Raw genomic sequence first — 144,179 nt, forward strand, 5'->3', positions numbered from 1 at the left:
ATAACCTACCCTACCACCTTGTAGCCCTTTGAGAGGGTTTTGGATTCACAACTTAGAAAAAAATGAAGGTAAGAATAATAATCACACATGTTAGGGTGCCAAATGATAAGCCATACAACATACATGAAGTTCACTATAAGTTCCTTTGGAGCAGCAGGGCCAAAAATGGACTGGTAATGGTTTTTAGGGGGCAATTAGGTCACTTTTCCAACGGAGGTACTCCAAATTCTCTCTCCCAAACCTAACCAATGGGTTCAACATTTGTCATTAAATTCAGAAACAAGGATTCAATGGGTTACTAGTTCCAAAACCTCTCAAATTTGGCCCAGCACTCCAATCTCAAAACCATAATTTCTAGGTTTGTCACATAGAGATGATAGACCTAGGGCTTTCCATATATCATTCCAAACACCTCCATTTACTTTGAAACCAATTTTTTCTTCAATATGACTCCTAACACTAACATTCCACCAGGAATTAGATTTTTCCAATGGTGGAATGTGAAATTACATGCATTTTGGTGACCAAACCCTACACGGTGAGGGTTTCTAGGCAATTTTTACAAAAACGCTTGTATCTCCCTCAAATCTTAATGGAATTGAACGAAATCAGTGCCAAATGAAAGGTGATTTACCCCTCTTTCAAATTGATCCAGTATTGAGCCTTAAATTTTCCATACCAATTAGAAATAAATGTTGCAACGGGTTTGCTATTGTAAAAATCTAGAAATTACAGTCATTAAAATGACCATAACTCCCTCAAATCTCAACCAAATTTGATGCCACGAGAACCAAAATTTAGTTAATTAACTTATCTATCACATAAAATGGTTTTCCAATCAAAACACAATAAATTTCATACTCAAAATTGAAGAGAATCAGACTGCAATACCCATAAATGCATAAAAACTCCAACTCTCATTAGCAAAATTTTCCAAAATTTGACCAACTAGCCTTGTTGAAAAGTTGCATCAAAGTTGAAAAGTTGACATGAACTCTAGCAACTTTTACAATTTTTTGTTCTTCTATCCAAATTGACTCCAAAATTCACACCTACCCCTAAAACATGTCAAAATAGAACATATGACATCAATTACAGTCATTTTGGACACATTGGAGTGGCTTGACCAAAGTCAACCCAATCAAGACCTTATAGGACTATATGAATCAAATGGAATCAAAGGCCTTACAATTTGATTTGAAATGATTACAAACGGATTGAAAGGACCTTATTAAAAGTTGACACAACACGAAAACAAGAAATCATGACAAAAATCCTTTATAAGGCATCAATGTGACCAAGGTGTTGTTGCACCATAAGGGATCTCAATGGTCTAATTATGGTACATTCTTTGATCACTTTTCTTTGAAAGTACTGGGATGGTGTGGATTCCAAAACACAAGGATTCCTAGAGATATTATAAAGGTGCTAAGGATTAGAGATGTAAAACCAAAGAATTTACAGTTTCTAGAGGGTGCATTCACCCATAATTTTGGTGATTTCTTCTTGTATTCAGATTGTATATTCATCGGGGTGTATGGATTCTCTCAAGCTACCCACAAATTACCACTTTTTGTTTCCCCAAAATTGGCATTCATTGAATTCATGTGGTAATTGATGTGGATGGAGAGGCAATGGGTGAGGGTAGAGAAAAAGGGAACTCATATGCCTAGATGCATCATGTATGGAGATTTTGCCATTGGATGTGATGCTATCGAGAAGGTCCAAGATTTTTTGAGGGAGACATATCGCCTCCAAAGTGGAAACGCTCAGGAATATGATCCAGAAGGATGCATTAATGATTTGAGGACATGCAAAATGAAACAAAAAGAAATTTATCATGAGTATGATGAGCATGAAGATTTAATCAGAAACTGCCTCCCCAAAGATGTTATACAAAGAAGGAAACAATGGGACATCCTCAGTAGGATGGAAAGAGAAAGAAGAGAGAGGGACCCTGAATTCAAGGTATTTTACTCCAATATACAGAATGATTTTGCAAGAATGTTATGCAAATTGAGGAGTTTTGGAAAAATTGTTACTCAAGCACAAGAAGAGAAACCATATGGCCAGACACTAGAGAAGAGGCCAAGATATGAGCCTCCAAAGGTTGCACCAAGTGACAAGAAGGGTAAGTATATTCTAAAAGGAGAGTCCTCAAAATAAACCCCTCCTCAGCAAGAACAACATGTTGGCCTTACCCCTTCAGAGCAAGAAAGGAAAATAGAAAAGGGGAAGGCAGTTTTGTGTAATTTCATTGAAATTGGTGATGATGAGGAGGACAATGCAGGAGTCCCTCAACCTTCCCCTCCCTAAGAAATATTTAATGATTATGATTTTGTAGTGGAGCCCATGGATGCTGAGAGGACAATTATCCCTAGCTTAATTCCTGAGGAAGAAGTCAGTGATGAGAGAGTTCTTGTTGTGGCTCAATTTTTGTCTAATGATGAATTCATCAAGACCCTTGAGCTCAAGGGTTTTTGGCTACAAACTAAATTGAAAAACATGTCAGGGGAAGAAATGGCCAATTTTGACAAGGAGAATGTAGATTGCACTCCCGAGGAGGCCATGCAAATGACTAAATCAAGCGGCATGATGTTGATCTCGAGGTGGGATATGAAGAATTTTTTTATACTTGACCAGGTTATGAGGAAACAAGATCCCGTCTATACCCAAGAGTTTGGCACACATGGCATGGGATTCGACCTGAGCATAAAGGCATTTGCACAATGGGTGAAGGCCCACAATACAAAGATGCCCATGATATTATATGGGGTGGAATAAAAGGTGGGTGATGTCATTGTAAGAACACTCAACAACACATCAACATTAGAGGTTCCCACTATTGCATTGCATGCCTTATTTTTTGCTAAGGTTGCTACTGAAGAAGAAGAGAGGAGGCATGAGATACTCAAAAAGTAGCATGCAACCCTTTTTTCCAGTTTTAATCTATTATACATTGAAAATGCCAAATTGAAAAGACAGATAGCAAAAAGGGATGCAACCTCAATAGTGATAATAGAGTAACAACCACAAAGGCAGCAAGCACTGGTTGGGCTAGGTGAGTTGGAAGGGATTCCATCCTCTTTGATCTATGATTTTGAAATTCTAACATTTAGAAACAAAGCATTGGCCACCATTATCAAGAATAGGGACACAATGCTAGTCCAAATAAGAGAAGAAGGAGAGGATAAGTGCCTAGGAATCAAAAAGGGCACAATTTTGCATGTGACCAATAAGATATTGAATAAATTAGATGAGGTTCATGCCTCATATTCTCATGTTTCTCAACTCCACAAATAATTGAAGGACCTAATTGAATTATTTCATTCATTTAAGGGCCATGTAGCATCCTAGGGCCACCACTTTGAAGGAAGTATTTTTAGCAATGACAAACATGCCCTCTACTCCCCAGGTTGTTGGATAAACTTGGAAAAATTACAATGTAATGATCAAAGATATTCCCTATTTTGAGACCCGAGAATCAACATTAAAGGAAAGAATGGCTTCTTTCAAGGGCCTACAAAAGTGGGATATTCTCAAAATTTTGAATGATGGCAATCAAATCAAAGGTTTAGAAGAATGGAAAAATGATTTTGGAGAAGCAATAGAATTAGTATTGGACCAACTAGTGTGGGGGAGGGGGGGGAGGCACACCCAAAAGGATATATATTATTTGATTGTAGACAAAATTTTGGATATTGATTCTTTATACCAGAAGTTTGTGGCTGAGGTGACATATGTACTAGACAACAAGACTATGGAAGCAGTGAAAAATTGCAGGAATTAAAAGCTTTCAGATGGCCCACCATCAAGTAGATAGACAACTGGCACAAGCAGTATTGCACACTTAAGGAAGAGCGGCCAGAAGATGAGTAGCCCTCATTGTCAAAATTTTGTTTGCCACATTCTTTTTGCAGGTTTTCTTGCAAGTGAACACACTTTTGCTTCATATTTAGCATTTACCAATCAAGGATTGAACCACCTTTAGCGCTAGATTTTTAATTTTGGACAAGGATGGGAGCTACAAAAAGAAGACACATCAGCCCCACTCCCTCCAGGCCTGCAGTAGCAATCCCAAGAAGTCTTTATCTCAGCGGCCCTCTCTCCTCTTTCAAAATTGATTACGCCTTGTACTTGAAAAATATGCCTTTTGTTGTACTTGAAAAATATGTCTTTAGGCATATTCTATTGTAATCAATCAAATTTTGGCATGTCTCATCAGCCTGAAGCTTGTTTTTCTCCCTTGTGCTATAAAAGGGAAATCAAGGCCGATAGGAAAGGGTCCTAAAAAATTTGAGAAGTGGATTATATTAGGTGCTAGTTTGGAAGATAATAGAATAGTCTTACTCTGCAGATATAATAGTAATTGCTAATACATTGTATCCAACCTCTTTTGAAAATCAATGAAATAAATCAGTTTCATGTTGTTTCCCATCTTGTATGTATGTGTTGCATGAATTTTTGTGTTAAAAACACATTGATTTGTCTTCTAATGGAGAATGTGTATTCTTGATAATAGGTCTCTCTTTACTCAAAGAGATAAATTATGTTTCAAGATTATTGCAACATGTATGCATTTGAATAAGAAATGACTTGTGCTAATTTCAACTTGCATAGCATCTAAAGCATGAAATGTTAAGTGATGAGTTGTCATGAAGTGATGTATTAAGGCTTTTGTGATTTATTTGTAGTTAGACTCTGCTCTCAATAGGATAAGCATCGATCTTCCTTTCTCAATTATTTCAGGGTCATTCATTATCAAATATCATTTCCTTTATGTTTGTAGGAGTAGGTGTAGAATTAGTTTTGTTCTCAATAACTTGCAAGGTAAATGGGATTATACAGTAGTCAAGACAAATACAAAACACCCATCATTATGCATCTAAGAACCATCCACTTTAAATAGGTTTGTTGTTTAGTTTGTCATGAGTTTCTCATTTTCAGACTTGCAATAGGATTACCCTCTTGAGTCTAGTGGAGCTCAAAGAGCCAAAGGCTTGTATATCCTTGTTGATTACGTTTTATTGTCTTCAGTCTGTTGATAGTGTTGAATACATGTTCTAGGTTACCAATCTCATAGTATGGTATTGTGTATCTCCTTAGAATTGAAGGTAGCGAGAAAAAATGCTAACACTTATATCCTGCTCTAATATAGTGAATCTCTTTGTCAATTCCTCTTGTATCTTTCCCTAAGGTATTTTTCCTAAAAAGCAAGTCATTTATGGGAGCATTGTGCTTCCTTAGGCAGTGAGCCTTAAAACAAATTTGTAATCTTGTTCATATATTGTGAGATAGGTTTCACCGTGGTTTTTCCCTTCTTAGGTTTTCCATGCAATTCTGGTGGTCTCTTGTGCATTGGTGTTCATTGTTTTATATTTCATTGTTTTGGATTAAGGAAAAAACAAGTTTTGAAGGGACTCCAAACCCTCTACAAAAGAAGATATGTTTAGACTTAATAAAACATTAAGCCCAAACCGACCATAATAACAAAACAGCCCCATAGAAGACCAATACAAAGTAATACCGATGGGGCAGAGACAAAGCGAACCAAGGAAAGAGACGGGACCAAGTCCACAAAATGGGTTTTACCAATAGGCTCCCACAACTTGAAAGAAAAGCTGCCAAAAAACCAACAAGCAGCCAAAGATAAGAGAGAAACTAGAGAAATTCCAGCCAAAAACCCACCAAAAAGAAAAATCAGGATTTGGTTTTATATTTCATTGTTGTTGATTAGATTAAGGACGTTTAATTTGAATTGTGCTAAAAGATTACATTTTTGTTCAAGACTGATTCACTCCCCCCTCTCAGTCTTTGGGTGTGTTCAACAGAATATCATAAGATACCCTCTAGTCAAAATATGAAAAATGATACAAAATATTTTTTTCAATTGTGCTTCCCCAATCATTTTTCTAAATTGATCTTCAATTGAATCTCCACATGCAATAAGTTTCACCTTTCTTTTCATGTGTGCATCAAATTCTAATAAATTCTTAACATGAAAACATTCTTCCTTTATTTTTCATCTTATTCTTGATATTTCTTTTCCACCATGATTTATTTGTCAACATTTAGCTACAACTACTTGTCCCTACCATATTTTCAACTACATAGTTTACACCTATATTTTATGGGAGCTTCATGTGTTTACATTTTCCACCAATTTAATGAATGGATGCTTTGACACCCAATCAATTTGGGAAATTCCTTATCATATCCCAATTATGTATCATTTTTTATTTTTTTTTTCTTTTCCCTTTTGTATAGGATCTACATTTTCCTTATCTAATGTTCAATTTGACTTATTAATATTACCATTTTGGCTACCCCAAGACTCCTATAAGTGTGGAACATCATCTAGGGCATGGTCATCTGAATCATTCCGCACTTCCTCTAAGATATTAACTTTTTCATTGATAAATGAAAAAATTATTAATGTAGTTTGATCTTGGTTTGATGGATGACAAGCATTGAAAAAGTACAACATTGTGTTTTTTCATTTTGATGAGCTCCCTTTACCACTTTAAGAAAACTTGATTCTGCACATCTTTTATGAATCAAAAGCTAGAAAAAAAATTCCTATTTAAGCTCATGATTCACTATCAAAGAGTCAACACTAATAGATTTTTATATCATTTGTATTATGTAACAATGAAAGCTAAATAGTAAATAAACAAAATCAACAAGAAGGTTTCATAGAATATATATCCCTAAGGCCTAAATCTTAGATGTCTCGCTATTCAATATCATTTCTAACAATGAAACTAAATTGGAAGAGAAATAAATATAACAAATCTTATATTATAGAACAATAAAGATATTATCTCTTGTCTTTCATTAACTTACTTACTAATGTGTATAGTTATAACTTGTCTATGCTAAGAATCAAGAGTAGAATTATGTGTAAAAGATCTATTAAAAGTTTCAATTGCATTGAATTCATATTTGGTATTGTAGACACCTAAAATTGTCCTCTTTAATTAAATAAATATTTTATTTATTTAATTATTTTATCCTAAGTCTTCTATTAATTAATTAAATCTTTATTTAATTAATTAATTCATTTAGCCTCTTCTAGCCCTTTTCTCATTTAAATAAATATTTTATTTATTTGAATTATCTTTCTTCCTAAATTAAATAAATACTTTTATTTATTTAATTGACCTCACTTCCTATATTAATTAAATAAATCTTTATTTATATATTTAATTCATTAGCTTTTTTCTTCTATGACACATTTCACTTATCTCTTAATCCTCCTCTACCTACCCCCTTCATTATTTTATTATTTCTTCTAACTACACTTTTTATCTTAGCCAGCCATTTACATTTTCTCCTATTAATCTTATCCCTCCATTTTCTAAAGCATCTTCTATATAAGAGGATACTTTCATCATTCTCAATCCTAATCAATGCATCTAATCATTTTATGCAATCATGTTTTCTTGCAATCAAACAACTTCAACCACAATTTGTTTTTTGTTGAGCTCTTGTGCACCTATAAAATCTAAGAGCAAATATATCAAACAAGCTCAATAGAGATAAGAGACAATGGAGATTGAAACCCCACTTGGCATGTGAATGGTAATATTGTTCATTTATTGATTTGCATATTCTTATGTGTCTTAATTGGTGTATGGTGAATGTTTGGTTGTAGAACTAAGGTTTTATTGTGGTTGGATCTTTGTGGTTTTACAATAGCTTATCATCATCATTTTTCGCTGTATACAGTGATTGTTCTAGTTCAACTGTAAAATAGTGGATTTCCAAATTTTGCTAATCCTCACGTGATTGTAAAACAATGGAGAAAATTTTTGGCAAATCATGCATGATTATAAAAAAGTCCATACAAATGCTTGGAAAATCAAACCTTGATCAAAATATATGTTGTGATTATTAAGGCAATTATGGCACCACAATTAGCATGTAGTTATATTGGTATGGTGAAATTGGTCCTCATACACATCCAACTTTTAATGCTATTAATGGCCATTTAACATACATTTGATTAATAAATCATAAAATAATGGTCAATTGGTCCCCTTCACATTTGTAAATATGTTCAAAATTTAAATTGGTAGAAATGAACCATCTAACAATTAACAAAAAAACCTATTTGGCCTCTTTTACAAGTAGCTACCTTACAAACCTTGTCATTGTCATCCTTGATTTCTTATTTCTAGTTTCTAGATTCTAGTTTCTTATTTGATATTTTCATTGTTCTTCTTTTACCAAGGTGTCATTATTTATCCACTATTAATCACTTTTGTATTTTTCTACCTTAGTTCTTTTGTGCAACAAATCTTCATAGATCCCTCCCTAAAAAATAGAATCATTGAAATTTTGTGATTTTTTAATAAAATTCATTGGCACTTACAACATGGTTGGTATACTTGATCTTAAGCTTATTCTTACAATGTAACTTTTTCATTGTCTATCTTTTGTGTGTTTCTATTTTCTCTGTGTCTTGTAAATTTATTTATTTTCACGTAGAAACTGCTCTTTTATACTTTGCAAGGATGGGTATGCATGCATTATTGTTAGATCAAAGATTGGCTCCTTTATATTTTACGTTATTATTGCACTCTTATTTTAATAGTCTTATTCCTCTAAAATGTCACAAGCTTGCTAAAATGCAGGCAAAATGCAATATAAAAAATCGCACTCTACAATTCCTTCATTTTGCCCTTTTCATATTTATACCTTTTTTATAGGATTTTGACCTTATTTATCATTTTCCTAACCCTTTCCAGATTTCATTATATGTCATCACTATCCCTTTTCTAATATTTTTCATTAAATTTAATCTCTCTTTCCTTTTATATATTCATCCTTAGCATTGTCTGCTTACTCATGACCCCCTTACCACTTCTTTTTTTATCTCAAATTCACCTTATTACCAACCAAAGCAAATCAATAAATGCATTCCTATCACTTAGACTATGTGAAAATCCATTCATTTGATTTCTTGTATTCCATGACTACGATTGATTTGAAATCACCACCTTTAGATGGCCACCTCTACCCTTAAATGGCCCTTAAAAATTGAACCTCTCTATAACCAAAAGGGCTAGTTATCAACTATAGGTGTGTGCTCTATTGCCTAGTCCTTATAGTTAATCATTGTTAATTTTTAATGGTAATTAGTCCTAATCATTGTGCCTTGAATCTAAATTCCCTCCAAAAATCTATAAAACAATATTTATACTCATCTATTTTTATATAGTAACAATAAATCTTTAAATTAGGATCTATTATAGAGATAGTTTTCCTAGAGTGAAGCTATGTTAATGCTTACTATATTGCAACAATGAGTTAGCTACCATCATAAAGTCTATAGTAGTTTTTTAGAATCCCACACAATGAATCTTTTTGAGGTCTCCTCCATGTATTTTTTAACATGTAGGACAAGTAAAAAATAATTCATCAAGAATATTCAATGCACCAAGAGGGGAAATTGTTGTAAATTACAAGATGAACCTGTGTACAAATTTTGGGACCACTCTAAGACATAGGACCAAGCCATAGCTCTAGGTGTTAGGGCAAGACTAGGTTATCCACTTGCGCATATGCATTTTCAATTACCCTATTCTTGGCCCCAAATTACTCCATGTCTTTTACATTATAATGGTTTCAACAATTCATTTCTAGTGTGTCTAAGCCATTTTGCTATTTGTATTCTACTCTATTTTCTATATGCTAGTTTTTCTATATACTTTTATTATTTTGCATACCTTTCTAGTAATATCACTAATAAGTTTCCATATAGAGAATTGATTAATAGGTTGTTTCCATGTTCCTTTAAATTTTAGAGGCTTTAGAATACACAAACAAACTACAACCCAAAACCAAGCAAGCCAATTTTTGTAACCTCAACTGCACATTAGTATTGACCTTCAAATTTGTTCAAATTTGGTTTAAGTGCCCCTTGAATAACTCTAATTTCATTTCTAATTGTTGCAACTCTCTATAGATGCATGCGAATCATTAACTTTCTCATATCTCTTTATTATCTTAGTGTATGCATGTGTTTCCAAATTGATTGCTAATTCCCATAGTGTTTCTTATTGTTTTGTGAGATCTCAATACCATTATTGTTAATTTTAGTTAGGTTGATAGTATTAGTGAAACACTAATTTACACAATCAAAAAATAAAAAGAACCATTTAAACGACCTTGAGGTTCATTTTTAGGTTTTTAAAAGAAAGATCAAGCGCAAATCATCGCACTATATTAGTTTGATTATCCTAGAACCTAAAAAGGATGGTACATAGTGACTGCAATAACTATCATGCTCTAAATAAAATCTCAATGAAGAGTTGGAATCCACTCCAACACATTCATAACTTCTTTGACCAACCTACTGGGCACACCATTTCACCAATTATCGATCTTAATTTAGGCTAATCAAGTTCTAGAATTTGTATAACTCGTCTAGAAGATAGTGTTCAAAATGTAGTGAGATTTCAATGAGTGGGTAGTTATGCCTTTTGGTTAACTAATGCTCCTATAACATTTATTTTCCTGATGAATGATATCCCACAAACTTTTAAAAACTCCATCACCTATATGAATAGAATCTATGTATTTAACAAGACTTGAGAGTAACATATATTGCATGTATCTCAAGAATTGTGAACTTAGTGCCAACACAAGTTGCAAACCAACCTAAAAAAATTCACTTTGGCATTACATAATTCTAATACCTTGGTTATCACTAAGTATTCTAACATTTGCATTGATTTGGAAAAGATTAAAGTAATTGGAGAGATTAATTCTACACAACCTTCCAAAATTGTGTGGCTTTATTGGATTCAACAATATTTCTTAAAGTTTTGCCCTTGGGTTCTCATGTCACATGGACCTCAACTAGATCATGTGCACCAAAGCAACATTTCTTTAGACTCCTACACAACTGCTCACCTTCGATGAACTTTAAAATCGCCTTTCACTTGTGCAAGTTTTGGTTCTTCTAAACATCATGATCAACCGAGGTATAAATTGATGCATCAAACTATGTGTTAGGCATTATACTACTATAGCAAGGTTGCCCCATTGCCATCGCTACTACAATTCTTACACATTAAAAAGTTGGAAAATGCATGGCATATGAAGTGGATGACCTACCTACAACAATTTCACTTAATCATCAAGCATAACAAGACATAACAATGAAGTAGCTATCCATGGAGAATCTAGTGGGGGGGGGGGGAGGCAAGGATTTTGCTCGCCTCTCTTTTTTTGTTGTGACGGCTAGGGCTTCAGGACATGTTACCTTGAGACGTGGGGGCAGGGAGTTTGTCGCTGTGTCTTGTGTTGTCTCTATAAATCTGAATAAAGAGACTAAGTTGGAGATAGACCACAATGAGAAGGTTTTTTCTATGCACGGTGTTATCTGCAGGTTTAGGGGGTTCTGGCCTAGTCTCCCTCAGTTGCATGACTGGATCTCCCATCACTGGGAGCCGCTCATTTCAGGTACTGTTCACATCTACCCTTTGGCTAGAGGTTTTTTTGTTGCAAAATTTGAGCATGTTGAGGATAGAAAGATTATTTTGTGTGATAGTTATTTATGTTGGAAGGACAACTTTCCTTTAATGATTAAGCCCTGACACTCTGATTTCAACCCTTTTTTTCTGAAACGTTTAATAAAATTTCGGTGTGGGTTCGGCTCCCTTATCTTCCCCTACATTTGTGGGTTGATTCTCTTTTTGAGGTAATTGGCAATGCTCTTGGGAATTTCTTGTTGGTGGATGATGAATCTAATGACCACCTTCATCCTACCTTTGCTCGAATTTTGGTTGAGCTTAATGTTTCTAATGGACTGCCAGTTGAGATTGTTATCAATTCTTCCAAGGGCAATTGGGTTCAAACCTTGGACTATGAAGGGATTCCCTTCAGGTGTCGAAGATGTTTCAAAACGGGTCATGCGGCTGAGCATTGTGGACTTGAAAAGTAGATGGTTTCAGCCTCCTGATGGAAAGGTGCTTTAAATCAGCATTAGATGGTTGTGAAGAAAATTGATTTTCACGAGGTTCCTAATGCGGAGGGTCCGATTACTGTTGTCTCCTCTCCTGTAGTCTTGGATTCCTGCGAAGGAGCTAGTGAGGCTAGTCAGTCGTCCCCACTTCTTCCTGTTGATTCCTCAGATGGTGCTCCCCTGCCTAGTGGTGTTGGAGTTGCTATTTCTGGTTCTATTCATGTTGTTGTTTTCCTGGTGGGACCTTCTGTGCTCCTGAGAAGGTGGATGCTATTGGTTCTTTTTCTCAGAGTTTCGTTGTTTCAGGTTTGGGTTCGTCTGATTCGGCTGATGCGACTGCCAAGGTTGAGGAGGGTTGGATTATTATTAAGGGAAAGAAATCTAAAACATCCACTCCCTCTTTTGACATGACTCTTCGATCTCACAAGGGTACCACAAGGTAAATCTTAAGGGACTCTCTGTGGATGTTCGAATTGTCACCCGATTGGGTTTTTGTTCTTTGGCTGCTATTTGTAATGTTCTATCTTTTGCAGCCTGTCTCTTCTTGGTTTTTTGTTTTGATTCTAAACCTTTTAGAATTTTCTTTGTAAAGGGTTTCGAGGCCCCTTCAAAACCTGTTTTTGCCTTAATCCAAAACAATGAAGTAGCTATATGTCTTAGTCAACCTTTGCACTCACCACCATGTTGGAATCATGTAGACACATTTTTGTAAATGTGACCATTGCGCACAATAAACAAAGATTTCATGAAGCCATTCAAATCACTTGCACACAAATTCCCTACAAAAAGCTTTTACAAGTCCCATGTGATTCACTATAAGCTTAGATATCTTCACATTGCCTTAGGCATGCCTTGGCACCATCTAATCTAGGAAGTACATTTTTTCATAATGGTAGGACATTTTGGAATCACCAATAACCTTCTAGCACTACAATATATCTACTTTCCTCACTAGGCATAGACACTAAGTGCCACATCAAATATCACATACCCTATTGCAATCTTAAGCCTCAAAACAAGACCTTGTAACTTTGTACTCCTTTATCAATACCTCAACACCCTCGGCGGTCAATCAACATCAATCTCCTCAATAGTCTTCTAACCACCAAATACCAGAATGCTTATGGGTTTGTAGTGGTTGACAAGTTCTCAACAATGGGTATCATGGTCGCTTGTAAGAAACCCGTCATTATGGTAAACACAATGTGAATCTACTTTAACTGTGTTTGGCTTCATTATAGGCTTCCAACATCCATTGTCTTTGACCATGACCCAAAATTTGTCAACAACTTTTGGCATACTCAAAATCAAGTTTAATCAACAACCTTTCACCTGTAAACTAACAAGTAGACAAATTGGTCAACCACACATTGATTCACCTCATAGACATTCTAAAGTGAACATCGGATGACAATCTCATACATCCAACATGCTTAAAACATAACTCTAGAAGGCATGTCTTGTGTTTCAACCAATCACACTCCTTGGCATCTCCTACCATGCACCTTCAACCACTAAAAGATTTGCAAGATAAGTGAATTAAGTGTAATGATTCATCCAACACATCCATGAAATTCATCAACAAATCTAGCAATTTTTTGTGTCAACAATAGAAAATGCAGAGGGCCATAAAACCCATACAAATCTTAACCATACATAAAAAAAAAACGTGTTTGTGGTCCTCATTACAAGATCAAACCACTACACTATCATCCTTAAAACACTAATTGATTCTTAACTTAATTGATGACAACTACTTAATTCTTAACTTTCCAAGGTATTTCGATTTACATCCCAATTTTTAACATGAAACTACTCAAACCATCTTTTTCTCAAATATCATTTCATAGACCTACATCCTACCCATGTTAATCTAGCTATGAAGAATGCTATCACTAATACCCTAATACCCTAATGACTCATACTCGCATAGGTACTCATTGGCTATCTTGGCTTCAATTCCAAGCCTAGTTTCCTTAAGCTTAAGTCTAGTGCAAAGTGGGTGCCACCCAATCCCTGTGTAATTTCATGCATCATTAATACTTTATAACTCCATACACAAGTAAAATTCTTACGCACCTTTGCTTGGTATTGGCCCCCTATGTTTTACAATCTTACATATGGATGCTTGTTCATACACTCCGCCTTGATTAATTCAAGACCATGTGTATATAACAAGTAGCCTCACCTACACCATTTATAAGCCAACCTATCGACACCATACACATTTGAATTATGGCAATCTTCTATTCACATAGATGGTACACCATACACACGACACCTATCAGCTACCTATCAGCATACCGTTATGGACCTAGCTGATGGCCACTTGTATGAATTTAGTTGTTCTATAACAAAATTAAATGAGATCCAACCTGGCCAGCTACTCTACTACACACGGTACTATATAATGTATATTTTCTATCTAGAATAATTTGTCTTTTGGTATTTTTAAATGTGGATTTGTTTTTTTTATCTAAAGTTTAATTTTTGTATTCCACAATTTATGTTACTTGAAAAGTTTGTCCTTCGATTTGCTTGGGTATCCAATTAGTTTGGGGTTGACCACCCAGTATTAATGTGATTGCATTATATGGAGTGCTAGAGTGATAACCCTTAGCTTGCTACAAATACTCTTGAATTCCTGTCAAGGAGTTTATATACAAATCTAGAGAGGTTGAGTCATCTAGTGGTATCATTTGTATAGATAAGAGTTGAGCCATAAATCCGTGAACCTTTTTTATTAACTTCTCCACGCGATATGAGATAGATGTCACATTTTGTTTATATATTATTTCCTGTGAGAATAGAATTACATCCCTTGTTAATGTACAAATTCACTAAAAGCCCAAGATTATACGGGCAGTTTCAGCAATTTCACTTTGGCAAGGATCAATGAAAAGAACCGTTGGGTATTAAGTAGGGTACCAAGGTTTCAAATAACAAGATTACCTTCCTCGGAAACCACATCCCCTTCTAAATAACTAATCTGTATCTTCCTTCAACTCAAAATAGCTAAGAAGAAACCCTGTGCAAAAGGGGAGATTTCATCACTTTGAAACCAAAAATTAACAAGAGCATGTCCTTAGAACACAAAACCACATGCCTGACCTAGAGCCAAATTGAAACCTGGCGACTCATTTGCACCCAAGAGCTTGTTCTGTCCATTGGCAGAAGCGAGCAGAAAATCTTTCTTCCCCAAAAACATACTAACAAGGATGTACAAGGGCATATTTGTCAATAATAAGATGCCCTAGGAGCCAAGATGCTATTCATGCCATCAAAGGAAAGGAGTAAATATAAGACATGAACCTAAATGTTGTTTCTTTTGAAACAATATCAGCACTAAGCTCTGATGCAAACTACCTAAAACCCAGTGAAACATGGAGACACGTTCCTCCCCCCACCCCACCCCACCCCACCCAACCCACCCACCCAAACCCCTGCGTTCCCATGACGGAAAAGGGGACGTCTCCGGGACGGGAGACAGGGACACGAACGCAGAGATGCTGTACAATGAGCTGGCAACAAAATGCACCTGTGCAAATATAACCGTTGTTTTCACATCTACGTCGAGTCCAAACAAAACAATAAAAGCACCAAATAAATGTCGAACGGGTGATGAAAACATATAAGTTGAATTAGCTGCCAAGATCAAACCAAGCTTATGTCAATTATGCTGCTTTGGAAGCTAATGTCATAGTGACTATTGCGATTGGTTTTAAAACACGTACCAGAAATGAAAACAAAATAAACACCACAGCGCCTTGTATTGAAATATTGAAGAAATTGCTCGACACATGTTTAGCCAACAATTTGCAATAACAAGAATACAGAAGTGACCACCATGATTTCTGCTTTTTCACCTTGTACATATTTAGACACATTTGCAGCATTGTGGTTTTTGCTTCCAGGAGAGACGGACAACGCACATCCATGATTGATGATCACATGAATCCACTGCAGTTTATCACATTCATGAACACTTTCTTGAAATCACTCCCGATATGTCAGATCCAAAGAAGATGGCTAGCCCATAGAAAATATAAATAGCTCATCTCTACCATCTCATCAGCGGCATCTTCTCGATGTAGCTGCACCCTCCAGTGGACAAAATCGAATTTGAACGATTTCCCCAAATGCATAACAAAGAAAAATTGCATGATATGCTACACGTCAAAATGTTCCAACGCTTGCTAGATCAAACAACCACCATCTTCTGGTCTTATATTGTCACTGGTTTGAAAATGGCAAGCGGTTGTTCCAAAAATATATGTCAAAGCATCCTTTCTACACAAAAAATTTAGGTTTCAAACCACTTGAGCAGGGACAGTCGATGTCAAAAGTGTCCCTTTGAATCCTTCCTCCAATTGCTCATTTTCCATTTCCTGCTCTGATAGCTCCTCTGCACATGAAACAATGTAGTGGAAAGAATTAAGTCATAATGCATTCCATGGATGTAAGACTAAATTGTCTCTTTATTTCTATATATGCGTAAAGAAACATGTGAATTCTACAAACAAGTATGGTCATATCAATACAGCTATAGTTGAATAGTCGTTGAGGCCCAGGTGTATTGCTCAGTGTAACCACTTATTAAACCCAAATAAGATATGCAGAATGCAATGCTAAAATATCTTTAAGTGCATTTGCTTGGACAAAGTAATGACAAGTAAATGATCATCATTACCATCTCTACCAAATATGTTATACAAGCTGCAGTGCTAAAAAATCTGTCAACATATTTGCTTGGGCCAAGTAATGATGAGAAAAAATTACCAGCAATATCTCGATTTTCATAAACTTCAGTATCCCTAACCCACAGGCTATCTCCGGGGAAAACATTGAAGTCGGCTAAAGTAGCCAATTCATCGACCAGCTCCGTTGTGCCTTTATGAAGTTTCTGATTTTCCTTTACCACCTGACAACAAAAAATAAATCTGTCAAACTGCACAATTAAAAGTTCAGACACGATAATTCCACTGATACTAGCTGCAAAATAACTTCCATAATTAAGATAAATAATCCATAGATGTTATTTGCTACTTACATGTTTCTTGCCTGAAAAATAAGATAGAAGAGAATTGGTTAAAACCTTGGGGCGGGATAGGAATCATAAAAGAATGAAACTAAAAACCACATGGAGGAAAAATAAAAATAGCATAGAATGCCCAGAACTTTGCTTAGGTGCAAGTGAAAGCTTTAAGCACACATTAAAATGAACCAATAAAGCCTACAAACAGAATTATTTGCTGCTATTTTGGTTAACAAGGTCAAAATTGCTCTAGAATAATTTTCTGTGGAGCTACCCTATCCTTTACACTCAAAACAGCGCCCTATTCTTCTGGAATAAAGAAATCTTGTGTGAAGGACGGAAAATGACAGTTTATCATGCAATTTGACTGTGTAAATCCAATACGGATGTTCACCCTAAACTCACAAAGCAATGTAAGAATATAGAGTCAATTATCTGAGGGTGGCAGCTATTTACCATCCCATTAAATGGTTGAACTATTCGCTCAAAACATTCCTCACCAAATACTTAAAAAAATTGTTACCGAATCAGGTTCACGGGTATGTTGGTATTGCAAAATGAATAGAAGTTTAGGTTTTCTTGGATACATCCATACAAAAACTATATACAAACCATAAATATAGACAAATTCTAGCCTAAAAATGGGAATAAAGTTCAGCTAGCCACATTACATGCATATAATAAACAAGACAACCATTAAAATACTACTCCAATGTTAATTTGTCAGAATCGAATTTCATGATAGATATTCATTATTCAATATGAAAATAAAAAATAATAAATCAGCAATCACTGTCATATTGCTCTTCATAAACACCTATTATGCAAAAAAAAATCAAATATAAATTAAGATACTATTCAAATGACAGGTTTGAAACCGCTGTAACAAATTAAATAAATTACACTAAATACGTTTTAAAACCGCCATTGAGTTATTTAAACAAATTATAGTGAACACCTTTTAAAAGCTTCATTGGCTATGTAATTATATAAATTATAGTATAAACCTTTTAAATACCTATAACAAATTATATGCTTCATATGGTTTCTGAATGCAATCTTGGAATGGAAGCTGTTTTGAGTGGGTTAATTGATGTTTTCCAAGAAACACCGAGTGTGGAATTAAACTCCCAGAAAGCAAAGAATACAGGTGAACATTAAAGACCCTGGAGGCTGAACTGACTTTATGCCAACAACTACCATCTGGATGGCCTTCTGCACATAGTTCACCCCATGTGCTGAGTTCAGGAAAGAAGCCTAGCAAAAGCAGCGGCACAAACTTGGCTGCACAACATAATGAAAAGGATGTCTACTTTTCCAACACAACCATCACAACATAGACGGACGTGGCTAATCTGGCTCCAAAATGACTGACTAACCTTCGCGTTATACACACAGCTGAAAAACGCAGCTAGTTCTGTCGAGCATGACCGAGATCTTTAATTTTACTTACCCTTGTGTTACACAGAAATCGTGGCGTTTTTGGAGCCAGATTAGCTACAGCCCAACATAGGCTACCATTAAAGAATAAATAAAATTAAAAATCCTATCCAATTAGCCACGAGTCCATTCTAGTATCATATTTGCAGCCCAGACTTACCCAGGGAATGTCCATGAACGCAGACAGTCAAATCCAGAGTCCAAACACGTTCCCTGCCTGCACGCACAAGGAACCAAATTCTGTACCCATATTGAGACCAGATCAGACCTGGACCCAGGGCTTCAAGTCGGTGAACCAGCAACTTAGCCAAGAACTGGAGTCTTTAAAAGCATTAACAGACCTATTACTGTTCACCTCCAAAAACATTGGGGAATCTTCTTAAACACAAAAATAGAGAAATTTTCAAAAGTATACTCAACAAATAAAAAATAAATTACAAGACAATACTGAGAGAAACATATAAAGGATAAATCATAATGGCAATTTCCTCAGACCTTATTGTCTGAGACAATTGTACGGAAAAGACTCCAAAGGATCAGATGCCATTGATTCTAACTATGCTCATCTAATACACAGTGAGTATCCCATTTCTTTTGAAACAGAGGAGAACGCTTATTAAACTATAGCATAGAAATCTTATTTGTTTGTGAAAAAAATTCCACATCACACACTGCTAGTCAAAAATCAAATGAATTTCCCTTCCGTAGAACTAAAACTGTAACTAATACTAGTTTGCACTTGCAGTACAATGGTATCAGTCTTGTACAAATATTAAATATTTTATCATCCCAAACAGAGTTTGCATAATCAGACTCAGCAGAACAAAAAAATTCAACTCGGCACCTTTAAAAATATTTAATTTTCTTGAAAAAGCATAAATTTTATTCAAAAAACAGTTACAAAAACAAATCAAATGAATCTCTACAGTTTGCATACTCAGACCTGGCAGACCAAAAAGTTTCAACTCAGCACCTTTAAAGCTTTTTTTTCTGAAAAAATATAAATTTGACGCAAAATACAGTTACAAAATGAGTCAGTAAAACATTGGCAACTATTTTCTATTAGATTTGAATACAAATAGCATACAATATCTCATCGTCATTCAACCACAACAGCTTACTGATAACTATCATATATTTATGATGATTGTCATTCAAAATCATCATCATAAATTGCATATCCAATAATCACAATTTCCCTTTCCTCATTGTAGTGAAAAATTGGGAAGAGGGTCTACTCCTTACGATCAATTGTGGCTCCTCCTTTAGCCTAGAAGGCTGCTGCTTCATCCTAGTACTAGATAGTAGTCACTCATCTACCTCATCTTCAATATTATCATCCAAATTAATCTTTCATACTTCTGCTGCACCTACAATCTCCATAGCTTGCCTCTCAAAATCAGCAATCTCGTCTTCCATAAACATTCAGTTGTCCTCATCCTGCAGTCCAAGGTCTGCAGGGATCAATTGCAAACAAATCTATAGGTTCTTATGCAGATGTGTCATCCACCTTCCTTGTGTGAAGCCAAAGATAGTATTGTGAATGGCCTCAAACAAACTCCACTTTGATCGAGCAAAGCTCCAAATTCTATGGGGAATTGCTACTCCAATTTGATTGAGCAAAGCTCCAAATTCTATGGGGAATTGCTAAGGGCATGTGGCCTTTAATAGAGGAAAAAAATTATTTTTCAAGTCTAACCCACATTTTCATGTCCAACACATGTCCCAACAAGTCTACTATCAGAATCAACAAATGCAAACAGCAAGTTAAAATCATATTCTTTGAGACTAATTTACTATGGGTGGCAGGCTACTGTGTGAGTTAATTGGCAGCATTTTTTTTCTAGTGAGTACTCAGCAAGTATGTTATCAATGATCCCAAAGAGCAAAACATTCTCTTATATTTATATCTTTTTTTTTCTAGTGAGTACTCAGCAAGTATGTCAACAATGATCCCAAACAGCAAAACCTTCTCACACAATTTTTCAATTACTTAAATATTATCTTTTTAGGGTGGGAACAACGTCAATCTCTACATTGGCCCAGATGCTAGTTCACCTTCTATTCTTTACTCCAATACAATTAAGAGGCTTGTTCTCCTTCAGGTCTCCTTCCCCAATATTAACATCTAGCTTTACTTTCACAAAATTACTTTGTACCATATAGCTTCCCATATACTGATTCAGGTCACCCCTTGTTATTTTCTGGGTTCATTTCTAGCATTAATTTTAAAAAAATTTGTTAAGTGTTAGCTTTCTATTTTAGTATTGCAACTACTAGTATTACTGTTAGTCAAAACCCACACAGCCAAAGTGTGAAACTAATCATCAGTGACACTGCTGCTACCGAAATTAGCAGAAATCTACATTTTCCAAGATAGACGATAAACTAAATCTACTGCAAATAGAACAGAAAATGAATATGGTAATCTTTCTCTCTTTCAAAATCTAGATTTAATCGCATCATACAAATCATTTTCTTTGCATATCATGTTTATACTCTTTCATACTTTGTGATGCTAGTGGTTGAATGGTGAAACTTTGTGTCACCTGCATGATGCTTAATCTGTGAAAACCTTAGGTTTCTATGAAGTTTCTGTTATGCTTCCTGGGGACACCTCCCCTGCCCTTTTCGGTGTGTTCCCATTCAGTGACGTTTGAAGAGCATGGGGACACCTTAAAAATGTCCTCCCACCATCCACTGTCAAGAAATTTACCTTGAAAACAGCTCAGAAACAGTGGCAATAAGTCCAGAACGTTTAAAAATATTCTCTTAATCTCTTAAAACCAGTTTGAGTTCTGATATTCCTTATGTTTCCACAGAATAATCTTCTTTTGTTCTTCAAAAATTGTATGTTGCATTCTAACAAACAAACAAAACAAGACAAATTAAAGCAATTAATTAAAAAAATTGTCTCTTATATTAGCCTCCTATACTCTAAAAGCAACTTCATTTCATTTTCAAGCCAAAGGAGGAGGACAAAAGAGAGTTTTGAGCCAAAATTAGATTGCATTTAAGGAAACCAGCAAGGAGATTGAGCAAAAATGGATGATTGAATCACATTTAGGCAGGTTTGTAGATACTTTTGGAGCATCTTAAGGATTCTACAAAGGATTGGAAAGAGCCCACAATCGATTTCAAGATTTTAGAGGTAAGTTTGTATTTTAAAGGTTCTTTTTTTAACAAAAATTCCATTTATCTATTACATTTATTTTTATCTTTTTTATTTTGTTTTTTTAGTAGACCAAAGAACAAACTCTAGGTGTGTTAAATTTTTTTGCTGAACAAACCCTAGGTATTTTTATTTTTAAAAAAATAGTTTTCTAACTACAAACACTAGATTTTTTATATTAGTTTAAAGATAAATCATAAATGTTAATTTTTTTCTATTTATATGTAATTGCAGGACTCTTTAGAATTATAAATTGTCTTTATTACAATTCACAGTGTTCTAAATCCCAATTAGAAGGGACCCTTATTGGAAACATGGTATGCCTAGGCAAAAGAAAGTAGAGGTAACTTGTTTCCATTGCAAAACAAATACCTGTTTGAGGCATTAACAGATTAAAATGACGAGATGCTAATCCATGCCCAAAAGTGCTTGGTAAGGTTATGAGTGAAGTGCAAGTTCAATTCGAAACCTTTGAGCAGCAAAATAACTAAAAAAGAGGCAAAGAGAGGAGATGGTAGTCATTGATGGAATTGGAGAATCTTTTGTTTCCAATCCTACATTTCTTCCATCTTCGAGTGTTGGTGGTGCTAGTGGCAGTGGTAGTGGCAATACCAGTCTTATCACTAGGCCTAGAGTTCGTACATCTAGGATAGATTCATATGTTTTGCCACACACAACTCTAGTTTCTCACTCATCAATTACAAGCATGAGTTGGAACAAAGATAAACATGACGCAACTAAAAGTGCAATTGGAGACTTCGGTTCCATTGCACAATTCCATTCTATGAAGCTAGGCAATTCGTTTTTTTAATTTAAATATATAAGTTGATTATTTATCTCATGAGTTTTTATATTTGAAAGTATGAAGAATTCAAATTTAAACTCTTCGTATTACAATACGTATTTTATTTAAATTATTTGTGTTAGGTGAGGTCTCCTTAATGGAAAAACATGGTTGATTCCATTACTGTTTGTGAGGCAAGGTTCAAAGCCCCTAATGATGAGGAGATCAAGGGCCCCATTTTGTCACAAAAGGTGGCTGATGTGAAAGCCACAATAGAGGAGCAGTGAGAGATATGGAGGAGGAAGGGCTACACCATCATGACCAATAACTAGACAAATGGGAGAAATATAACATTGCTAAATTTTCTTGTTCTTTCCTCAAGTGAGTGTACATCCTGAAATGCATTGATTTAGTAATTAAGATTTTTAATTTATGCTTTATTGAATTATAAATTTTGTTTATTTCTCAAGTGGCATTAAATCTTCTGATGAAGAGACCAAAAATGTTGAATTCCTTTGAGAATTAACGATATAAGATTTCCACAAACCATAACTTGTTAGATGCTGCTTCCAGATTAGATTGTGTGCAACTTTTTTATGATCACACTTTGTAATCCATCATCAAGACGATAGAGAGCTAAGATATCCAAAATATGAGATGGATGAGACGAATCAACATTTCCTTTGAGAAGCTTTTAAAGGAGTCTTGAATGAGATGGATAAGGAGAATGTGGAGCAAGTAGATTGCAGATAATGCAGCAAATTATGTCGTTGCATGTAGCCTACTCATGGATTGACATCCATCATTATTTCAGATTCCTTGTACTGCTCATTGCCTTGACCTCATACTAAAAGATCTTGGCAAGATTCCATGGATCAAAACATGTGTGGAGATAGCAAAGAATATTTGTAAATTCATGTACAACCACACGTGGATCCTCAGCCTAATGAGGTAATTCACAGGCAAGGAGTTGGCTCCTCCTAGAATAACAAGCCCCTACATGCAACTATTTATTTCATCAATCTAGCATTCCAATTCCCCCTTGATTTCAAGGTGAATGAGAAGGTTTTGAGTGGGCCTTAAACCGGATGATGCCTGATTCTAGTGTTGTACCACGTATATTTGCCAAGATTGAGATCTTTAGACTTGCACAAGGAGATCTCTTTGCACAAAACAAATGCAAGGCAACTCTGTTGACATTGCAGCCAGGTAAAAATTTATTAAGAGTATTGAAACTTAAAGTTGGACAATGAGATTGACGCTTTTCTTTTTCTCATCTCAAATGCATAGTGGTAAAGATTTGGTACTAAGGCACCAAATCTTGAGAGGGTTACAATTCAATCATTGAGCCAAACATGCAACGCTTCAAGTTGAGAGTGCAATTGGAATATTATTGAGCACATACACTCTAAGAAACACAATAGATTATCAATGTAGAGATTAAATGATCTAATTTATGTTCATTATAACCTTCACCTTCACCTCAGACAGATTTTGGGTTGTGACTTATCACCAATCACACTAGAGGAGATTGATCCACAATCAGATTGGATCATAGAGGAGTAGGATCCCATCTTTCGTGATGAGGACCTTGATTGGATTGACCGAGTGGATATGAGGTAGAAACACTAACCATGGTAGAGGAGGATAAAGCACAAGAAAACACCTTGGATGTTGGTGTGGGTGTCACTGAGACACAAGCAAATATCAGGGTTGCATCATCATCCAGAACCTATCTTAGATGCCCACGCAAGAGGGCCAAGTGATGTAGGCTCCTCTAAGCCATAGACTTCTAGCTTTTGTTTTGATATTCATTTGGAACTTTTGATGCCATGGATTTCATTTTCCATGAGTTTTGTATACATTTGACAATATTTATATATCTAAATGTGTTATTTCCTTCAACTAAAATTTGTGTATAATATTTATACTTATGTGAATGATGAACACAATCAAAGAAGATTATATTTGATGAGGTTATTATGTCTTTTAAGGATTATTTATTGAAGGGTGCATGAAACAAGTTTGAAATATTTAAAAATCTCTAAATTACTTGGGTTTTTCAATTTGCCAAGTTTGGGCACCAAGTCCAAGTCTAGGTCAAAAATCAACTTGCCAAATCCAAGGCAGGTCTGCAGCAAGTAACACTAATTAGAACCACACATATAGAGGGTTTGTTTACCTTTCCCGACCCATTATAACTTTTGTCTAGCCAATGAATCTCCTTTCTGTCTATAGGTAGGTAGATAGTCTCATTTCTAATGTTCACCAAGTCATCATGATTTTCTTTTCCCTTTCAAAGTATGTGTTTTTTTTATCATTTCATTTAAGTTACATGTTAGTTGGTAGGCATTAGTGTATTGCCTGCAAGAAAGACATTGGTTGCAAGTTTTTCCAAAAAAATGGCATTCTCCTATGGTCCAAGTTTGTGCCATAGTCCCTAGAAAGTGTCAAATGTTCATATCCCTATGAAACTCCATTTCAAAAATCAAGTTCAAGTCAATTGTTTTCTTCCCAATCATTTTAAAAATATTATCTTGTCTTTGGTCCTATCAACTAATAATTTCATAGGGAAAAATGTGATCACGACAAGAGTATAAACTAATGAAAATGGCAAAGGACAAGACAGATCAAGCCAGCAAATTGACTCAAACGGTCACCTAGGTTAAAAGAGGGCAAGGTGATTTGAAAATTTTGGCATGCTTCTTCAAAGTGACTAAGACTCTATATAGAGGGTAAGATTAAGCGTCAAACTTGGGGTGCACTTTTAAGATGGCAATGACAATGTAACACCACACTCAAACAAATGGTTAAGAGTGCAAGAAAGGACACCCAGAAGTGAAAGAGAAAATCAGTCAATCTTGGGGTCATTTCAACATGGCATTTTTAAAACATAGTTTATCTCTATCATGTCAGATCATTCTCCTATTGAGACTTCTATTATGGTTGATCAGAATAATCAAATCAGTGAAGGTTCTAGAAAGCACACGTTTAAACTCAATATCTTCCTCCTTAAAGATCAAGCTTCTCTTCATGGAATCAGAAAAGAAACTGTTCTTGTAAAGAATGGTTATAAGGGAAGTTTGCCATCAAAAGATGGGATCACTTGGTCTCTTTGTGGAGAAATATCTTTAAGATGGTAGGAAATAAAAGGTTTTAGACAAAGAGAATTGAGAACACTCTTGAAGAGAAGATTTTATCTCTGGAAGTAGAGCTGCAACAGAACAAAATGATCAAAGAGCTCTTGTTAAGATGGTTAGGACTAAGAATCTTCTCAGGAGACTGCAGAACTACAAAAGTCAAAGGGCCAAAATTAGATCAAAAAGTGAATTGAATTAAGGAAGGAGATAGAGGTTCCAAGTATTTTTTAATCTTATCAAAACTAAATAGAATTGAGAAAGACTTGGCCCTATAGAAGTTGACAGTATTATTTTCAATAATAGAGCCTTCATGAAGGAGGACTTTCATTCTTTTTATCAAAACCTTTTTGCTATGGAGGATGATAATCACAACAAAAAAGCAAGGAAACTCTGTAATAGGGTCATTCCCAAGTTGGTCAAGAAGAATGATGCTTTGGATCTCAATAGAGATAATCACGAAGGATGAGGTCATTAATACCATTAATTCCTTTTGTGATGGAAAATCTCCGAGCAATAATGGTCTTTGTAATGTCCCCTTCCTAATTTGCTCTAGAATTTCTCCTAAAACAACAATTGCAACAAATTAGGGTCAGGGTTAGGGTTACATCTTTAGATCAGATGTATTTAATAGCATTTGGAGGGCTTAGGGCAGTGTCAAACTCACAGCTTTTAGATCAGTTTGGTGGAACCTTGAATGAAATAATAAACCCTTGGCTCTTACCCAGGGGCATTTTGCCAAATATTGGGGACTCAAAAGGGACTCCAAACTTCCAAGATTGAAAAAAAAATTGAAAACCCCTGCAACCCAAAAAGAACCATTTCTCTTTTGAAAAGAGCTCTATATGTGAACTTCCCCATTTCTCTATTATTGAACGCTGAAAGTTTGATGAACTTCAGGTCAAATGGTGGTACTATCTTTGATGAAATCTCTGCTAAAAAGATATATGCAATGCTTACTGATATGAGAGAAATAGACGTTTGTTTGAACAAGGGTTGGAATCTAGATTGGTCTAATTCTAAATGGGCATGTGCATTGAGACATAACTAATTTTCCATTGTTGAACCAAAGAAATCTTGTTTTAGATGGCTTCTTATTTCGAAGAAGATTGCTGTGACTGTTGAGTTAGTTTCTCTAGGTATCCCTTTTAAAATGTATTCCTTCGGTAATCAAATTGAGACTTTTGAACATTTTTTTTTAATTGTCAGTTTTCTTTTTTGCATTAATTATCTTTTATTGGTGACAAGCTAGGATGGGACATTAAAGATGGTTTTACTTGGTTTGGGATTTCTTGTGCTTGCTTATGTAATTTTATGGTTTATCCGGAAGAAGAGAAACGAGGAGATTTTCCAAGGAAAAAGGACATACCTTACTGACTTTAAATGTGAACTCACCCTTATGAGCATTCTTTTGCAGGTCAACATGATTCCGGAAATTCCCAAGGAAAGATTCTTTATCTTGCTTGAGGTAGGCCTTACTATTGTTCACAAAGAAGGAAACTAGAAGGATGACTAGTTTGGTGGACAGTCATTTTGGTTTATACTGGTTAGTGGTATTACTGTTTTAGTCAAGCTTGGGTGCAGATACTGTGAATCTGAAGTTGAATGTATATTTTCTATAGTTTTAATATAAATATAAAAGAAATCTTTACAAATCAAAAAAAAAATTAATATCTAAGTTTAGTATTCAAATATATATATATAAAAGAATACCCATATGAAGAAATAGAGAAATCAAGTGGCATGGCTACAATGGTAGCAAAGGGGTTGTAAAAGAGTAAGTGGTTAACCAAAAAACCTTTGCATCTTGACAGTCATTTACAGACCAAACCTTCAACATCTTGAAGGTGTTTTAAAAGGAAGGCCAAAACTTTTAACCTCACAATACAAAGCAATGAAGAGTGGTACTCAAAACTAAAAGCTGAGGCATTATTTATTTCTCACATCAATAGATAAAATGGCATTATAAGGAATAACTGACAAATCTATTCATTAAAAACAATATTGTCCAAATAAGTAGTAGTAGTCTCGGACACATCAGGCTAAGAATTCAACAGTATTTATTTTTTGCTCGTTTTCAAATTCAATATATAATGTTTTTTTTCACTCTTGTAACGATCATGAATTTTCTTTGCAAAAGGCGCAATGATCTATTTCTAGGAGCAGTATTAATATCAGCCTGCTTATGCACAAAAAACTTAACAATCCTATTTTTTAATTGTAAATTCAAATTGTGTTTCTCATATTACCATGCATTGCCCTATATAAAACATTATAATGTAGAACTACTGTTTACATATGTTCAGGTAGAAATGATGGTCATATCAAATTTCAACTTCCTTGGTCGGTGACCATGTAAATAGGCTGCAAACTTCTAGAGAAAATGCACAAGTTTCCATGCACATTCTGCACTAGTGTACATTGTTATCCTCATTCTGTATGTCACTCTCTCCTGAATACCTTGCTTCAGAATTTGGTTTGTCAACACCAAATTTTGCAGAGAAGTTTCCATCAACCAGGCCTTGCATTTGACAATCATTTCAGCCAGTGGTCTGTGAATAACCTCAACTGAGCCTTAAAGTTGATACAACATTGACTAAAACTTGACTTAAGATTTAACTAATAGAAGTGCAGCTGCATTTATGCAACAGCCAACCAGATCATGTTCCATTAATTCCAGAATTACAATAATTTACTTTGCAGTACCAATGACCAACCTTGATAATTTATGAACAAGAATATAATTATGTTAAGTCTTACTGTGACTCTGTAATACTAGGATTTATACATAAATGTTTCCTAAAAAAATTCGTTTAATTCCATATTATAAAAACCATCTTTATGTGCTGTAAATTTTGCCAAAGACATATTTTCAATGCATGACTTTCAACATTCATGGCTTATATTTTGATTTTACAGTGTTACAAGAAGAAAAACAGTGAAATATTACTTACTCCAAGGGATTCCCAGACCATCATCTTCAATTGATACACAGTTGTGCATCCAGAAACTTTCAAGTTTATTGAGCTACCATTTGTCGATGTCTTCCGAGACCTCCTCGAAGTGCGACGTTCAACATCAGGTAAAGATCCAGAGTTAGTTAGAATGGACCTAGGAGGTTCTTTACCTCGAAAAAGATGTATGCGAATCTCCTCATTTCTATATTCCAATTTACGCATAAATTCACAGCTTTCTCTGTCCTCTATGCACTCTTTACAGATCTGGTCAAACACCAAAGTAATCACAATCAAGGTGATACACATCCAAATCAGACTGTCCTTCAACAGCTCCCAAAATGCCATGAAACCGTGTCCAAGTTCTGTAGTCTATAAAAAAAATTAAAATAAACTAATTACCTTAATTAAATGCAAGAAAAACTCACCTCTGGTTGTGTTCTTAAAGTATGTATTTTACTCATCTTACACTCCTGATCATCAACATTTAATTCATCCTCTGTTATTGGTACTTCCTTGCAGCTTCCAGAAATACCATTTGCTTCAGAAGTTTGAAATTCAACTAGAAAACTAATGCCTTTACTTGCAGGTACATCCCATTCTTGACAGAAAACCTCCCAGTCCTTTTCTGTAATAATTGTCAAAGCATCTGCCTGTACATAAACAACTTAACTTAAGGAGCTTTCGTTACAAACTGAAATTGATCCACAACATTTGTAATAGAACACTGGAAATGTTCAATCACAAATTAAGAGGCTTTTTAGTTAATAACTACAATAATGAAAATCATCAACTACACATGATTCATGCTTATTTGACATTTTGGATGAAGAATGTATATAAACGCATAAGGCATTGCACAAAATAAGCATCCATTGTGCTGCACAAGAAAAAGTACAAAATTTGTGTTTCACTTCTCCCTTCAAATTTCCTAGTGTTTAGCACCAGTTTCCAGAGAACTCATTATTAATTTAGTGAAATATAAGTTCTCCAGATCATTGAAGTTTAGTATGTAGGTAAGATTTAATAAATGTTTGTTATTTTTAAAAAATAATTTCAAATGTAAACTTTTTTTGCAAGGCATTCTAATAATATTATCTATTTAACTTAAATGCATGTTTGCATTATTACGAAGTAATTGGTAAAATATTTGCTTAATATTAACAGAGATCAATAGATCTATATACAAGAAGAAAGACGATGTTTCCTTGGGAAACGATCATGAAGAATAGAAACAATCTATTCTAGCTAACAGCTAACTAAGTATTTACAGAATATTACAGTAGATAACCATTAACAATAATATTATCTATTTAACTTAAATGCATGTTTGCATCACACTAATGTATAGCAATTGAACATCCAAAATCCAAATAATTGTTGGTTCACAGATGCATCATGGAACCATCTGTCAAGGCATAGGTGCTTCAAGGAAATAACAACCCTCTTTCCTTGAATATACAACCCTTTCTTATAATTGTTGACACTCAACATTAGACTACAGATCTAAATCAAATTGTGTAGAGTGTGGCACATTACATTTAACTTCACACTAAGAAAGATAAATTCACTTGAAAATAGAGATACAATTTACCACACTACAACATTAACCATCACAAACATGAGGTAACTCATCTATCCACAATCCATGGAATAAAATACTGTTAAAAGTGGGATGATACTCCCCTCCCCCCTCAAAAAAAAAGGTTATTTTGGGCATAGCTTACAAACCCGTTGAAAACTCAGCAAATTTCTGAGTACAAACATGACGACACAAGTAAACCACAGGTAAAAAGCGCTATTTACACTATTGCGAGGCTATAAAACCCTGTATTCAGCCCTTCATTACACACAACAGCAGCAAACACAAATTTAAAAGCATGTTGGGAAAAAAAATTAGGCTCTTTTATAAGGATTTTCTAATTTGCAACAGTTTAATTCCAATTTTTTTCTTTTTTTCTAAGCATTTAAATTTGTAAATGATTTCTATTTTTTGCATAAATGATTAAATTGAATTGATTCAATTTGTCTAAATTTGTGGATTGATTAAAATTTAAATGATTTATGCTATTTGAATCAAATTTTTCTATTTTTTTTAATACAAGGTTTATGTTTCAAGGTCAAGAGATGATATTATCATATTTTTATCGAATTCATTAATTCAATCACCATTTAGTTATGACAATTAAATTTTAAAAAGCATTTGAATTTTACATGATTTTAAAAAGAATTCAAGTTCAACTTTAAATTGCTATATTCTTTTAATCACTATTTTTGTTCTTATTGATATGGTAAACAATACATATTACATAATCACAATGGCATCTGGCTCACACTCAACAAGAGGAATTCAGCAAGGTCAAGAGCACAGTACGGATGCCCAAGGCATGACCATGCTTAATTGGGTACCCTGTGGGTATATTTCTACTTCTGGCAATTAAAAAAAACTTTACTGCAGATTTATTGTTCTTTCTTTGTTTTGTATTTTGTATTTACTTCCTATTGATCCTGTCAACTTTCCAGTGGAGTGTTCTAGAGGTTTCGTCGTACAAAGTTGGCTTGAAAAATTGACATTTGTAGCCCCTTGAGCAGTCTTTTAACTGTCCCTCATTTCAGTCAACATCTTGTGTCAAGCCTAAGAGGCAACTTGATGTAATGTCCCCTTCTAAATTTTCCTTATTTTCTTTAAGCATAATGAACCCCAACTCATAATAATAGTTACATAATTAATTATATGTATACATTTAACCTAGAATTTGTAGCTTTAATGATTATTATATAATTCAGATTTAAAGCTTGTAATGATACCAAAAAGTATAGAACTTATATTTTTATCACTGTTGTAGTTCTCCTACAAATCTGTACTGATCTCAACTTATACTTTTATCCCTGTTGTAATTCTTCTACAAATCTGTACTGATCTCTCTCGTTTAAATGTTTTTCAAATATTTCTAAAGTTTGCCTAAGTTGGGGTTTTTTGTCCACTAACTTAGTTATAAAAATTAAGGGGTTTTTGTCCTTTAATTTCAGGCCTAGAGGGGTTTCATCCTCAGTTGAAGTTTGTTTCATATTCCACAAGGTAAATAATAAAATAACGTCCTCACAAATTGATTCTTCCTCTCCTTACTTAAGACTCCCTTAAATAGATTATTTATGCAAGAATCACCACTCATTGAATCTTTCTTGATTAAAACTTATTTCATTTGATTATATCAATCAACATTGTCACCTTGTGACCCTGCCAAACTCCCTAAACTCTCAAAGCATGGTCCTTGGGAGCTCCGAAAAAATTAGCAGGAGTGCCTACCAAAATCTCCTCTTCTTTGCTTTTGTACTCCATGTCATAAGTCATAACCTTAGGTTCAATTCCTTTGGTCTCTAATCACACCTTATGATGAATCTCTGCATAGTGTATTTGTGCCTTCCCCAAGTATTTATAGCCTGAACCCCATGGCTCTCTACAAGAAGAGCACAACTTTTTCCGAAACTTATTCTTAGTTTCTTCACCCTTATTTAGTTTCAGAGGCAATGTTATTGGTTGAGGGGTATCTTTTTGGAAGGGTTTTTCATGTTTTCTCTGTTGGTGCACTCTTGGGGTGGAATTTGTTCTTGGTCGTTGAGTCTTCCAATTCCAAGGCCCTTCCAATAGCATCCTATAGAGATGATACCTCAAAAAGCTAAACCAAACCCTGAAGTGACTCCAAAAGCCCTTCAATAGAACATAAACATGAGTCTCCTCTCCATAATATCTAGCACCATGACTGAAATATTTTTAAAGTTTGCTACATAATCTTCTACTGTACCCCATTGCCTTAAACATGTCAACTCCCCAAAAGTGCATCTCCATGTCTTTCCTATTAAATATGTCTAAGCCTTTGGGTGAGCATATGTCATAATTTGATGATGCCCTTGTGTAATTAGCCCATGATTCTACCACTCATATGTTGTAGCATCCAAGTGAAGAATGGAAAACTTGACAACTTCAGATTCTGTCATGGGGCTTAAAAAGATAGGTATCTAAGTTTTGGACCCATACTCATGTAGTAACCTTCCCTGAAGCATGAAAAGTGAGGAGAGTCAACTTACTTAACCTTTGTTGTAGATATTTGTTGGGTTGTCTTTTATCTCCTCCTGAAATATTCTTTGATCTTGCATTATGAAATTGTATAAATGGTATCTGTCTCATCATATTTGGATCAAGTCTTGAATATGCGTCTATGCACTCATCAAAGTCATTTTCTGCCATGTTTGTCTCTTCCTCTTCTTCTGGCTGCTCAACTCTATGTAAGAATATGGGTTCTGTGATTTTGGGTGGTGATCCAAGTGAATTTCTATTGTTATGTTCTAACCCTGAATGCTTTGAATAACTACCTTCTCTGTCATTAGTTTGTGCTGGCCTAAGGAAACTAGTTATATTATTTATATTTTGAAGCATTTGAAAGAGCAATTGTGTTATTTGTTCTTGTCTTCCCATATAAGTCTTCCAACCATTCTCTTGTTCTTCCTCTCAATCCGCCATCTTATTCTTTCCTCTACCTCTAATTTGGTTGCTAGCCTCTTGTAATGTTGCCTCTAATCTTTTCTTTTCTCTCTCTAAGGCCCTCTAATCTCTTTTGCTCTATTGCATCAACTGAAATTTAGACCCATACATTGGCGGGACTGCTGCTTGTTGATTTTGTAACTAGGTTAGGAAAACAAATGGATTCAGATGTTGCCTTAGGGCTGGGCCCAAATGCATTAAGCTCACCAAACGTAGGGACACACCCCTTCATGTAATGTGTGGCCCTAAATAGGTGCGCTCCCCTTGCAATATAACTTAATCATTATTAGGACGCCAAAATAGGGCAAGACATAAGGTAACGTGTAAGCCCTATAATTGTAATTAAGTCTCTGCACAAAACTTAAGGTAAAGCTGACTTGAATTGGTCTCCATGCCACATATAAATAGAGATTCATTTGTATGAATTTATCACTCAGTTTTCATTATCATCAATGTGAAGTTAGCTCTGCAAGATCTGCCCACTCATTCTGGAGGTTAGCGAATCTTCATTGAAGGCAAGCGAACCACCTCTGAAGGTCAGCGAACCACCTTGGAAGGTCAATGCATCACCATTAAAGGTCAGCGAATATCTTAGAAGGTCTGCAACTATTGGTGAAGGGATTGCAAATCTGGTTCAGACTGGAGCATCATCATATACCTGCCGAGTTCTGATTCAGACAACAAGTTCACCATTCCTTATCAGCTAAGTCTTTATATTTATGCCCTAAGGCAGGATAATACTGTAATTGTTACTGGATTTACATAAATCAAATCAGGGACACTTAATGCTGGGTTTTTCCTCCAAGAGGGAGGTTTTCCCAGGGTAGACTTGTGTTGTGTACACTTCTAGTTGTGTGTGTTGTTTTCTGTTACTGTGTATTATCATTTTTCTGTTCATTCTTGCAAATCTGATCACTAAATTCAACACTGCTCTGATACCAATTGTAAAGTCCCCTTCTAAATTTTCTCTGTTTTCTTTATGCAGAATGAACTCTAACTCACAATAATAGTTGCATAATTTATTATACGTATAAATTTAACCTAGAATTGTAGCTTTAACAATTATCATATAATTCAGATTTAAAGCTTGTAATGTATCTCGAAAAATATAGGCTTATCCTTTTACCTCTGCTGTAATTCTCCTCCAATCTGCAGTGATCTCTCTCTTTTAAATGTCTTTCATATATTTCTGAAGTTTGCCTAAGTTGGGGATTTTCGTCCACTAACTTGGCTATAAAAATTAAGAGATTTTTGTCCTTTAATTTCAAGCCTAGAGGGGTTTCATCCTCAGGTTGGTTGAACCTTGGTTTATTTTCTACAAGGAAAATAATAAAATAATATGTCTTCAAAAATTGATTCTTCTTCAAGTTACTTGAACTCCCTTAAATAGAATATTTATCCAATGGCCAGCAACCTTGAATATCTCTTGATTAAACTTAATTTCATTTGATAATATTATTCAGACCAAGTGGCTGCCTTTTAACTTTTCTCTTGTAGTGTTAAAAAAGTGTTGTGATTACTTTTTGTTCTTTTATCTTATTTATATTCTAACTATATTAGCAAACAACTTTAATATCCTTTGTCTGGTAATTACTGGACAGCTGCATCCCTTTTTACTGTCTTAATTTATTAATAATTTTGAACGTTTTAATCTGAGTTTAATTTCTGAAATGAGGATATTTGTAATATCCCCTTCCGAGGAGTGTTTCAAAGCAACTAATTAGCCTATTTAATTCTCATAGGCTTAAGTCAGTTGACGGGAATGATTTAATTTAATTATTTAATGCTATCTGACAAAGTACATTTTATGGGTAACATTATTTAATTACTTTAATAAAGTATTATAAAGAAACTTAACTGAAATACTTTTAAGGAGATTAATGCTCACTTTTTTTCCTAGATTTAAATGAAATATTAGAAGAGCGAGAATTCAAAAAGTTTTTCTAGAGGCTTCCTGGGGTTTATTATAAAAGAAAATTTTTGGAACTCATTTGGTATGCTTGGATAATTTTTCTTCTGATTAGATTTTGAGAGCTTCTTGAGGAGCCAACCCTAAGACGGAAACCCTAAGGGTTATTGGATTCAGCAGTGAGACTAATCTACCCTAGCCAGTTGTTGGTGTAAATGATGTTCAATTCTCAATTCAATATGCAAGATACATTCTAGTTATAAATTTTCTTGATCTATGAATTGTCTATTTATATGATAAATCTGATTATATTCTTTTGTATGGCAGGTGAGAGGAGCATTTTATATTTTCTATATCCTATCTCACGAATGCCACTTAATATAAGTATATAACAAATGGGGCACGGTCAAGTAATGCCTTGATCGGTCATGACCGATCAAGACATTACTTGATCGTGCCTCTCTGTTTATACTAAACAAATGCATGTTCAACGTAAATGCCAATCGGTGTGGGAGGAGTATTACAACCGATGTCTATCAGTGTTCGCTTAATGCTAACAGCCGATAGTTATCGCTGTGTTAGCCTTAACAACCGATAACTATCAGTGCAGACTAACACCCAATAACTATCGGTGACCTTTGTTATATTGCCACCCGATATCATATGCATCCCGATATATTATATGCAACCCGATATATATTAATTGGTGTTTTTCATTAATCATTTAGTTATCATTATTTATGTTAATCGATATACATCTAAATACAAGATTTATTAGATCGATGAACATAAACAAAATACATAGTATGATTATCAATAGGTTGTTTATATGCACAGGTAAAATGGCTATCAAAGAGGAATTAATTGCTTGAAGGTTTTATCATAGTTATCGATATGATAAGTGATTGAATGAGAGACTTCATTTATCTCTCATTCAATCATTTATCTTACCGAAGCTATCATGCATTAACACTCCCTCTTAGCTAGGTAAGATGAATGTAGACAATATATTCAAGCATCAAAATTCAGTTGATAGTAATCATTTTAGACATTCATGGGAAATCATACCACCTAATCATTTGGTACGAAGTATCACCTAAACACGTGATACTGAAGTCCATCACATCAATCTTGTGATTGACAGGATATCACTTAAGCATGTGATATCACTATTGCCTAAACACGCAGTATTTAAGGATAATCATGCGAGAGAGATTTAAATTCTCATCTTAGAAAATCATATCACCTAATCACATGATATGAAGTATCACCTAATCACGTGATACAAATGTCCATCACATCAATCTTGTGATGATAGGATATCACCTAAGCATGTGATATCAGTATTGCCTAAACATGCAATACTTAAGGATAATCATATGAGAAAGATTTAAATTCTCATCTTATCCAAGTTGTGGTATGTGCACAAAACACTTTATAGAAATGTTTTACCACAACACAATCATGGTACATCCATGACACACCAGAGATCCAACATGATAACTGGTTTGGACATTATAAGATCATCACCTTACAATGTCTACATACAAAAGTTCATTATCTTAGAGAGATCGTCACCTCTTAGATATGAACCCAGGGGATAAAATCCAAAATGTCCTTTCATGACAAAGAAGTTTACACATTAAACATCTTATTGATATGCAAATACAAATTACAAAGCATATTACCCTTCTATCATACCTAAACCTTTTCTGAAGTGATCAACCTTTACTCTGGAAAGAGGTTTGGTCAGAATATCTGCAGTTTGATCTCCAAGGGAAAACCCTCCTACTCGAGGGAGAAAAACCCAGCATAAAATGTCTTCTTTATATATCAAGTATGTCTAGCAATAATGCAAGATACGGGCCCAATACATGTTGCTTCACTCCTTGAGGCAAATTTCACAAGAACAAATTTGATTGGCCTTCTTCACAGGATCGATCTGCTCTAGCTAATATATAAACTTCTCTTCACATGAATTGAATGGATTAGAAAGTGCGTTTGCATCTTCTATATATTTGAGGGAGGCACCCTTTTGCAAGGGGTTGGTCCTCAATGACACCATATGTATCTTCACAAGGGTGGCCACTTCAATATCAACACTCCCTCTTAGCTAGGGAGGAATCCTTGTTAATAATATAGTCATGAAATGACATCCACCATGGCTACTCCTAGAGGGTGGAACAAGGGCCTCCACCTCAAACTTTTCCCTCACGGAGAAGAGTGTATTAACAAGGGCTTGCTCCTCAAACTTGTATCTCATAGAGAAGAGTGTATTAACAAGGGCTTGCTCCTCAAACTTCTATCTCACAGAGAAGAGTGTATTAAGCATATCTTCATGATGGTGTGGCTCCCTCTGAACCTGATATCAACCTTCCAACCTCCTTGTCTAACGTTGCTTCTGATGAAATGTTAGACTCCCTCTGGATCTGATATCAACCATCTGACCTCCTTGCTTCTGATGGAATGTTAGACTCCCTCTTAATCTAATATCAACCATCTAACCTCCTCTTCGAAGAACCAGATCACAAGAACAAACTGTATGGGTTCTTCTTCTTCGATAAATACTTACCGCCATCAACTCAGTCCTATGATTGCAAGCATCGAGTTCTTTCTCCCTTGAATGAAATCTCTTATGCTTCTTGGTCTGTCCTTTCTTTATCTCGAAAGATCACCTGCAAAACATGACTTATAGAACTCTGGCATGTACTTAGCAAATTCACCACCAATAGCATGAGCAAGGGCCCCTATGGTCAACATTGCTTCCTCATGGACTGTTGCACTTCTGCAGGCAAATACTTGTTTATAGAATGGAAATGCAGAATCTTTGAATCTCCACTAAAGTCCCCTCCATATTCTTCCTGAATTCTTCATCACAAATAGTACTTCAAAACTCTATAGCCTAAAGAGCAACAAGCTCTTCATCACTTTTAACTGCTTTTGTTGTGATTCTAAAGATGTCCTACATGTAAGGGGCAAGTTTCTCATAGTATGTTGAAGAAATTGAAACAAGATATTCAAATGCAACTTGTCATGTGAGGACACTTACTGACAATGTTGATTCACAAATAATACGCATAATGTAATTGCATGAATTGATAACTACATATGAAATTCATGACCATTAATCAAACATGGATTACTTATCTCTTTGTTTATTAGTCTTCCTCGCAATCCAACAATTGTTCATTCCTGATGCTTTGCACTTGAAGATTTAGATCTCATTTGATGGTTGCTCTTTGATACACATACTTTTAGTTGTTGTGTTCATCTGACATAACCAGGATCTGTGAGATGTTGAGCCCATATGCCACGCACAGGACACTCAGCAGTATCACTGTGGCATTGATCTTCCTCAATAATCTTCCCAGCCATGCATTCAAGTGAAGACCCTTCTCTGCAAATATGTGCATGCGTATGGAAAGAGAGCATCGAATTGGTTTTGTCTATAGTAAGACCATTGCTTCTCATGTCGCTCTCTGACTGGCAAATATATGAGTATAGTTTCCAATGTTGTGGCGCTAGTGCCAAACGACATTAAGGGTAAACCTTAATGCCTAGTTCAATAGATGGAACTACCAGTTCATTTGCTCTAGTTTCATAAAGACATTTCTGACTGCATCTTGTCTACATGTAATTGCATCGTCCAGAGGTGTCTGTTTCCGATCATCTTGAACGTCTACTTCAGCTCTCTTCTCAAAAGCAAATGAAACGTTTTTGCGTGACCCTGCCGAGAAAACAAGATAAAGAGAAGTTTCTCCATCTTCATATTTGTTTGGAGTATTTATCAACTGTTTTCCTCCATTGCATTCCTCCAGCAAAAATCCTACAACTTTTATTATAGCATTATCTTCAATACGCCTTATAACATCTAGAGTTGTCAATGCATTATCTATTAAATAGAATGATCCAACCTGAGCTCCGCAATCTAATAAACTCATTACTGCCAATATAACATGTCCTGCCTTCTTTTCCAACCGACTAGGAGCATGACCACTTGCTACAACGACAAGGAGCTTGTTTAGAAGATCAAATTTATGATCTGGTTGTTGCTCTTCCACCTTGCATTACTTTGCAGTGTCTGCTTGGAACATGGAAGATCATCTCTCCCACATTTTGACGCTACATACTCTATTATCTTTGTAGCGCAACTGTATCCGTAACTATGTTCACGGGGCGTGCGTACTATGTCATCGCCTCTGCAAAATCAGCTTGCGATAACATCCATCAATTTATGTTTCATTACTCTATGAATGTGATAGACCTCTTCATGCGGCATGTTCGAACCCATCCTCGTACAAAAAGGAATTTGACAAGATAATCTTGTCTCATGGTAGGAATACCCGACAATTGATCATACAGTCATTGTTGTCTGATGATAACAAGGCACTGCGAACAAGTGTTCATCCAGAGTGCACTGGTTACTCCTGTGATCTTATGGACAGTTAGAGACACATATCCGCCATCAAACTTTGACTTGCAACCTTCCTTATTGCCTTGTTCGATTCACATAGAATTGCTCCCTGGTGATTCCACAAAGAACTTGGCTCTTTAATGTGCAAACTGCAGTTGATTCCCTGAGTAAAGTCGATCTCCCTTAATATCCAGATTGCATTAGAATAGGCAATCGGGATATCCAAATCACCATGCTCAAAGAAGTTCCGACCTAGACGAGGAGTTGTCTAATTGCTTCAACAAATCTGATAGGATCTTTAAATCTGATGGCGCTACCCATTAGAAGAATTTTGATGTTTGAATATATGCTTGTTTGAATTTTCCACAAAATTGAACAGCCTCAGGTTCGATTTAACTATAACTCTAATACCATGTAAATGATGTTCAATTCTCAATTCAATATGCAAGATACATTCTAGTTATAAATTTTCTTGATATATGTATTGTCTATTTATATGATAAATCTGATTATATTCTTTTGTATGGCAGGTGAGAGGAGCATTTTATATTTTCTATGTCCTATCTCATGAATGCCACTTAATATAAGTATATAACAAATGGGGCACGGTCAAGCAATGCCTTGATCGGTCATGACCGATCAAGACATTACTTGATCGTGCCTCTTTGTTTATACTAAACAAATGCATGTTCAATGTAAATGCCAATCGGTGTGGGAGGAGTATTACAACCGATGTCTATCAGTGTTCGCTTAATGCTAACAGCCGATAGTTATCGTTGTGTTAGCCTTAACAACCGATAACTATCGGTGCAGACTAACACCCGATAACTATCGGTGACCTTTGTTATATTGCCACCCGATATATATTAATCGGTGTTTTTCATTAATCATTTAGTTATCATTATTTATGTTAATCGATATACATCTAAATACAAGATTTATTAGATTGATGAACATAAACAAAATACATAGTATGATTATCAATAGGTTGTTTATATGCACATGTAAAATGGCTATCAAAGAGGAATTAATTGCTTGAAGGTTTTATCATAGTTATCGATGTGATAAGTGATTGAATGAGAGACTTTATTTATCTCTCATTCAATCATTTATCTTACCGAAGCTATCATGCATTAACAGTTGGAAACTTAATGAATCAAATGCTTGAAATATATAAAATTTGTAAAGTCTCTTGGACAGAAAAATTCAAAGTTTCTTGCTTGAAGGTTTGCATACATTGATGATTTATATCTATTACATTTTGGACGCCATGACTGGAACAGAGTGAGGCATAGATTTGTATTGACTGGAGTTCTTGCTAGGCGTGAGGGTTATTGGTTGAACTCAGCGATTCACCTCCTTCCTGCTGGGCGGAACCTTCTTGCTTCCAACATGAGGGTTTAAACACCCATTCAGTATATGGATGGTTAGTAGGGACAGCAACAGTTTGATTCTAGAAGGAGAACAGACTGCTGGACATCAAGAATGTCATTCCCAAGCAAGTTACACCTGCTATATTCATAACAATATGCACCGAGCGAATAGAAGCAAGGCTGCGATGTTGAGGTTATATCACTGGTTACGTGTGGAGTTGCTGTGGAAGACTAGGCAATTGGAAGTAACTCCTACAGGTGTGCCATTTTATTCATATCAGACATCATCCCTGTGATGATATTATTGCTTGAAAGGTCAAATAGGTTTCATGCTGGGTGTGAGGATGTGAAGGAAGTGTAGACTGAATTCTGAGTAGGAAATGTGTCATATGTACTGCCTGTGCGTGGAGAAAAAGGTGTAAACAATCCCATAAGAACTGCTACAGACTTGAAGCTGAATGCTGAATGTAATATGCTAAGTCATATTCACACAAAAAGGTCAGCAATATTTCCACCTATTTCTATATTTCCATCGAAATCTCTCTAGATTACACAGTTGGCTATTATATCTTCTATCCGTATTTCTATAATTATTTTATATGCGCTGTACAATGTCCATTAAAATCTGAAACCATTCAAACGAAAACATACAAACCTGCAAATAAGTATTACACCGCTCTCAGAAAAATGCAAACAGACTAACACAAGGTTAATGATATTGGGCAGTAAACAGTGAAAACTTTGGCCAAAATTTATTGGGCTTTTACAATAATACACTCGGTTAATGAAAAGTCTGGCGAACCAGCTGAGCAAGCAGAGAAAATTAATAATTCTCTAGGTAGAGGTCTCATCAGGAAGATTGATGAGATTAAATCAAAACCTAGTTACAAGGAAGCGTCAAGTGTCAATATTGACAGCGGTGCAATATGGATGGCTGAGATCATGTCTTAAATTGGATGCCTAGGATCGGTTAGAATGAAGGGCAAGCTAGGATTGGTGCAAGTTGAAGGATGTGTTAAATCAAGTTGATGGAGCACTAGGATTGCATTCACCTGCATGGGAAGATGAGATGCAAGAAAGTGGATGCTTAAGGCAAGTACAAGTGGATGTGAGAGATTGAGTTATGTGATGGATGGTGATGATTTCCTTAATTTGATAGAATGGTCAAGTTGTAAAAGGTTCCTTTTCAAACTCCTCTGGTAAAGTGGAAATGTATTTTTTATTTTATTTTTTGATGAGATGAAAGAGGAAATGTGCATAAGCTTAATTAATAAGATAAGCATTTATAGTATTAATTAGTGATGGAGGAAACTTAATCTAGATTAATTGACTAATATGATTTAACTATTAAAGGAAGGATGATGTTATGCCCCTAACCCTATAGTGTGTATTGTGTTTAACTAGTCAGCTTGTGGCTACCTTAACTCTTCAATTGGCTACCTTAACTCTTCAATAAGCTACATAATCATTATTATAATCATATATATGTATTTAGGTTGTCCTCGGAATTATATTTAAGTATCTAAGTCGAACTAGGTGTATCCAAGGCATAAATATGGTATATATAGGACGTATAGGTTAGTTATTACCATCATGTTGAGAATTGAAATTCTTATTGAACACTGTTGGAGGTAACCCACTCAAAGTGGATCGGGAGGTTGCCCCCTCGAAGTGGCATATTATTATCAAATATTTGCAGCATATTTCATATTAGATTCCTCATTTATGCAAGTTGTTTCATAACAACTAGTACCACAGCATGATCTTGGCACCGTGAAGACAAGTCATTTTCTTCAATTTTGGAGATCATTTTTTAAATCAGATATCTTTCAAATTTGGGCAAAAAAAATTCTGATTTTTAGAGGGCTTTTTAATTTAGGCACCCTGCTCTCTATTTAATAAATTCCTTTAAAAAAGTACAAGATTTTGAAAATAACACTCAAGAATTTACTCAACAAAACCCCAATATTTTGGCAATATTGTCTAATTTGTTAATTTTTGTTTTTTAAATTTTTCTATGTATGCCTCTGCTCTGCAAATTTTTCTTAATTCTGCTTGTTCTTTCTGCGGATTTTCTATTTTATTTTTTAGGGTTTTCAGATTTTTGCAAACTTACGAGGATTTCATTCCAATTTGAGGGCACATCAATCAAATTGACAACAGCCACCTTTGAAATTTCCACCCAAACATTCCAAATCCTCATAGGGTTTTAAAATTTTAACTATTTTTCATTTATTTTTTTACATGGTTCAAGTACTTGTTGAGTGAGTACTCACCAGGTTTGTTTTGAAACAAGTTTCTTCTATTTAAACTCACTGCTTGCTGAGACTGAGTATTCAAGGAGATTTTAGCCACTTGCAGGACACACAGCAAAAAGTTTGGCGCAGTTTGTATGCGTAAAAAACACATTTTTTGACCCTGAAAATACATAGTTTTTGTCTTTTTAATCCCTACATGCCCACAGCTGAAGCTCACACCAGCATTTGAGCATTCTTAAGTAAGTTTGTAGCAGATTCAAAGGGCAAACTGGAAGAATAGATTGTCTCCCAGATTTTCACTAGAATGGGCAAGAGGAAAATGTGAGTTCTTGTAATTTGTAACTTGCATGGATATGCAATTTATGGCAATGATTTTCAATCATAAATTCATATTATTAATGAACTTGCTGTTGTATTTGTGTGATGATGTGATTTTGTATTGTATTTGTGTGATGATGTGATTTTGTATAATTTCACACTCAATTTGGGCTCATTTTGGCGGTTTTCCCTCATGCCCTTGATTCATTTCTGATAGTGCTCATTCTATGGCCAAATCAGGAAGCCCATCACAATCTTGAGCTCACTGACCTTGATCCTTCTAGTCTAGCGCCATAGTCTAGTCAAAATGGGTCCAAATTTGAATCCTTAATGATTGGGAAATTGTGGAGCAAGAAAGTGCTCCCGATGCCGGCCTTCTTCGAAATTTCAATACAAAACGTGTTAAGTTGTGTATAAATACAACTCCCACCCCCTCTTTTGAACATCTTTCTACAAGCATTCAATTCGTATCACTCCAATTGAGCAAAGCAATCAAGCATCTTCAAGGCATTAGAGGAGAGATCTGAAGTCAAGCATTCATGGACTCAAATTGGTTATCATGATCAAGCTTATGTGTTCCTCCAAGAAAGAACGCATGCATAAACTCCTATCAAGCAACATCAACCTTTCATGAGGTTTCAAGGCAAGACGATTCACAGCAAAGGTATCATTTGTCAATTCAGCATTTTCTTAAAGTTTTCAGCCTCTGCCCTACTAGGGGCAAGCTCTCTTTTCTAATCATCATAGCTGTTGTGGAGGTTAATTCCTACCCAATGTTTGACTTAGGCAAGCCCTTATACAGCACAATACTTTCCCCTCTTTTATGTGTGCAGGTTACAGAGCCGACAGCTAAGAGTTGCAAAGTTGCAGAGTGCAAACTGAGACATACAGTTGCAAATTTTGAACAAGTGAAAAACCCTGATCTACACCAATTTGCACATGACTGACACTTTTTGGCTAAATTTCAAAGGAAATGATCTGCAGGGCATCTTGAACCAGAATCCGAAGTTTTAGCTAACAGGTTCCTTTCTGTACCACACTTCCAAATCTGTGCTTCTGAGTTAGCTTTTCGATATGTATCTTTATGTTAAATCTTGTCAATTTTCCAGCATTTCACCTAGCTCTTGCATCATTTCATATACAATCATATCAATCAAAAAGAGAACAATCAACCACAATGCTCAGCTCTCCTAAGGAACTGAAGTTGGGCCTAATTGATTGTTCTCCAATGAATGTATGGATTGGAAATGATTCCTAGTTTGCATGTTTAGACATTTTATAGTCTCATTTGATATATTTTGCATAAAATTTGTGTTTGAAAAGAAATTTTAGATAGTTTTTCAAGTTGTTGAGTGTTGTCGAGTGGAATTAAGAATTTATGTATTCATTTTATTAGTAAACAATTATAAATAAATATTTTATATCTCATAACCCTAACCCTAGTTTTTTAATTTCTCTAAAATTAATTCTAAACCTTGAATGTTTTTTAAGGGTTTAAGGTTACTATTGGAGTTGAGGAAAAATTAACTCTGCAGCTCCCAAAGATCACCTACATACAAACCTGTCACAGAAGGAGAGAAGCAAAAAAGCTATGGAAGCCAGAATTCAAAGATCAAGAAAAAAGGAGTCATATTGATTGTGCAACAAGAATGCAATTCAATAATTACAGTTGTTATAAAAATACAAAGAGAGAATCCTTATAAAAGGATACTCGAAACCCTAAAAGAGAAAAACCTAAAGAATTGAAAGATTCCTAAGTTTAGCTTAAGCATAGAGTATAATAGACTAATAATTAAATAAATAATTATTAGCTAATAAAAGATTACTCTAACACCCCCCCTTATGATGAACTTAGGGAGTAGCTAAAAAACAACTAAGGACTAAAAAAGCATATAAAAAATGCATGAAAACAACAATGGGTCTCGACAACTAAGTCTGATGAGGTACCCAAGTACAATAAAATCTTTGTAAAGTGGAGGAAAAATGAGAAAACCTTGTGGGAACAAAACTCCTCTCCAAGAAGAGATGAAAGCTCAAGTGAAGGACTAAGAAGCCTTCAAACAAGAGTGTTCCAGAAGATAGGAACAAAAAGAAGAGAATGAAGAACACCACTGAAGCATGAAATAGCTACAAACACTGTCGAAGAGTATAGGAACAAAAAGAAGAGAATGAAGAACACCAATGAAGCATGAAATAGCTGCAAACATTGTCGAAGAGTAACTGCTGATCTAAAGAACCTCCACTGAAATAGAACATGACCAGGTAGAGAAGATTGTAATCTGCATGAGTGCCTTCAAATGACACTACTCGAATCAGATGGCAAACAAAGGCAAACAACTGAACTCGAAGATACAGATGGCATGAAACACCAAAGCCTGAAGAGCTGATCAATCAAACCAAGGAAGCATTAGAACCAATAGGACAAAAACCTCCCCATAATGCTAAAAAGAGAGAGGGACGGGTACACTGAAAAGAACGGCCAACAAGAACTACATGACAAAAAACCAAGAACATTGAAGGTGCAGAGAAAGTACATAGTGTCGTGGAAGGAACACTCACTTGACACACATCATGAGGCTAATGTCGTGGAAGGAACACTCACGTGACAAAAGAAGATGGCAAGCAAAGGCAAACATCAACCCCCTGTGGCACTTTATAAGTAATGCATGTACAGTAAGGCACAAGATGTGCAAGATCTCAAGTATACAATGCATGATGGCACTTTATCTCAATGTGTTTGCATAAATAAAATGCTACAATGATCAGAAGAGATAGAAAATTGGAAATAGAAAGAACAGCCAAAAACGAGACATCCTACTTAAAGAAAGAGATCCCAGGACCTAAAACATCCAAGATATTCATCAGAGTGCTGAAAAGCAAAAAACTGAATAAAATATACCTGGAGCAAAATCTGGAAAGAAAACTCATATGAATGGAAAAAAAAAACAGAACAAGCTTTCCAACGATATAAAGTTTTCGAAAAACGGAGTTCGGATGCTCAAGTTATGTCTCCCGGAGTGCAAAAAGGAACCTCTGGCTTTGACAACAAAAAACGCCATCAAAAAAGAAATCAAACCTTCAGATTTGGATAGAGCTCGGAAAGAGCTTTCCAAAGATATAAGGTTTTTGTAAAAGCACCTCCGTATGACCAAGTTACGGCCAAAAGAAGAAAAAAAAACCCTCTTTTAGGGCATAAAGAGGGTAATAAAAAAATTTTAAAAAAAATTGACGAAAATTTTCTGACGCTTTTGCAGGGACAGCCATACAGTTTTGTGCTTCGAAAAACGTGCCAGTAAAAAATCATGCCCTAGATGCCCTTGTCACCAAAAATGGGCAAATTCTATATCAAAATTCATGGAATCAGCCAAAAAATCAGCTACCCCCAGAAATGTAAAAAAACAATTGCACAAACCCTCAAAACCACAGATCTGAAGAACAAGGCTAAAAAACTCTCATGAAGAGAACAGGGGCATGCGAATCCAGAGCTCTGATACCATATTGGAGTTGAGGAAAAATCAACCCTGCAGCTCCCAAAGATCACCTGCATGCAAAACTATCACAAAAGGAGAGAAGCAAAAAAGCTAAGGAGGCCAGAATTCAAAGATCAAGAAAAGAGGAGTCATATTGATTGTGCAACAAGAATGGAATTCAATAATTACAGTTGTTATAAAAATACAAAGAGAGAATCCTTATAAAAGGATACTCAAAACCCTAAAGGAGAAAAACCTAAAGAATTATAAAATTCCTAAGTTTAGCTTAAGCGTAGAGTATAATAGACTAATAATTAAATAAATAATTATTAGCTAATAAAAGATAACTCTAACAGTTACAATTAGGATTTTTACAAAACTATGGTAAAAGACTACTTTTCCCTAATGCTAATTCTTGTATTTAGGGTTAAGTGTTAGGGTTGGGTTTTCCTTGAATGCTTTGGTATGCCCTGATCCTAACCTTAAACGCTTAGGGTTGGGTTTTCCTTGAATGCTTTGGTATGCCCTGATCCTAACCTTAAACGCTTAATTTTTCCCTAATACCAATCCTATTTCAGGTTCATCGGTTTGATTCACAAATTTGAAATTTGGACAAAAATAATTGGTTGTTTAGTTCATTTTGGGTTCATCCATACAACATATAAAAATCATAAATATATACATATTTGCAGTTGCAGCCTAAACACAAGAATTAAGTTCAAAACGCCAAATTGCACCATATAATAAACAAACTGTCCAAAAATTAAAAATATCGCTTGACTAGTGTCATGGTAGATATTCAGTATTTACTATTAAAATAATAATATAAAAAATGATAATCATTAAATAAAGTTTTAACATAATTAAAAAGCTTTTTTGGTCCCATGTCTCCCATCATATTTGGGAAATATTATTAAAGAGATTTTCATTTTCATTTCATTTATTAATTATTTATTTATGCCCAATCTTTAAAATCAACAGCTAATGCACCACAATAGATTTTTTTGTGATAGCTATAGTTCCAAGGTCAGCATTGAAGGCTCTACCAACAACCACATATCATAGCCTCCTAGAACCCAACCAGGAATTCATAACAGCAGAGAAGCTTGAAAGCAGCATAGCACCTGCTGAAGAACATCAAACAGGCCCACAGTCCTGCAGCATAAGAACATTCTGTATTGCACACCTTCGACTGGCAACTTGACAAGAAAGCAGTGACATTTCACCATGGAAGAGCTATAGCTGCTAGTGAAAGGAAACAATCCCTTCACTGATCCAATAAAGCACAACTTCCAAAGTATTCATGACAGCCATTATTCAATACTCAAATGCCTCTAATACAGCCTAAAAAGATGCACAGAAGTTCAAATGACAATTTTTTTTACAATAGTCATCTTTTTTCTGAGCAGGTTTGCTCAGGGTACCATCAAAATTGCTTTGGTTCGTCATGGGTTCACCAAAGTTTTTCTGAGACAAACCCACAGTCCTCTCTGAATCCCCTGGCATGCCAAATATGACTCCAGACTGTGTACCGCAATCAGCTAATACTGAGTATGAATCAGTAACATAGATTTTTTCAGGGTTTTTCAGGGATAGGATTTAATTGATGCTTTACTTGGTAATACACCCTAACAAACATTAAAGTGAAGAGCACATATGTAAGCTAGATTTATTTATTTTTTATTATTCTATAGTGCAAAGACACAAATGAGATACTGATCTACTTACATTTGGGTTCCGTTGTGTGTATTCACCTCGCTTTATAACAAGTTCTGGAGGCCTATAAAGCAATTGAAAATGCTGCACATATTACAGAATGATTAGATCAGTTGCTTGAGATAAACATTTTTATAAAACATGAAGAATTGTGTCATTATTTGAGTAAATGTAGAACTAAGTGCTGATGCAATCATGAAGTACAGTAAGCGTAGGTTATAAGAATAATATAGACATGAAAGTTCATTTAAGCATTGAGTCGTGAATAAATCCATAACTATGCCAATAAGAGGTGCAAACTGCAAACAATTATATTTCAGTCGATTAAAATTAAGCATTAGATGAGCATGACATAAATAATAATTAATTGCATCATTTATGCATCATCTTCAGTGAACTTTAAGAATTTATTCAAGTACCACATTAGCTACTTTTGTAAATGCTATGAATGGCAAATAATTTACTAGTATCAAGAAATAATTTATTAAATTCAACCATAACTGCAATGTTCAATACCCAACATATTTTGTCACGAACACATAATATGCACAAAGTTATGTTTGAGAGAAGTGCACCTTTTATCACCCATTTTATCATATTCACATTTTATCACAATCCTCATTCCTAACTTGCAATAGACTTAAAACTATAGACCTATGGGTAGACAAGAATATCTGCATTTATAAGGTGGCATAAAAAGTTAATAGCAAAACTAGCTTGTGCGATTCCAATGATTGGTGGATCGTAATTAATGTTTTTTAAATATCTACTCTCTGAATAGTGCATCAGAATCTGCACCTGTTGTACTTTTTAAGCTGCTACTATTGTCTATAATAATCACCATACACAAACTTCTGGAGTAGCACTGTAATGCCCTACATTCTCAATGAATTTTCCAATATGTCTTTTGTCAAGATGGTTGAAAGATGACAATTGTTTTTATTTTGTATATTTTAACTTATATAAAACATTTGACCTATTAATATTTATATTTTTAGGGAGAATGGAAGGATTTTCTCCCTCACTCTGCCATTTCTACCTAAACACAATGGATATCCACCACCAAAAGTTTTACAATGGTGTGCTTTAAGCTTAAACTTTTAAACCCTCCTTGCACAATAAATTTTAGAAACTTTTGCAACGCATTAGTTGTTCATTTTCATAAACTCTACATTTCTCATTTCCTGCTCTTATTTCTTTCCAGAGAAAATTTTAGTTTCTTTTGCAACGCATTAGTTGTTCAATTTCAATAACTCTCTTTTCTTATTTCCCATTCGATGTTCTTGAAGCATTGATTTCACTGCCATCATGTATTTTTCTATGTGAAGAACAAGCATGTCTTTACCCTGCATTGATTACCACTATGGAGTTTTTTTCTGAGATAGCTCTCACCCTCATCACTCTATTAAATGGCCCAAGGAAAAGAACCCCCACTTGCAAAGATATTACATTGCCCTTCAATGTCACGGTACATGCCTATACAATAATCTACAGATTGCTTGAGCATTATTCACAACTATTAGAAAATAGCATGTGTCTAAATGCTTTAGTAAATGCTCCACATTTGGTAAAGCTTGCCATTACAAAGTAGGCAATTTCATGGGGATGGAGACAACATTCCTCAGACTGACTGGTATGTAAAAATCAACAATTAATCAAAACATTCTATTTGCATTTCCTGTCCCCCATCTGGCCTATTCCTTCTAACTTTATTCTTCTCGCTGACATGACTACAAAATTGCATAATACAATACAGTGGGTATAACAGCTTCCTTCATGTATACTGCTGTTTAAATTTTTGAATTTTCATATTGATATGACATAAGTTCATGCACTTCAAAAGTTCAAACTTATACTTACTGGCAAAAAAAATAAGGAAGAAAAAAATTACCAAAAAATCAGATATCTCATTAATTATATCCATAATACAAGAATGCAACCCTAGATAATGTGCAAAGGGGCCGCATCCATATCTACAAACTGCTATTAGCAGAGGTTAACTCCTCGTTCATAACGCATCATGGTCTAATCTTGTATACATACTTTGTACCTAAAAGTCATTTAAGGGAATGCAAGTTAAAATGAAAGCCTCTTAATGAATGACATGATACCAAATCTCTAAATTTGAGAGAGCTTGTCTTAAAAATGCCAGAGAGTCAAAGGCATCGATTGAAATACCATAAATGGACCAAAGAGAGGCTCAAATCAGCATATCATATCAGATCCAATGCAGAAGAAGAATATGACTTTAACATGACAAAGATAAAGGTAGTCAGATTTCAGTGGGGCATCTAGCACAGGGCACAAGAGAACTGATTGTCCAAAAGAGAACTGATTGTCCAAATCATATTTCTCGCCATGGTTCCCAAGTTTATGGCATACACTAATATCAAAGTTCTCTAAATGTTTATTAAGACTCGAGGTACTCTAAAAGCTTTTTAAGACTCAAGAAACCTGAAAATTCCTAGTAAGACACACCAAGAAATTGCAACATAGCGCATTTATACAGCACTGTCAAAATTATCCAATCAAATTAACTAAAATTAGAAACCTAGCTATAATCAGATTAGATAGTTATTATATAGTTTTGCCTTTCATAGGCAATTAGACTTAGTTTTGCAGAGTCTTGCCTATAGTTGCTCACTTGCTTGTATTTTATAAACATGAATCCCTCAATGGCATTATTGTGAGTCGTCAACTAGAAGCTTTGAATGGCTGCAAATCAGGATTGTGTTCAAATGTTGTTTTATTCTTTGAGAACATTAATACTTTATTATTTTCAATACCTTCCTGCATAGAACAGAATCAAGGCACTGCTCCAAACTTCCTGGTTCTTCTACTGTAGAAGCATTCTTGCCACTTGCTGTCAAGTAGGCCTTCCATTTTGCAATCCAGAATGAAGGCACCAAATAATAACTATGTCCAGGTAAAACAGCAACGCTTTTACCCATACATAGTTGTTCATGTCTTTGCCGCTGTTCCATCTTGGTTACCCTATCAGATTAGACAAAGAATAACTTAACTAAATCAAACATTGATCTGATTATACCCACAATTTTACCCTCCCAGATAAAAATGCGAAGACATATAGAGTTACCTCAGATGGTCTTGTATGGTTGCAGCCTTAGATAGATCCAACTCACAAATAGCACAGGATTCTGAATTTGAATGGAAGGGCATATGGCCTTCAGGATTATCAGAGTCAACTTCTCGAGCATTTTGCAAGAAATAAAACCAGATTTTCTCAGGCACCAATTGTCGTTTAGCACCAGGTGCCTGTTCTGGTAACAGATTCCCGTGACAACATCTAAGTGATGCCGTTGGTCCAGCATCACCATCACATGGTGCATCGACAATTTTCCGCCGCAGCCATTGCATCAACCTAAGGCCATAATAAATAAAAAAGGGAATTTTGCAATAATGTCAAAACTGCATATGAAAAATTGATGATGTAATTTCAATTTATCATCCAAGAATCATGCTAAATGATGGTTGCTGGGTGAATATGGAACACAAAGAAATAAAACTGGATAAGCACAAAGCAACACAAATTTTGAATTCATAATTTAAGGGAAAAAAAATTCAGAACAAATATAAAATCAAGTCTTCAAGAACCTTAAAAAAAAGCATCAAACAATTAAAAATAATTATTACCATGTTCTGGAGACATAATACAGATTTTCATCAGCGTAATGCCCTGATAGGGCAGCTTCAACTGCCTCTTTCATAGCTGTTCTGTTATCTCGGTAACTATTAGCCGAAGCTTCCACTTTGGCTTCCTCTTTGATGCAATCAGTACAGTAGTCATTGTCTGACAATACTGGACCTCCACCATACTACATATGTGCAAACGAAAATTCACCACTTGTAAATATTTGGATAAGTTCAATAATAAACAGTTTAGTTTCTTAGAAGAACAAAAGACACTTAAAATTGTGTTTGATAATACTGATATAAGACAACTAAAATTTCAAAGCAGAGTACACCGACAAAAAAAAATTAATTGATAAAGCACATGTACTTCGAGATAGAATTCAAAAGTATGTAAAAAAAAGTATATCAAATTGTGCTATATGACTTTTTCTATCTTCCAGAGAAAACTAAATGCTTTTGGGGTACATATGACAGGCAGACTATTTAATGCCAACACATTGAGACAGCCAATATTTATAAAAAGAAGACAAACATTTGGTTAAAAATTCATGTGAACCACAAAACGCAAACCAAAACCCACCACATTCAAAATCAGAAGTAGAATCCTTTATAAATATTCATAAAACCGAAATCCCAGCATATCATCAAATCCATTACCATGGCTAACATAATCAAAGATAGACCAAGGCTAGAATACCAATAAAAACTTCCATGATCAAGACCAAAGTAAAAAGAAAAATCCAAATTCATAATGAAATTAAAACATGTTTTCTTGGTTTTATAGTCATAACTCATACATGTTAAAAACCTTAACTTTTTGGACAGTGGATCAACACTAATCAATTTCTCTAACCTTAGTTAACTATAAATAGACATTTTCAAAATGTCTTATGTATAAATGCTCCACATGCTTTGATATATTTTCTTAGAAAGAGTTTTGTGGCTTTTTCTCAAACAAATTCAGTTGAACATATTGATTTTTCCCCATTTTTAGAACCCCAAAATCCATTTTTTAATGAGCATGGAAACCATGCTGCAGACCAAATGCACTGAACTTTTGAGAGTTACTTAGATATTCATCAACCAATTCTGAAAGCATATATTAAGATTATAATAAACTCGAAATCGATGATTGATTTGTTGAACATAAACCAATTTCCAAAACAATGTTTGAGAACAAAACCTGAAATGCCCATGCCAGAGGAAATGTAAACCATAAGCATTCTGCTGTTGATCCAACTCTCAAACAGACAGATTGAAAAATTAGCCTGAAATGTCTAAAATTGAAGATAATATCAAACTAAGTTACATGCTGAGTTGTATCCTATCTCAATGCAATTACATGCAACTAAAAGGTCCTCAATCCCTAACCTACAGAACTTGTCCCCTTACTTCCTGAGAACCTCCCTAAAATGGAAACTCAAACAGACTGCTCCCATGTCCCCATTTTACAAACTCATTCATTATAAAAGAACGTGTCTCCCCTACAAATATGCATGAGATGCTATGGTACAAATTTATGATGAGAGAATTAGAAATATCAAAAATAGCAGGCAGGAGTGTATGAACACACCCTTCCACGTGGCACCCCATATACTATTTGGATAAGCCTAGAAAAGAAAATTGTATCGACAATGATGAGGTAAATCAAAGCTTGCGTTTTTGTTAACAAGATATATATTGAGTACAGTATACACCATGACACTTCAAAGCAATTTCTGCAGTTTTCAAAAAATTATGGTCATCTCAACAAATATAATGCAGCTACAAACAGAGAAAAATTGATACAAAACAACCCAACTACGAGTTCATCTATATAACTCAAAGGAACTGGACTACATGTTGAAGTTGAGGCTGCCACACATGTTGATAAGGAAGGCACAGATACTTAGAATAATTAATTGAGGTGGCCCATGCATGTTTATATCATCTAGAGGAACCCAAAAGTGATAAGAATATTGACGTGTTTATATTTTAATTTGTCTATTGCCAGACAAAACAAAATGGAACAGCAAATACAGGGTGGGGGCCCTGGCTTGATTGGCTAAAGATTCCTATTGCAGGCATGAGGTCATGAGATCCAATCCCCCCATCCGCATAGCAGCAGCAATCCGCAGGTCTATTTTGTTTTGAAGATCTTACAATATGAGAAGGAATATGCAGATTCTTTTGAAGCTTTGAAAATGCACATGTTCTGACCAGTATTTAATACAAGTTAAATATTGACTTTATGTAAAATTCTTGGGAACAGAAACATATTAAAATTGATAAGATTTTGTATGCATATAATGACCCCATCTGAAAGTTCAAAGAATTACCGTATTATGATTGTACACAATGATTCAATCATGGAGTCATTATACATCTTGGTCTCTTAATTATAAGCTAGACATTATTTAGAGTGTTGGAATTAACCAGCCCGGAACGGTCCTTGGGCATTTCCCAGATTCAGCATAAAAAGCAACATTCACCACAGCCCAATGCTTGCAAAACCAATGAATGCAATTGATTCCTTGATAATAAATTAATAACATCAAGAAATGTAGATGAAAGAATGACAGTGTATTCTTCTCCTTTGAGGTTGGGGGATGAAAATGAACAACGGGTTGAACAAAACTACAACAAAAACAATAATACCATTCAAGACATGTATTACTGAGTCATACAAAACCAAAATTCAGAAAGATGCATGATTCCCAACCAATATACAAGACAGAAAATGTTCCAAAAATTCATAGTTGTCGAATAGGGCACAAAGAAATAGACATGAACAACTGCAAAAACTCTGCAATGTTTTACTTTCTGACCAGCAGTGAAGAATACGAATGTACTACAGTATATTGAATGTCTAGGCACCATACCTTAGATAGCAGTCTAGCCCAAGCATTTGTCGATATTCTTTTCATGGAATACAACCTTGCAGGAGGCACTTTCCCATGCTGACATTGAAGATTTGAATTGTCGAGAGAGCTGCAAAGATTTTGTTCTTCAGAAAAATGCACTTGCTAAATCAAATTGGACTATCAAAAGCCTTCTAAAATATGTTTTCCATTATAAAGTAAATTTCAAATGCAGTCGAACAAATAGAACAAAGCAATCCAATAATAATGTACCGAGCATTGCATTCTAAATTCTATACTGATATTCAAACACTTAAATGAATTTAGAATTCGATCACAAATTAACCTTACAAATATACCGATGCAATGGCACAAGCTAGTAGAAAATATACCCAAGAAATACCAAAAAATGGGACTCCAAACAGGCCATCATGGAATACAAGGGGCTGAATACTAACATAAATATAAATAAAATTGAGCTGATTATAATAAAATGCCCTTTCTGGACCAGATTTCTGCAGCCAAAATAAGTTAAAAACACACTAATGGCAGAATCTAAACCTTAACTACGTTCTAAATTTAGCTTAGGGTTGTCAAGCACAATTAGATAAAAAATACATGTAGGAAATCGGGTTCTTGCTAATATTTTATGTTACCAAAGGTAACTCGAGAAAATTTAAAGCTTAAAGAGTTAAAACAAGTCAAATAACTCAGAAAGTGGTGCGAATGATCAGTGTCTCCAAAAAACCAACAGTTAACATTGGAAAGAATCAATACACAATGAACGAGCAAAAACAGGAAAATCTCCAAACTTCAGCAACAAAACAGATGAAAATCAGTACGAAAGGCAAGACAGTCACTTGACCCTTTTTCATATTATTTGGCAGAAAAAATTAATTTGATACTGTATGAACTATTCTCAAGGCTTCAAATGCAGAATACGAACTCTGCACAAGAATATACATGAGCAATTATAAATCACTCTGAAGGCCCAAATGAATACATGAGCTACACAAAAAAACCTACAAAAGAAAATGCTGCATGATGGCAAATATGGGAATGAACAAAAATCTTAGCTCACTAGTCTTACAATCACATACAATCATTTGTCTGGGCCATACAATAAAAAATGGGAAAGAACTTACATATGTGTAAGGTTATCAGCCCACTGCCGAAGCCAATCTGTTGAGATCCAGTAATATGGTTCATCAAGTGAATATACAGGTGCCTCAGAAAGAATCAATCTTACTTCACTTTTACGCTCTGTAACTTTACATAATAACTCATCTTTCTTCAACCTGTACTCTTCACAAATAGTGTCATACTGTTTGTTCAATACCTCTACCTCTTGACAGAGATGTTTTGGCAGTGAAGGAAAATTGATAGATGAAATTTCACTTCCATCAATAACCATTGGTTCAGCCTCTGAAGCTGATGACTTGTATATTTCTACATCCTCTGTCAACCTTCTCTGACTATACATAAGCATATATGCATCCGAAGAAGAAAATGTGATTGGATTATTAGTTTCAGTGGCATCCGATAATACCTGTTGATCTGCCAGAGACTCTTCTACAGCACCATTCACAATAGATGATTTGGAATCAGGATCCATCCCAGGAGAACCAACCTTGGAGCGTGTAGTGGACGAACCTTCACCAAAGGGGTGAAACCCCAACTTTGAGACTTGTTCATCATCAAACTCCCACCATATTCTGTTTTGTTCATCTTTAATGTGAGCTACATAATGACCACTGTTTACTGTTGCCCCCTTGTGTATCAATATAGCTGACAAATCATATATAAGAGGCTTCAGATTTTGATCATCACTCAATCTTGGCCCCATATTCAATGTTCCTGGAAAACAGAATTTTGAAGTCACCTTTTTCTTTGATGTAGTCTGCACCAAGAGCGTCTCATAAGAAGCAGACTTTCAGTATTTGATGAGAAAATTATCAACTAGTTTAGATTGTTGTCAGACAACCATATATTCAGTTCTGCTACAAATATGTACCTATAGTAGTACTTCTCAAATGCAGAAAATAATAGAATCAGTTACCATTAATACAATTAGTTATGAGCACTACCTTTGCAAGGAAAACACATCGTTTAAGCTGAAAATTAAGGACTGGTGGAAGGGTCCGTAATTTAATACAGCGTGTTGCATCTGTTCTAACTTTACAGGATTCACAGAAGTATTGATTTTCACCTTGTAAATTCTCAATGCTTAAATAATCATCTAAACTCTCATCCAAAGTATTTAAACCTTTAACATTCAGTTCTAACTCATAGAAATCCTCAAGTTTACCAGAAGCCTCAGAATCTTTCCCACACATGGAGCATCTGCAAGGCATAAATACAATTACGTACCAGAAAATGATTAAAAAACAATGCAAAACTATAGATTAAAATAAATGTCAGCTGAACAATGAAAATCAATTTTGAGACAAATTATAAGCATAAATTGCTTCAACCAACGCTCAAACTCCAGTGACAACAAGACAGAAATCAATGGTGTGTATTCAAAATTTCAAATCTCTGTTTAAACAATATCTTTTACAAAAATTTGGTCAAAATAAGCAAAAATAGAAGTAGAAAGGGAATAACTCAAAATTTCATCATACAAAAAATATATCAGTTGTAATTGCCTCACAAGGGAATTATTTGTCTTCTAAATTTCTAATACACTTATCATCCTTTAAGCAATAAAACAGCCACAAAAGCATACACATGCCACTTAAGAAAAGCGTTAATCTTAAAGAAAATGCAACAAATTATCATGCCCATTTCACTTGCAAATACCTTGAAAATCAACAAACAAATCAACATTACTATTCAAAGGCATATACCACTTTCTTTCTATGCCCAAAGAATCAACTATTTTTAGATAACAGGAGAGTTGTCAGATCTTCCCCACCTCTGTTGCAAGTCCTCGTAGCCATGTCCATTCTCTCAAGGGCAGTATTTTTCTTGTATTGGAACTTTTTTTTAATTAAAATTGTCCAAATTTACAATGGTGCAAAGAAAAGGCCCGTCCTTCAGCTCTATGCATCTCTATGCATTTGAAGCAGAACGACCCCACAGCTAGGTTAAAAATAATTAAATGCGTCAATTACAATTTTGTAGATCCTAGACTTCTTTGATAAGCACAAGTTTAGTTTACTTACAAAGTTAAAAAATATCTCCTTTGCAAATTTATGGTGGGAAAATTACGGTGCAAAAACAAAATCTGCAGAGCCTAGCAATCCATATTTTGTGCCAGCCCTTTAGCATATTTGAGGTCATTTACATGACGAAACACAGTAAGTTGACCTACTAGTGCCTAAGTGACATTAAAATATTTTTCTTTCCATCAAAAAGGTACAGAGGAAGGAGACTCGTGATGCAATTGGTTTGGATGGAATCAGCCCATATTCTAACTAAACTGCCTAGGATGTGGAACCCATATTTACCAAGGCACTCTCTCTCTTAGGCAGACTCGAATGGCACTACGATCTCGTCTATGCCACTGGTTCCTGCCTCCACCCTTACAAACAACTCCCAACCCTACAGCCCTGCTAATTTTGCTTGCAATAGTCTCTACAAGTATAGAAACTTGCACAATTGCTACACTAAATTCCCCAATTTGCTCTCCTTCACGATCCATTCAACTTATAATGTGTTTATAAAGTGTTACAAATCCAAAATAAGCTAATAAATTTGAAGAAATGCACCAGAAAAAAAAATTTCAAAAACATTTTTTATGGAGAGGCACTTTCATTTTCACTGCCTGCTGGAACCAATGATTTCACCATTGCAAGTGAAAAACTCAAATCTGGAAATTCCCTCTTCTACCAACACTTGCATTTTGATGTCCCATACCATCTAATACACTTTCCAGCATCCAAGAACCAGTCCCCTATTCCAAATGTCCTCAAATATGCCATGAAGTACAAAAACCAGATCTTTTACGACTCACAAACCAATCATGACAGATCATCCCACCAACCTTAAAAATTGTTGCTCCAATCTGGAAACTAACTGTGACATGCAAAATGTTTTCTCAAGCATCATGGAGGAACCTGAGACCTTGACAACAAGAAAGATTACATCATTCAACTCCAACTTAAAAGATTTCATATAAAAATATGAACAGATGTACTATCGTGCAAACCAAGGATATTATATAATTCTAGTCACATTTAGCTGTTGATAAACCCAATGTTGAAAGTGAAAGATGAAGCACCTTTTGGCCAGCTTTCTTGTTCAGTTCACTTAGTAAGCTGTCGCACCTAACAACTCAGAAAGTAGATAGTGAAAATGAAAGATGAAGCACCTTTTAGACAGCTTTTCTTGTTCAACTCACTTTGTAGGTTGTTTGGACCTGATATGTCAATAACTTAATGTCAATAGTCATGTTCAATTCATTCCCTAGGTTATCATCTAAGTTGCCAGATTCTCCCAGAATTTCTCAGGGTCCTGGTTCAGTTCTGCAAAAATTCTGGTCCTTTACAAATTCACTGAAAACTCTTCCAGGGTCTTGAATTTGCCCTGAGGGTTCATTGAGAAGGACCCAGGGAGAATTTTGAGGAATTTGCAGCAAATTTCAAATTCAATGGAAGAATATGGGCTGAATTTGGGTGCTAAACACGTTTTTTCTATTTTTTTTAAGTTTTTTTATTGCCTATTTTGATGATATGTTTGATGACTTTTGATGATATTTGATCAGTGATGGCTGATTGTTAATGTTGACATTATTATTTTTGAACTGAAACATTGATACGGTGATGTATTTTGGCATTTTTCTATGTTATTTGCCATTTGGACTAAAACATTAATACATATGGTGGTGTATTTTGTCATGTTACTTTGCTTTTAGTCTATTAGCATAGTTGACACTTGACAGTGGTGTATTGTGAATTTATTTGCTGCTGCATATATGTATATATGTATATATTTTTTATTTTTATATGTTTTTGTATGAATGAACCCAAAGCGAACCCAAACCCACCTGCAAAAAAATTTGAACAAATTTGCGAACCGGAATCTCGAACCAGAATCCAAATCCAAACTGGAACCAGCAACTTAGAGTCTTAGATTATATTCATATGAAAACATGGATAAAGCAGCTATATGTACATTATAGAACCTTAAAATACCATATTTGTGTTCAGAATTCATTGTCAATACTCAATATGCATTCATAATACGAAATTCATCATCAATACTCAATATGCATTCATAATTGAAAATTCATTGTCAATATGCCAGCACTTATTTGATTTGCTGAAAATCCGATCGCTTTGCTTAAACAATTATCGCCAGAACTAATTGTTTTTATCCCCTGTATGGCATATCCTTCCCTTTTAAATATATGAATATCATATGGTAAGAGATGAAATATTTATATCATTCCGTTTTAAAGTTTTAAATATATCATATAGTCAAACATGAAATATGGCCCAATATGAAACATAAATAATAAATATTTATCGTTGCATTTAATAATTTATCGGAGTCTTGATCTTCAGATTTATTAAATTTTAATATAAGCAATGATATTATGAATTATTACATAGTGAAGACTTATATTAATAATTTAATATCGTTGCCTTTTAAAAAAAATAATAATTGGAATGATTTAGGGCAAATAATTTGGGGCCCACATTAGGAAAAAAAAAATTTAAAATGACATTTTTTTAATGTTTTTAACTAGCCCCAGCCGTGGGGGACATTCGGCCATCCCCGAGACGGATTGGGGACGTCTCAGCCATCCCCCTCCATCCCTGAGACGTACAGACTACAGACGTCCCCCACGACTGGGGCAAACATCCCCCCCTTTCCAGGACGTTCCCAACAAATTCACACATTTTGGGGACGAGGGGGGGCAAACATCTCCTAGCTGCCCCCAAGTCCCCGAAACGTACCCGAGACCAGGACAGAGGTTTTCAGGCCCGGGACGCGTCCCCAGGTTACATAGTAGAAAACTAACATGGGGTTTTTCTCTTCTACAATAGCATCCCCATATCTAATAACTGTGAAAACTGGAGTAATGATGGCTACAATGTATTTTGAATCAGCCCAAAAAGTATCACCTTCACCACCACCTTCACCCACCTCCCTTGACTTAGAATCAAGCCATTGATTCCACTTTGTTCTCATGAGCATTAGTTGCAATGCCTCTTGCAACTTAAGCATCCTCTCCAAGAGAATAAAGTATTATCTAAATTACTGATTTGGGTAAAGGTACAGGTACAAATTTGTAGGTACAAAAAAAATTTCACTTGGGTACAAGTACAGGTACGTCTGTACACACACACACACACACACACACATATATATTTACATATGTATACATATGTTCAAACATCAAAATTAATAAATAAACTGCATCGATGTATAACTATTAGGAGTGATACTCATGAATCCATGATTGCCAAAAAATATCAAGAAATAGAATATTTTGATACCTCATTCATAATTTACAAAAATGAAAATACTCAAGTCCAAAGATGTCATTACACAATGAAAATTCAAATAATCGATTTTTATATTCATGTTTTTCTTCTTCAGAACCATCAAGGTCAATGTCAACATTTGGTTCAATTTCATTTGAACCACAATCAATTGGATTGCCAGAACCACTAGCTGGGTCAAGTGCAGAAGCTGGTTCAATTTCATTTTCAAACATTTGACAAAATGCCAAATCATTAGCAACACAAGAAAAGTGATTTCACAAAATATAAGCAAACAGCTGCTACACATGCATAATGAATCTCAATAGTGTTGATATAGAGTTTAATAAACCCGTGTTCATAAGTATAGCTCACAAATACAACTAAAATGATAATTAATTGCTTGCTTAGTAGCATCTTCTGATAAAAAATGCTGTCACAAAGTTATGAGAGTGAAACTGAGGTTTTAATTTATGAAACTATGCTTGGGTACGGCCCTTGGTACTTCCAAGCTGCCTAGGTTCTCTGTGGGTCCTTGAACCCAGGCACCCAGGAAGAACCCAAACTGTACCCAGGCTAAAACAGAAGAACTTGATAACTTAGAGTATTATGCATATCTAGTCTCCACAAGTTTCAAAAACTCCTTAAAGAAGGTCCTAAAGAGAGCATGTGATGAATGGAGGTTGTAGATAAACATCTTCACATATCTAGCATCATTGACCACATTTTTTATCCATGTATATTTATACAAGAGATTGGATTGCACAATTACTAGTGTGGCTAAAACAAAGGGAAGAGATGAAATGAGCAAGATTTTCCAAATCAAGAAGACCACGGAGTATGCACTTATTCATACTAGCTCACAATCTAATTTTATTTCAAATAAAGTTGTTAGAAGGTTTGGTTTAAAAAGTTACAATTGTCCTCAATCCTATCCATTGTATTGGAAGGAAAAGGATGTAGAAAGTTAAGTAACCAAAAGATGTGGAATAAGCTTTAGCGTTAATCCAAAATATGTTTGATGAGAGGGAAGTAGGGGTGATTCAACTTAATGAATTTAATGTTTTGTTTGAAAGCTCTTGCTTGGATCTTAAGGATGTTATATTCATAAGGAAGGAAAACAAATACAAGCGGATAAAGGAGGGGATCAGCTATATCATCAAAGAACGGTCCAAGTATAAGTCCAATTATAACAGTAACCTTTGTTCTACAATTCCAACAAGTACATAAACTTCAGAGAATACATCTCATTGTAGGAATGTTATTGATCCTCTTATACAAGATGAGAAAACATCTTCCACCTCATGCACTAATATTAGGGCATCTAACCCCACCCCTGCTACTATGCACCATGAATCTACTTAGTTTCAGAATCAAGGGCATTCTAGCCCCCTTGGTCCTTCTAGAGGAACCCAAAGCTACTCGGTTGACCACCTCCTTTTAACATTAAGAAATTAGGGGAAAAAGGCGAACTTTGGCAATTGTTGATTCACATAAAAAGAGGAACAAATCAAGAGATGGTTGTTGACCTTGTATATCAATAGTAGAGCACACAAAACTGCCCTCTTACTCTAGGCATCAAAGATCATCTTTGTTTCAAAATCTAGCATAAATGGTTGATAAACCAAGTTGGATGGGAAGGAGCACAATATCAAATCTTCTATCTATCACTAGACATTCATTAGCCTTGCATATCAAGAGAAATTCTAAGGTGGCCACACTTCTCCCTGGTAGGAGTGCCCAACCTAGCCCCATCATCCATAAACATTTTGTTGTAGAGATTTCATATCTTGCATTAGGCCCATTGTAATGATTGATGATGACAATAGAGGTTCTTCCTCCATAAGGCTTGCCAAAAACCTACATCCTGAAAAGAAAATTAGCAAGTTATATCTATTTGAGTTATTTAATAGTAGAAATAAATCGCAAAGAGTGGTTACATTCTCATAGCTAATGATAGTGATGATATAAGCTAAGCTTGTGGAATGGACTCTTCTTTGTTGAATTATATAGTTCAAATTTTACAACCTTATTATATTAATATTGAGAGAAACCAACTATGTTTTAAACAATACTACCTTCTTAAAATATATAGTTCAACTTCTACAACCTTATTGTATTATTGATTGGAAGACCATGAAGACCATACCAAGCATAGTTGGCAAACTCAACAAGACTACTTGCCAAGCTTTTCGTCTAGCAAGTAGCTCACCAAAAAACTAGCAAAGTTTTCCTAACAAGTTTTTGGCAAGTTCTTTTGAAAAACCTAATGAGTCTATGCCATTGACTATGTGAGTCCCTATCCAAACAAAAATTGGAGCTTCAAATATAATAATAATCAAATACAAGATTAATAATAAGAAGACACATACTATTTGATCACTCCTTGCCACTTGTAAATATTGAATTCGAGAGTTTGGAACCCACAATTCTCTTATCCAAAGTTGAGTCTCCTATTGTGCAATCACCTTCAAGCAGGTAGTCATGATATTGGTGCCTTAAAGGGGCGTCAAACCTCCTTCCAACTACCTGAAAACGAATCAATGTAGATTATTGGAGTCGTGGATGATACATAGGTTGTGTGAAAGTGATCTTCCTAAGTTTGTTGTTGTCGTAGATGTGCAGCTATACTCCTTCCCTTGCTTGAATATGATGTTGGTGCTAATTCATTAAAGCCATAAAGAATAGCAAATCAATATATGCGACACGAGCTGAAGGGTTGTCTTGTAGGGGCTACGCTCTACCAAATTGAGGTCCCCTTAGATTGGAGCCGAAAGAGATGGCAGTGCAATCATTTAATGCAAAGAAAGCAAAACTTCTTCAATGATCCTCCACAACTCCCAACCACACATATATATACAAGGCAGTGGTCGATTAAAAGATAACCACCATAGGTCAACTTGAGAGCTAACTTATTACAAAATTTAATTAATTATTCATTAAACCAACTTCATCCTAGGTCGGCCCAAAACAATTTAATAAAATATCCAATAATTTCATTTTTTAATATTTTGTTTACTTATTTATTTAATTAAAAAAAGCAAATAGATGACCTGGCCGACTTGGATGTAGCCTAGTTATCATAATCCACCGTCTCAGATGTTGCTTGTCCTAAAGCAACTTTGGACTTGAATCCACACCTCCCCATATAATAAATTCGTCCTCAATATAATGAATTTGTCCTTTGCCCAAACACCTACAACCTAGTTGCCATGATTCTCTACATGTGAAGCATAACCTTTTTCTTCATAGCTCATTTTTAGACATCTCCATTTGATTTGTCTTAGGCGACAACATGCTCTTCTGAAAAGATTTCTTTGATAGCATAGGAATGTGTGCTCGGAATTCACGCTGACATTAGTCACTGAATCTTCAAAGCTCAAAGCCCTTTTGGTGGTTTCTTGCAAAGAACTTGGATCAAATGCTCTTATTAACCCTCTAAGGGGTTCTACTAGGCCTTCCACAAAGAAAACTATGAGCCTTTTCTCTAATACATTGGAAATAATTACCACAAACCTCTTGAATTCTGCTACATAGTCTTCCACCTTTCCTTCCTACTTCAGATGTGCTAGTTCTCTAAAATGAGTCTCAAGATCCTTCCTATTCAACCTTTCTATCAATCTTTGGCTGAAGTTTTCCAAGATGGTGACAAAATCATGCCCTTGAGTTATCATACCATGGTAACACCATTCGTGAGCTACTCCCTCAAGATGCAAGGTGGCAAATTTGATGGATTCTTCTTCAAGCATTGGGTTCAATGAAAAATATGTATCTAATTTATGCAAACAAGTCCTTGCCGATGAGCTTCCAACTCCATCAAAGGTCAGGATGATGATCTTTCCTAATTGGTGTTGAATATCCTTCCTTCCCTTATACCCTTTCCTCCCATGCCCTGTTGATTTCTTCATTTCATAATAGTCCCTGAAAGTAAGATCTGCGTGTATGACAGGGCATAGGGCATAGGGCATAGGGCATAGTATGCATCATGAAATCTTGCCATATCTTCCTCTGGATCAGGTTCTTCTCCAATACCAACAGTTGCTTCTTTGTCAATAAATTTAGCCCTGAAGGTCATTGTATTAATTAAAGTTTTCCCACCATTAGCTGAAGCTTTTTCACCAACTGAAGCTTTCCCTCCACCAAAACTGTTGCCTTCATCATCATTTTAAACAGGCCTATCAGCACTTCGTTGCTGACCCGTTCCTCTAAAAAGTTGAAACATTTCCCTCATGGTATCCCTCACACTGGTATGATTCCCTCTGATCCCCGTAATGAACTCTTGGGGATTTGCCTCTTCCCTATCACCCATTGCCTTCTTTTCCCTTTGCGTGTACCTCTGATCCCTCTCACTAATCAATCCAGAAGCTGGAAGAAAAGTGGCTCTAATACCAATAAAATGCTCTCAGGTTTGCAGTCTTTAACTAATAAATGACAACTCCAGACAAATATAGATGTGAACATAAAACATAAACATTAGCGATAAAACCAAGGAAACTTATTACTGACATCAAAAGACTTAACACATATATGTTCTCAGACTGAAAGTGGAGCTTCAGATATAATAATTCTACCTACTCAATACATGTACACAGAGCATAGAATTCAGATTACATCATATCTATGTGCTTGCAAGCAGATTTCTGAGAAAACAATAATCAGATACACACAGATTAATAGATAAGCAAATCCATACCACTTGATCTCTCCTTGCCACTTGTCCAATATTAAATTCAAGAGTCTGGAACCCACAATTCTTTTATCCAAAATCGAGTATCCTATTGTGTGAGGCTTCATAGATAGTTATGATGCTAGCACCTTAAAGGGCAACAAACCTTCCAACTACCTGAACAGAGAAGCAGTGTAGATTATGGGAATCGTCAATGATACTTGGGCTGTGTGAAAGTGATCTTCCTGAGGTGGTTGTCGTAGGTGTGCATCTATGCTCCTTCCCTTGCTTGTGTAGGATGCTAGTGTTGATTCCTCAAAGCCATGAAGAACAGACAGATCAATATATGCAATATGAGCTAAAGGGATTGTCTTGTAGGGGCTACGTCCTACTAGACTGAAATCTCCTTAGATTGGCAGCCAAGGAGATGGCAAAGAGCAAACACAGGAGGCAGTTAAACCATGTCAGAAACCCGAGCGCTGTGCTGCACAGCACAAGGAGACCAAGGATTCACACCTTGCAACATATACATACATAAATATATACATATATAAGTGCGATTGTCGTTGCACCAAAAAATCGACCTATTAATGCCCAATACAACCACTAGACTTATAGAATCCACGGGAGGCAGTTAAGCCATGTCAGAAACCCGAGCGTTGCGCTGCACAGCACAAGGAGACCAAGGATTCACACCTTGCAAAATATACATATATAAATATGTATACATGTGTATATATATGTGTATATACATACGTACATATGTATACACATATATATACATATTGTATATAATACATACATACATATATACATACATACATATATATATATATATGGTAGGCCCCCTATAAATTGTAGTGCGCTTGGTAAACTTTTTAATGTTACTAGTAATGTTGGCATGGCATGTCCTCTTGTACCATGTGGGCTGGAGGGAGATCGAACCTAGTGATCTTGTGCTTTCCTTTATATATATATATATATATATATAAACTTTTTAATGTGACTAGTAATGTTGGCACGACATGTCCTCTTGTACCACGTGGGCTGGAGGGAGATTGAACCTGGTGATCTTGTGCTTTCCTATATATTACATACATACATATATATAAAAGCAAATAGATGACTTAGCCAACCTCTTGGTCATGAGCTCCAATCTCCCCCCAACCCACGTGGTACAGGAGGACGTGTCGCACCAGCATCACCGATCACATTAAAAAGTTTACCAAGCGCACTACAATTTATAGGGGGCAACCCAATTCTTGCTATCTAATAATATATGACTAGCCAACCTGGGTCTAGCCAAGGTCATTACACCGAGACATATCAATCTCGAGACATCGAATACTACATTTGTAACATAGGTTAGATAGGGACCTCAAGTATGACATCTCTCGTTATCTTTTAGGTTTGAGATATCTATGCTTGTACATATTAGATTACTTGCACAAAAGCACATACCATCACCACCCAAAATGAATGTTTAACATGTCAATGGCTATGAAATTTATCTTTAAGGATTTTTGTTATCCACTCACTCCATCACAAATCCCCCAACCAGCCATTGCAGTTAACAAGTAATAAATTGCCCTCTTTTGTAATACAAAGCTCAAACGCACAAGACAACAGGCACATGAAGATTAAGCAACACCCAAAAGTTCCTCTCATCATCTGAGAAAACATCGCATACCATAAAAGAAAAATAATCTATAAAAGATCCTAAGATATGCAGTTGAAAGTACAACAAACCTAAATTTACTAAAAGGTCCAAATTGTAAAGCACCCAAAGCCTCACAGTTGCATTCAGCCCAATCATTTCTCTAAACAACCCAGCCTTCCAAAAGACCCACCCAAACACAGGAAATGCGATGGAGGAATTGATATCAGATACTAGAAATTCATAGGGGATCCCATCTATGCATTTAAGAATCTGAATTTAACAAGGCATAACTCAAACCTGAATTTCAGCTCTTTCTCAAAAGCAAGAATCAACAAGCATGATATACCTTCATTTACAATTCTTCCTTGAAACTAACAACCAGCAGCCATGGTATATCTTCATTTACAATTCTTTCTTAAAAGTAACAACCAGCAGCCACACTATATCTACCATATATTGATAATTGCCAGAAGTCGCAGAATAATCCTAAATAAAAAACATTTTAAATACATAATGAAGGTGTATTACAGAATTGGTATATCTTCATCACAATTCTTTCTTAAGAGTAAGAATCAGTAGGCTATGATATATCTCCCTTGTATTGATAATTGTAGGAAGTAAAAAGAAGAATCCTAAATAAACAACTTTTTTAAATATATGAAGTGTATTCCATCTATTAGGTACACCACAACAATTTGCTAAGACAACTTACCGAGTTACATGTGAGAGACTTCCACGAAACAAATCCTGCACCACAGTCTTTGCTTGAGGATTTTTTGAGTGACTGAGAAATTGTTCCAATAAAGAGAGAAGTAATGTCAGAAATTCGTGGCTATCCTGTTGGACACCATTATCTAGTTCCAATGTTCTTGTAAATGCAGCTGAGTCTACTGCAACCTTTTTGCCTGAGTGCAGCTGTGAAAACAGTCGTGAAAGTTGACATAAAACTGGCTGTTTTTGTAAAAGTTCTGGTTCGGCAGAAAAGAAACCGCTTCTAAATGCTGTATTCATGTAAAGGCATTGAAGTATGCTATTAGCATAACATGTTGCACCCAGGTTTGTCAGACCTGAAGGAGAATCCAAACTTGAACGTAGTGATTCATGTGGATCTGCACCAAGTGCTGTTATGGTGTCTGCCACTTTTTGCCATAGCCCCTGTTTTCGGACTCCATTGGGCGGTGGGATCAATCCACAGAAGCAATTTGGTGAATCTTTCGAGTTGACTCTGCAACCTTGGCAAATAGGTTTTCCTACATGATATAACTGGATTATATCATCTCTAGTTATCTGACCAGTCGAATTAATTTTCCTGCACAACCAACTCCACTAAGATCAACATTCAATGATAATTTGAATGTTGCAAATAATGATCATTGCTCAACTTCTGTAAGATGGAACTCAAAAGCTCATAGAATGTAATCAACATGACAAGAAAAATCAATTACACTAAATATGAAATTTAAAAGTTCAAATTTCAAAGATAATATGTATAATACCCAACTAGATTTTTTGCAATATGTTTGACATCTACTATAAAATACCTCTATGGTATCAATGCAGCAACTTGAAAACATAATAAGGGCACACATCAAAGTTTATGCAGTAACAGCTAGAAGTTAATCAAAGAGATCAGAAAAAAGATGGCACACCTTAATATTTGGCAGCGAGTATCTTCAACATTTCCTTGCCGTTGCCTTTTGCTCTTGCCTCGTGTATTCGTCCAACTCATTTTATACCTGCCAATGTTTGTACGGTAACAAACTTCAGATTCCCTTCAATTTAAAATCATCTAAAGTTCTAAACAATTCTTGCCAACTATGTTTGAAAGAATCAATAAATAAATGACAAATATTTCTCTACTCTACAAGTAGAGTCTGTCCTTGTTAGTTCAAATTCAGATATTGACAGCTCCTGAGGCAGGATCAAAACTGTATTAATATGCAAAACAGAAAGAAGTTTTGAAGCCAGGAAAAAAAGTTTAATACTACCTCAGTTGTGCTTCACTAAATCTCAAACGAGCACTTTAATGTTACTTAAAAATCTCAGGACACCATTACTGCAACTACCTTAACATAAAACTGAAATACAATTCATTTTCCTTACAGTTCCACTCTCTAGCATTCAAAATGAGGAATCAAAATCTACTTTATAAAAACAATACTACTCTCTTCACTTAAAATGCTAAGTTTGGGGACATCGAAAAACAATCCTAAACTAGAACACAAGGAGCCTTCCTCAACTCAGGCAAAAATTCAAAGAAATCTATTGCACTTAATGCAACAAAATTGCTAGGATAAATACAAGTTATTGAATCTGGTTGTAGCAATTATCAATGAAATTTAATTTATAGCCACAAATAGATTCCATGTTTGAATTCAATGATGATAAAGGAAATATTTCAACGTGAAGTCAATAGATGTCCCAAGTACTACATTCCAAGAGCTGACAATAAGATGACAAACAAAATATTGAAAACTGAAACAAGACCAAGACTAAAGGATCAATATACATGAGACAGGTAGCATGAAAAATCTATTATACTGTAATCATTGCAGAGATGAAGCTAATGATTAAATTAGGTACTCCTTTGAAGCTAGTATCAACTAGTAAAAAACGAGACCATATGAGACACCTAGTGCATCATCATATGAATCCTCAGCCTAGCATTGGCCTATCCGTGGTCAAATCAATAACCATTTCTTATATTGCTCAAAGATTTCAAATTAACATCATTCTACATGAAGAGCATAGTTGAATTTCTCAATTAAATCTGCTACCCAAACTAAAGTAAGAATGGAGGACCCTAGAGAATGATTTTATGAATGTCAAAATGGGGCTGACTTGGTGAGAAAATAATATCTTCCATCCCTCATAACTCGTTTGTCAAATGTTGGGAAGAAAACAAATGAAAAATGGTTCAAACTTCAAACCTTAATTACACATCCTCCTTAATAAAGAGAACTTGTAAAAAATTTGGATGACTAATGAAAAGACTCCATTGCTTCTAAAATAGCAAGAATAATCCTAACTTTGGCTGCAGAAATGAGAAAGAAGACAATAAAGGTGCTCTGTCATCCTCTATCTCTCCCTGCAAGGGCAACGAGAATTTCACAGTAACAAAATGATTCTATGAACATAAGAAGGCAATGATGTAGATTAGCATACGCTGAGAACGTCATCACGGAAAACATTGTAAAGCTTGGCTTTTTGACTAAGGTCTCCTCTGATAATCCAGAAGAAAAAGGTGTTCATTAGAGACCAGCGATATTCTAGGCACTTCAGAAAAAACCCATAATACTAGATCTCTATCCAAGCACTTGACGATATAGACAGAGATGTATTTGAATATACTGAAAACTCAATAAAAAAAGCATTAAAAATGGTACTGCAAAACATAGTGTAGCACTTGGTAACAATCCACGATACCACTTCGATCACTGAATGAATGAATGAAAGAGAGATTTTGATAACGTCGACGAGACCCAAGCAGCCCATGGTACCCAGGAACAGCATAAAAAATCCTTAACAATAGGGCACCATATCCCTAAACAGTTGAAACTTCCTTTCTGGATCCATTCTTCGCGGTGGATGTTGATCAACAAATTTGCTGTTTTTCCCAGCCTTGCATCTTCAAATAATGTGCTTAGATTGTTAGTTTTCAAGATGTCTTCATAGCTTATGCGGATATAAGCTGACCATTCCATGACGACATGTCATTCTGTCTCTACCACTCACTTATCACAAAAAATTTCAAGCCTCTAGCGAAATTAAATTAAATTCTTCAGTTATCAAAATAAATTTCGACTAAATATCTGAAAATACACATCCTGCGGCCACTAGAGCACCTATTGCAATTTAGCAAAGCAATAAAATTCAATTCAATCAGAAATGTAACGTCCAACCTCACCTGTCACACCTGAACTTTACTTCGAACAAATATCTGAAATTAAATGGTGAACCGATATTTTAATCAGTGTACGTTTACAATCGGGGCATAATCTGAATAAGTACGGATTACAACATTAATCAATAAATCGTGAACCCATATTTGCAGCATTATACGTCTATAATACCGGGCATAATCTGAATTACCACAAATTACCCTAACTTTTCATACATTATTTGAAGCAACCCTATTAAACAAAATTCAGACTTAGGGATATAACAACAGGGCGGGAATTTTTTTCACTTTTTGAGGTTTTGACGAGCAAAAACGGAGCGTTCCAGCCAAAGATAGATTAAAAAAATCGAAAAATACACAAAAATATCTGATAAAAATTATCTGCGAAACTTAAATTTCAAGACATAAGCAGGCATGGGATTTGGTGACAATTTAAGAGTGAAAATTAAGGAATTGAGCGTACCTCGAGATGTTGAATTAAGAAAAGAAATCAATTGTTCCTTCGTTTATTCTTCTGCCACGACTTCTTCCTCTTCTTTGCAATGAATTCTCAATTGTTCCTTTGGCTAAACATTTGGCTATTTTCCCTCTGGGTTTTACTATTTCCGTGCGTTCAAATTGCAGGCCTTTGGCTTTGTCCACCAAATTAAGTTAAACCAGCTGTATATTTGTATATATTGGACGAGTTTTGCTTCTAAGACTACTACTTAAATTAGGCTGTTTTGTTTAGGGTCGACTTTCTATATCAGCCGCATTAGAGAAAGTTCGAATTTTTTCCTCAAGCGTTTTGGAACGATGTTTTGCGTCCGCATGAAAAGGGAAGAGGGACATCCCGCGCGCGACGAAATTAATTAATTTGTGAAAGTTTGGAAAGACGAGCACGGGAAATGGCGCGTGGACACGTGCCCCGTGAAAATACATTCCCTCCACTTATGTGCACGCGCCCCGTGAAAATACATTCCCTCCACTTATGTGCATTGGCTTCGTATTAGTACTTTTTGGTGTTGTATTATCCTATCCATTAATCATTTATCATTAAATTTTTATTACGTCTAAAAATATGATTATTTCTCTTTTTAAATTAAAGGATTGTAATTCAATTTATTTGAGTGAATTAATGAGAGTGATGATATGTTACTCAATTAAACCATCTATTAAGATTTCAATAAAGGTGCAACAAATAAGGGATGAGGTAGGGATTGTGCCTTACACAACTTTGACTAAGTAGATATCCTAAAGTCCTTGGCTTTTAGTCAAATAAGTATTGGCTTGGACTCATACCCCCTAATATCAATATGTTGCAACAAATTGAGATGAGGATGATTAGCCCTCAAACAAACAAACAAAAATGCAAACACTCTGGTTTTTTAATTTTGTTTTGGACCTACTTATTAGAGTTCAAGTATACCAGAGCAATAAATAATATTTAAATATGATACATAATAAAAGAGACAATAAATAACAATTCATAATAACTCACAGATTTAATGTGGTTCACCCAATGTTGGCTACATCCACAGATAAACAATTGTTCACTTTCTTCTATTATCCAATGAAGAAACAAATTACAATCTCAAGACTGTGTACATTTCACAACCACATATTTATCAAGCCTTTTTGGCAATTTACATACCAAAATAACAATTAAGTCCTTCATTAAATAATGCACATTTTTTTGCTTCAGAGCGCTACCCTCAATTCCCCAAACCCCTATTGTGGGCTCTGCCTTCTTGCCCCCACCAAGGGGATAGGACCCTGTGGGCTTCATAGGAGCAAGGATAACTTTAAGAGCGCCCCCCCCCCCCCCACAAGTAAAGGTGTAAAATCCGGGCGAATCTTTCAATATTTTGGAGGAAAATATTTTTTTTTAAATGCAATTTTTTTTTAAATAGGGGAAAAATATTAAATTCCATTGGCGAATTTTTCATTCTTTTTGGAAAAAAAAATATTAATTTTATTTGCGAATATTTTTCTTTTGCATGGTTTTTTTTTGAAAAATTAAGGCGAATATTTCATTATTTTGGGGGAAAAATAATAATTACATTGGCAATTTTGTTCATATTGCTTGAAAAATGTGGAAAAATTAAGGCGAATCATTCATTATTTTGGGGGGGAAATAATAATTAAGGCTAATCTTCCATTACTAATTGGAGAAAAAAAATATATAGCAAACACATCACATCTTAGTTGTAAGTGTCCTGCATATCCGTATGAAATCTTTTAGAAAGCCGCTTTTTGGCATGTATGAAATCTTGATCGAGATTCTCTACTATCCTTTTGCATAGAAAACTCAAAAGACTGTGTGTGTCAAAGGAAGAAAAATACGGAGGATAGCACATATTTAATATTTAATGAGAAGTTACCAATATTAATCTATGTTGAGGTTTGTGAGTCATGTACATGTGTCAGTATTATTGGAATGAAAGATTTATTGTGGAATGGGAGAAAAGTACATCTCACGCATATTAATATAGTATATGGAATAATCCAAAGTATAGACCTGACAGTCAATTGCTGCCACTTCGCAAATTGAGAAATATGGTCATTATTTGCATGTTGCATTTCAAAATGTAGAAGATAGAAGTTATATCATTCACATGTTGCATTTTAGAATGTAAAAGATAGACATTTTGTAGAGATAATTTTTTAGGAAGTGTTGTTGTTTTGCTTGTAGAGGTTTTAAAATGAAGTGCATAGAAGGTGCAGTTGAATTATGGCATAAGGAGATATGGCTTAAGGTTTGCAGATGCCATGAAGTAAAGAAAATTAATGACTTACCTTGTAGCCAGAGGGTTATTAAAATAGCCAAAGATAACCAAAGGGTTATTAAAAGGCTCGAGTGCAACTATAGGCTTCGGCTACAGTTGCAAATAATTTTGATCTCTCTAGCAACCGCCATGTCCCCCTTATAATGGGTAGAATGCAGAGAGAAAGTTGGGTGAAGACACAAGAGATGCGGTTTTGGAGTCAAGCATCCCTGCTTGATCAAAACTCTCAAAGTTCCCCCTACCAAGAAATACAATGAGAATCTTGTATCCTGGTATTCTCTACATCAATAACCACAAATGTGCGATAGTGGCATGGCTCATAAGGTAGTTCACATTCATGGAAGCTTTCCGTGTCTCTAAACTAAAGCTTCCATGAGTATTGGCCTGGAGGTTTTATGACATTGCAATACATGTTACACATTCTTGTAAAAGGTCGGTAGTTTGTTGCATTCCTTATGATTATAAAAGGAATATTAAGGCCATAAAGACAGATTTTGTAATTTTCTCATCTCCGGGGAGAGTGGAACTAGAAACGAGGCTTTGTCTTGTCTAGTGTGTAGGATGGTTTCATGGTGAAAGAATGTACACTTTCTTTTAGTAGTTTTTCAATTAGTTCATGAATAGACTACTATATTTATTATTGTTGCTAACATTGTCTTCATTTGTACTTTCAGATATTACATGAATGGTGAATCATAATATTAAGGATATTTTGATTTGTCTTGGAAATTTCATTATCAATGTTTGACTATGTAGTGTGAATGTGGATTTCCTTCAAGGAAGGAATTACATTCTATTTGCAAGTTATTGTAAGTCTGGAGTAATGTAATGGATCTATAAGAATAATTTGTGCAACTACACATGAAGTTGTGTTAATGCTAGACATTAATGCTCAAGTGAATCGCTATTATGAAATTATTTGTTGCTTGGGTTTGCATTCTTGATCTCATATTCGACTCCGAGATCTATTTTAGAAATACATCAAAATCAATGTGCAATTTCCTTTGTTTCAGAAATACATCAAAATCAAAGTCCAGTTAAATGTAGAATAATTAAGGCACATCTTTCACATTTTTTTGGAAAATAACCCATATAGAAAGTGTATTGCATATCCATTGGAATTAGAAACGTACTTTTTAGCACATATGAAATCTTCATCTCAGATTCTAAGCAATCTTTTCGCATAGAAAACACTCCTCCTATCAAAGGACTTTATGCTTGTCATTTTGATGAAGAGTTGCATGAGTACGGATGTTAGCTTGTTCTTGAAGAAGATATTGAATTGATAGTTAAATGATTATAGTAGACTGATAAGTTTTGATCCTTTCATTAGGTGGCATGAAGAGTTGCATGCAAGCATGGAGAGTTATGATTCTTTGGAAAGGCAAAAAGGTGAAAAGGAATATTTAGAACTTTTAAATTTAGAGCTTAGAGTTTTTTCATAAATTGGTAGCAGTTGAGTTGATCAAGGAGCATTATAAATATTTCCCTCTACACTTGTTCAATAACAGTACCAGAAAGGGAATTCCCATATGTAGATGTTTCTTGTGTGTTCATAAGATATAGGTTTAATGACAGTGGGTGGAGAATATTTCAGGAAGGTTGTGTTTATAGTAGCACAATAGATTGCTTTGTAGCTAAAGGGACTTTCAAATCGGAGGAGGTAGCTAAAGGGATTTTCAAAGGCCATCTACAGTTGCAGATGGCTTTTCCCTGGCTGCCTACATTTTCCCCCTCATCTCCTAAAGCCTAAGAGTGAGAGGGAGCGAGGAGGAGAATAATGAGGACAGGGAAGAGTCAGCTCTAGCAAAGAGCTTGTTTAGTTAATTGATATTTAAATCCGGACCCCTATTCTGATTACAATACCCATCTTTGGAGCTCATCCAATAGTTTTTTTGGAGCTCATCCACTAGTTTTTATAGCTAGAATCTTGCATCTATAAAACTACTCCTCTAGTTTTTTATAGTTAGAATCTTTCATCCATAAAGTTATCAGCAATGCAATGGTGGCGCGGCTCAAGCAGTTGAATTTCAACAGTATTTTATTCTTCACCGTGGTCCATGATAGTTTCGTGATAGTTTTAGTCATATGGTTTGATAAGTTATTAAGTTCTATTTTAGGTTTTATATTGAGAATATATCATTTCCATGCGTATAAAACAAACATATGTCAAATGAGAACATGGTAGTTGTATACAGCCTGAAGCTTGTTGCATTCCTTACTCTTATAAAAGGAATTCCAAGGCTGTAATTAAGAGAATGTTTTGGAGGGAATCTTGGTCTCTTTGGAAAAGTATAGTAATAGTGTCCAAGTTAGAATGTGGAGTCTTCCACAGTGAATAATGTACGTACTCCTTCAGTAATATTAATCAGTTTATGATCTGTCATGATAATGACAACATATATAGTCTGTAGAATGTACTTATTGATCTCACATGAATAATAATATCAATGGTTTTGTTATTTGTCTTTGCAAATCTCTTGTGAAAGTGAAATTTTGTTTGTGGGTTTATGTACTTGTATCAAAAATTAGAAAAAGAAAGAAAGATATATATACTATTAATGTATATCGCACAAGGCAACTTATGGTAAGTGTGCATTTAATGAGACATTTATGTTGAACCTGATCGAATGCCTTTAAATTGGGCATTGGGGTATTACCATATTTTCACATTACATGTTCGAGTTGGAAACACTGAGGTGGGAGTGATGGACACGCCAATTATGCTTAGGGCAACGAAACCACAGACAACGTTTATAGGTGAAGTCACAGATAAACGGTTAGGGGGGGTCTTGGTGAATGGCCACCCATACATAATGCATGCGGTCAAGACAGTGATAGGGTTGGAGTTTCTGATGGCATATCACAGGCATAGGGTCAGTTCAGACATTTTGGCCTTTTTTCTTGACATGTTGTTATATGTCAGGGTTTCCAAGGAGTGGGCGAAAAAACTCACCTAGATGGTTTTCGAGCATGCATATTTGTGCGACATTGATGCGGTCATCGACAATGTGGATGAGAAGGAGTCATTCCCCTCTCATAGAAATATTACATTGGAAGGATTTTTAAATTTCCGATTGTGCAAACACAAGATGCGCAATTTTTGCAGGCATAAAGGAGTGATATACTATGCAGTATCAATTTCCTCATGTATGTAGTCAAAATCAAGGAACCTGATGAGGACAATTGGCATTGGGACTACCTGACCATTGAAAGGTTGGTAGATGAAGATGGAATTGATGAAGAGGATGTGACTGAGATTGTAGGGGTGCTAAAGCTGGGGAGTGGAGAGGAATGGATTGAGGATGACAGACGCGGTGTGGAGGAAATTGCAGTAGGCGAATCTCATGCTAACTATGGACAAGATTTCTCGCTCATCTTACAAGTCAAGAAAGTCAGGGAGGAATGTGAAGTTGCGGAGGCGGCAAGGCAGACTGGAAATGTCTCCTAGCCCTAAAGTATGGTGCATATGCTTCATTCTGTTTTGATGCTTGAATTTTGTATTGTGGGTTATGGGTTGTTATGAGTGATCACTGGAAATGCATTCAGGAAAGTATTTTCGGCTACAAGCCAAATACTGTTGTATCTTTTTTTTAAATCTCAGTATAATGGGTGTTGGCCCTACCTAGCTCTTCACTTATAAAAAAAATTGCTCAAATGATCTATTTGGTGAATCTTTCATTATTTTGGGGAAATTGGAATATATTATAATGGGTGTTAGCCTTGTGCAACTATTTACTGTTAGGGTTTATCAGATTATCACTTTTTTGGACCTACCAGTAGGTAATATGATATTTTATTGATTTAAAGCTTCAAAAAAGATTATAAAAAGATTGGATTCATCAAATAACCTCCATCTGATCCATCTATCTATACTCGCCACCACCGAAGCCAACTCTGAAAGAAACCCTAATACCCACTTCCCATCCTCTTCTTGCAAGCTCTCTGCATCTTGCCTTCATCTCATCCTCTTGCCAGTGAATAAAGGGTAGTGGGTCTGCAGACTCAACCGACCCTTTAGAAATGACGAAACCCACTCCTAGAACAACCCACTCCCAAATTGAATCCATCCCTCCTAGGTATTCTGCCACAATTAAAGTTTACAAGGCCCTCTTCACCTTGTCTGCATCCTCTTCAAATTATAATCCACATGCTCTGCCATCAATGTGTTGTCTGAGCTTTGTTCTACAATCAATTCGTATGATTCGACATTAATTCCACCTCTATAAGTGCGAATGAGGCACTTTTTAATTTTAAGTTTATTCATTACTTGGATTTAAATACTAGATTAATTTATTCACTTATAATATTAAACCACATTAAATTTTATCTTTAATTTTCTTTCGGTTATCCATACAATGAGCTGCAAGTGCTAGTTAACTATAAGTTTGTAATTAATTAAGCAATCAACTTAATGATTGTTGGATGATTGAAAATCAACGACATAAGCTCTATTTCGACCTGAAGTTCTAAAGATCAAAGGTTTCTTAAAAAAGTCCCCAGAATAGAGATAGGTCTGAGCATTTCTAATTAACTATTATAATTGTATACTTAATTAACGAGGAGGATAGATTGGGCCAACCCTTTCCGACGTGTGCTTTGACCTCCAATATGCATAATATTATTGTTCCACTTAAGAAGAGCCTGACGCCAGTAGGGCCCATGTGCCATGTGTGCAGCGGGGTTGCAGAGTTAAGGTGAAAGAGCATCTTGATCTAAATGCGCAGTCATGCGGAGATCTGGACCATTGATATCAAAGAAAGTGCATGACGGGGTAAAATATGAAAGTCGTTAATTTTAATTTTTACTATAGTTATATTGTGAGTGTGATTCTCACCATGTTTTTTCCCACACTGGGTTTTCCAGGTAAAAATTATGGTTTTCATGTGTTTGGTTTTTTTTTGTTTCATCTTGCATTGATGTTTAATTTGTTAATGATAATTGATAAGTACTTGTGATTAAAGAAGTTTAGGATTTAGTTTAGACTAATTCACCCCCCTCTCAATCTTGTGGTGTTTTGAACATAAAGGTTAGGTCATAATCCATAGCATCATATTCACAAGAATATGGATTAAAATTATTACATATAGGCATCATAAATACATCCATAATCGTCTATAAAATCACAGTATAAAAAAATATATATATAACTATCACATAAGAGGTACATACATCTATGTATGCTAAATATTGACCTATTTGTAAACCCTAAATATCCAACCGCTAACCCTAGATCTACAAACTAATTCAACTATTAACCAATAGAGAACTAAAAATACACGCAAATACAATGAAATAAACAAAGTATAAATTTATTCATTACCTAGATTTAAATATTAAATTAATCAATCAACTTAATGACCATTGGATGATCGTAGATCAACGACATAAGCTCTATTTCAGCCCGAAGTTCTGAACCACGAAGGTTTCTTAAAAAAGTCGTCAAAATAGAGACAAGTCTAAGCATTGTCTAATAATTATTTAATTATTATAAATTGTATACTTAATTAACTCTATCTATACTTAATTAATTTTAATCGGCGACATAAGCTCTATTTCGGGCCCAAGTTGTGAAGGACACATGCTTCTTCAAAAAGATCCCATAATAGACTTAGAGACACGTGTGAGCACTATTAGGAATGAATGGTTTTAATAAATGAATGTTTTTAATAAAAGAAAGAAAGAAAAAGAAACAAACTTTAACCACGATTTTTCCCTTTTAGGAAGCTATTGAAATTAAGGGAGATAGGTGTCGTGGAGGGTGGAGATTCATCTCCGCTTCCAAGGCAGGGGATTGGTTAGCATCAACCATCCATAGTTGTTTTCCCCGGAGGATATGCTCTGGTTTGGACTTGAGATATCATGTGGAAATGGGAGGATCGTCCAGAGAATAGGATTGGTGGAAGTCGAGCAAAGATGATTGAGCATGTGTAGGAGTTGGATAGGGGATTTAGTCAGATAAGGAATATTAGTACCATTTTGGCCTTTGCTGGTTTTGACAGTTGTATCATGAAGTTGATTATGGGCAATTTGGAAGGGATGAATCCAAATTCGGGGGTGCAAGAAAGTCGTTTCAAATTCAAATTTTGGGGTAAGTTCCTAAGAGAAATACACAATGAACTCAACAATGCAAACATATAGAAATGAATTCAGAATAATATTATAACACTTAAAAAATGTGATCACTTACCTTTAGGTCACTAGCAGTCGCCAATGCAGTCAACAACAATGGTTGCTCCTGGTCTAAAACTTCGCTAGTGATCTAAATTGAGAGATCAGAACCGACCAAATTGAGTAGAGATAAATTTGATCTTTGACTGTATTTATACCAATCCTTATTTGGGGATTTCGGCGGGAATTTTATATGGTATACAAATATTTGGCGAATCACACTTAACTATAACACGTCTTATGTAATTTTCGAGGCAATTATGGGTCATCCAATTAATTGGCAATTATAATAGAGTTGGCGAAAATTGGGGTGAATTGAGACACACTTTAGCAAAATTCTAGGCGAATTGGGTCCTCCTAGCCAGTAAATCTTTATATGGCTATTGGAGAATTATGGCCATCTATTAAGACAACCTCAGAAAGTGTAGGCAAAAATATTGAATTTAACATGTGGAAAACGTAGATTCTATTAGCGAAATATTGATAGATATACAATCAAATACATAAAACAATGGGTGATTGGGTCGTGCATTTGATGGATATTTATAAAGTTCGGGCGACATGGCCACCCCCGATCGATATAATATATTCATCATTTTCCAGGTTGCTGACGTGAAATATTTGCCACTAAAGTAAACCCTGCATAGGAGGGACTTTACCCCCTACACTCCCTCATATGTTGCAACAAACGAAGATGGGGATGGTTAGCCCTCAAACAAACATACAAACACTTTTGTAGACGATTAAATTTGACTAATTAATTTAATCAAATTTAATTCCCTTAGTCGCTCACATTAATTAAATAATCTACATTATTTAATTATATGTAGCATCTTGTCCCCCTTTGGTCAAATTGGTTTAATTAAATGAAGCAATGTCCAGTAGCCAAATTAATTAATTAACCCCCACCCCTGGCCTGTTAATGGGCTATTGAGGGTTAATCTTTAGAGCAAGGGTGAATCAATTCCATAATGGACTCCGCCAGATAAGGGGTGGATTAAGATAAATTTCGATGGCGCTTCAAGGGGCAACCCAAGAGTCTCTAGAGTTGGGGTAATTGCTCGAGATGATTGGGGTAATACTCTGCCCATTGGTGCTAAAAGATTGGTGGATGGATCAAACAACATTGCTGAGTGTCAAGCAGTGTTAGAAGCCATTCTCATGGCTAAGAAATTGGGAGTGAAGAAACTTCATTTGGAGGGAGACTTAGATTGTGGTGAACGGAATAGCTCGAGGCCGAATGGAGGCGTGGCACTTAGACAAGTAGGTTCAAAGAATGCAACTTTTGTTGGGCGGTTTTGAAGATTTTAAGGCGACTCATAATCCTCCAGGAAGCAAACTTGGAAGCTGACAAGCTTTCAAATGTGGGAGCGAATGGCTCTTTGGAAAATAAGTTTAGATTGTTTGAGGATTTTAGAAATTTTAGTCCTCATGATCATGATTTTGATTTTGGTTAGATGGCTTATCTTAGAAAAGTGAACCCGAGCTTGTTTTTGAAATGACCATTTGTAGCCATGGACCTGTGGGAAGTTACGGTCCTCGTGGATTGTGATCTACGACGTTACAACAAGTGGCCTAGCGATGATGGATGATGATGGAGGCAATCAGTGTGAGTGACTGGCGATGATGCTTAGTTTTTTGCGATTCGTGTGGAGTAATCATGACATGTGATGGTGGTGTCTTTTAAAGGCCTTTGAGTTTTGTTCTCTAGCATTTTGTAGTGGTTGTTTGGTGGTAGGCGGTGTGATTAGGTTTTGGAGCAGCAACGAGTCGGGATGGAAGAAAACTTTTCTCTGATGTCGGACGGGCAAATGCCTACGTTTCGTGGCCTGATCTCGAGTAATAGGTTGACGAATGTCTTCAGAGTGGATGGAGAAGTTTTTTGGAGGGCAGTGAGGTTTTTGTTTGGGAGGAATTCTTGACTTTGGACAGGCGGCTGAGAACTAACCTTGACATTTTGTCGTTGTTCGTTGCCTTGGCCTTGCAGGTGGGAAAGTCGGTGGAGGGAGTGCAACGAATTACCTCTTTGTTGTTGAGACCCAAATGGGCGGGTGGTTTGCAGGAAGTGGTGGCTAGAGCCGACATTGGCGAGGGGCTGAAGTCGATGGAAGGACCGTAGCAGAGGATTGGAGTGGATGTGGGGGCGTTGCAGCCGTTTGTCATTTGGTCGGCCTCTAGGCCTGTTGCATTGCAGATGGAGGATGCAAGGAAGGGTTGGGGCGAGATTGTGGACTTTGTGCATAAATTGGGGCCGACTGAGCGAGTGAAAATTCGAGGGAAGGTGACCCCAATTCGGTCTAAGGCCCCTCTGGATGAGGATGGGAGGCCTATGGCGCGACATCAACTTCCAAAGCAAACAAAGGTGGTGAAGCGTGGGTCTCTATGTGGTGGTAGGCCAGGAATGATGCCAGGTGGAGGGAGTGTGATGCAGGAGGCAGGGCCCAGCTGGGGTATTCCAAATTTCTCAAGGGAAGAGGCTTTGGGGTGGTTTGGTAGATAGGAACTTTGGGTTAATTGGGGCCTCCTTTAGGTGGGATTGTGTTTGTAAGTGGCCTTTTTTGTGGCTGTTGGCCTTGTTGGGGTGGTGTCTAGTCGGGTTCCTTTTTGTAGTAGGGGCGAGACCCCATGTTGTGGCAGAATGTCTATCTGCTTTTTGGATGTAAATCTTTTCTAATTTAAGCAATATATTATCCTGTTATCGATCAAAAAAAAAATTAACCCCCACCCCTTTTCTTCTAATCTTTGAACTAATTAATCAAATTAATTAATTACCCCTTTTCCATCCCTTTATTTGAATTTAATTAATTCAAATATTCCTTTTAGTCACATGTCTCCTACCTTTAACCTACCCTTCTAACCCAAACTCTAACCTAATATTTGAATTCTAACCAACCCTATCCTCCCAATTAACCTTATCCTATCCTCTCCTAACCTCCCCTCACATGTGTGTGCACACTCATGATTCCATAATTTCCTTAATATTAGGAAATTTGAGCCTATTTTGGGTGGCTTCCTCCCAAAATGGACATGTGTCCTCAAGGACACATGGCAAGCCCCTTCTTGGCATTTGTCCCTCTAAGGGACACATGGCCTTCCTTGTCGAGCCACTTGTCCTCTTTGTGGAATCTTATTCCACGTGACATTCTTAGGATTTCCACTAGTCCTCCTTGAGGACAAGTGTTGCATTTTCAAGGCCCTTCATCTCCCTTCATTTCCTATTTAATCCCTCCCTTTTTTAAGCTCTTCATCCACCTTCCATACAATCACACTGTTATAATGCAACATTTCATCCACTCTTAGCACATCCATATTGTCACAATGTCGAATTTCATCCTCATATCACATCATCTCATACCAATATCTTGAATTGAATTAGCCTAATCCTGCATCATGGAGCATAATCGAGCACATGCTACATCATTGAGCACACATTCGATCGTAGATCAATCCAATCAAGAGGACATTGATTTTCTTTCACTTGTTGATATTCGACGTTTCTAATTTCCTCTTTAGCAGTGTTCCCAATCTTGAAGTATTTGAGTGAATCTAGTGTTAGCTTGGATTGCTTAGTTTAACTTTCAATCACTTGTATTCGCGCACAATTTCCTTCACACAACTTTGTTTTTTTTGTTTTTTGTTTTGTTTTGGACCCACTTATTAGAGTTTAGGTAGACCAAAGAAATGATTAATATTTAAATATGGTGCATAAAAAGAGACAAAAAATGAAAATTCATGATAACTCACATATTTAACGTGGCTCATCCAATGTTGGCTACATCCATAGATAAGCAATTGTCCATTGTCTTCTATTATCTAATGAAGAAACAAATTACAATCTCATGACTTTGTACATTTCACAGCCATATATTTATCAAGCCTTTTTCGAAATTTACATACCAAAATAACAACTAAATCCTTTATTAAATAATAAACAATTTTTTGCTTTAGAGTGCTACCCTAAATCCCCCAAACCCCTATTGTGGGTTCTACCTTCTGGCTCTCACCAAGGGGATAGGGCCCCTTGGGCTTCATAGGAGGGGATTTACCCTCCCCTACACTCCCTCGTTAAATCAAAGTCAACAAAAATTAAGCCCACATCATGATCAATTACCACATACCAACACTGCTTTGACCATACTATTTCTATACAATGATAGAAGTATAAGTGGTGTGATTTTTGTTAAAAATTAATAATATAATTTGAATTATTTATTTTTTACTCATTTAGTATGGACTGGTCTTTATATTCTATTCTATTCTATCTTCTACTCAAGATCAAAAGCATAATTGTGGAAATGACCTTTAGGATTTTAGTTTTTTAAATTTAAATTTAAGGTCAACCAAATCCTTCCAACCAGTCGTTGTATGTCAACTCCTTTCAAAACCTTACAATTTGTGAAGATGATGGTGTGCTACCTAATTACATCACCTATCAAGATCAGGTGCAATAAACAAGGGATGAGGTCAACATTGTACCCTAGGAAATTTTAGTAGAATAAACACTCCTTAATCCTTGTGTAATACCCCTCCCTTGATCAAACTCTTTTTAACCCAGTTTGACCATGGTTGACTTTTCAGTGGCTTACTTGGATGGTTGATACAATATGTCATGATGTTTTTATTTAGATATTATGCTATGATGGATTGTGATTTGATGTATGACTCAGTGAATGTTGATTTTGTATTATCTCCTTATGAATGATTAGATCTTAATTTTGTTAATGCAGTATATCTTTGTAGATGAAATTTTAGTTTTAAATTGTGTTACTGACCATATATATGTATGTGTGTTTCAGTGATACAAGTATTACAGGTACAAGGTACTGACTCCACCTAGCTTCACAGGTATGAGCGTACCTAATTAATCTAATGGAAGTGGAGGAGATGGTCTTAAGGCCCTAAATGTCATCCCTAGCTTTGCTCGATTGTGAGCGTTGTCAGTCTTTTGTCAACCCTATCGAATCGCCAATTAGGCAACTCATTTGACGTTGGTATGTGGGTCATGCCTTCTTTAAGTTTATTTGAGTTTCGTGTGTTTTGCATTTTGGTGACTTTATTATTTCCCTAGTGTTGCTTTATGTGAGTTTTATTATCAATGGTTTAGTGTTATTAACCATTAATGTATTTTATCATGCATTGGTTAATTAAAAGTTAAATTATTTAAATCAACCCATCGTATTAAGTTGATTAGTTAAATCAATTGGCTTAAAAATATTTGGCATATATTGGATTTAATATTTTGAGTCATTTGTGTTTTTGGTAAAAAGCTATTTAGTCTTTTAAAAATAATGATATTAAATAATGTTTTGTTGACTTCTTCTTTTGGTTGAAATAAAATAAAATTGGAAAATAAAGTTTGAAATTGAAATTGGAATTAAAAATTGAATTTTGATGCATTGAATGGAAAAAATAAATAAATAGAAAGAAAGTGAATTTTTACTTTTAATAATTAAAATATCTATTGGCTTTTGTGTTTTAAAAAAATAGAATTTTGAAATATAAGTCATGTAAATATTTTTAATAAAAATAGATTTTCAATTTGTAGGAGAAAGTGAATTTGACCTAATAGATATTTGTTTGAAAAAAAATTCCTTTATATTTGAGAATTTTTCTAAAATGAGGGGTCCTCTTCTTTTTGGAAAATGTTCCTCTCTATGTTGAAATGGGGGTTTCGCTGAGGAGTTGATAAAATTGAAAGGTTGATTTGGTGGAGAGCTTTGAATTCTTCTTCAATTTTCTTTTAGGAAAGCAATGGAAGGTTGGACTATAAACTTTTGTTTTGACCATTTTGTTTTCATATGTGAGAATATGAGACTGAAATTGTTTTCTTTCTTTCCCCTTTTCTATTGAAAGAATTCTTTGTTTGAGGAATCAAATTGAGGGGGTTTTCAAATTTCCCCAATTTTGGGAATAAAGAAATTGGTTGGGAAGTATGGATGAATTGAAAACAATAATAAAAAAAAAAATTGTTATTTGAACCATTGTTTCAGGCTATTGGATGCACATTATTGAATTACTAACTTTCATTTTATTTACCATAATTATTTACCTATGATAGGGACTGCTATTTTTTTTATGTTTCTGGAGAGGGGTATTTTGGTTGCTGGTTAAAGTTCATTATTTAAACTCTGTTATTTTATTTTTTTGTGGTTTGTTTGGTTTTTTTATTTTATTTTATGGGGGATCGCGAGGGAGCCAACCCCACAACTGTGGGGAGCCTCGACCCACAACCTGGGGGAGTCTCTTGCCACAACCGTGGGGGAGACACCCCACGCCGTGGGCATTCCCTTCCCACAACCGTGGGGGGGATCTTTCCACAGCTATGGAAGCTCCTCACCCCACTCCATGGGGGAGCTTTCCACAGTCGTGGAAGCCCCCTTTGCTCCATGCTATGAGGAAAATATGCTAGGCGCCATATATGTGTGCAGTCCTTATTTCATATGTTGTAAAAAAAATCAAAATTTCACAAATCGACATATATATATATATATATATATATATATATATATATATATATATATATATATATATATATATATATATATATATATATATATATATATATATGTCGATTTGTGAAATTTTGATTTTTTTAAAATGATTATCAATTTTTAAGCAGAAAAATAAATATAATTGTATTACACACACACACACACACACACACACGCACATATATAGATATCAATTAAATGTCATATTGATTGAATATTTTTGTAAGAATGTTGGAAAATAACAATTCTTATTGGTAATCATGTATTAATTTAGTCAATATAGCTTCAATTGGATAGATCTATATTTTGATTAAATAAAGGCCTCTTTAGACAGTGATTTGCTTTTATTCCACAAAAGATTGCTTGGTGTTTGTGTTGCGAAAGAAACCTATTTTTTTATCATTTATTGGATTGAAAATTTAATGGCTTAACACTATTTAAAGGGAAATTTTTATTTGTGTGGGTATGGATTTGTAATCAAGGCATTGTGCCAGTCTTGTTGGGAATATGTTGTTTTTGCTCTTTTCATGCGTTTTTCCCTATTGTAGATTTTCTTATCACGGAGGAATCGATTAATTGAAAGAGCTACAATTAGATAACAGTAGCTTGTATTATATTCTTGAACTATCCTTATTGTTTCTTGATATGGATATGTTAGTGTGAAAGTGAATCCTTTTGGGTATTTACTCTGATTGGAGGATTTTGGTGTTTGATTTGAAAAGATTCATTCTCGTTTTTATGTTGGTATGTTGTTGAACGTGAGTCTATCGTGCAAGTTGATTGGTAAATTTTTGGTTTTAGCTGCACTTTCTTTATTCTGGTTGTGATCTTGTCTTGTGAATAGACCAGTTGTCTGTTTCACATCTTCAGTTGGTTTAACCTTGGTAGAAGGTTTGCATAACCAAGTTGTTTCTTTAGTTTTGTTTTGAACTCCTTGTGTTAGTTGGTTTTTGTGTTTTGCCTTGGAGTTCTTTGGAGGTTGTGTAATGTCATAAGGAAGAGTGGCTTCTAAGTGGGGGTCGGGGCCTAAAGTGGCTGCCATGATAACCCCTTGGAAGTTTGAGTAATAAGTGATAACTTAATTAATAAACTGGGGTTGGGTTTTAAAATATTAATCAAGATTAATTGTGCCCCTCTCATGGTTGAGTGCTAGTACAGACTCGAGATGCAATGGGAAGGCATGGAATGGCAAACCAACTACCTTGTCTTCATGAAAGGTTTGTTGGGTCTGCACGAGTCATGGATGGGGGTTGGGGGTTCGGGAGAGGCTACTAGGATAACCCAGGATGGGGGTTGGGACCTATGGAGGCCTTCCGGGATAACCCATACTAGCTATGCGATGACACTCTTCCCTTATGTTCACTAGTGAATAGTCTTGTGTTGGCTTTACTTGGAGCATTCTTGTGGGAGTCATATCGGTATGCTTATGCATTGTGTGAGTACCCGATGTACATGTTAGACTATGTGATGCTTTACTATGGTTTGCTTTAGGGCCTTATTACTATCTCCTAGCACAGAGGGGTGGTTCCTTTTTGGGCCACATGGTTGGGTGGTAGTGCCACTTTCCATTGGAGTTTTATTTGTTTCTTTCTTGTGAGGTATTAGCTTCACGGGTGCTCCAGTTGCCTTTTTGGGATTGGCTCATCTCGATGTACCAGTGGATCCTCTTTTGTTCTTCTTGGATTGTTCTTGTATCTCTTGGACCTCATGTGGTCAAATGTATCTTTTGGTTATGTACACCTTCATGGCAAGTTATAATTTGGTGTAATTATTATGTATTGTTATGAGACTTTATGATGTAAATGCAATGTAATTCATGATGTGACCTAGATGATAGGTCTTGTATTTATATAGGAATAAAGTTGTTAATTAAATGCAATACGATGGATTATGATGAACGTAGCTTTAGAGATGTATTATAACTAATTACAGTTGTAGGTATTCAATCATGCTTATTGTAATCTCTTGGTAAAACTCAATTGCTATGTTCTTGTCGTAATCATTCTTTATTAGTCGGTTTGATCAACCTTTTGATGATTAGTGAATTTAGTAATCTTCATTGGAAACCCTTTAGGAGTTTAAGTTAAGTCTTCCACTTGTGCAATTTCAATGCAACGTTTATCTTAATGCATTTATGTATTCTATATGTTAAAAAAAAAAAATTACACTCTTTTTGAGTGTTTGTAGTTGAATCCTTTAGGGTTTCTTGGTGGGGCATTACACCTTGGCTCTTAGTTGAAGAGTTGTCAACTTAAAGCCGTACTCTTGATGCCAATATATCCCAAAAAATTGATATGATGATGGGTTATCCCTTAAACAAACAAAAAACCAAAATTTCAAATATTTTTAATTTTGTTTTGGATTCAATTTGATCGAACTATCTTTTATTTAACGATGAAGATCTATAAGTGGTATTTTTTATTGATTGATGGTATTTACATTGAATTATTTTTATTTTTATTTTTATTGTATTATGGGTGGATATTTGTATTCAATTTTATTATATCTTCTACTCAAGTTCAAATGCAGAATTGTTGAAATGACCTTTGGACCTTTACATTTTAAATTAAAATTGAAGGTCAACCTAATCCTTCTAACTAGTTGTTGTATGCCAAATCAAATAATGACATAATATAGTTGTTTCTTTGAATTTATACTTAAGACGATAATTTTATGAATGTTAGGATGGGAATAACTTGGTGAAAAAATAGAATCTTCCATCCCTCATAATTCTAAGTGTTTGCCAAACGTTAGAAATAAAACAAATGAAAAATGGTTCAAACTTTAAACCTTAACTCAGTATTCTCCTAAAAAAAAGAAGTTGTAAAAAAACTGGATGAATAATGTGAAGAATCCATTGCTTCTAAGACTAAGCAAATAATCTTAATTTTGGCTACAAAAATGAGAAATAAGAAAACAAAGGTGCTTTATCATCTTCTATCAATGTGTGAAAAGATGATTTTATGAATGTCAAAATAGGGTTGACTTGGTAAAAAATAGTGTCTTCCATACATCATAATTCCAAGTATGAATGTCAAAAGATGGGAAGAAAACAAGTGAAAAATGGTTCAAACTTCAAACCTTAACTTTGCATCCTCCCCAATAGAGACAGCTCGATGAAATGCACAATTATGGAAATGACCTTTCAACCTTAAGTTTTTAAATTAAAATTTGAGGTCAACCTAATCATTCCAACTAGTTGTTGTATGCCAACTCAAAGCATGAAATATTTGAGTTGTTGCTTTGGAGTTATACTTAAGGACTAGCCTTTGTTCATTTTTAAATAAACCTGGATCTAATATTTTATAATCATTTAACAAGAGAATTCAAGATACACCCGTTTACATAAATCGAGCACTTATATTGCATTACCTACTAGCATAAACATCTAGGACATGTATTACATGTTTACTTTTTACCTTCAATAATTTTTTAAAGTTGTCAACTTAACATCCTTACATACATTGACACAAGGGAGTTATTATATCTATCACATGCAAATTATCAACCACACAACCAATTTTTTATGCAAATGTAGACACTCAAAACAAAGTAAAGACAAACACTCAAGGGTTTGCATAGTTCATATGTGTGCGTCCAAACTAAATCTACACGAGCATGGGTTGGATCCAAAAACCATGCACAATCCATCTCATAATTTTTTACTGGACCATAGAAACAAATTCCAAGTATAAGTTCTAAAGCATTCATCTAAACATCACCAAATTTCCAATTGTAATGGGGGAAAATTAGGGTTTAACCATAAAATGTAATAAAATCACTAATTTTGCTTAATTTTACATTACATCATGGGAGAATGAATTTGATAGATATAGGCTTGATAGACCAAGTTTCTAATCAGATTTTAGGTCTCCCGAATGGGGCTCTATCTTCCCTAAATTGAATTGTATTTTTCAATTGTAAAATAGTAGGCCAAAATAGTGAATTTTTTAAGAGAATATGCGTAAACAATGAGCTATAGTTGTTGTATGAAGCCACCAACCTAGATTTGGTCAAAAAATGAAGATTCAAATCTGCTCCCCAAAATTTGGTTTGATTTTTCGAGACCGTGGTGGTGGTTGCCCTAGTCCACTGAATGTTTCGTCGTAAAAAATGGAACTTATTCGTCTTTATGAATCTTGTCGATCCTCCTGAATGCAACTTTGTACTTGTTCCTACACACAATGAAAAGGGAAAAAAATGTTGGGGAATAGGGGTTTGCCTTAGGTCAAACCCCAATTTTGAAATTAACCATGAAATTGAAATTGAAATGTAAATGAAGTATTGTAGTAAAATACTTTCCTTTTGAAGAAAAGGTTGAAAATGAATGAAAACCTAATGATATACCTTTAATGAAGTTTTGTTTGTCTTCATTAGGGATTAGGGTTTCATGTAGATAGTCTTCATAAAAGATAGAACGTGAATGTCATCTCCAATGCTTGAATCTTGACTTCACTTTTGCTCCAATACTTGATAGTGGCTTGATAGAAGACTGATTACTTGCTCACTTGAATTTTCTAGAGTGTTATTGAGATCTTGAATTTTCATATTAGGTTTGAAATGAGAGGGGTGGACCTCCTTTTATACTTGCTAGTAAAAAAATAAATTGAATTTTTGACATAGGTCGACATGAAATCTAGGTCCCCACCCAAATCAGGTGACCATGGGGTCCTTTTTTAGAGGACCGTGAAGTTAGGAACCATGGTTCTAATTTATTTAGGACCATGGCACCCAACGCCATGGTCTTAGAAAGAAAGGCTCTAGGATCAAGGGGAGTCAGAAAAGATAGTGATAAGTTATGTTTGATAGTCGATGTGAGTAGAATTAGTGTTTCAGTCAGGTCTTATAGGATGAACGCCAAAGTGAGTCCTACGTGAAGAAAAAATTATAGGTGAGTACAATTTAGGATGCTACATTTAGCCCCCACTTTAGCAAGAGTATAAAACTAAGCATACTCATAGTAAACTACAAAGGTCTACATTGAAAAATTTCATCAAGACATCAAAGCGACAAGACACGCTAAGCCCCCAAAGACTTTGGGGTCTTACTACTAATTTAATATCATGATAAAAGAGACATCGTAAGAAAGAGGAAAGAGAAAAGGAAATCATGATTGCTAGCTTGGCAAAGTTCACTTACAATGAATCATGAATAATAAATGTAAGGAAGTTAAGTAGCAGAACAACTTCCTACGCTAACCTTGAGAGGAGGGTAATGCTAAAACTTTTACAAATTGTTACAACAGTTACAACAACTTAACAAAAATAAACATAATATCATGCATACCACAACATAGTGATTTACATGGGGAATACCCTTTCGGGAGAAAAATCCCACACTCCAAAAGCAACTCGATATATTATTCAACAATCAATAACAAATTACAATATACTTTCAAAGAAATCTCTTCATGGGAGTGCCACTAATCAGACATTTAGAGGTAACTCAATAGCCATAAGACTCTTACACACAACCTCCATCTCATGCACCTCATATATAGGAGACACAATACAAGAATCCATCAAATGGTATTACAAAACCATGGGCTAAAACCACCCAATAAAGTAAAGCCGACCTTATCTCCATTCTAGATGTCCTATGACGTGTCATAACACACACATGCATGTGTTCCTCCCTTTTATAGCTCATTTATGTGTCTGATGCAATTTGTATTTCCTATTTTAGGAATCCAAACTTCCAGAGGCCATAACTTGTGAATCGAGTGTTTGATTGATGAACTGTTTGAAGCATTAGAAAGCTTGTGAAGTGCTCTATCACCTTGTAACTAGACACCGACTTTTCAGAGTGTTTTGGAGGGTCTAAAGTCCTCAAAATTAAATTTAAACCTTTCATCACACCCTCCAAAAATGGAAACTTTAATATCTTCAAAACTATCTATGATCTTGTGATGGAAATTTATCGGCATGTTTATCTAGCCAATTTGAAGCTTTGGGGAGAGCCGTTTTGTGCTCAAACAAAAAATTACTATAAATAGTAACCTCATGTAAATGCAAGGTTGAGACACCATTTTCCCAACAATAAAAATACCAAATTACAAAGCAAAAGGCTTAGTTTGCAAAGTAACTTGAGTATTGAAACATGTTATGGTGTGTGCATAAAGTGAAACATTGAGTGGAGTGTATGCCCCTACGTTAAAGCAATTGTATACACCTTATCAAGAGAAATTGCTTTAAGGTAGCATGCATCCAAAATACAAGTATGTTACCACAATGATATGCCCCCTAGAAAGGGCAAAACAAAGGATAATGGTCACAAAACATAAAAAACACACAAGGGATCCACTAACTCTGGGGTTAGTATGCTCTTACGATAAATAATATATATCATGAATATTTGTATTGAATTGACCTCATATCCCAAAGGTAGTAGAACCACAAACACAATGGAAGAAGAGAACATGTGTCTTTTGAGGAAAAAAGGGAAGAGATCAAAAGAGATCTCAACACTTTGCATCGTCCCCAAGTAGACAATACAAGAGACAACAAATTGAAGAATTGAGATACAAATAGAAGAATGTCACAACAATTTTGGCCTCTTTATTACCTTGCACCAATAGAGTCACAAGGGTCATCCAAAGAGAACCTAACATAACCAAAAAAACATATCACGGGGGAAGAACATTAGGAACAAGCAAGAGAGGAGAGAGAATCTACGACACGAATGAAGCTAATCAAGAAAATTATCCACCTCCCAATCTTGTTGAGCATTATTTTGGGAAGATGGAAATGATGCAAGAGGAGCAACTTTGAGCATGGTAGATGGAGCCATTGCAATTTCCAAACAAGGACTATGGTCTAATGACGAGTCACTTTGTTTGTCACTAGGAGCTAGGATTAAATCTTTCAAAAAAAAAAAAGATAAATCATTGTCAACATCAATAAGTTAATACATGTCATTGGAATCATTAGAATAAACATTGTTAGCATGAACAACATCATCATCCATGAAAAGAGCATGAACCATAATTTTTATTAAGCATTTTTTATCTTGGCAATTTAGGTTAAATTTGTTCATTGGGGTTACGCAAAGGTTGGACAAATGGGACCATGTTAATGTTTGGTGTCTTCAGAGAGGAAATTGTTTGAGAAGCAAGTTCACGAGCTTTAGCATGATTTCTTTGTCGGCGTTCTCTTGCACAATGGTTTTGCTTAGCTTTAGTTGAGGGTTGTGAAGGTTTAGGATCAATAGACATAGGCTTGTTTCCTTCCTTTAAAGGAGGAGGAATGGGAGAAGATTTATTAGGTTGAGAAATAGGAGATGTCGGGCAGTTCCATTTGTAAGATGTAGGAGGTGAGAATGAAACATAGATAGGAGAAATAAAAGGTTTAGGAAGGATACCAAGTCCATCATGAGGAGGAGGAATAGGTCTAAGATCTCTAGGCTTACTCGGAGATAATATTATCTCATTTTTTCACCTTTAATAAGATAAGAAGAGAGTATCACTTTGAGGCTTAAGAGGATCAAATTATTTAGGCCAAAAGTAATCAAGGATGACATCTCCACACCTCACCGTGGGTTGGTACATGCTATGATTAATTGTTATGATAGTGCAATTAAGATTAAATTTTAGACATTTATGAACAGTAGAAGGGATCACTTTCATGGAAGAGAGCCAATGATGTCCCAACTTCACACAAAATTGATCTGATGTAGGAATGATAGCAAAAGTCACATCCAAGCGCTTATTACCAACCTCAACGAGAAGAGTAATAGAACCAATAGTAGGGCAACTACATCAAGTTTATTGCTAAGAGCTCTTATTTTATTTGTTTTATTTTCCAAGTATTTTGATCCATGTACAATGTTGTGCATCCCCTTCGATATCATCACATGTGCACTTAGTATCACTCAACATACATGACACAATACTCATGCATCCATGTGCAACATTGTCTTAGCACATTCATGTAAAGTCCCAGGTGCCACCATGTATTACTACTCACACACATGTAGTGCTACACATGTTGACATTAAGTGTTTAGTCATAACATACTTATATAACATATAGAATATTCTCACCATACATGTGCTCTATTTGGTAGTCTATGTGCCCTTGAACATGATCAAACACTAGCAATATACACATATGTACACATTTGATGCTATGTGGTTTATGCAATACAATTAGCACTGTATAAGTTTGACATCTATCACCATCTCATCCATGTAATCAATGCATTATACACATGAAACTTGTTAATATATATTGAATGTAGACTAAAACCTAGCTACATAAATACCTATTCTATACATTTTGTAAAGTAAAAGCATAACAAATTCTTGCCTCACTTTTTTTTTTTGTAAATTATTTTTCATTCTTAAATCAAAGTACCATATCTACCATGTCTTCTATATTCAGATATATTTTGGTTTTCATGTGTGTTTTCCTTAACACATTATATGATCTTGTTGCATTACATGTTAATATAAAATATCATTGTTTGGTTTACCTTTGGAATCAAATCATTCATATATGAGCTAAAGCTTTACTTTCATGCCAACAAAAACATGCACTAAGTAGCAAAGGGAAGTTAGTTCACCCAGTTCAAATAATAAAAATCCAAATGAACATTGAAAATAATGATTAACAAATGAAATCCCAAAAATATTAGTCAATACTTAATAATGCTTAATAATGCTTTAAAAACATGGCATGAGGGTTTTTTTATATAGTTTTATGACCTTATATATTACCTTACACTATCACCATAAAATCTTCCACAACCCATGGAAAATAAAATCTCTATATAATTCAAATCAATCTTGATATTCCCTTGTCTAAGGCAAAATGAGTGCCTTAATACTAATGTCTAGATTTGATAATTTGAAGCACATTTCTCCATAAACATCTTCATTAATACTAAGAATACATCCCTTGCAACTTTAAAATGTTTTTTTTTTGGAGTAATCCAAAATCTAAAAGCACAAATTAACCTTCCACTTGCGAAACAAAATGGTGTACAAGAGCATGTTTATCATACATAAAATAATAAAGTGAAAAATGTACATACATGCCTTGCATATATAGGCAAGGTGGATGAGGTAGACAGGTGGAACCCAAATTGTGATTAATCCTTCAAACATGGAACACTTGTAAGCTCTCTTGACAAGTGGATGAGCAAGTGCCAAAAATGAATGCAATTGGTGTCCCACTAAGTGAGGACACGTGTATCAACCACATGAGGTGAGACAAAATCATGAAAAATCCTAAGTAAACTTAAGCTAGGTGTGAATAGGGTAATCCTAGAAATATGATTAGCTAACTAGGTGTATAGTGACACTATTTACACTAACACTCCCACCTTAAGTGAAACTTAGGGAGTAATGTATACAAATGATGAGTCTCGACTACTAGGTCAGGTTAGGTACTCATGTACAAATTTCTCATAAAGTAGAGAAAGGGAGAAAACCCAGTGGGAACAAAAATCTTCTCCAAAAGAGAAATGATGCATGAAATGAAATGTACAAGTGTGAATATGAGAAGTTATAGAAGGAAGTACTCATGATGACCCCACAAGGACTATTAATATCACAATATATAGGAATATACCCCCCATAGGAGAGACAAGAGAGATACAATGGATATGTTGACTAAATTTATGTCAACCTTAGCCCTGAAAATTACCGATATGAAAAAACCCAATTGGCTAAATAAATATTGTTTAAACCTTGCTAAAACCTCCTAAAAGAGCCCTAAAACCTTAAATCCTAAGGTTTTATACCTTTTAATCCTTCTTGGGCTCTAAATTTCTATTTTTGTGTTGAGCGGGTCAACCGATCGAAATCACTTAAGGGCAACCGATTAAAGGGTCTAAGTCGTGGCGCGGTCAGTTTTCCCCTTTTTTCCCTTTACTGGCTCACAAAGATTCAACATTTTCATTGTTTTACTAAGCAAGGGAATTCTCTTTTTGTCCACCCCACAAACATGTGAAAAGGGCCTTCACGACTAAGTATAATCGACTTTCACCATTTTGCCAAGAAGGAGGCCCATGGTGGGGCCCTCTCGGTGAAATAGCGATAAGCGGGTAGAGAAAGTAGATTCTAGGGGTTGAGGACTTCACGGATTCATGAGGACAAAATGTCAAGGTGGGTCCCTCCTCGTGAAGCTACGAAGTGGTCGTGGTAATACAAAAGTTTTCACCATTTCACTAGTGATCAAGGCAATGTTAAACCATGCCCGACGAAATGGCGACGGATCCATAGAGTGAGAGGAAAGTGCCTTTTTGCAGGGTCACAACGGTCAAGTTTGACCACTACTTCACCTTGCAATTTGGCAAAAATGCTTATACGAAGGGGTAGTTTATGCTACTTCACAATGATATAATACAAAGGAGATTTAAGGCCATGAAATGGAGATATAATTTTCTATTTCACAGAGACATAAAGCATTGACTTTTCAACCCCCATGAAGAAGCAATAAGAAAGGTGGACCCAACCCGCCACGCCGAACATCAACAACAGTCAGATTTTCATAGGGGTCCATTATGATGATGGTGTTTTAATCTTCAATTGGGCCTAATGGGTGACTAGATGGCATCATCTTGCATGTCCATCTTTGTGTGACCTTCATGATCGAATGATTAGAATTTGAATTTGTAGGTGCAGGGTAATTTGAATGCTTTGTTCGACAACCGATTATAGACCTAGTTGGTGGCCAATATTTGATTGAATTTTGATCCAACCATCGAGATTTTTGGCCATTACTCCAAATGGGAATTTGAAAACTATTTTAAAATGCCTCCTGCGGCTCTTCAATGCGTATTAAGGACTTTGGGTTCTACAAAGTGTACTCATACATATCTTGCATAGAGATTTCTTCTTCTGTAAGGATTTTTTTGCTTTTCCTCAGTGGGATAGACATTTACATAGATGATATACATGCTATTAGATCAATATTTTGATTTGATCTTTCTTTTCTAATATTTGGTAACCTAACCCTAGTAGGATTAGTCTTTATTAACTGTAATTAAATCTCAGTTATGCCTGAACTATAAAGGCAAGTTTGTAGCTTATTTTCAAGTATCTTCTTTCTTTCTTCTGCAAAAACTTATGTTTCCTGGATCTGTAAATTTGTCTTGCCTTCATATTGTAATACCCTAAAAATGGTCATCTAAACCATAGACCCCCTAGTCTCGACAAAATCACCAAGGTCCTAACCAAAGGCAATTAAATTTAATCTTGAGCACATAATTAATTTCTTAAATCATTAATGTCACATGGCAAATTAATCACTCTGAATTAATTAAATATTGATCATTTCAAGTAAATCATTTTTAAATAATTATTTTATTTATTTATATTAAATATCCTAATATATTTAATTAAATAAATCAATTTGCCATTAAATCATCAAAAAAAGAAATTAATTGGAAAAAAAGAGTTAAAATTTGAGAAAAGAAATCAAATGGAGATATTCTTGAAAATCAAATTAAAAATTGAAGAAAAAAATCTCAAAGAAAGCAATTAAAACAATGAAATATCAAAATTGAATGAAATAGAGAATAAATCAGTTTTTTTCTGATTTTATCTTAATTTTAGTTCAATTTCCTTTAAAACCGAGAAAAGCAGCCAATCACATCAATTCACCTGGATTGTGCTTCCTCATGGAAAATCTTGACCGCTCATCATCATTTGATCTCAGTCGTTGGTTTCTTGCTAAATTTTCTATAAATTCAGGCTCTCATCTCTCATTCAAGGATCCTTTATTATTATGTTGTTTTTGCTCTAGGTTCACTAAAATTTTACATTGAGATATTACATATTAGTTATTACATCCTTATTAAATCATCTAGCTTAATATTTCTTAAATCATGTTAGATCAATCATGCATATCTAGCTTAAATCTTGCATTCATCTAGCTTAAATCTTGGATTCATCTAGCATAATCTTGCATTCATGCTCATATAGATTAAAATCCTTCGTTTAGGTGTCGTATAGTTACTGGTATTGCATATAAAATCTGAGAGCAAGACTAAACTCGCATCTACTAGAAGGCAATAGGTCGCTTTGTGATGGTTTATTGTTCATTATTGATTGATTTACTAACCATTCATTTAATGACTTAATTGAAGTGTTATGTATTCCAGATACAGATATAGATCCACTTTTCACACACACATTTTTGGCGCCCACTGTGGGGCTCGAAATTCAATCCTTCGGCCTCAAAATCACTTTTTTTTAATCTTTTAGGTATCATCCGTACAGCCTTTGCTAAATATCGTATGAGTATACATCCTTCATCGTACGACATTTTGTCAAGACCTTTCTTTTATTGTACGGTTTTGTTGGAATACTCGTACGAGTTTCTGCTCTGATTATTTGACTCTATGTTTTGTCGTTCAGGTTTATGAGAATACTCGTACTGGAAGGTATACTCTTTCATATGAATTTTTGTTTTATCATTTCAAAAACAGTGTACTTTCCAGGGTTTTTCGTTAATTGAATTTGGATTTTACTAACACTGACGCTAACCCTAGTTTATCTTCTATTTTCCTGGGATTTTTTACAGCCTAACTAATTTTTTGCAGAACACTTTTCAAAGAATCTATCAATCGAACATACGCCTATCAAAGAATAAAAAACAACATGACCACTATTGCGTTGGTTTTGCAGGTTGCCTAAAGGAAATCGACCAAACTTCATGTATTCTTTAAAGTTCAATTTTTTAGGCACTTAAATTCCTATCTGGTTAATGAACAAATCTGTCTTTTGTGTTTGAAGAAAAATCTAAGAGGTAGGAGAGTATGCTCTTATCTTTAGAGACAATCAGAAATCCAGACCCTTGAGGCTTTTTCTTAATTTGATATTTGTGTGCCTTTAGTGGGCCTGTCACAGTGGAAAAAAGTAATCACCCTATGAGAACGACCCAAATGAGTACAACTGGACCTGAGCATCCCAACTCACTATAATAAATAGGCCTCTGATGATTAAAGTCTCAGAGGACGAGATTATTTGAGTTTTCTCTTTGAGATCTCTCATATCGAGCATTTTGTAGGGCCTCTTGGTCTCAATCACGTTTACATGATTACAACTTGTTTCGGTACCTTATCGGGCTATAGGCCTCAATCATGCTTGCGTGACTTCAAGGGGTAATTTCGAACGGAATTCTTGACTAAGAACTATAAGATAGAAGCTACCCTAATCACCTCTGAAAGGGGGATAATCTTTGTGCAAGAGAGATAGTAAATCTCTCAAGACACTTGCCATATTGTGCTCCCATTAGCGTTTGGAGTCAGCTAATACGACGTTGAGAATCCATTGCGTGAGACTCAACGGCTATATTCTGATAAGCTATTGGCTGTGTACCCAAGTCAACAAGCAAAAATTTTCTTCTCTAAGACAACTTCCATAGGGTTAGCGTGTTGTGGTTGAAGTCATATACATCTTGCGTGCTTACTATGTTTTCATCCCTGAAACTGAAACTGAAATACTAAAACTGGAGAAAACAAATAATTTTTTTTTAAAAACTCAGTGATCAAAACTTTGTCCATGTAAAAAAAAATTTGTCTTTGTCAGTCATTGAAACTCTGTTTGTCAGAATCTCATCTTTGTTCAATCCTCTATCGTATGAGTCTGCTGAATTGTCATTCTACTACATACCTATTGTTGTACGAGTCTTCGTTGATCTTAATAGTTTATTGTTTGGCTCTGTAAAACCCGTCGTACGAGTCTGAAGAACTATCATCTGGCCTTTTACATTATGTTGTACGAAGATAAATCACATTCAGTAGATTGTCGTCTGGAGTCTGCCCAACTATCGTACGAAATCAGACATCAACTCATACAAAAAACTATGTTTATCATCTAAAAACAGCTAAACTATTGTCTGGGTTTGACAAATCTGTCATATGAATTCCTGATCTTGTGAGTCAAAACAATCAAATTTTCTCAAATCAGTCTACAACGAGCATAAAACTGGTCATCATAATTCTGAGCATCTAGTTCAATCAACTACTTATCAAACCTAAGTTAACTTAGATAACATCTTAAATAGGATAGATCATTCCTGAAACCAGACCAGATCTTAGTCACTTCTCTCAAATCACTACGTTAAATGAACAACTAGCTTCAATTTTATCTTGACTTCTGCATCACATCTAGCTCTCGGCCCCATCGGTTGTAAATGCTTGCACAAACCAGAAGTTCTTGCAAGAAAGCTGATAAAGGTAAAGGAGTATCCTTTTCATCAAACAACATTCCATTCTTTGTAGAAGAACTTGTCCCAAATAAACCTTCATCGTCACAACTACCAATTTTTTATTAGCCCCTATCTCCCACCATGTCTGGAGAAAGGCAAGAAAGACACGCTACTAAACGCGATACTTATGACAACCTCAACAACCATGCTACCAATAGTGATTCCTCATCGGACGATTTTGTAAGTCTCTAAACCTACAGAAACTGTTATAACTAAATGTCTAAATGATAAACATTTCCGAAAGATGATGAAGATCATCATGTCTAGGGAAAAGGAAGAGCATTTTCTAGAGCTAGCAAAGCAAGGCACCAAAATTCCTATTGATTATGACATTGAAACTCTCATCACTAAAGAGGAAGAGACACCTTTAGTATTGGTAAACAAACAATTGCAAGCGTTACAGACATAAATCACAAAATTGAAGAACAAGAATAAATCATCAAAGCAATATGCCCGTTTCCATTTGACAAAAACCTTTACATGCCTCCATTTCCTTCAAGAGTGGAGATTCCTAAGTTTGACAAATATGATGGGAATGTAGATCCTCAGGACCATGTCAGATAATTTTGTGCCTTATGTATGGAATTCATGCATGAACAAACATACCTCATGCGCCTCTTCCCGAGAAGTTTAGGAGGACAAACTATGGAATGGTTTTCAAGCCTACCTGTGGGAATCAAAACGTTTGAGGAAATAATCAAATTGTTTCTACAACAATACACCTATAACATTCGTCATCCATTCATTATGATTGAGCTTTGCAATACCAAACAGAAAATAGGAGAGCCTTTTCTCACTTTTCTTCAACGTTGGAGAAAAAGGTTCTCTACATATTTGCGGCCTATTCCAAATTCCGAGAAGATGGATATCTTCATCAATAACTTGATCCCTGAATTGAAATACAATATCCAAATGCAAGTGTACCCTTCATTCAATAAAATGATAGATATTGCCCTCAGAATGGAAGATGTGCTTATAAAGAAAGGAGATATATCACTTTGGAAAGAAACATAACAAGGTTCTAGTTCTAAAGAAAAGAACAAATACTGGAAATACGACAAAGATAACAACATAAATGTTGTTAATGACAGAGCAGTAGACATTATTAAAGCAAAATCAAAATCCACAATATTTAACCTGGCTAGCAACACACAAGCACTCAAAGTAGCTGAAACTGCAGCAGAAAATCCTCCAAAAAAAATCAAAAGAATGGTTTAAAGAGAAACCTTGGCTTTCAAAGCCTAAATGTGATTTCACTCCTCTGGATGAATCATATGAATAAAATTTTAAAACTTTATTGGCAAATGATCTGATAACATTGCCAAATAATTCTAGACCATATGATCCAGAAGTTAAACCCAAATGGTGGAGAGAAAACGAATACTATGAATACCATCGAAACAAGGGTCATACAACAAACAACTGCATGAAGCTCAGACATGAAATTCAAGACCTCATCAATGCTGGCAAAATCATTGTTGGAAATCACATGACTAATGTTGATCACAAAGATTTTAAAGATCCCTTACTTGCTTACGAACAAGGTGATTCCTCGAAATCCAAGGGAGGTGCCAAAGTCAATTACACCTACACTAACAATGACAACGTGATCAACATGATTGAATCCTCCCAACCTGGATATTGCAATCTGATCATAATCAAAGATAAACAAAGTCAAGCACAAACTGCAAATGTTGCGACTCGCGCTCAAAAGAAGGTTACTCTCCAAGGAGCTAGTTCCTCAACTTCTGCTCAAACAACATCAAACCTACCCACTTCTTCAAACAAACAAACATATTGAATCACGTATAAATATACATAGTTGGCTTCATCATCCTCTCTTAGTTATAGCATTGTCGGACAATTGAAAAGAACTAACGCTCAAATTTTCATTTTAGAATTGCTTAAGATCTCTTCTCGCTCATAGAGAGATCATGGACAAAGCTTTACTTACTTCTAATGTCCCTAAAGATTTAGATATAGATTAGTTTCAATCTATGGTGAGTCACCTGACTTCACCTCATTACCTCACTTTCTCTTAATAAGATGATAACTCACTGAATCACCTGCATAACCAGCCATTGCACATCAAAGCTATGATCCATAAACACCGGGTTAAACGTGTTTTGATAGATGGATACACTGGGTTGAATCTTTGTGCCTACAATTTACTGACACAACTGGGCTTTTCTGAAAATGTCATTGATCCAACAAACAAAATAAAAACCAAAGCTTATGATGAAGAAGAAAGAACCTCCAAAGGTCTGGTAGTATTACCAATTAGGGTAGGCCCTGTGGAAAGAGATGTTATCTTTCAGGTGCTCGACCTTCCTCTTTCATACAACATCTTATTGGGTAGACCATGGATTCACGAAATGAAGGCAGTACCGTCTACATATCATCAGTGCTTAAAATTTCCTTATAACGGAGTTGAAGTTAGTATTTCTGCTGATACAATCTATACCTACAATGCATTAACACAGAGTGCTGATGCTTTTGTTCCTCATAATAGAGCAACCTCTACAACTGAAAGTTCAAAAACTTTGCTGAAAGATTTAGAAAAGAAATTGAAAATCACAAATACTGGCATGGATGGATACAAAATAGAACCTGTACTTTCACTAATGTCTCTTCCTCCATCGCCAAGACAGTCAGGAAAACCATAAGAGGTTATGAAGCCACAAACTTCATCTCCAAATGTCATTTATGATGGTCTCTTTATACAGTCCTCTACTTCCCTTGCAGATGAAATAGAAGAGGATGTTGTTCTCAAATGGCTTTTCAAAGAAGATAGTATAAACAAAGAAATATGACATTATGAGATTTCCCCGACACAATATGGTCCAGGCTATAAGATGATTCAACGCATGGGATATTCAGGTATCGGTCCTCCAGGCAAGCGTCAAGAAGGTATTGTTGAACCTATTCAGCTACAAACTAAGTCTACAAATGATAAAGCTAGACTCGGATACAATCTAAGGAAGTCATCAGATCAGAAATATTCTTCTCACCATCAACCTAAGTGGAGGAAAAAGATACTACCTCCACATCTCAGGAAATCAATACTCAACAAACTCAGGAAGAGTATGAAAATGAACAAGAAGAATCGACAATAAAGAGAGAAGAAGCAGCCGATATGCAAGTTCCAATTGTATCAGCAATAACACTACAAGGAGTAGAAATCCCAGAAGACATGAAGGAAGAAATCGAAGGAATCCAAGAGTTGTTTGCACCATTGAACATTTTGATCATATATATAGGTAGACAACAAGTAGATGATTTAGAAACTGACTCGAATGAGTATGAATGGGGTCGAGATCATCTCTCAGATACACCTACTACAGAAACTCCCAAAGAATCTAGTGATATCATATATGAAGCACAAGATGAAATCCGCTTAAAGTTGCAAAAGGAAATAGAGGAAATCAGACTACAAAGACAAGAAGACTATGAACAAAAACTAAAAGAATGAAGAGCACAAGCAAATTATCCCTCTAATGAGATAGGAAAAATTAGGTATGGAACAACAAAAGAAGAATTAGAAGCTATAGAAGTAGGACCAGTCATCAGTCCAGAGGAAGTTGAACGAAAAAGATGATAGGGACTAATAGAACCATCAAGGTTATGTCAATAGGTATGTCAAATACAAGTGATCAATGAACCAAATCACGAAGGAACATTCAGCATCAAAGATGTAGGTATTAATATTATACATACTTTTACTAAATCACTTGAAGAAGAGTTAGAAACTTCATCTTATGACTGATAACTCTGACAAAAGCTCTATTTATAACAATACCTATTTGACATCATATTATAACTACTTCATCATGAATGTTGAGATTCTACCTGTTGACCCTATTACTGTCACACCACGATATGTAGTCTAGTTTGAAGTAGGGGAAGATGCTAGGAGTAGGTCTATTGGGTTAGGTCCACTAAATATTAATATGCACTTCGATAATCGTGTTGTAACTCTTCTTGGTCTCGAGACACCTACACAAGGTAGTTTTTTGGAACTCGACTTGTCGGTCCGAAGTTATGATGATAATACCATGAACTCCCTTGAACCTGTTCAAACTTTATCCTTGGTACATCTTGAACTAATTAACTGTACTCTTTACAACCAACCTTTGAATATACCTACCTTCGCCAATGACTACACGTAGCCTGCTATCTTAATGCAGTTGAACCAATGAACTCTTCCACTAGTCAACAAAGTGAGAACATGATTGAGACGGACATCAAGTATCTCAGTAGCAAAAAAAAAAAAAAAAAGTTCTGATGACAAAAACCACACTATGGCGGTGTCAGAACAAAGAAAAGTAAAAATAAAGGATGTACCTAAGGGTGAAAACCTCTCTAAGGCACCCGAGGGTGAGATACTTGATATGCTACCAAGTCACTTCCAAGAAAGGTCCTCAATATTGATTGAACCAACTCAACCAGTACATATCATTCATTTAGCGCAATCACTATCAGCAGAAGAGTTAAAAGATTTCAGCAACCTCTTTTCAGAAAAGAAGATCAACTTTACATGGACATACTCTGATACGCCAGGCCTAGATCCTGATCTCATCATGCATCATCTCTCTATTACACCAAGAGTTAAACTAGTCAAGCAAAATCTTCTTAAGATGCATCCTCATGTGGCATTGCTAGTCAAGGTTGAGCTCAAAAAATTGCTAAAAGTTGGATTTATCAGAGCTATAGTCTATATAGAGTGGATATCAAACATAGTACCTATATCAAAGGCAAACAAATCTATTAGGGTTTGCACATACTTCAGAGATCTCAACAAAGCATGTCCGAAAGACAATTTTCCATTGCCCAACATTGATAAGATAGTGAATATGACTGCTTGATATGAGATGTACTCATTAATGGATGGATTATATGGTTATAATCAGATCAAGATAGCTCTTGAGGATCAAGAAAAGACAACCTTCACATATGCATGGGGAACCTTCTGTTGGAACATCATGCCATTTGGACTAAAGAATGCAAGAGCGACTTACCAAAGAGAAGTAACCACTATCTTCCACGATATGCTGCACAAAAACATGGAAGATTATGTTGACGACACCCTAGTAAAAACCATGAAGAGATCCACACATATCCAAGAACCAGGCCTCATACTGGATAGAATGGAAAGATTCAAGCTCCAGCTAAATCCTAAAAAGTGTGCATTCGGAGTAACATCAGGGAAATTGCTTGGTTACATTATTTCAAAGAAAGGAATTGAGGTTGATCCTAACAAGGTCCAAGACATGATGGAAATGCCTCCACCCAAGAATATTAGTCAAATGAGGAGTTTACAAGGACGTCTCCAATCAATAAGGCACTTTATATCTCAGCTCACAGATAAAGCTGAACCATTCACCAAGGCATTACGAAAAGAAGTCCAATACAATTGGGATGAAGATTGTGAATAACATCTAAAACAAATCAAAGACTATCTTTCTAATCCACCCATATTGATGCTACCAATTCAAGGTAAACCATTGATTCTATACATATCAGCTATCGATACATCACTGGGGGCACTTCTGGCACAACGAGATGAAAATAAAAAGGAAAGAGCTGTATATTATATCAACAGAACCTTGGTGTCCTATGAAATGAACTATACTATCATAGAAAAATATTGTTTGGCATTAGTCTTTGCATCGTAGAAATTAAGACACTACATGTTAGCACACTCTATTAAGCCGGTGGCTAAAATTAATCCACTCAAATACCTTCTCAGCAAAGCAACACTTATAGGAAGATTAGCTAAATGGGTCATGGTTCTTATGAAATTTGATATTGAATATGTAAAATGAAAAAGCCATCAAAGGACAAGTTATTGCAGATCAAATTGCTGATGCTCCACTTGAAGACAGTCAACCTTTGCACATAGAATTTATGGATGAATCAATGATGCAAGTTACTCAATGATCATGGAAGATGTTCTTTGATGGGTCTTTCACTCAACATGGTTCTGGTGTCGGAATACTTTTTATTACTCCTAAAAAATATTCAATCCTAAAATCTTACAAGGTTCTCTTCCCTTGCACAAACAACATTGCAGAAAATGAAGCTTTGGTAAATCGGATCAGGTTGGCTATCGAATGGAAGTTTGTTGAATTACACATCTATGGAGATTCCCAGTTGATTATCAACTAAATCAATGATATATATCAAACTAGAGATGAGAAACTGATGCCTTATAAGAGAATGGTGGATGATCTCAAGAAATAATTTACCTTTGTATCATTTCAACGAATTCCCAGATCAGCAAATAGAGCAACAAATGTTATGGCCACCTTGACGTCTATACCATAGCTACAGGAATCTAATTTTCGCTTTGAATTCCTGGTGGAAGATTTACATTATCTTGCCTATGATTCTTCTGAGTCCTAGATGGTTTGTTCTATTATTAGACATGACTCATCTCGCTATAGCCACATTTACTCTTACCTACATGAGCAAGTTATCCTTGCTAATATTACCTATAATGAGAAAAGGAACCTAATCTGAAATGCTTCACGGTACGTCACCATCACTAACGACCTATTTAGGTGAGGTTTGGATAGTACTTTGATTAGATGTCTAGAAATTGAAGTCCCAACACGCATTATCTGAAGTCCATGAAGGTATTTGTGGATCCCATTCAAACGGTCTAACTTTAGCATGAAAACTACTAAGGGCTAGCTACTATTGGCCAGACATGGAGAAAGATGCTATAAAATTTGCTAAAACTTGTGAGAAGTGTCAGCTACATGGGAACCTCGTACATGCTCCAACAAGGGATCTCATACCCTTCATTACACATTAGCCTTTTCAATAATGGGCATTTGATCTCATTGGACAAATATATCTCTCATCATCTAACAGACATAAGTTTATTATAACTGCTACCGAGTACTTCACTAAGTGGGTAGAAGTGGTTCCGCTCATCAAAGCAACTGGTAAACAAGTAGCTCTGTTCATCCTTAACTATATCATCTGCAGGTATGGGATGCCTTCTTCTATTGTGACTGACAATGGAGGGCAGTTCAAAAACAAAGATCTAGATGAACTCTGTGAAAAAATCAAAATAAAACAACACTGGTCATCCATTTACTACCCTCAAGGTAATGGACAAGATGAAGCATCTAACAAGAATCTGTTGACTATCTTACACAGAACAGTAAATAAATTTGGAAAGGATTGGCATCTACAGCTCAATCCTGCACTATGGGCTTATAGAACAAGTATCAAAACACCTACTAGGGCTACACCTTTTTCTTTGGTGTATGGGTCCGAAGCACTCTTACCTATTGAGGTGGAAATACTATTTTTAAGAGTTTCTTTGCAAGGTCTTGTTACTGATGAAGACTACAAAATATCTAGATTGCAAGAACTCGAGTTGCTGGATGAACATCGACAAGTGGCGATTGATCATCTGAGAGCATATCAAAAGAGAATGTATAGAGGTTATAACAAAAAGGTTCGACATTGAGAATTTCAGGTTGGTGACCTTGTTCTGAGAGAAAATCCTAAGAATCAACAGTTTCGAGACAATAAAGGGAAGTTTGAACCCAACTGGCAGGATCCCTACATTGTTACTGCAGTCTTTGGCTCTGGTGCCTATCAACTCTCAAGATCGAAAGGAGAACAGCTCCGTGAACCGATCAACACCATCCACTTGAAGAAATTCTTAACTTATTATTATCTTCTCCAACAACCTGTACAGCTAAAATGTCCTGAAAAAATCTTAAAAACCATAAAATATCCTGAAGAAATCCTAAAAATCATAAAAAAGGATCTTTGCCAAGTAAGCGAAAACCTGGTAAACAGGGGCCTCTTGTACTCAAGCGCTCCATCTATCAATGCAACATTGGCATTTCCCATTTTCATTCCCGCTTTCCTGCATTTTTTTGCTTTCGCTTGTACATATCTTATAGTCACTTTCATGACATCCTAGTTATTTTGGAACCCTCATGGCTTGAAACCGATCAATGTCCTAGTCTTAGGGTAATCGACTGAGCAATTTACATGTCCTAAGCAATATCAACCAAGTCCTCTTTTAGTCAGTGGTACCTGGTCATCCACTCCGAGTCAATCAATAGTCTCTAAACTACTGAAGAGTTTTATCACTGAGTACACAAGCGAAACAAGACTACTGAAAACAATCACTAAATTGTTTGAGATATGCGTGAAATTTTCTTTGTATGTTGTCTTTTACATTGGCTTTCACTTATTATTCTCTACGAGTAACTCGAGGAAGTCTATCTTGAGTAAGAGAAGCAAGGATTGAGGGCATAATACTTTTCTTTGTTTTCTGCTTGTAGGAATGAATCTGATGATCCAGAAACATCTAATCAGCTGGATGTCAGTGATAAGTGCCTTCACATCAAGGTGAAATCGCCACACATACCTCAACTCCGCTTATTTGTATGCTACAAGGAGGTTGGAGTCATTTCTTTGTCTATTTGAGGAAATTTCTTTAATATGCAATCCAAAAGCATGCGTAATCTGTCCAAGGATATGAACAAACAAAGGGTCATTGCAGACAAGATAATTAATATTGCATATGACAAGGAAGGAACTCTTTTTTGCCTGTTGTGTTTGTAAAATGCTCAGTGATGAAAATTAAGCATACCAAATCCAGTGACTAGGTTTAGGTTGCATTTATTCTAAATTTTATGCGTTTCGAGTGATTTCGGCATAATAACAATGATCTCTTTATCTTTTGAATGAGAGTTTGAAGCATCGTCTTTTCTCAGCTAATTGGTCTCATTTTCATCATTATTTCTCTAATCGAGTACTTGTGTACTGAGATGTTAGCTGCATACATAAGCATCTTATATAGATCCATACATTTCATTATTACTTATTTGCATTCATATTATTGCATGAAGAAAATTAAACATTTGCATTACTAGTTACTCATTCTTATCATTTATTTGCATATGAAAAAGAAACAAAAATAAACATCCACATTCATCTACATTACATACATCCATACTGAAAAGATATGCATACATATAGAATAAAGCATATAGAAAGACATCTCATAATCAATCAACACAAGTACGATGCAATCAAATCAAGATCTTGTATATATCATCTTAATATCAGTATCTCAGAGTACAAGTGATATCTGTATGCGGGAAAAGTGGGTCAATAAAACTTAATATGTGAAAATATGACAAATGACTTATCCACACACACACACAGGACTTCTTGACGCAAGCTATGGAGTAATAACGTATTACTCAGCTTCCCAAGGAGGGTCCCATGGTTCTCTATCTCACAATGTCCCTCAAACCAATGTTTTGCTCTCAGATCACTGAGCAAAATGGTTCAGGGATGGCAAATGTAAGAACGAGGGATGCTTTTGATATATTTTAGTATGAAATGGATGTTAAGCTATGTATGATTCTAGAAATGCAATAAACTAAATGATAAGATGACAAGATTAGTATGAATACTATCGTAGCATACTATTTAATCTATGATTGAGCTAAAATGATAAAGAAATTATTCTAACATGCATATTTAGTCTACTTCCTGATTTAAAGAGGCTAAATGATGAGCATATATAAAATGAGAGCTTGAATATATTTGAGCATAAGTGTGATGCTACAAATTTGAAAGATGATTGTTAAGAATGGAGGAATGAGAGCTCTATTTATAGCATAAATAGGGCAATGGATGGTCAAGATTGAAAGGTTTAATCAAGGGTCAAGTTTGAAAGTTGGGGATCCACGTGCACAATTGGCACCAATAAAATGGTGACAAGTGTCAACATAGGGTTGGGTTGAAAGAAGAGGTTGGAGGGCATTAAAGGCCTGAGAAGACCTCATGGTTATCTAAAGGCTAAGGGTCAAGTCTAAATTAGGCTTACCCAATGGATTAAGATTTAATCCAAGGATAAACCTTTGTGCAAATGATTAAGAGATAATCATGGTCAAAGCATTAATGGCCTGATGAGACCTTTGGGTTGGGTAGAGGTTGAGTCAAAACAAATGTTTTAACCATGTGGGAGGGTTTGAGTTAACCATTAATGGTTATTGGAGACTTTGGGGATTAAGTGGTTGAAGGTTGAAAGCCTTCAATGGTTATCAAAGACTTTGAGCCATTTAGTGGTTGAAGGTTGAAAGCCTTCAATGGTTATCAAAGACTTTGAGGGTTTGAGAAGTGACTTCCCTTTGCTTAGGGATGTGACAAAGTTTAGAGGAGGGGTTAGGCTGATTAGAAGTGATTAGAAGATTCTAGAAGGGATTAGGAAGGGGTTTGGGATTTTGCAAGTGGATGGAGGGATAATAGGATTTAATTGAAATTATTTAATTCAATTTGGTTGTAATTTGGAGAAATTAAATAAATTAGATTTATTCAATTTAGGATAACTATTTAATTAAATTTGAATTTAATTAAAAGTGGATAGGGGGATTTAATTGAATAAAATGATTTAGTCATTAAATGGGTATAGTGAATTTAGTTTAAATAAATTGAATAATTTATTTAATAAAATAGAAGAATGTGGATAATTTAATTAAATTGGATTTAATCAAATAGAAAAATGAACATAAAATATTCATTTAGGAATGTGGTCATTTTTATATGTCTACAATATCCATTGTCAAATACAATGTCTCATCAGAGCAAGAATCATATAGGTTACAAAAATGGGGTACACAACACAAAATCTAGGCGCTATAAAAATCTAGCTCTCTGCCTCTCCCTCATCGCCAGGTGGAGGAGGTGGTGTCTGTTGACCGACGTCCTGTTTGGGTGCCCTAGCTCCCTCATATCGAGCCATATACTACGAATACGGGACAACCTATTGCATTATTGGGACTGCTACACTATAAGCTACAACTTAATACATTGCCTGACTCATTTGATTTAACACCTCTCACTAAAGTGCATCCCGCTCTGCTCTGATCTCAACAAGATGTCGATCATGCTCTACTCTAATGTCAGCAAGTTGTCGGTCTCGCTCTGCCAGCTGCTTCTGCACCACTGTTAACTGTGATTGCAAGCCTGCCACCCTCGATCTCAACGACCGTGCTGCATCTGGTACCCCATGCTCTCTACCTCACTCTATGCCTCCCAGCTCATCCCTCCACTACCTCACCTGCCTAGGAGCTGCTCTCTCCTCCTCACCTCCACCCTTTGCCGCCCTGGCACTGCCAGCCTCAACACCAACAACCCCTAAAGATCCACCCTTCCCTCTCTACCGCTGTCTCACTCCAGCTGGTATCCTGCTGCTACTAGCCCTAGGATCACCTCCTACTCGCCTAGGTGCATCCACTCTTGGTCCTTGCACCTATCCTTGTCCCTATTTTTTGACTTGGTACCTATACCTGCGCTGGTGCCTCCTCCTCAGCCTCCTCTATGAGAGGTACATGCTCTCCGAGATTTGTGAATCTAGGAAATGGATGTCTCTGGAACCAATCCCTGTACTGGGGCAATACCCCCGCATCTACAACATCCTCCAAATAATCCCATCTCAGTTGTTGTAAATTGACTAACTCTTGCATGCTCAGCGCATATGATAACCTTGGAGCCTATCCTCGTCTCTCCTCCTCTCCATATCGGGCATAGGTTGTAAACTTCTGAGATATACCCTATGGTTTGCCATACTGCCTCATCATCCTAGATACTACAAACCGTTTAATAATAGCCATTGATTGGTCAATGAGAGGTCTAGTCATAAACATATCCTTCTTCTATGCTCTCTAATCATCCCACAGCTCCAGAACCCTATACGGTCTCCATACTACGACAATCAAATTGTCCAGCTGTCTCCTCTAGTAGTTTGTCTTGCCCAGATGGGGTTCAGTAACATAACCTGATTAACAATAAACAATGGGCTGGTGTGGCTCTCTAGAATCATCTACTACCGGCCTGCATATTGGGCTATGCTCCTATGCCCATATCTGCAAAACTAAAACCCCTGCTGCCATACTCTTCCCCTCTCGATACATAACCTCGTGCATCTCATGATACATATGGGCCAATAAATAAGATCCCCACCCTAATCTCTCAGGATGAGTCAACAACCTCTCAAGAATCCTCGCCCAGCCACACAAAAAACCCCGTTGTCCCCTATCTGGCATAACAAAACAGCCAAGGATACCTACTAACATGCATGCCAACGAAAGTTGCTCACTATACCTGCTCATTAGAACATCCCATGTGATAGCCCACTCAAGGATAGTCTCATCGTGGAATATCTGTCTCAATGCTAAGATACCCGACCACTAAGCAAAATCATAATTGACCTTGTCACCAACAAATGGAATCTTGAGAATCTAGTATACATCCTCAGGTGTGATCCTCATCTCTCCTACAGGTAAATGAAAGGTATTATGCTCTAAATGAAACTGTTCTACTAACACAGTCAACATCCTATGATTCACGAGGATATCTGACATCTAAAGAAGGTATCCAAACCCGTACAAATCAATGTGTGCCCTATCTGGGTTTGATAAACCATGAATTAACCCCATCATCAACAGACAAATACATCGAAACAAGATATCTGTCAATCGAATTTGCAAAATCAAACATAAACACTATCAGCACGTGATTCAAATTGTGCTAAAAATATGCTAAACATGCTTGCATATCCAAATATACAAAATGTAAAATCAAAATTTGATGTTTTGACCCTCAAACATGCTTCTTGTTTTTCATACAAGTTTTCACAGACAGGCAGAAACTCGTACGAATCAGGGTTACATAGCACGACAAACTATCACCATACGATAAAACATGATACATCGCACGATAAAGTGGGCACTCAAGCACACTTTCATACGAGACGTGGGCCCACATCATATGACAAACCCTATACGCCCATATGACAAACCACACGAGAGATAGTTTATCGTACAAAAAACGATCTAAGCCTGCACGATAAACCGAGGAACACGACTTTAAATGACTATAAAATGAAAAAAAAAAACCAAAAATTCAAAATTTAAGAAATCAAATAGGCTTAAGATCGATCACTTACTGTTGGGTCGTAGTTTTGCGATCGATTATGACATCTCTGGTGCTCAAAACGATGCTCTTGGATCAGAATGACCATTTTTCGTCACAAAGGGATTTTAAAATTTTTAACTTGGAGAGGTTAAAATGAATTGAAAATGACACATGAACCCCTTATATAGCCAAAACCCTAATTTTCAACTTGCTCCAATGGATGTGAAAACTGTACCCTAAGCTAATTTGCCCATCTTGATTCCATTTTCGGGATCGAAATCGAAAACTGAGATCATGTTCCTAGTCAATTTCACACAACTGAGATCACTTAGCACTTTCATCAAATGCTCATTCTTTTCTTCAAATTGTGCTCAACTCTGAATCTCAATTTTAATTCCCAAACCAACTTTAATTTTAATCTTCAACATCAATCTTTGTTCTCAAATAACTTATCATTGCTCAAAACATTTCTTGAAATCACTGTGCAACCCTCGCTATCTTTTGATTTTTCTCCCGAGGGGACATACTCATGACATCATCATCAAAAGTCGAGAAATTTTCAAATCTTCATCTAAAGTCGAGCAAAATCTTTTCAACCAAATAAAATTAACAAAATGTTATCACTAGGGGCATCTCAACTTCATCACTTCATATCAAGTTGATATTTCCTGATCATCTGAATCAAATCAATCTCTAGTGGCATATCAGTTTCATCTCATCAAATCAAACGTGATATTGTGAATCAGTCTCTTAACGTTAATCAGTTTCATCGCTTTTCATCAAGTTGATTATTCGTTTAAACTCAATCAAGGCTTTAAAGAGTATCTTTGATCACATGCTCAATCTAAGCAGGTGTTTAGTTTCATCGCATCAAATCAAGCTAGATAGTTTATCTTCACTCATTATGTCTTGATCCATCAAGTTCAAGATCGGTTTTATCTTCTCTCACTGTGTCTAGTTCAATCAAGTCCTAGATCAATAAGATCTGCTTCTTGATCCATCAAGTTCAAGCTCGACATCTTTGCTCTTCATCGGTCCTAGTTCAATCAAGTTTGAGATCGGTATCGCTTTAATCAACTTTGTTCAGTTTCATCTCTTCAAACAAATTGAATACCTCGCTCTTCATCTAGTTCGTTGTCAATCAAGTTCAGAACTGGTATCTCTTAGATATCAACTATTCTTTGAACCAACGTGCTGCTCACACATTAAATGTAATACCCTAAAAATGGTCATCTAAACCATAGACCCCCCAAGTCTCGACAACATCACCAAGGTCCTAACCAAAGGCAATTAAATTTAATCTTGAGCATACAATTAATTTCTTAAATCATCAATGTCACATGGCAAATTAATCACTTTGAATTAATTAAATATTTATTTAATTAATTGATCATTTCAAGTAAATCATTTTTAAACAATTATCTTATTTATTTTGATTAAATATCCTAGTATATTTAATTAAATAAATCAATTTGTCAGTAAATCATCAAAAAAGAAAATTAATTGGAAAAAAAGAGTTAAAATTTGAGAAAAAAAATCAAATGGAGATAATCCTGAAAATAAAATTAAAAATTGAAGAAAAAAATTCTCAAAGAAGGCAATTAAAACAATTAAATATCAAAATTGAATGAAATAGAGAATAAATTAGTTTTTTTGATTTTATCTTAATTTTAGTTCAATTTCCTTTAAAACTGAGAAAAGCAACCAATCACATCAATTCACCTAGATTGTGCTTCCTCTTGGAAAATCTTGACCGCTCATCATCATTTGATCTCAACCATTGGTTTCTTTCTAAATTTTCTTTAAATTCAGGCTCTCACCTCTCATTCAAGGATCCTGGAGAATATATTGTTATTATGTTGTTTTTGCTCTAGGTTCACTAAGATTTCACATTGAGATATTACATATTAGTTATTACATCCTTATGAAATCATCTAGCTTAATATAGCTTAAATCATGTTAGATTAACCATGCATATCTAGCTTAAATCTTGCATTTATCTAGCATAATCTTGCATTCATTTAGCTCAAATTCATGCTCATATAGATTAAAATCTTTCGTTTAGGTGTCGTCTAGTCACTAGTATTGCATATGAAATTTGAGAGCAAGACTAAACTCGCATCTACTAGAAGGCAATAGGTTGCTTTGTGATGGTTTATTGTTCATTGTTGATTGATTTACTAACCATGCATCTAATGACTTAATTGAAGTGTTGTGTGTTCCAAATACAGATACAGATCCACTTTTCACACACACACACACATATGAATAAAATTTACTTATTTTGCCCTCATCCAATTCTCACAATTTGTGTATTTTTCTTACCTGGTTGTCTGAATGCATTCTCATTAGCTTTCCTTGGCTTGGTGACTGTGTTGATTCCTCTATGAATGTTGTTTGTGGATTGATACAATCCCTCTCTTCATATTATAGAATTCCAACCTTCACTCTTCTTAGGGCGCTAAGTAGAATAGGATATTTTGCATGCCTTGAGTGGTTTTATTTGTGTTTTGTGTAGTTATAGGCAAGAAGATCAAATTTCAATCTAGGTGCAAATCATTTTTCCCTTTCAACCATTCCTTCTTCCCCTTTCCCCCCTCAAAATTAGTATAATAGTTGTATATGGTGAAAATGGATAGTGAAAACAATAATATTGAAAGACTAACAAGGATCCAACCACAAAACCCTAGCCTAACAATGAAAGCAATCCACCATACACAAATGAAGGTACCTAAGATCATGTAAATCAACAAAATAAAACAATATTACCATTCACATGTCAAGTAGGGTTTTACTCTTCATTGTATCCTATCTCCATTGATCTTGTTTGATATATTTGCTCTCAGATTTTATGTGTGCACAAGAGCTCAACAAAGAACGGATTGTGGTTGATAGCTTGATCACAAGAAGACTTAATTGAAGTAGTCGTTAGGTGATTAGATAATTAGACAATTAGGGTTTATAATGAAGGAGATCATCCTCTTATATAGAGAACACTGTAAGAAATGGAGGGATAATATTAAGAGGTGTAAAGATAAATGGTTGGCTAGGATTAAAGGGTAGGTAGAGGAAATAATAAAATGATAAAGGGGGTAGGTAAGAGAAGAATTAAGAGATGAATGACATGTGTCATGGGTAGAAAAGGGTCATGAATTAATTAAATAAATAAAGATGTATTTAATTAATAGAGGAAGTGGGATCAATTAAATAAATACAATATTTATTTAATTTAGAAAAAGGACAATAAAAATAAATAGAAGTATTTATTTAAATGAGGAAAGACTAAGAAGAGGATTAATGAATTAATTAAATAGATAAAGATTTATTTAATTAATAGAAGACTTGGGATAAAATAATTAAATAAATAAAATATTTATTTAATTAGACAGGACAATTTTAGGTGTCTACATTTTGCCCCTCTTTCAGACAATGCAGCTTGTCGCGTTGTCTCAAAGAAGAAAAACTGATTTAAAGTTGCCCAAGACGGTAATGATATTCCCCCTCAAGAGATTGGATGGAAATGTTTGAAAAGATTGTAGACAATCTCTCGATAAGAAAGAAAGTCTAGAAAGGACTGACAAGATAGGGTGACAAGGTCATGTAGGAAAAAGACCGACTCAAGAGGAATCAACAAAATCATGTCTATGTCTTAAAAGGCCAAAATTGATAATTTTGTGTTGAACATACACTATCAATTGGATAAGCTGCTGAGAGGATTCACTCAAATAGGTGCCCTAGGGAAGACAAACTGAAAACAAGGCTAGAATTGACAATTCTGTGATAAACATACGTTGCCAATTGGATAAGTTGCTGAGAGGATTCAGTCAATAGGTGCCCTAAAACAAGTATGTTTGCTAAGTTGAATATAGGATAAGTCATCTAATTGATAAAATTTGGCAAGTGCTCTAGAAAGATAGGATATAGTGCAAAGCGACAAAAATATACAATAGGCTACAGTGACATGTGATAGATATAAGCACCGGGATAGAACTTGATGAGCAACACCATGTGATGAGCATAAGTACCACTAGGCTAGGATAGGATGAGATAAGCAATACTATATGATGAACATGAGTACCACTAGGATTGACATGATTTATTTGATTGGATGCAGGAGTACTTACCCTAGATTGAGTCTAGAGAGAGATTCCATGTGACACAATGGTTACGACCAGAGTTGACCTTTGAGGAGCAGACAACTATCAAGGGTATGGGATTGAGACACATTATGTATACTGATGGTATGATGAAAGAATAATTATCTGGTCAACTACTAAGAGGGGGGGGGGTGAATCAGTAGATAGAAAAACTGATATAAACTTCACCAATCTCAAAAATCAATCTCTCAAAGTAAACTTAGAACTATCAATGTAATACCATTGTCAAGATAAAAAATCATAAGATAAACCGGTTGACTGTTACAACAAATTAACAGTAAACAACTTCAAACTCATAAACATCCAAATGCTTTTTCATATGTCAACATACTTCATTTCTCAATGCTTCCGATTATCATAACTTATCAAAGTAGTTAAGTAGTTAAGTAAATCAACCATAAGAACATAACCACAAAAACATTCACCACTTGACACAAATATTTTTGACTTGGAAACCCAAATGGGAAAAACCACGGTGAGATGAGACTCACAAGATAACTATCTGAACTCTTCTGAAGTTTGCCCTGTTAGGAGCCTAGCCTATTAAAGCTTTACAAAAGTCCTATTAAAAACTGATCCTGTTAGGAACCACCCGGTTAAGGGATTGACTACAATGCCTTGTTAGAAGCAATACCCTGTAAGGAGTAACCATGGTAGAGGATTTGAAAATTGAAGCTAATAGATCACCTTGTTAGAGGATTTGAATAGTACCAAGCTTGTTAGAGCTTACCGGGTTAGGGGATTTCAATTCTGCTATAATTGTTAGAAAGCAACAAGAGTTTGTTGATATGTTTGAATAGCACTACACTTGCTTGATCAGATCCTTTTCATGCTCCTATCTGCCTTTACTCAAACTGTAGATACATCATCTGGTTCGGCAACCACACACTCAACTGATCTTTTCCAACTCCTTGCCAACTCTTAAACTAAACAACTTCATCGACCTTATAAACAAATCAATTAGGTCGGTAACACAACAAAAACCTAATTCTCATAGAGTTTACAAATAATTCGGTTCAAGTATGACCGTTGGATTACATAGCAATCTCTGCACATCAATCAATAAAACCTTGATCGCTCCTTGATCACCACTTCATCAAACTTAGTAACTCATCACACGCTTTGCATTACATGTAATATACTTTCTCATTCCCTAGACAAAAACCATTACAACAGTTCACCAAAATCACTTGAAATTATCTTCATACAATAATCATGTGTCATAATCATTGCCGCTCATCATCAGATCATAAACCAATATAACCAATCCACCAAACTTGATCGGTCAGGGTTTATCAAAAACAACAGGTAGGGTTTATCGATTACCGGTTCAACTCTCCAATATATAGAAATATCGGTTCACTCCACAAATTCTTCCTACTGGTTACAAAACAATATTACAATAATATCAACAATATCATTACCGATTAATTGACATCAATGACAACATAACATATCATTATCGCAATCTTCATGCAAATGCCAACATATATGCCTAAGATTTGGGCAAACACAAGATTATTAACTGCTTTAGTGAAAAGATGGTCCTGTAGGGTCTGCAGGAGAGGACATACGAGATGATCTAGGGGTTGGTCCTTTGGGAGCTCAAATTCCTTCAAGACCAGCTGGCTCCGAGGGCGGGTCTTCATCATAGCTCTCTTGGATCCCATTTTGTATTAGTTTTATATGATGATGTAGACAACTACGGGTGGTTTTGTAGCCATATAAGATTTTGACATTACTGTATCATGACACTTATTATTTTTTGATATATATACAAGATGATTCATCCTTGCGGCAACTGTATGTATGTGTTCCTATGTGATGTTGTATATGTTGTATATGCTTTTATGATGCTTATGATATGGATGCAAATATGTACATGATGAAATACAATATATTTTTGTTCTTTTTCTGGGTTTATATGTACTAAATGCAGATGAGTATATGGTAATGATATGATGCATGATGTATATATTTTTGTTTTTTTGTCTTTTTATGAGATTGTAGATACCAACCAATGATATATGCAAGATGTGACGCTATTGTGATATCTATATGTATGTATATAATGCTAATATGTGGTAATACAGGTGAAAACTACATGAAATGCAAATATTTTTGGCATGTCATTATACTTAGTCATGTGATAGCGGGCTACACAGACTCAGGAAAGGACGATGTAGGTCAATCATGAAAGGGGGATGGAAGATAGAAGATATGGAAGTGAAAGAGCTTCTTGTGCTTTATCATCATTAAGCTTTATTATGACAAATAGGTTATGACAATAGAGGTATAGGTTAGACCTAGAAAGTCATTGTACCCATTTGCATGGAGATCAGACAGTCACAAACAAGGAATGCCCTAGTTCACACTAGACTCACAATGTCCTCATATCCTTGGATAAGTCATAGTATTACTAAGAAATAATCCACAGGCAGCTAAAAAATAGGTGAACATATCCCATCCTCGCCTTTCTAGTGAAAGACATCCTGGAGATAGAATCTCTAGTCAGAGACATCCCGGAAAAGCTAAAAGACATGTCACCAAAAAGATGAAATCAAAAGAAAACCAAGACTTGTTACCAACACACAATGAAATCTTCAAGTTATTTGTGTTTCTTGCCACATATGTTAACATGTTTGATTTGGTCACAATATTGTGATCCTGATAAAGGACAGTTTATACTGAAAAACCATATTGCTACCAAAGTTTCCTAAAAGATTTGATTTGTTGAAAGCCCATTGTTGCTTTTGTATCTCATTTGAAACTGACTGAAGCCATGAAATCGATACTTTATTGCGAAGAAGAATGGAACTTTATTGTGGATTGGTAGTGTAGGTGATCTTTTATTGTAAATTATGCACAGAAGGGAGGGATGAAAAGACAACGCTCCACAAAATATGTGATGCTTAGGGTACCACTTCCATCACTAGATTTAGGATTTTGCCCCAGTTGCAGATTGTACCTAATTTATTATGGAAGGAAAGGGTGAAAAATGAGAGGTTTATTATGAATGGCTAACCAATCTTGGGTAGATAAATTAACAAGCCATGATGGGAATGAGTAAGTTTATTATGGATGGATAGGCTGTGAGTGTGTGCAAAGTGAAAGGATAAGATTGAATCCTGAAGGAGGGAGGAGAAATGTCTCTACTCATGGCATCGGTAACCCAGTTTTCACCATTGGATGAATTTATTTCTCTTTACTTTTTTTAAATTTTCAAATTTTTTTTGTGTCCCAAGGCGCTTGTTTGCCAGGTTTTCACCAAGTAACGATTTTTTTTTTGTATTTTTGATGTTTTTTTTTGTTTTTTTTAATATATATTTGATATTAGGATGTTTTGAAGAGCTGTGTAAAACTTGCGAAGGTGCATGTTGTTGATAGGATCTCCCAAAGGTTCTCCATTTGGTGTTGAAATTTGATATGCACCTAATCCATAGACTATTGTGATGACATAAAGACCAAGCCAATTGGGCTCAAATTTTCCTTTCTTTTCTCGGTCCTATTGATTTTTAGGATTCTCTCTCAATACCAAGTCACCTACCTCAAATGTGTGAGGCTTTACCTTATGATTATAGCTGCAATATTCCTTATCCGAATGATGTGTAGCTTGAGTGACTATCTTTCTTGATAAAGGAACTGAGATAGAATTACTAGCGTGTGGACTACACAGGTCCGTATGTGTGTCATCCAAAAAAGTTTGGGCATCCATGATAACAAATTCCCTCGAGGAAGCTCCATTAAAGGTCCATGATGTATCACCAGGAGGGAAAGGATGTGCAGAACAAGTGGATGAATGATGAAGGCTTATGATTGCGAGAAGAAGTGAAAGTAGGATGGCATGATGGAGACATAGGATCAACAAGAATACTTTTTGCCTTGAAATATTAAAACTTTTGCCCCCAGTTATTTTGGTATTAGGGGAGATCAACTCTTGTTCTTTTTTCTTCATAGGATTTTTATCCTCGACTTTGATTTTTGCAGAGTCCAATAGCTTTTGATTTTGATTTGTACTGATGGACTTCTTTTTAGTTTTGACTTTTAGACTTTTCTTTTCAAAGCTTGATTTTTGATCCCCAATGAGTAAGGGCTTTTGTGATTCTTGTTGATCCAAGTCTAGGAGTGGAGTGGAAATGGAATGAGTGGATTATATGGTAGGGATATATAAGTTCTCAAGAGGGCTCGCGATATATTCAATATATTCTTTGTTGGAATTGCTCTTAGGACTATTGATATCAAGAGTTTCTCCCACCACTAGAGGAGATTTGCATTCAGACTTAGTAGCCACAACACTGGGTGGTTCACATCCAATTCCTTGATATTGCAAATTGTTTGTAGGTTTTTCCTCTTGACTAAATGTCTTAGGAGATAGTGGGATTTGATCAACATGAAAGATATACTCACCACATCCCATGTCTTTAATGTTGATTTTTTCTTTGAGCTCTTCTTGCTTTGATGTAGAAGCTTTCAAGGATTCTGGATCCACATATGTTGATGATGGAGTTTCTTCTTTGTTGATTGGAATTATTATTTATGATCCCAATCACAGTAATTACAATATATAAATAGATTTGGATCACCTTTTATTATTACTTCAACTCCATTGTGTGGGAACTTGACACATTGATGATACGTTGGTGGTACTGCTCTCATATTATGAATCCATGGTTGTCCTAAAAGTATGTTGTATGTGAGATCTAAATCAAGGAATTGACAAACCACATCCTTCGTAACTGGCCCAACTCTGAGAGGTAAGGTTATTGTGCCCTTGGATGAGCACTCTTCACCATCATATGCTTTTATGGTGATAGCATGTGTAGAATTCACAACTTTTTCAGAATATCCCAATTGTTTAATAGTGTTCAATGTACAAATATTCAGACTTGCTCCTCCATCTATCAAGACTCGTTTCATTTAGTTTTTATAGATAAAGGCTTCAATATGTAGAGGTGCATTATGAGGCTGGGTTACAGATTCGTCATCAACTTTTGTGAATGTAAGGGTATGTGGAACGGAAAGGTATCCCACCATGGCTTGAAACTGGTCCACCTTTAGATTAGTGGGTACGAAAGTCTCTCTTAAAGTCTTATCGAGGATGACCTTATGTACAAGGGATATGCGTAAAATATCAAGGATGGAAATGAGGGCGGGTATTTTCCCTAGTTGATCTACAAGGTCATACTCATTCTTGGTGGATGATGAGGTTGTGGTCTTGGATGAAACGCCTTGCAAGGTAACTTTACCTCGATGGGTTGTGACATTACATTCAAAGGTTTCATCTTTAGAAGATGAGGAATATGGTCCAATGCCTTTTAAAACAACTTTACTCCTTTGGGTAGAGCCTTCAGGAGTTTTGTAATTTATGATAATGGTCAAAACATGATTTTCCATTGAAATGTGATTAATAGTAGAATCATAATCATAGGGCGTCCTGGTATAATTAGTTTGATTATCTTTAGTTTTTTCTTTTCCTTTGTCATGTTTAGGAAATGGCTCCTTAAACATCGCATGTTTCTTATTGGAGCTATGTCCATCAACTTCTATGTCGCTTCTGTTAATGATATCCTGTATGATATTTTTCAATCTATGATAATTGCTAGTTAATTTCCCTTTACTCTTGTGATATTCACAATATTCATCATCATTCCACCAATTTGGTTTTACTTTCGGCTCATATGGTGGATTATCTGGTAGTGTTATGAGCTTGTTTACCACTAACTTCTTAAATGCTATTTCAATTGGTTCTCCCAATGGAGTGTACTTTCTTCAAGGTTTTGATTGCCTTTGATTGCTCACTTGATTGTTCGCATTAAAAGAACTTGCACCAGGAAAAGTTATCTTAGGTTTCATGATATTTGCATCTACTACACCATCATCGACTGTGTTCTTATTCTTGTTCCAAAAGAGGGGTTTATTTTTCCCATTTGATTCCTCTTTGTTCTCTTTGAATATCTCAATGACACCTTGTTCGATAAGGACTTTTTCTATTGCCATTCTTTTTTCAATGACCTCTTTGAAGGTAGACAAACAATATTTTCTTAGCTCATATCCAATATCCTTGTTTATATTTTGAGTGAACATTTCTACCATTTGTTTTTGTGGGATATCACAAGATCATCGACTAGCAAGACCTCTCCATCGCTGTAAAAATGAAGAGAAAGATTCCCTATTTTTCTGCTTAGTATTGCACAAAGCGGTTACTAACACATCTATTTCAATGTTATATGAGAAGTGTTTTATGAAAGCCTCTGCTAAATCACCACAGGACTTAATTCCAAGTAGAAGTTGGTGGAACCATTCCATTGGTTGTTCACCTAATCTTTGTGGAAACAATCTCATCGAGTATGTTTCTTTTCCTGCTACCTCAATGCAAGCTATGAAAAACTATCTTATGTGTGCTTTAGGGTCCCCTTTGCCTTTGTACTTATCAAATTTTGGTGTCACAAAACGTGGAGGGAATGGAGGCATTGGAATGCTTCTATCAAATGGGTAAAGACATATATCTTACATTGTGTATTGTTTCTTTGGTATATTCATGTCCACCATTTACTTTTGCAAATCCTTGATTTGTTGTTGCAAATCATTCTTGGGAGGTGTCTTTTCTGTTTGAGCTAGTCCCATGCTTGAGCCACCAGACGAAGGAGGAGGGATATAATGCATATATGGATGGTATTGATCATATATGTGTTCATATGGAGGAGGGACATAGTTATAGGTTGCATATGGACCACTTGGTATGGTGTTGTAATGAGGAGCACTAGGTCTAGGTCGATACATGTCATGACCATGAAGATGGGAGGTATCATAAGAGTGATCTTGAGTATTGCCCCCAAATCTGACATGGGGTCTCCTCGTGTCATGATTTTGAATGTTCAATTAAGTGTAATTGTATGCATTGGTGTGATCTTGGGTATTATCATGGGCATGTGTAGTGGTAGTTCTCCTCCATAGGAAAGGATGACTGTAGGGTTGTTCATGAGAGGTTCTATCATAATTGGCATGAGAATGAGTGTATGTGTTTGGATTTTTCAGGTTTTTAAAATAGGGAGGAAGGTGACTCAAGCACGAGACACTCTCTCCTATTACCACCATTATTGGGCCTCCTAAGTCTTGTATTAGCTAGATTTTCTTGATTTGGATCATCCTCCAAAATTTGTGACATGTCAAAATCATGGGGTAATCTTGTTCCACTTTGTGTCATAAGTTGTAGGAAATATTGTCTATCCCTCTTCGTGATTTCTTGAACCAATTTATTAAAATGGGGATCCATGATAGTTTCCTCAACTTCTACAAAATCCACAGATGCATTGTCATTGTCATTATCATTTCCATTGTTGTTATCATTGTTTTCATTGTCTGGTATATTACTGCAATTGTTAAATGGATTGTAAAATTTGTCTCCATCAAACACATAGGTACTCATGTTTAAAGACCTTAAAGCTTCTTCGGCTTCCCTTCTAGACATTTGTGAACGGGTTTCAACCATGGACTAAAGTCTTGACCAAAATGAACGGTAAGATGAAAATGCAAAGACTATGGAAGACCAAGAGGTGTATGAGATGTAGATGAATCTAGGGTAAACTTGCAATGTCCAAGAGTGTAATACCAAAGTATCTATGTTTTTAGAGTAAGGTGTGGCTTCCAAAGAGATGATGGATCTCTTGATGAGGTAAGTTGATCTTGACTCAAGAAGACCAAATGAGACCCTAAGATGATAGACCTTGATACGAGAATCACCTAGTGTTGTGTTGTAGTATGTTCACAAAGTTTGACAAGGACAAGCAAAGTAACCTTTTTACTCAAATTTTTAAAATATGTATGAGGGAAATGCAAGTGAAGGAAAATTTAAATGGAAGGCCTCCCAACCTATAGAGGTTGCGCTCTATAGGGTCTATGGGGAGTCATAACATCGTTATAACAACATTTAACACCTGTTGCTTGCAACTTTCGTCATAAACACTTTTATTTATAGTGGCTTGAAAGAGCTTGGATTTAGCTCATTACCACTTGGGTTGTTCCCTCTCACTTGGCCTTATGGGCAACTCGGGAGATAGACCCTTTAAAAGGTAAAACAAAAAGAGCCTATTGCTCAAGACACAAAAGACACTTGTTAATTTTAGAGCACCAATTGAAGTGTTTTGCTAGAGTAAAGAATACAAAGAAAGCAATTTCAAAATCAAATATTTTCCAAAGGTCCTGCACGAAACTTGTTAGTAGTTGTGAAATAATACCCCTCCCGCAAGCACACAAGTTGGGTAAATTTTTAGAAATCCTAAATGACTTTGTTGAAATAGGGGCCTTCGATAATATTTTTTTTTACAAATCCAAAGATTTGATTTTCCACGAGTTCTTTTGTATCCAAATTAAATTCATAAAGAATAGACCACATGTAGAATTTCAAGACATTTCCATAAATGTAAGAGAACCCTCCAAAATGCTAATTTGCTCTCAAAATTAATGTTTTATGAAAAATCATAAAAAATTTAAACTTGATCCAAAAAATCTAAATTTTGTATTGGAAACTCTTGATACCATTCCCAACTTGCAAAAAAAAATTACTACAAAAATTCCAAGCAGTTTGTGAGATATGATCAAAACATTGCAAAACCCTAATTTTTAAAGATATGATTTTCACAAATTATTTTGCACCCAAATTAAAATCACAAAAAATACATCCCTTATAGAATTCTAATTAACTTTCCATAAATGTAAGAAAATCCAAAACATTTGCTAATTTGCTTCCACAATTAAGTTTTTTATGAAAAATCATAAAAAATTCATAGAAAATTCAAATATGCTCCAAAAAATCTGAAATTTGGATTGAGCACTCTTGATACTATCCCCAACTTGAAAAAAAAAATTGGATACAAAAATTCCAAGCCGTTTGTGAGATCTGATCAAAATATTGCAAAACCCTAATTTTTTAAGATTTGATTTTTCATGATTTATTTTTCACCCAAATTAAAATCACAAAAAATAGATCCCCTATAGAATTCTAAGACCTTTCTATAAATGTAAGAAAATCTGAAAAATTCACTAATTTGCTCACACAATTAATTTTTTTAATGAAAAATCAGAAAAAAATCATAGAAAATTCAAATATGCTCACACAAATTTGAATTTTGGATTGAGCACTCCTGATACTGTCCCCAACTTGAAAAAAAAAATTGATGCAAAAATTCCAAGCCTTTTGTGAGATATAATCAAATCTCTCCCAAATCTTAATCTTATGTCCAAAACCCTAGCTGCACAAGGTTATTCTCCAAATTGTTTTACAAAACAACAATATAGGGTTAGAAAAACCTACAAGAAAACATAGATTTAACAAAAATCCATGTCCCATTGGGTGTGCCAAAATGTATATGATGAAAATGGATAGTGAAAACAATAATATTGAAAGACTAACAAGGATCCAACCACAAAACCCTAGCCTAACAATGAAAGCAATCCACTATACACAAATGAAGATACTTAAGATCGTGTAAATCAAAAAAATAAAATAATATTACCATTCACATGTCAAGTAGGGTTTCAATCTCCATTGATCTTGTTTGATATATTCTCTCAGATTTTATAAGTGCACAAGAGCTCAACAAAGAACGAATTGTGGTTGATAGCTTGATCGCAAGAAGGCTTAATTGAAGCAATTGTTAGGTGATTAGACGATTAGACGATTAGGGTTTATAATGAAGGAAACTATCCTCTTATATAAAGAACACTGTAAGAAATGGAGGGATAAGATTAAGAGGTGTAAAGATAAATGGTCAGCTAGGATTAATTACTCTCAGATTTTATGTGTGCACAAGAGCTCAACAAAGAATTGATTGTGGTTGATAGATCGATCGCAAGAAGGCTTATTTGAAGCAGTTGTTAGGTGATTGGACTATTAGACGATTAGGGTTTATAATGAAGGAGAGTATCCTCTTATATAATATAGAGAACACAGTAAGAAATGGAGGGATAAGATTAAGAGGTGTAAAGATAAATGGTCGGCTAGGATTAAAGGGTAGGTAGAGGGAATAATAAAATGATAAAGGGGTAGGTAAGAGAAGAATTAAGAGATGAATGACATGTGCCATGGGTAGAAAAGGCTAATGAATTAATTAAATAAATAAAGATGTACTTAATTAATAGAGGAAGTGGGATCGATTAAATAAATAAAATATTTATTTAATTTAGGAAATGGATAATTTAAATAAATAAAAGTATTTATTTAAACGAGAAAGGGCTTAGAAGAGGCTTAATGAATGAATTAAATAAATAAATATTTATTTAATTAATAGAAAACTTAAGATAAAATAATTAAATAAATAAAACATTTATTTAATTAGACAGGACAATTTTAGGTGTCTACAATAACTTTATATGTGTTGGGTTGGTCCAACACTTGTATAAGATTGCTAAGGAAGTCAACCTTCTCCGAGGACTCAACCTCATGTTTAGCAAGGCCCCACACTTGGAGGTTGTTTCAATGTGTCACAAGGTTGATGAGCTCAAGAGTTCATCAAGCGGTTAAACTTTTGTGACAACAGGATCCCATCATAAAATAATATAACTTGGAACAATGAATGTTGCTCGAAGAAGAATATAAAATGTGATTCCTAGATGGTAAAGAATATTTATTCCTTGTGGAAGAATGATAACTATATATAGGTGCATGAAATATTCCCATGTGAGAAGAATAGAAGTCTTCGAATGATGCATAAGATCCATAGGTAACGAAGAAATCTTTGAAAGCTGCTCAATTGCTCTATCTGAAAGTTGATGTAGAATGTGAACCATAGATGTAGATATGTTGAAAACAACTTTAATGTGATTGTAATCAAAAGTGCCTACCAACTTTGTAAAATTGGATTCACTAAACAAGTATGACATGCCATGTAACATATTATTCCAAACAATTATAGTGGAAGCACAAATGTGAATATCTTCCTACGCCAAATCATGACAAACCAATGATTAAGGAACACTCATCACAAGAGAAGCAAGACAAGAAGGAGATATGATATTAATGAAAAGTGTAGGAACCAATTTGGAGGATAAAAGCTCAAGGTTCAAATAACCAAATTTTATCTCATTCTATATGCTAAAGGTAGAAGTGTCGTCTATAGTCAATCCATCATCAAATTTGGCAATACCAAATGAAGAAAAAGAATACGATTTGGAATCATGATCAAAATGACCTATGGAAATGATGTCTCTACTCTATAAATCTTTTATCATAATGGAATGTGGAGTGAAATCAACTATTTTTCATGTGCAACTATGTGAAATCCAATAAATGGAAAGGAGATGGGTGGATAAGGAAGGTACGTAAAGTATATCATTGGATGTTCCTTCACCAATTTAAATAGATATTTTTCCAATAGCTGACGTATAGGTGTTATTTTCTATAAATCATGATGGGAATGAACAAAGCTCAAATGTGGAAAAAATTCCTTGAATGTAGCCACATGGTACAATTCCTCAAAATCAAGAAACCACTTATGTGATGTGTTGTTTGTGGAATTAAAGAGCATCGTACCCCTATTCTTAACTTCGTCTAAATTTGTGGATGATGAAGATGATGAAGAAGAAGAACCACTCATCTTGGATGTAGGAAACTGAAGAAGAACCACCCATCATTTTCCTTTTTTAAATATTAGTGTTCATCATGCCCTTGTTCCTTACAATAAGTACATATGGGCCTTGTTAGCCAATTTGTAGAGTTTTTGTCCATATTGTCACAATATTGTAACATGCTTTTTAAGTCTTGTCAAATAATTCACATTTTAAAGGTTTAAAAGCTTGTGAGAAATGTTTGAATTTTTTTTAAGCCTTAGACTCGTTAAAAAAAGCCCAAGTTCCACATTGCAAAATTCTCAATAGTTTTGGCCAAAAGTTTGCATGTATTGGAGGGGAGTATGTTGGTTTGAACAAGCTTACCTTTTCACTTAATCATTCTTGGATTAGCATCATTTATCACGGTTTGGTTTCCTATGCAAGGAGAGGAAAAACCCTAGTTCTCCTTGAGTTTCAACTTGTAATTGGATGGAAGCTATCATGGTGGCCATAAACAAGGAAAATAATAAAGGACAATTACAACATCTTAAAGGAGGGATGGGGTCGTCAAAACATGTTCTCTCAGTCATATCTTGTGCACATGGTTGAAGAAGAATATGCTAGGTTGGGGACCTTGATCTCACTTCATTAAAGCTTTCATATTGGTGAGTTTCTAATTTTACATCACTGTTTTGTTTAAGTTTGTCATGGTCTTGTAGAAAGGGCTTGAAATTGTTCTTATTCAGTTTTAGGAAAGATTTGATAAGGGTTAGGGTAGAAAGAAAATTTCAATGATTGTGAAGCCTAAAATAACTATAAGTAGAGGTATATGGCATTAGACTGTGTTATGACAAATAGGAAAAGGAAATAGGAAAATGAGAGTAGTCAAGGTAGTCCATGTATAAGAGAGCATGACCAAGTCAACAACAATGAGCTCCAATGAAAGTAAAGCAAGAGTGACAATGAAAGCATGTTACAATCTATAGATTTATGAGGCACTGTGGTGGATAAGAACTTACAAGGTCTTATTGTGCTCACAAGAAATGTTATGAAAGATCATGAGATAGTCACAAGCATCATTGCAAGTAGAAAGACATGGAAATGTTCTAACTTTTAGAAATTTATTTCATACTTTGTGTCAAAGAAACACAGTCTTGAAAAATAATGGTGCAGGTGGGAAATCCTATGTTTCTATATAAATGGAGTTTATGAACTGTTGAGAATGCATATAAATGCATAAACCTCCAGTTTAAGGTCACAAGAGGAAGCTTTCTTGATGCTAAGGATATATGAATCATTACAATAATGAAGATCAATCTCAAAGAAGAAGTAGGCCATAGTGACATGAACAAATAATGGTAACAAGGAGATCTTTTTCCAAGTCATCTATAAGTTATAAGTATAGAAAATAATTAACAGGGTTAGGAGAGGATAGTCTTCATCAAAAAGAGGATAGCCTTTATAAAAAATACATAGTGTATGACAATTAACATTATATTTATAGTCAAAGGGTGTCAATGTAGCCTTGTATTCATAGTTCAAGTTGCTACATGATAGGTGTTGTATGAGAAATAAACAAATCAATAGTAAGTTAAAGTTGTGCATCTATTATCATAGTGTTTAATAACTACATTTTCAAGGGAGACTGTCTAAAGAGTTCACAATCCTATAGAAAGATTATAAGATATTTAAATGGGTCTACTAGAGAGTAGGAGAAAAGATGAACAAGGAACCTAAAGACATAATACTTAATTATGTAATGAGCATCCAAGTGTTGGTAGTTGTCAAATATTTCATACACAAAGAATTGCATCATAGCGAGTAGGGTGGCATGGTATCTTCACACGAGTGTATGATATGTCATGAGATGTGTGGTTATAATAGGATAGGACATTATGCATATTAAAAAGTCATTATATAATGACAAGTACAATGTATGAATTAAAAAGGGGTAACATGGAATAAAAATATGGTAGTCCTAGGTCAATAAAGATTAGTTATGGATTAAAGAGGATCGTTGGTTTCATAGTGACAACCTATCTGAATAGCCGATATAGACCAAAGAAGGAAACCTTGTAGAAATAAATAGTCCATATTTCTAAACCCTCATGAAAGACTCTTAAAGGTTTATCCATGGCTAAAATCATTAGAGCCAACAATTCTATGTAGATAAAGAGGAAACAAAAGAAGATGAAGACAAAAATTTTGTGAGATACTTTGAGAAAGAAATAAGACATGGATTATTTGAGACTAAACAATCAAAAGGAAAATATAGTTGATGCTCAGATGGTAAAGACAAGGATATTTATGACAATAAAAAAATGCATACATGCTTTCAAATTACAAAGTTCCCACCATTATTGAGGCTATATTATGTCATTTTCTTGTGCCTCACTATCATATCGTTGAAGCCATAAGAAGGGCAATTGACATGGTAGAGTAACAACGAGTTTAAGAAGAAAAATTTGAGGGTAGAGTTGTTAATAGGAGTGTGATCTCTACTATAGCAAGTGATTGTTTGAGGAAATGCTAGACCTTCAAGCAAGCAAAAGAGAAATAAGAATCATCATAGAGGGATCAACAAATTTGTGCAAAATATAACATTATGAAGGTAATATACTATTGTAGTTTTGGTCAATAATAATGAACTATGAACAATAGTATGAAGCAAGGACAATGAATACAATAATATTACAAGAAGGCCTATCATGTTATGCCTATGAAAAGGGAGATTTAGGATTATTTTTCCATGCACACTAGATAGAGAATAGTCTATTGATTGAATAATCAAAAGAGCCTTCAAGATGATGATCAAAATAAGATGAAGAGACAAGTGTGAAGGAGCTTCAAATACATCTTCTACAATTAGAGAATGATAAAACAACATAGAGGGGAATACTAAAAATCAATGAAGAATGAAACGGTAACAACATTGAAGAGCTTGTGATGAGAGAAATAGAGGTTAGTGAACAACATTAAAGGCTTCTAGATGACAAAAGAGGTAAAGAAGTGGAATTTACAAGTCATAATGAAAGGTCTTGGGAGATCATGAAAATAAATAAAGGCAATGAGAGACCAAATGATTGACAATCCTAATGCAAAGATCTTGTACAAATAAAGGAGAAGGCACTGTACAGTCTAAAAAAGGATAGAATATAGCCTATTAAATGTGTGAGCCATAATGACATGGGAAGTCTATTACAAAGGTCACGAAAGTGATCTAAAATTTCATAAGCATGATAAAGTGACAGTTGTAAAGACATTTAAAGAGGCTTTCTATCGAGTGAATAAATTTTGGTTAATAAGTTTACATAGTGATCAACTTAGAAGACAAGGAGGCATCAAAATCAAGTGAAAAGGCACGTGATAATGATCTCAAACGTACTGAAGACAATAAAGTGTTAAAGTGCAAAGGAAGAGGGAAAATTCATCATCCCCAAGTATCTTTTTGATATGAGTTAAGGTGTCAATTGGGTGTATATGTATTCAAACAACAATTTAGAGCCTTAATCACCCATTTAGAGCAATTAGAGAGTAATTTATTGCCTAAAATTAGTTTCATATGACCTAAGATAGGAGGATTTTTGTAGACTTTTAGGAGAATAGTTGAAGTAGTTTGGCAAGGTGGAACAAGAATATAGAACCGAAGGAGTAGATTTAGGGGTAGTTTAGGAATTTTTGACTTAGTCCTAGTATAGTCCAAGCATCTAAAAGCCAAAGTAGTAGCTCATCAAGTGGGAAAAGCTTCACCAAGCCACAATAGTGTTGATATGTGGCGACTGATCATGCAAGTATTGTACATTCGGTTGTGCCTTGCACTGTCTATAGCATTCAATATATCAAAAGCTACAATGACTCTAGATTTGATGTCGACACTAGCTAAACTATATGAGAAACCCTCGGCTTCAAATAAGGCATTTCTTATGAAGCATTTGTTTAATATGAAAATGAGTGAGGGAGGATTTGTAGTAGATCATTTAAATGAATTTAATACAGTTACCAGCCAATTGTCTTTTGTAAAAGCTAACTTTGATGAAGAGGTTAGGGATCTCTTAATTTTATGTTCTTTTCCAGAAAGCTAGAATAGCTTGGTTATGGTTGTAACTTTGTCTCTAATACAAACACTATGAAATTTGATGATGTTGTTGGTGTTATCCTAAGTGAGGAAATGCAACATAAAAGCACAGGTGAGACTTCAACATCATCAGGTACTATTTTGAATGTAGAGAACAGGGAAAGATCAAAGGAAAGAGGAAAAGGCCCTGGGCATGAAAAGTCACAAGGGAAGTCAAAGAAAGGACAATCTCAATCTAGAGGAAGAAAGGATTGTTGGTACTATGTAAATCCATGACATTTAAAGAAAGATTGCTGGTCTTGGAAAAACAAACAAGGAGATGGATATGAAGATGACAGTAAGGAAGATAATTTTGCAAGTAATACTTTACAAGATGCCTTGATTATGTGTTTATATAATGTTAATGATTATTGGGTAATGGATTTAGGGGCTTCATTTCATGCCACACCCCATATTTTTTTTTCTTCTAGATTATGTTCAAGGTAATTTTGGACAGGTATATTTGGGTGATGATGAGCCCTGCAAGATTGTTGGAAAAGGAAAGATAAAGATCAAGTTGCAGAACGGAAATGACTGGTTGTTGCAGGAGGTAAGGCATGTTCCTAATTTAAGAAGAAATTTAATTTTTGCAGGACAACTGGGCAATGAAGGCTGCATAGTTACCTTTATAAACAATGTCTAGAAGGTCACTAAAGGTGCATTGGTAGTAGCTAAAGGTCCAAAGGTAGGCACATTGTATTTGTGTACTGGTAATTCTTATTCTACCTTGATTGGTATAGAAAAAGTTGTTGTAGGGACAACTACAATAGATGTTGCAAGGACAAATTCAAAATTGTGGCACCATAGATTTGGGCACATGAGTGAGAAAGGGACGAAAAACGCTCCACTCTAAAAAATTGTTGCCAGGATTGAAGCAAATTGATTTTATAATTTTATGCAAATTATGTTTATGGTAAATAAAAAAGAGTCAGATTTCTCAAGGTTGGGAAAGAGAAGAAGAGTGAGAAATTATAGCTTGTGCATTCAAATGTATGGGGACTGGTTCAAGTATCATCTCTTGGTGGCTCTTGTTATTATGTTATTTTTATATATGATGCAACCAAGAAAACACGGGTATATTTCCTAAAACAAAAATCAGATGTTTTTTAAACTTTTAAGAAATGGAAAGCTTTGGTTGAGAACAAGACATGAAAAAAGTTGAAGTGTCTCAAATCTAATAATGGAGGAGAGTATTGTAGCAAAGAATTTGAATATTAATATTCTTTCAATGGAATCCAAAGGCAAAAAATAGTTCCAGGAACCCCACAAGAAAATGGTGTGTCTGAGAGAATGAATAGGACCATCATGGAGCGTGCAAGGAGCATGAGATTGCATGCTAGACTGCCCCTACAATTTTGGGCAGATGTTGTACATACTATTGTTTATTTGATAAATAGAGGACCTTCAAATCTTTTGGATGGTGGCATTCTAGAGGAGGCATGGACTGGTAAAAAGATAAAATATTTTTTTCTAAAAACCTTTGGTTGTGAAACTTTTGTCCGTGTTGATAAAAAAAACATAACCAAGCTTGATGTTAAATCTCAAAAATGTACCTTCATTGGATATGGAATGGATGACTTTGGTTATCGGTTATGGGATTTTGAAAATCATAAAATAATTAGAAGTAGAGATGTTATATTCAATGAGAAGGTCATGTATAAAGAACAGATGCATGAAAAGAAGCATGAACAAGTCAAAAAGAAATATGTGGTGCTAGACGAGATTACTGAAAATAAATGTCATTGGTACCTGATGCTCAGCAACAACAAAATATCCCACAAACTCCTGCAAGTGTTAGACATTCTACGAGGTTAAGTAGGCCTCCTGAAATATTTTCCCCTTCTTTGTATTCTATTTTATTAATTGATTATGGTGAACCAAAAGGATATGAAGGAGCAATGCAGGTGGATGCCAAAAAAGAGTGGGAGCTAGGCATGAAAGAGGAAATGGATTCCTTGATAAAGAATCAAACTTGGGACTTAGTCCTATTACCTACAAGAAAAAGAGCCTTGCCAAATAAATGAGATTATAGGATAAAGAAGGATGGAGGACATAAAAGATATAAGGTCAGACTTGTGGTTAAAGGTTTTGCACAAAAAAGGGGTATAGATTTTGATGAAATATTTTCTTCAGTTGTAAAAATGACTTCAATTAGAACTATTCTAAGTCTTGTGGCTGTAGAAGACTTGCATCTTGAACAACTAGATGTTAAAACAACTTTTCTCCATGGGGATGTGGAGGAGGAAATTTACATGCAACAACCACATGGATATGAGGTCAAAGGTAAGGAAGAGTTAGTGTGTAGGTTGAAGAAGAGCTTGTCGGGGTGCCTAAAGCAAGCACCTCGACAATGGTATTTAAAATTTGATAGTTTCATGGCTGACCAAGGTTACCACAAATGTCATTCTAATCATTGTGTTTATTTTAAGAGAGTGGATAATGGCAATTATTTTATCCTGTTACTTTATGTTGATGACATGCTTGTTGTTGGGTCTAACTTGCAACATATAACCAAATTTAAACAGAAATGAGCAAAGTCATTTGCTATGAAGGATTTAAGTCATTTGAAATGAGCCCTAGTTTCTCTACCACGTGTAGATGATGTAAACCATAAAGAAAAACCTAGGTTAGTTTTTAAGTTTAATTCTTGTTGTTTAGGCCATATATTATAACTCGAAACTTGATTATTTTGGCCCTAATTATGTAATGAGACTTATTTTTTAGATTTGTGTAGTTGTTTTAGGCACCTTTTTATCAAAAACATTATTTGGTTTTTATTTTTTAATTAAAGATAGTATACAAAAACTTTTTACATTATAAGGAGCAATTGCTCCTATCAATACCACAGTCAATCACCCAAATACAAAAAGATTAAGTTTAGGCATTATTATATAAAAATAATTAGAATGCCCCATAGGTATAAGTTCATATGACAATAAAAATTATACTAACAACTACTGAGTCATATTCAATCCCATGATTCGATGATTTAATTTTTGCATTATGCAACATCACATTCAAAAGCACCCAGGGGTGGTTCTATATTTGGGTATGTCACAACATCCCATCTGATTTCACACTTCTCTTTGGGTTTCTTGTTTGTTTCTTCTATTTGCTCCTTAATATTTCCTTTCTCTCTCAGACACTAATTTAACAAACTTAGTTCTTCCTAATTCAATTTATTCTTTCATCGTGGGAAGAAATGTCTAAATTGAATGTTAGTCTTGTATACAAGCATTACTTCTCATAGTAGTAGCATAAATCTTTCCTTTGGAGTCTCCATGGTTACGGATACCTGAAGCATGATTGGAAAATATGCGAGTTCACTTTTGGACTCAGTTAGGTGCCTTCTTTTGGATTGAAAAAGTTCTTTGTTCCTCCTTTTCCACAAGAACTAGAGAAGATCACATGTAAAAACAAATCGGAAACTTTTTAAATAAGAATAAAAAAAATCCACATAACCAACAAGATTATCCATCCAAGAAAAACCTTCCTTGACATTCTAGTTAACAGGTAAACCCAAAAACAAAGACCAAATGGTGGAAGCATACTTACACTCAAAGAATAGGTGGACAAAAGTTTCAGGTTTATTACAACTTTCACAAGTTCTAGTATTCAAGCCCACAACATTCAAAACCTCATAAATAGCGAGTTTTTAACAATAAAGTCACCAAAAGTAGAATCTTTTAGGTTCAACAAGGTTATGCCATAGATGATGAAGGATATTAATCCATTTAGAGTTTGACTAGTCAATTTTACATACAACTTTAAGCCATTGGAGGATGTTAGAGTTATGAGTGAGCATGTCATAAATTATTTTGACTTTAAGATTTATGAGCTCCATTTTTAGTCCTTTTTATTTAAGCTTTTATGCTAATAAGACTACTTTCCCTGTTTCTATAACACATTATACCTTACATTTTAAGTTTGTTTTGAACTTAAACATGTTTTAAGCCTATAATATTTAAACCTGTTAATAAATGCTATATATGTTAATGATTGCATGAATGGAATGAATGACGATATTTTGAGTAATGATAGGTAGACAATAATTCTTGTGTGTTAACCTTTGTGGATGCAACCATTAAGAAGTAGAGAAAATCTAAGAAGATGAGTAACTTTGACACTATCAAGCATTTATGTAGCAAACTTTGAAGTGGTCAATTCCTCAATTGTGCACCCAGATTATGGAGACTCCTAGTTTTGTTGGAAGACAGTTCTTGTTCCATATTATGTATTTATTTTGGATATTCGTGATGAATATTAAGAGGAGGGGAGGGGGGGGGGGGGGTGAATTAGTATACCCAAAAACCTTATCAAACAATTAAGCAATTTTACTGCAGACCGATAGCACTTTAAACAGCAAACCGGTTAATATGCAAACAAGCCAAATAGAAAATAAAGTATTCACCCACAATAACACAATCACCATAACACAATATATTTTTACGTGGAAACCCAAATGGGAAAAACCACGGTGAGTAAAACTCACAAGTCTACTATCTATAGAATAACAACCTGACCGGTTAAGGCCTTACAATGTTCTTCACCAGAACATATCCTGTTAGGAATCCTAATCTTTGTTAGGAGATAAGTCCTGTTAAAGGCTACCTTGTTAAAGGATTTCAGATCCACAACTGTGAACCACCTTGTTAGAGGATTTAGAACAGGCTTAACTAAGCCTAACCGGTTAAGGGTTTCTAACTTGTCGAAGAGATTAGTAATCAACAAGTAAGTGATCTAGAAAGTAGCACAAAATGCTTAGTTAGATCCTTGATTTCTCTCTATTAATGCATTGCAACATTACTTCAGTCTTATGTCCACACGTTCAATCTCTGTTTCAAGATACCTTCTTTCAAAGACCTAATATTCTTACGCAACTTGCAAAACCCTAGACATGATGTCCTCATATAGGAATCTGATTTCATGTCAATCTAATGAGATTAGATTATAATTTCCTAGGTACAATTCATCTAGACACAATTTGTAACACGACACAAAATCACCGCATCTGTGTCGGTGGATGATAACTCATCACACTTTACAAGTTTTCCGATTAACAAAACAAGGTATACCGAATACCGGTTTACAAACAAAGACTGGTAAACTGGAACATAGTGTTTCGATCTTAAAAAGTTTGGTTGCCACTTGGGGTCCTCGTACCGCTTGAGGTCCTCGGTCATGCTTTGACTGGTAAGCTCCTTCTGCAAACACCGATAGTCTTTTACAAACAAAGACTATGCATACATTGGCATATAATACCAGTTTGAACAATACATCACATACTACTAGTTGAGAATAACTCATACAACAAATAAGTGTGTGTCCATCAATGACAATCATAACAAAGTACAAACATCATCAAAATGCCAATAATTCGGTGCTAGCATAAATAAAGGAGAAGCTTGCATTGGATTTGTTGTAATAATCAAGGGTCCTATTAGAACTCAATCTTTTTGTTTCCATGTTTCATGTTTTTTATAAATTGCCATCTTCCTAATTAGTTGGAGTTGAGCGACCAAGTAGTTAGGATCAATTATAGTTCTATTTTATATAAATCCATCACTCCTTCTCAAGGAGAGTAGAGAATGGATATATGAAATCTTTTATTTTGCTAGAAATATTAGTATCTAAATAAAGGACATTTATCTGCAAATATTGTCATTTGTCTGAATAAAGTGGTGGATAACATGATATTTTGAGTATCTTAGTTTAGTTGGAGTTTGGGAAGACTCATCCAATGGGGCCCACTTGTTGATGATACTATCTATTCATTTATTAGATAGATTTTATTCAGTTCATAGTTGCATTTCTAGTTGTTGGTTATTCATGTAGCCACATAAATCCTATTCTTGTAGCCAAGGCAAAACATAGTAGTTCTTTTCTACTTACTAAAACTCCTTCATTGAGTAACATTTTCTAGAATGTTTCAATCATTAGAATATTCTTAAAGGATTGTTAAGTTGTATTTATTTTTCAATACTTGTTTCTGCATATTTCATTGAGGTAGCCTACATTCATATAGTCCAAATAGTTCTTAGTGCACACACAATGTTGACCCATTTCGAGTTACTTGTCCCTGGGTTGATAGATAAATGAGCTTCAATAGTTAATGAGATGAATACTTAGTAAGGATGTTTCATCCCTCAATTATGGTGTCATACCTAGTTATTTAATCATTGTTGAAGTCCTACATTTTTGGTGTCGTTGTTGGGGATGGTGTCAAACTAAGATCTTACTAGGATTATAGGATTCTCATTGTATTTTGTCATAATCATGAATATTCTTTTTATCTTAAGCTTTAGGAGTAGGTTAACCAACATCACACCATTTCCAAATGTATAGTTCCAATGATAATTGAGATATGCCTGTATACATAGGAGAGAAGATTCTCTTGGGAGATTTATTCCTAACAAAGACTATGTCGAAGAACATCTAGTTGTGGATCAAAATTTCAAACCTTTTGAGCATGAAATAAATCCCTTTGCAAACCTTTTTGCTAAATTAGATAATAACCTCTTTGAGAATCTTGTTCCTCCACTAGTTGACCCATTAGTGGAAAATCCTTTTTTTGCATTAATAGTATATAAAGGGAATGCGATAGGACAACACAATAGTGGTGGTGGAAATCCCCCACCTCCACCCAACCTAACATTCAAGTTTCCTATAGTTCCTCAAAGAGCTAATGCCAATCTGAAAAGTATTCCCCCAACAACTCTTCCACATTTTTATGGCCTTGTAACAGAATATCTTTATACCTTTCTCTTTGAGTTTGATGTGTTGTGTAGAAGTTGTGATTATACAATGGATGCACATAGGCTCAAATTGTTCCTATCTACTTTAAAAGTTTTATCTCTTCGCTGGTCTATGGCCCTTAGAGAAGATTCTATAATTGATTAAGATACTATGAAGGAAAAGTTTCTTAATAAATACAATGATTATTGTAGGGGAAGTGATATGGTGGGGGAAAAAATCTTTAGGATGCAACAGATGGAGGATGAGTTCTTGGAGGATTATGTTGAAAGATTCCTTTTAGCTTGAAAAAGTCAAAACATAACTAGTTAAGTCAAGATCCACAAAAACTGGTCTTTTCAAAAAGAATGAATGAAGAATGTATGGAGTCTTTGGACTTGATGGAAGGGGGAGATATTGCTCAAGCCACTTGGGATGATATTTAGAAGATTTTTTAAAATCACTTTAGAGTTGCCATGAAGAAGACCAGAGGATATAGGCTTCCATCAAATAAATCCAGTTTAGGAGTTTAAAAAATGGACTTGAGTAATTTGCTAAAGGATTTAAAGTAAGACATTATTAATAACATGGTTACACAGTTAAATACTCTTCAAGCCAAGAAAAAGCATGATGTGACTAAGGCTATTTTGGTAGAATATTGCCCACATCATAGAAAAAAGAAGAAAGATTACAAATATAAGAATATTGCTAGTATAGATATCAATTCATTGCAGTTGGAATTTAGACCAGTGGAGGATGATGACGACCAATTTTTTTTTATAGCTCAAAGAAGGCCATGGGCCCAAAGATAGGGTATGCCTTAGAACCCTCTATGTGAATTCTTTTGCAGATAATAATCAATGGCAAACTTATACTTTCACAACTTGGGTAAATTATGGGCCACCACCATTATAGAACAATCAATAAGGATTTTGGCCAACTTACCAATACCCTGATTTCTAGTCTCAATGGTAGCCACCTGCTAGAAATTGGCAACACCAACCCCAATAAAGAGGAGGTCAAAAATGGTCCAACCAATCCACTAGTTACCTGCAGCCACAACCACCATCTAGCCAACAAGCCCTCATGCCACTTGCCAAATCCAATACAAATCCACCTAGGACTACTCAATTAGTAGCATAACTTCCACCAAATCCTAATAACAAGCCACAACCTCTTTAGATGCTATCCAATAGCCTGCCTATGTTGTGGACACAAGTGACATATATATTTGCTTAGGCAATACTGTGCAGACACCTACTTCATTTGTTATTATAGAACTTCTGATTGAAGAAGAAGATACTACAAGCATTAGCCTACAACCAAGTAACCCATCTGTTCAGACAAATTAGACAAATCAACTTGAGACAACTCAACTTGTTGATCCAATACCTCCATTTCTGCAAACTTTGGAAACAAATAAATATGAGCCAGGATGAGCATTTGATTTCCTAGATCAATTAATATATGTGTGTGTCAAGATTCCCTTATTTTAAGTTATCAAGGATGTACCCATATATGAAAAAGTAAGGCTTGAATAAATTAGGTAGGAAGAAGAAAAACCCTCAGACCATTCATGTAATGGGGCAACTAGTAAATATAATGTTAGGAAGAACTATTGTTCCTAAGTATTTTGATCTAGGAAGCCCAATGGTTTCAATCACCATCAATATAGCATCTTAGTGCACAATGCATTAATAGACGTAGGTGTAGCTATAAATGTTGTAACAAAAGCAATCATGCAACACCTTAATATTTTAAATCTAAGACCTACATCCATAGTTCTTTAGTTGGCTAATAGTGCTACAATCAAACCAGAAGGGTATTAAGGATATAGTTATCACTCTATACTCTTGGGAATATCTAGTTGATTTCATGATCCTCTCTCCTAAAGATACCCTATGAGGATATCCCATCATTCTAGGAAGGCCATGGTTGGCTATAATAGATGCTTATATAGGATGTAGATATGATCATCTCCAATGGAGATAATATAAAGAAACTTATATTATATCCTCTATCTCAACCTTATGGTGAATCAAAGCAACCCATTTGGCCATATGTAAGAGATGAGGAGGAGGAAGATAACTCCTTAAAGACATTTATGGTGATAGATCAAGGACTTGTTATGAAAATCCAACACGAAGATGAAATGTTATCCCAAGTTATTCAAAATGATCGTTAATTAGATCAGTAGTGAAATAAGTGTTCATCATGTTCGTCATGCCCTTTGCAGACACTCCTCCATGTACTTGATGCATCTACATTTCTTGCAGCTACATGCCTACCGCATAAATTATTGCCGCATGAAATTAAGATGTCCTATATTAATATGACCTCTATGACTAATTTAATTAAGCAAATAGAAATTACACCAAGTCGATGCTTGAATATCAATAATAATTTTTCTGCAAAACGAAAAGATTCTTTGACAACCCTAGTACAAACTCACAATCAGGTTTTTGCATGGGATTACACTAACATGAGGGGGTTAGATCGAAAACTCTGCACACATGGAATATATATTAAAGAAGACAACAAAACTATTAGACAACCTCAAAGAAGGGTAAATCCTATGGTTAGAGAAATAGTAAAGGAAGAATTGCAAAACATATTAAATGCAGGGTTTATAAATTCCATCTCAGACAACCAGTGGGTATCTTTCCTGGTCATTATCCCTAAGAAGGAAAAAATGGAGGGTTTGTGTTGAATAAAAAGAACTAAATACAACCACTAAAAATGTTCACTTTCCTCTCCCATTTATAGATCAGGTCTTAGACTCCCTGGCAAGTAAGTAGTATTTTTCCTTTCTAGATGGGTTTAGTGGGTGTAATCAGATTCAAATTGTACTAGAGGAGCAGGAGAAAAGTACATTCACTTGCCTATGGAGAACTTATGTATATTCAGTGGTACCATTTGGTTTATGCAATGCACTAGTCGCTTTCCAAAGGGCAGTAATCAACATTTTCTCAAACATCGCTCTTCATTGCATGGAAGCATAAATGGATGACTTAAACACCTATGGTAACACTTTTGAGGAAGAATTGAACAATTTGAAAAAGGTTTTACAGTAATGTGAAGACCATCACATCTCATTAAATATTAGAAATGTTTCTTGATGATGCAATAGGGAGTAGTCCTTGGTCACTATGCCTCCCATAAAGGCATCTAGGTGGATCCTGCCAAAATTGAAGTCGTCATTAATCATTGTGTACCTACCAAGTAGAACAAAGTTAGAAGTTTCTTGGGCCATGTAGGTTATTACAATCGATTCATTCAAGATTTTAGTAAGATAGTTCCTCCATTGTATGTACTCTACTCACTAAAGATGTTGAATTTCAATGGACACCATCATGTGAAAAATCA

At 35.2% G+C, this 144,179-nt stretch overlaps 1 protein-coding gene across 3 annotated transcripts; it reads right to left on the reverse strand.

Moving 5' to 3' along the window:
• Positions 1-15,717: 15,717 nt before the first annotated feature.
• LOC131027199 (ubiquitin carboxyl-terminal hydrolase 26) lies at positions 15,718-72,457 on the reverse strand. 3 transcript variants are annotated; one of them, XM_057957190.2, is made up of 15 exons: positions 72,116-72,446; positions 71,659-71,691; positions 69,401-69,487; positions 68,464-69,060; positions 57,079-57,334; positions 56,137-56,891; positions 55,013-55,121; positions 52,152-52,333; positions 51,595-51,879; positions 51,284-51,491; positions 48,510-48,581; positions 28,928-29,152; positions 28,500-28,766; positions 16,757-16,898; positions 15,718-16,382 (listed from the first exon to the last, which is right to left on the reverse strand). In XM_057957190.2, the coding sequence occupies exons 3-15, from the start codon at positions 69,478-69,480 to the stop codon at positions 16,288-16,290; spliced, it is 3,273 nt and encodes a 1,090-aa protein (XP_057813173.2). In that variant the 5' UTR covers positions 69,481-69,487; positions 71,659-71,691; positions 72,116-72,446; the 3' UTR covers positions 15,718-16,287. The 3 variants fall into 3 exon arrangements, with proteins under 3 accessions (XP_057813173.2, XP_057813172.2, XP_057813174.2); XM_057957189.2 differs by lacking the exon at positions 71,659-71,691 and having other exon boundaries at positions 72,116-72,457; XM_057957191.2 differs by lacking the exons at positions 71,659-71,691; positions 72,116-72,446 and adding an exon at positions 71,178-71,335.
• Between the last annotated feature and the right edge of the window lie 71,722 nt (positions 72,458-144,179).

The sequence above is a fragment of the Cryptomeria japonica genome, chromosome 2, assembly GCF_030272615.1.
Source record: "Cryptomeria japonica chromosome 2, Sugi_1.0, whole genome shotgun sequence".
In the NCBI taxonomy this organism is placed as follows: domain Eukaryota; kingdom Viridiplantae; phylum Streptophyta; class Pinopsida; order Cupressales; family Cupressaceae; genus Cryptomeria; species Cryptomeria japonica.

Bases quoted from the DNA above. Each gene is read 5' to 3' on its own strand.
- LOC131027199 (XM_057957189.2), bottom strand. From the start codon at position 69,480: ATGAGTTGGACGAATACACGAGGCAAGAGCAAAAGGCAACGGCAAGGA. The intron at 51,492-51,594 runs GTAACTCTATAT...CTAATCTGATAG, and splicing joins ACCATACAAGACCATCTGAG to GGTAACCAAGATGGAACAGC. The intron at 16,899-28,499 runs GTAAGTAATATT...TTTTGTTGTCAG, and splicing joins TGGTCTGGGAATCCCTTGGA to GTGGTAAAGGAAAATCAGAA.